This window comes from Diplotaxodon limnothrissa, linkage group LG17, assembly GCF_057381915.1.
Source record: "Diplotaxodon limnothrissa isolate DT_005_m linkage group LG17, D_limnothrissa_male_GT1.1, whole genome shotgun sequence".
In the NCBI taxonomy this organism is placed as follows: Eukaryota; Metazoa; Chordata; class Actinopteri; order Cichliformes; family Cichlidae; genus Diplotaxodon; species Diplotaxodon limnothrissa.
Window position 1 is genome coordinate 40152111 of NC_140612.1, and position 121896 is coordinate 40274006.

A 121896-nucleotide genomic window follows, 5' to 3' on the forward strand; every position below is an offset into this window, starting at 1 on the left:
AAAGGCAAAGGATTGATGTGTGTGTATTTTAGAAAAGTTTAACATGAATTTATGTGCAGTAACGGGGTATTCAATTGCATGTATCGCTTGCGAGGGAGATGATGAACCATGTGTTCTGATAAATGTGGAAATGGGATTCATGTGCATGTATGCCATGGACAGATGGGGACACAGTGTTGTTTGGCTGCAAAGAGAAGCTGCTGAGGGGCAGTTGTGCTCCTCTCCTCCCTCCCTTTTCTCTGACTCATTACCCTGGTGGCTCAGTCCTGGCTCCTCAGTCTGGTCTCCTGCTGCTGCTAATAAACCTACAGGAGATATAAATCAACGGGGAGGAGTGCCTGTTAGTGCTGCAGCAACAAACGTGCACCTGTTCAGATAGCAAAAAGTGAAAAATCAGAATCAAGGGTCAGACCTTTGAGTGTGTGTGTGTTCATAGGAGGAGAGGAGCACCGTAATACTCAGATGGGGTTGCATGTAATCCAACCACATACCCAAAAGAGAATATTGGAAAAAACAAACAAACCAAAAATATAAAGACAAGAGCAGACAGCAGCTCTTTTGGGCTCACCTCTAATTTGTAGTAGGGTTCAGGGGTACAGAGTTTCTTACTGCAAACACTCCAACAAATCAGAGGGAACAAAAAAAGAACAATGCTGATAGAACAGCATGAAAATGGCATGCCATTTCTACTTCAGCCTCCTAATGACTTCTTAATGTCAAAAACAGGAGGAGTTAAGAGGGAGGGGAAGGGGGAAGGCAAGAATGCAGATTAGTATGAGCCGAGACGGCACACCCGGATACTGACCTCCTCCATCAGTCGTTCCAGATGGTCACCGTTCTCCCACAGGCTACGCTGCACCCAGTTGAGAACCTTCGAGTAGAGCTTGCCATTGCTGGGCAGGGTGAGGTTGTCTTCTAGCATTACCTCCAACTGTAAACACAGAGTGAGGAGGTGAAACAGGAGGCGTGCACGGCAGAAATGAAGTGAGCACGTAACAGAAAATGAATACCACGAGCTTTACTGGGTAGCTGGGAACCTCATCTTACTGAATGATTAGCATTTTGCCATTAGTTTGTTTAAAATGCCAATTTCAGCTCTTCTCTCAGCATAATGCAATCCTACAATAAAGGAAATCACATGCAGGTTTATATTCCAGCCTTACAAAGCTGGAGAGGCTCACTTTGACTCAACCACGGGGTTAATTCAGTCCAGTGTGAACAAAAGCCTCATGTTAGCCTGCTGTGCTTCACGTCCCCCACACTCAACAGGATTTGAGTGTAATGATTAAAGGGCGCACGTTCATACTGTAAGTATCGTTAATCTTGCGTTAGAGTCAGAAAGGTATAAATGTAAAGCTTAATCCTGAGTTATTTCACTAAACACTAACTGTAGCTACAGAGACATAAGACTGTTAACGGAGGCTTACAATGTATCACTTCTTCATTACAGAATGGCTCAAATGCACTTAAACAGTCAATAAATACTTAAATATTTAACTACATGTGTGATCCTTTATGCCAGTACCTTAAGGCGGGGAAGTTTAAGGAAGTCCTCCTGTTCAGACACTTCCAGTAGATGGTCTTGGATGAAGGCATCTACCTGGGACAAAAATCTAGCATCTCCCATAGAGCTGGCAAAGTTTCGAAAGGAGATGGCATTCTGGGAATCCAATTTAGACAGCAGGTAGTCGCCACAAATCTGAAGTGAGCGGAACACACTGGGATTAACTGAGGAAATAACCTTTAAGGATGATGGGGGAGAAAATTGTGACGAATGGGGCCGATGAGGAAAAAACATACCTGTTTGACTCGCTCCATTTTGAACCTTTTGGCTGCAGAGTAAACTTCCTTGACCAGCTCCTTGTCTGCCTTGAGTCTATCACACAGAAAATGCATAGTCGTTATCAACCAAAGGTTAAGAATCATAAAGAGATGGGCGTAAGGGTCAAAGGTCAGAGTTGCTACTGACTGGGCAGTATAGGCGTAGTTTAGCAAGATCTCCACAGCCTCTGGGTCCAAGTCCTCAAAAGTGACATGTGAGACTCCATGAGACTCAATGTCACTGTTAAAGATCTCAAACAGGTAGGGACTGCAGCAAGCCAGAACTGCACGGTGGGCCATGAGTTCGTGACCACACACCTGGGCAATAAAGAGAAAGAAGGGTCACTCAATCAGGATCGGGGGGGAAATGCATAAAAGATCACAGTGGGTAAAACTAATAAAGTTAAAATGAAAAGCAATTGAGTTTTTTTTTTTTTTACAACATGTATTTAAAGGTTAATCAGTGGAGTAAGTGGTCATTTGTCCTCTAGAGCACACCCTGCTCCACCTCAGCTCATAGAAGTTCACAGAATAACTCGGTGGCTTTTCTGAGAATGTGCAATGGACCATGCAAGTGTTTCTGCAATAAAGCATACCTGCAGCCTAACGTCACAGAACTGCCCGTTTTTCCTCAGGGCATTCATTTTGGCCACGGTAGAGTCCAGGAAACTTTCATCCTCAAAGATCAAATAACCGTTTTGAATCATCTTGGAAAATTTTTGACAAATTATCTAAGGAAAAAAAAAAAAGAAAAGAGAACAAAAAATATATGCATTTAGTCAAGCACTAATGAATATCTTCTGCAGTGTGAGACATGCTTTCAGGTATGCAGGATCGTAAACGCTGTCTTATTTCATTGACGACTACACCGGATTAGGATTAGGCATCTGCAACGTGCACTGTCAATTATAATCCTTGCATTAGTGGTTGTCTTACCTAATAGAGAATAATTCAAATCCAGGGAAGCACCACTGCTGAGAGCAGAACAGGAAACAAACGTAGGCACCAGGCAAAGCAGACTAAGATCCCTGTGAGAACTAAGTCTTCTTCACCCAGGGAGAGGGATGGGAAGTTGTCAGAAGAAATGCCAGCTGACCACTGAGCAGAATGGAGAGGGGAAGCAGCCACAAGGACAAACTATCAGGCTTGAAGCGACTGCAATCGAGTCCTTGGTATCCCGTTGGCTATAGAGTAGTACTTATTCTGTGTTTGTTGCACATTATAACCTGCATGGGGGAAAAAAAGGAGAAGGAAAACAGGGAGTTACGTTCTTGCTTGGTTTTTAAATGGATGCTGCATGTTCTTGGCATTCAGGCAATGTGAGCATGAGTCAGTTCCACGTGGTAAGAAAGTGAGCGCTGCAGTCCCTTCTCTTTGGAAACAAACAATCACGCAGCAGAGCTCAGTTTTCCTCAATAGTCACAAGACTGCTTACAAAATTCAATAAAAGATAAATCAGACCAGTCAATCCCATCACGTTTAAGAAACTGTTATCCCAATATCCTGTAAAGCAGGGGTCCCCAACTCCAGGCCTCGAGTGCCGGTATCCTGCAGGTTTTAGATCTCACCCTGGGTCAACACACCTGAATCACATGATTAGTTCATTACCAGGCCTCTGGAGAACTTCAAGACATGTCGAGGAGGTAATTTAGCCATTTAAATCAGCATGTTGGATCAAGGACACATCTAAAACCTGCAGGACACCGGCACTCGAGGCCTGGAGTTGCCTACCCCTGCTGTAAAGCATGGAGCCTGCAGCACTGGTAGCCAAGCACCATATACTCCTCCCTTGCAACACTCCATTTGGCTCTAAATCTCCACACCTGCTGATAAGGCCAAGCAAGACCATTTAATCCATCTCATGTCTTCAGCTTCATCTCCCCTTCTCTCCGAGGCAAGGCTCCATCAGCTCTATGTTACATGACAGGCCTACTCGGCTAGCTCCTCCCTATAGGAACCTTTATAATCAGGCACTGACCTATAAGAAAAATGCAGGAGGAAACGACTTGTGACATGTGAAGCTTCATATAATAATAATAATAATTTTTTTTAAATTTAAAAATAGCGCCCCTCAGAACACCCAAGGACACTGTACAGCAAATGCATCATATACATGTAACCCTAGTGCACAACCCCACCTACAAATCACATCACACCTAGTAAATCTCCAAAAGTTGATTCTGTTCATCTGGACGTAGCGTTTTGTGGGAGAAACGTTTTGTCACTCATCCAAGTGACGTCTTCAGTCTCAGCTGACTGCAGGTTTCCCCAAATCTTATAAACAGTACATTTGCATAATGACTGAAACCAGCCCACTGAAGGAACAATGGGCTGGGAGGTCAGTTCCGTAATCATAATTATGCAAATTCTCATGACCATTGATCAACAACCACTGACCAAAACCCACTGACCTAGTAAAGATCCTCCCCCTCAGACATTTCGATCCAATACTAAAAAACAAATTTAGACTTCACCAAAAAGTAAAGCAGAGGGATACCTAAACTGACCCCGAAACACACGATTATCCCAGTTTAACAAAAAGATTTTAACAGAAGTAAATACAGCTGTTCTACGTTTGACTTCACTGCTAACCCGATAAAGAAACAGCAAAAGACCAGACTGACAATGAGGCAGACAAACAGCATGGTCTTTGTAAGCCGCTGCTGAAATAACAACCATGTTATCCGCTGTCAGATAGTTCAGAGGAAACAAACACATTCTTTCCAAGCCAAGGTCACGTGTGAATGACACATTTGTAATAAAGGAACAAAAAGGAGAGAAAACTATTCATTTGTACTCTGCTTTTTAAAAACATTTATTTTCCAGCTAACTTTGAATAAAGTGCATGTTTGTTTTTACTGCAACATTAGAAAAGGATCAATAAAAACGGTATGAATACATAAATCAATCTTAAACTTCTATCCGATATCATTTACAATCACACTCGCAGAGCAAGTACACACATGTACTGAGCCAGATCAACAAAGTAAAAGTACTCAAATCCAGTGACCTACTAAACTCATAACCATACTGTTAGCAGTTTTATAAGAAAGTAATGGAAGGAGGATCTATTCTAAGAAGGGATTACTGTGCTTCAGGCTGTATCCAACAGTTTCTTTACCTCCACTGCAACCCACAAAGGGACGTGAATAAATTGGGACAATTCAAGTCTGAGGGACAAAATGATCATGATTAAAAAAATAATAATAAAAAAGATTAAAAAGTAATGCATTTTCCTGAAAAAGCATTACACTACTTGTCAGTCACTACTGGCTTTATTTTTTTGCAAGTGCTGGAGTGATGCTACTTGCGTGCAGTAGGGCTGGGCGATATGACCCAAAATTCATATCTCGATATTTTTTAGCTGGATGGCGATATAAGATATATCTCGATATATTTTTTTAAAGCCATAAAGTAAGAACAAAAAGAGAGTTCTTAGTCAAAGCTGTGTCCCAGATGTCACAGAGGCACTTTTATTAACATAGAGCAGATGTACATAAAATTTACTCAAAAATAAATTATGAGCATTTATTAAATAATAATGCTCCATAAATAAAAGAAAACAATGTTGTTTTTGTGCATAACAAAAAGCTCACAATTGTGCAGTCAAAATGTAAACTAAAAGACGCTGAGCACAATAACAAAGACAGATTTCACAGCTGCTCTGTTCCCAACTTCTACTGCGTGACTGACAGCCTGGAGTTTGAAATCCACTTCGCAACCACGTCTCATAACAGGTGCCATTTATGGTCCTTATACACAGTAGGGTAATATTACGTTGAAGCACAGTACGTATCACTCCGCGAGGCTCAGCCGTAATGCTCCGACAATCCATCAAGCGGTGCAGCTCCGTAGCTTACTAAAGTCGTACTAAAACATTTTTTTTGACAGATTGCTGAGCGCCGTGTTCCACATAAGATCGGTTCGCGGCCATCAAGCACAACCAGAATTCATACATAAGGCGCGCTGTCAACTTTTGAGAAAATGAAAGGATTTTAGTCCGTGCAGCACCTCTGGGCTGCATGGCGTTAGCGTGGTTAGCTCGTTAGCGTGGTTAGCTAGCTAACACATTGACGCCGTCCAGCCCCACGCACGGGGCGATGCGCAGTAACTCGTTAACGGAGATTTGCCGTGTCCATCTTGTCGCTTCCTGCAGGTGAAGCGATGGGGGAGGAGGGGGAGTTGTGTTCAGTGAAGGAGAGGCGAGGCCGAGTAACGTTGCGTAAAGACGAAAGTGGACGAAAGAGAGGCAAACTTGCGGCTCCACAAGTATAATTATAACGTAACATAGACTATATCGATATAAACGATATTGTCACATCTTATATCTCGTATAAAAATATATCGATATGTTTTAAAAACTCGATATATCGCCCAGCTCTAGCGTGCAGTATAAAAATTAAAGCCAGAAAGCATCAAGATGTGCCATGTTGCGCAACTGTTTTGTTTTTGGGAAAGAGCTCATTGGCAAATATGTGAACCTGCCAATAATGTGTGCCAAAGCACACACTGAAAAAAGCAAAGCTCGGTGGCACATTCTAGAAAATAGGCTTTTTACAAAGCAATGAACAGCACACACAGCGAGACTGGCACAGAAAGCTATAATTCAGCCCGTCTGCGTGTGGACGGAGGGCACGCTGACCTATTTTTGAGTCGTTACGCAACATCTGGCAGAAGACTCCCTGAGAAGGAACAATGCTGTGAACTCCTCCACAGGCCTGGGTCCACCACACTGGCATATTGACTCGTTTCACTTCCCTTTTTCCCACCAAGCACTTTACGCGAAACTCTGGCAGCCAAAAGCCACACCTTCAACTTTCCAGATAGTTCTTTAACAGAGTTTCCATCTTAAACCCAGCTTTCCTGACACAAGGACCTGGTGTATTTGGATAATTTTAAACCACTGACAGTTATTCTGGGAACCAGTAAATGTTTATTGTCTCAGGCTTAACAGAATATGTATGAAATTGTTGCCTGTGGCTGTCCTTTGGGGCACTTGTGTGAGCACAAGTCATGATCAAAACTTGTATCACATCAGACACTGAGCAAGCAGTAAAATAAGAAGGGGGGGGGGGGTCGGGGCGCATGGTTGATGAGCTTCAAATGCCGTTGTACAGGCAGGCTTGAAAGCCACTAAACAAAGGAGGGAGAACAATAGCCTGGAAGAGAAAGAGTGACACTGTTCCCAACTTTGTCACAGAGGACAGCTCTGAATGGATCCTCTCTCCGTTTTTCCATCTGATTAAACAGGCACAAAGAATGCTGGTAGGAAAGCTGAACAATTAATGCTTGTTAGGCAGCTCTCTTGTGGTGAAAAGAGGCACTGCTTAATATTACACCCAGTTTTCACCGTGTGGAAATTTACCGCCTGTAACACGTCGCAAAGGGAATCTAATAAGGGTGAACAACAATAACAAAAAGCACTATACACCCAGCTGCCTCTGTAGCTTATTAAAACACAGTCCTTCCTACGCTGGAACATGTCTGTAGTTGAAATCCATTCCAATAAGCTACAAGGTGAGGAGGCCGTCAAATGCATGTAAGGAGCAAACCAACCCCCTCCCCCAAGTCAACTACTGGCCATCTCATTAAAATAGCACGTCTGCAAATAAAAGCACTAATGCCTGTGAGCACAACTGATCAGACTGCATATATACGCACACACTCCATTTAGCACATACTGGACATACATTAAGGAACCCGTTAAATGTTTATTTTTAGCCCTTTCATTAAATCAGTGTGTTACTAGGGAATTTTCCACGTGACTGTTAGCTTCAGAAACCGATTAACAGCACAGTAGGTCAAATACTACCATGGCGTTAGGCAGCATGCAGCCAATGAATACCAAATGATCAAGGGTAATCAATAAGCCCCAGTGGCAAAAACGGGGCATCAGTACTGTGGCAAGACTGGTCACAGCCCACAGAATATGGCTAAACTACATGAAGGGTCAGTAAAGGACAGCGTGTCCCACCCTAACTACCTACCATTTCTCGAAGGGTAAATCTTGCAATTTGATTTAAAGTACGTATGTTTGTCTCGTCGCTATTATGCAGTGCCATTCAATAACCCCCCTCTCTCCTTCACTCTAGCGAGAGGAAACCACCACCAGGGCCATGATGTCTGGCGATGATCCAGAAGTCATATAGCCACTAAATACAATCCCGCCACCGGAAACTGAGTCGGGAAAGGGACCCCCCCCACCCGCCCTAAAGTACCAGATTAGGTTAAATCGATTTTTTTTCTCCAAAGACTACAAAGGAAGACTATACAAATACCTCTGCATTTACGCGACCTAGGCATGGGCATGCAGGTGGAATGAACGGAATGAGCTAGGAAGTCACGGAGAGATGGATCCGAGGGAAGCGCATGTTAGCCTTTTTTTAAGCTAGCAACCGCTTCCTAGCTCGGTAACCACGGGGCAGCTACACCAACAATAAATTCAGACACTGTGTTTTATTCAGTAATTACATCTAAAATAACAATACTCTTATGTTACCGGTCAGTGTTAGCTTATTGTAGTCATCAGTAACGCCAACCTGAAAGCTGCGGCCGGGGTAAATTGTCCGCGACTCTCCGCTACGAGGGAGCATTGCGCGGCATTTTCAGCGGTTGTCGCACAAACCCGATAAATGCGAAAATTGCCATTTATCTTAAGCTCCAAAATACACATCTAAGAGTCGTTTTACGGCCGTGCTAGTGCCCAATAACCCATACAACGGCTTCACCACGCGTTAACAGCTGACTACACGTCGAAGCCATCAAGCAACATCAGTTCATCTCTGAATTATTTTTAAGAGAGAGAACAGTCTTACCTGAGGCGTTTGATAACAAATGATATGAGACATATTTAATGCGAATTCAGACTTGGTGGAGTCGAGCTGGAGAAAAGACGCAACGCGGCTACAGGCACGGCGTGTGGAGCTAACGGTAGGTCTTTTCTTCCTCAGTAAAGGACCGTCGACACACAGTCAAACTTCGACTGTCTCTGTGCCAGAATGGCCGAGCAGCGCTAAAATGAGAACGCGCGCTCACGAGAACCGCCACTCCGCCCCCCGCGTCACCGAGAGTGGGCGGTCCTTAACGCCCACTGTGAAAATGATGAAATCCAGGTTGTAGCGAAGCGCGGTGGATTATTAGAAACACACTGAGAAAGACGGTTTTATTTATTTTTATTTTATTTATTCGTTATTAATTTATTCATGAAACATTTTAATATTTCTTTAATAACTAGTCCTAAAAACTCTTTTAAAAAGGCTCATTCCTCGATTATAATTAACTGTTGCGTTTAAGGTATTTCTAAGCAACTTTTCAGAGTGTGGTTGCTATGGAGATGATGACCTTTGTTAATAAAATTTCCTCAAAATTGAATCACCTTACAGTATATACCACTCCTCGTATGATCATCATGGAAATGTGTTCATTTTATTAATTCGCCTGTGGTTTTTCCTACGTTTATCTAAACCTCTTTCATCCATTCATATCAGCAAAATAGAGAAAGTAGTAAAATATCTACAGTGAAACGAGATTAAATTGGCCTTATAGTGTCCTGTTTGAATAGGATAGTCTTTTATCTTCTCTGTCTTTTGAATGCACCTGCCAAAATTTACTTGCTATTACTAATATACTGATCCTATGAGTCATGACAGCAAGCTCTAACAATTACCACAAGTGATGTCCATTAAAAAGGAACATCCAAACTAAACCGTGGCTGCTACTGCAAGGACGTCATTGTAGAAGAGCCCATTCACCTGCTGTGACTGAATGGAGCTTAGTACAAACTCAGTGCGTCAGTAATTAGATTAGAGGATAGGAATCACTTCCATAGCCACGTGTCAGTCAGTCAGTCAGTATCTGCACTGTGAGCATGTCTATTTGTCTGCAGCACAAGAGCATATGTTGGTAACCGCAGCGATAAGAGCCGCAGTCAGAGTTTAGCCATCACATATAAGGTATCAACACAGCATAGTCTATTCATAACAGCTCTTGTGCTGGTATTATTACCACAACACGCGGTACTTCCATCCATGTAGGTTAACATTCCTGACAAGGTGAGATAAGTTATTGCTGGCTAATGTTCAAGAAAATAAATGAGTGAATGACAAAGATGGAGCCTGTTTAATATTTGACCTCTGAATGTTTTTGCAGTGATGTGTCTCTGGACTGCAGAGGAAGCTTCTCCACAGACAGCTAAGGAAACCAAGCAATTCCAAAAGCAAAGCACCAAGGACCTAACAGAACAACCTGACCTTCATGCATCAGTGATACATTTCTCCCTGTCACTGTTAAAACACTTGTATGAACATTTAAACATGACGATCAAAGTTAAAGTAGCATAAATGTTTGAACTCCACCCTAACAAAGAGAGACAGTCAACCATTCACACCTATGGCCAGTTTTCAGTTTCTCCCACTGAGAACTCTACATCCAGACAAACACAATCAACTTTTTGGGATTTCCTTGCCTGGATGATTGAGCATGCATTAAGACACATGATGTGCTCACTATAAGCTTTCTGTTTGCAAAATCACTTTCATGCCCGTGTGGAATAGGGAATGAAGAGCTCTTGGCAGGCAACACAGTGCCTGGAGCTTCAGACACACACACAACGATTATAGCTGGAAAGCAGCCACACAATCCAAACAATCAGTTAGTTTCTTAAGGAGGTGTTTTTAGCAGTCGGCTTGAAAGAAGAGAACTGAGTAGCCAGAGGGATACATTTCCAAAACATCCCCGATATTAAGAAAAACAGCCCAAAACTTTGTATTTCAAATATTCTGTTTTAGCTTAGTTGTGTACAAAAGCTGTAGTCATTTCTGAAGTGTTAGTTTGCAGTGTGACTTATATTTTAAGTGTCCACAGGACTTTATTATTATAATGCCTTTTATTGGAATGAGCAGAATCAAATCAACGTTAAATTATAAATGATAAAAGCTACAACATCAACCCAAACAAAGCATGAAATGTTAACCAGATGGAAAGCTTAAAATCCCAGTTGTTAGTAGTGCAGCCTCAGGGGCAGACAAGAAATACAGATAAAAGAACATCTTATGAGCACTGCAGAGCGTCCTGTGAAAAACTAAGGGCACCCTTACAGCTTCCAATTAAGAATAAAGGTTTTAGGTTGCAGCCGGATGCTGCTAATTAAACCATTGATTAACCGATCCTCAGCACGAGTGACATCTCTATAAAAGCAGACGTTCTGGCAGCTTGCTGGTCTGGAGCATTCAAGTGTATATTAGCACAGCTGTTCAGAAATAGCAAAAACAGCTAAGAGCTACATCTCTTGGCTGCAGGCCTCAGTTAGCATGTTAAAAGTTCAAGTTCAGGACATCAAAATTAGATAAACCTGAACAAGTATGAGGTGTTTGGTTTTTTTTTAGAGAGAAGAGGTTGAAAAGGGAAGATGGAGGAGTGATGATCTGAGTTTGCTTTGCAGTCACAGGACTGGAGCACCTTGCAGTCACTGACCATGAACTCCTCTGTTTACCAAAGTATGTTAGAGTCTCATGTGAAGCCATCTGTCTGACAGCTAAAGCTTGGCCTGAATTGGATCATGCACCGGGACAATGATCTCAAGCACAGCAGCAAATCTAATGATGTGGGAGGGGGGGAACCAAGATGTCAAAGTGCAGATTTCAACTTCATTGAAATGCTGCGGCGAGACCTAGAGAGCTGTACATAAGAGAGGAACGTTGTAAAGTAAAGCGGGCCAAGAGTCCTCCGCAATAATGTGACAGACCGATAAGGCCACATAGAAAATGATTACTTCAAGTTATTGCTGCAAAATGTGGTCGCGAACAGTTATTGAATCACGGGCTGCACGTAGTTTTTCACAGGACAGCAAGGAGTCCTGCAAAAGCCTTTTTACATGACAGTAATTACACCAGCTGCAAATGTGTTCGTTTAAAAAATGATGGTATCCTATATATTCCACTTTCATGAAAGGTCCTTCTGTGGTTGCTTTACTGTAGCAAGCAAGCGTACAAGTGAAACAATGATGACATTATGTAATCCAAATGTATTTATGTGGTTATCTGTCATTGTTCACTGTAAAGCAGATAAAGCTGCATCTCTGTGCTGTATAATTCCTCTCAGCTAATCTCCATATGTCACTGCGCTTCTCTTTTGCACAGTACTTGTTACTAATAGTATTTCTTATTTTGTGTTACTTTGTCTTGTGTATATGGCATTTATAAAAAAAAGATTTTACTTTGTCGTGAAGATGGGTTTTATCTCTGACGTTTGACATTAATTATTGAACCAAGTCCAAAATAATAATTTTAAGTATTTATTGCCTGTTTTACAATGCCAGCACAACGGACGCAGCCCTTACTTCACTGAGTCATCTTGGCACCCGTTCTTTCTACAGAGATTTGTTCACTGGAGCTGCATAAATGTGTTCTGACAAGGACACTATGAATATTTTAGGTATCTGAGCCCGGCTGTAACACGTGTCTGATCCTTGCGTGTATGAAGTTGAATACAAGCAGGAGGATGAAGTCCTGTCAGGAGTTTAGAGAGGCTCTGCAGTGTTTGGAAACTTCCCCACATGAAAACTTCTTTTGAAAGCAAACCGCTTCGTGCCTGCTGTGGTCTTACCAACCATTTGCAGCTGTCTTATTTTGCAAAATATGATGCGGACTCATTTATTATGGCGAGCTCTCTATTTTTCTTAGGATACCGACTATATCATTCCCCCGGATTTAATGTGCTTCAGTTCTCCTGTCATTGTGGTAAATTGTAGTTGGAGCATCAAACGTGAGTGTGCCTTTCAGAGTCACTAAACTGTGCAAAATGTAGAGTTTTGTTTCTAACGACATCTTAACCCTTCACCCTCTGGGCACGGGAAAAGGAGAACAGTGCCACGTGAGCTGGAGTCACGCAGTCCTCTGATAAGGTAGATAAACTGCAAAACTCTACAGCGTACATTTGATGACGGGCTGAAGATACTGGCAAAAAAACCCTGGGTTTTCAGTGGGTCAAAGGTTAGATTTGGTTGTGTGCATTCTGTGTCCTTCTGTGTTGAGAATCACCTGTATTCACTTCCTAAAACTCCGCCCTGTAATCTTGTGTTAACGCAGATATTTTGGTTTTCTTTTTTTAAAGCAGTGTTGTTCTCTCAAAGGAGACACTCAGTGTAATGAAATTAAATCCAGTGCATTATTTCCGTGCAGGTTTTCCAATGCTTGCTGGATATGTTGCGCTTTCTCCAAATGAAAGAACAAACCCCTCAGTTTGTGATGCCGACGTTGCAGGTAGGTTTTGCTTTGCTGCAGCTGAGGATGGTTTGCATCAGGAAAATGTGAAGGAGGCCGTTTTATAACTTGTCCTGCTGATAAAAACCTCCCCGATGGCCATTCAAGCTACACCAAGGTAAATAAGTAAAAGTAATTTAATGAGAGAAAAGTCTTGTTTTTTTCACTACTGTGCAAATTTTAAAGGCGAATTAACAAAAGACTTTCTGGGCAAGAAGCTACCAGAACTATTTCTGTAATTTTACACATTTATTTGTTAAAATGTAAGAATTTAACCTCTATGTTACAATTTAAGCTCATTTCTACAGCAGCATTTCTTTGCCACCTAGAAAAAAAGTAGATGTACTATTGTAATTACAGTTTTTCTTACATTAACTGTGCAGTTAAACATCTTTACACCGACAGATAGGAGTGTTTCCTTGGTCTGGGTCTTAGACACTTATGTATGACTGTGGTATGTTAGCTATATTACAGCGGTCATGAACCTTCAACCTGAGCGGCATCGTCTCCTGCCCTTTGACCTCTATGTTGAAACAGTGGCAAGTGAATCAGTGAGTGTCTCTTCTGCCTCTCATGAAACTACTTCTTCATAATTAACAGAAGCTCATAGTCACCATCCAGCTCTTACTTATTAAACGGATTGTTGACTATGACACACAAAGTATTGTTGTAGTAAACGACTTCTTTTATTTTTAACCACTGAACTGAGCCGCTGTTTAAAGGGGGAGGAGTCTCAGGCTTTTTGACCCATGGATATATACAAAACCACTCACATGCTTCAGTGTAGTAACATGACTCTCACTTTTCCACTTCCAACATTTCCCACACAAGGAAGTGAGTCAGTCTTGTGAAATTAGAACCACATACAAAAACAAACATCCACAAGGAGGATTTTGTGGGAGAAATCACTCTTATTTCTCTCTGGAGTCACACAAAACATACCTGTCTATCAGAGAGCAACTTGGCATCTTGCTCAAGGATAGTTGGAATGGAGACTGGAGCAGCTGGGGATTGAACCAGCAACCGTCCAATCAAAAGATATCCTACAGCCAATAGAGATGGGCAAGGCAAAGTGGAAAAATGCATGAAAAGGTGCTTCTGCTCACCTTTTTTGTGTGCTTTGTTTTTAAGCCAAGAGGTCATGAAACCAACTACTCAAAACCATCAGTCAGTGGATCCCTTCAAATAGTCGGTGACTTGGGAGAAAATCACATCAAGCTCTGAGGTTCGATCGGTGCAGCTGTGGCAGAAGCAATTTGAATGTTACATAAATGACTGAGTCAACATTTGGATGCTTGTAAGGCTCCTGTGAGCTTATATGGCAGCAGTTTAAAACCATGCAAATCTGTAGACTCACATGTGACAGTTTGTTTTAGATCATTCCAAACACTGCCTGCTCTTTTCCCCTCTGTTCCTCCCTTTTTAAAAATAATAATAAAAAAACCCTCCCCTCTCTCTGTGAACAAAGCTCATGCCCAGAGCACAGACACTTAGATCTTCATTTCTTTGAAACACATAAATAACCTCAGTCATCCTTTCTACTCTGTATTCCTCTAGCCAGTATTTTTAATCGGGTGCCGTCTCTCATGTCTATTCCTCATGACTGTTAAAATGGGATTATCTCAGCTGAACTCATAAAACATCGCTATTTTATTAAAATAAATAAAAAAACAGAGCTCGGAGCAAGTATGCTATGATTCAGGGAATTTTACAACAAACATCAGTACTGGAGCCACATGAAAACCTGTAGTCAATACTGGAGGAGCCAAAAAAAGAGAAGAAAATCTGGCTTTAATGTCTATTTATTATGAAATTCACGAAACAAGGCTGCAGTTCTTCCTACATGCACAGTAGTTTCATCCGGGTTTTGTTGTTATTTAAGGACACACAGCAGAGTGAGGTGAGCACACAAATATATAAACATGACAGCTCCATTATGCATTAGAAAATACAGCAGGGAATTTTCCGCTGCTTAAGGCAGTAGGTCAACCCCCCCACCACCATCAATCTGGGGGCTTAAAGCAGAGCTGCTGATGCTGCAATAAGACGTCTCTGTGTTAGACCTATTGGGCCAATTAGCCCTAAAGCAGGCGGACATAAAACGCGACCTACAAATGTCATCGGTCAAACTTCAATGAGTGGCGAAAGGCGCCGTGGCACATCCGAGTACACACATAGACACGCACAGTGGCCGCAGGCTATCAGTGATAATCTTTGTAATCAATCAACTATTAACCAGTCTGCTTCCAGTCATGAGATCTTACATCATTTTGACCCCAGTAATATATCCAGTTATAACCGGAGTTTATTTGGCAGCTCAAACTTCCCGTCTCGCAGTACCTGCAGTACTTTATTATTTGCTGAAAGGCACTCATGAGTCCACAAAGCATCCAGCGCACCCGGTGCAATAAAAGCTCAAGCCTTGTTTGCACGGTTACATTTTACAACCTAATTGCATTCATAAAGTGGTTTTAAGTGCTGTTGCACTTCAGATTGAACCATGTATCTGCGAGCCGAGCAGCTTAAAGAACCAATAAATAAATGGATTAGATTCTGCGCCGATTAACGTCGGACAAAGAGTTCAAACACGAGTTCAAAACCAACTAAAGTGAGACAGCAAATCTAGGTTAGATTATGTCTCGGAATGTGAAAGTCTTCATCTCGGTGTTTTGTGCAGATGTTTCAGGAAAATGTTGAGTTTCACGTTAACTGACAGGATGAATGAGACTCAGATGTCAAATGGATTTTTGCAGTAAGTGCTTGTAATCTACTTCTTTCACGGTCTTATCTGTTAATATAAATGGGGGATTAACTGAGCAAGTATCATATTGAATTACATATCCAGCTGAGGAGAGCTGTAACAAGAGAGGCCATGGCACATACAGAGCGCGGGCTCGAATGGGTAAAGTAATGGAGCGAGACTGCGGTGCTAATGCATGGCTGTGTGCTCCTCCTTCTCTTTCTGGCATCCACTAATGTGTACGTTAAAGTAGAGACACAGTCTGCATTTAGAGCTTTATCATCTCGAGCTTTCAGCATTTTCTTGGAAGCCAGTTCCTGACTATTTATAGGTAAAAAGTACCGTTGATCTTTCATGTAATTCATCCGGCCCACACACAACAAGAGGCGCCGGTGGCGGTGGTGTGTTTGCGTTTGTCTTACGCATGGAAAGAATGTTCTCATGTAGTGGGAAATTTACTTGTCACCTTCCTTGTTGTTATGTTTTATCATTGCTGCACGTGATTTGTTTTGTTATGGCGCCAGCAGCAGATGCAAGCAGGCGCGTTCTGCCAGGGCAGACCATAATATTTACGTCGGGAACTGACTCATCACAGTTGCTGTGGATAGCATTAAATGTGAAAATAAATAATAATACAAATATTGTAATCAAGGATCAAGTGTAAGGGATATCTTTATTATTGCCCAGGCGCGATGCATTATACAGTCTGCAGAGATGAACCAACCAATGAGTAATAAATACACAATAAATGGAAAATACAACAGCAACAAAAAGCAACACTGAAAACATGGTGAGAATAATCACAGCATTTTGGCTTAAATAACTACTAAAAAATATTATTATAATGTAAAAGTTTTAACTGTAACACTTTCTAAACAAAAGCTGCCGCTTCCAGTTTAACCTCTGTCAAAACATTTCAACATTACATTTCCTAACATCAGCTCTGACCCTTTGTGCGGGTGTGTTAGTAATGTAGCTCTTTCAGTGCCACACTATGACCCAGCTCTTTGTTTATTGTTGCCAATGTCACATATTCGCACATATTAGAAGTGAAGAACAGCGTTTGTATTTTGTCCACGACTTTGTGTTTTGCCCAAAACTCCAGTCACCCACTTCCTAGAATCCTTCCTAAAGGTGTGACCTTGCTCTTTTCATGCTAAATAAATTACACTGTAAATAAAAACACTTTAAGGTTGAGGACGAGTTTTTCGCCTGAGGTCGTTGCCTTCTTTAGTTCAATAATAGGGGGTTTTACTAAATAGCATTAGCTTTTCCTTTGTGACCACTTTAGTTAGTATCGAAGAAATAAAGTCACCACTTGCATTCACTGAACTAAAACTGAAGTTTTCCTTCTGACTACACTAGCTCTCCTCCTGTACAGGGTGGGCTGTTTTAATAATATTTAACCCAATAAACTAGGTATTTATGCAAATTACATGACACAAACATAAAGAGATAGGGATTTCACATTGAGACAGGTAAGCTCCTGCCTTGTGCCCTCACCCAGCATGTGGATACACAATCTGCACTGCACACATTCAAATGTTAAGACAGCGGCTCACCTTTAAAGCTGGAATGGAAACAGCTATGACATACAGATACTATACAATAAAGATAATATACATTTAAGTAGATAAGTGTTAGCTTAATTATTTATTTATTTATTCATAAGCAAATAAATAATTAACATCTCGAAATATCTTTCACTGTAAAAATATTGCCTGCAGGAAATGCTCCACTGCGAGGAGAAGATAAAGATCTAGACTGTTAGAAACGTTTGTTTGGTCAAAGCTGCAAAATGTACTGCAAACCTGGTTAGCAGTTACTATAGCAGCCAACTCAAGCAACTGCTGTTGACAGATAAGGTAGTAATAATAGCTCAGTTTGATGTACACACAGAAGTAACGATGCAGTTAGTGTGTGTTTTGCACAGACTGTACATAAAAGACAGATGTTTTTCTGGGTCTGAATAGTTAAGCCGATACAAAAAGGCCTTAAAATTGCATTATTTTCATTGGCCAGCACTGCAGCAGGCAGCTCCCTTGGCAGGTTTGCTTATCGTAGAGCCTCCTAATGCCGTCTGCAAAATTAGTTGTGCTTTCCAAAAAAAAAAAAAAAAAAACAGGGTCCTGAGTCCAGGTACCATCATATTTTAATTAAGTCCAGTCACACAGAGACTCCTTGGTCTTCACTGTTTACTGGGGAAAATATTCCTTCATGCCAAACCGAGGAAATAAAAATTTGAATCGCAGCTGTTTGTTAGTTGTTAGAGGTTACAAAGATTATGAGTTGCCAGGATTTTAGCAACCAGTATCCAGGCCTGTGTGGCTGGCGCCTTAATCCATCCATTTCCTTAACCACTTATCCAATATAGGGTTGTGAGGGGGCTCGAGTCTTTCATACCTCATTTGAGAAAACTTCAACTTCAATCGAATGAATGATTCGGTGGATTTTTCCTGTGTCCATGCTGCACCTCTCAGCTGACTTTCATGAAGATTGTCATGGTTTTGCATAATCCTGCAGTCAGATAAACTGTGAAAACATCATGTCCTTGGGGAAGGCAAATATGTCCTGACCCATAATGGTGTTATAATGAGGAGACATACCCAAAATGTAAATGGGCATAATACACCTTCAGTGTTTCTCGTGTCACATGTCTTACAACCTCGGACACGTGCGACACGCTCAGACATTTCTGTAGTGCCTGCTTGTCTTTCACTGATTACCAAGGTCACCGAGGTGGCTTTGTTGTCAGCGCTTTGCAGGCTATTACATATCTTAAATAAATGTCTTCATTTAGAAAGCAACAAGAAAAGGTCACCTGCTTCACACCACGCGTACAGCAAACACACACACACACTTTCTCTCATACAGGAAAACCTGCAGTGACCTTGTGACCACCTCTGCCCACAGATAAATCTGCCTCAGAAGCCTTCACTTGGTGTGTTTGTGTTTCCATGGTGAATTATATTAGTAATCTGAAGCCTGTCCACGTGAGTTTTGTTGGTGCCACAGAGGAAGGCAGGGCTGGAACATAAATTTGTTTTTAAAACAGCATGTAGTGGTGAAGTTGTGTCCTGAGTTTGTGTGTGTGATTATGAGTTGTGTATTTTTTGCCTAGAAATGATCCAGTTCCTCTGTAGTTGAACATGCATTAAAGACAGCCTAAAGGCTGGATGTGAAGCAATTATGGGACCAAGATCCCAGTGCATGTGTGTTATAATAGGTGAGGCATTGAAAAATAACAATACTGATGCAAATACCAGCAAAATGGGAGACGCGATGAACTGTCACCATCATTTTGTTTAGCACAGAGGATCCTTCTGTTCAGAGGAAGTAGGAAACTATGTAGTGAAAACTCACATGACTGGATCATTAAAATCTGGATTTTTCTCAAAGCCTCTAAAAGATGTGCAGTTGCTGCACGTCAGTCCGTGTTTTGTGTTTTTCTGCGTTTCAAACACGCAGTCTGAGCATTTTGTCCCGTGTTCTTATAAGGCAAACATCCACAATTCCGCTTCCTCAAGGCTATGGGAAGTGAGACTTTCTGCTTCTTGACTGACGCATCCCTGCGCGAAGACAAAACGTCCCTCTTCGCACAAAACACTGCACGCCTGACACAAATATTGACGCCTTCTGTCAAGCATACGTGGGCCGTGAAAGACTTTATTGTCAGAAAGTCGTTTTGCGGTTATAGCAGACATTCTTTCGAGAAAATAAGTTCGGGGAAATGTTTTGAGAAAATGCTCGTCTGAGAAAAGATGAGGCCTTCTTTCTCACAATATTCCTGCTTGTGTCTTTTCTATGACCGGCGCACAGGTTCACGCGTGAAGAAGGGAGGAAAGACCAACTGGTGATCAAGAGAATGATGGACGTTGTGTCTTCATTGCATAAGACATTCATTTCTTCACCCACATCCTCCTCCCCGCGTCTCTAACGCAGTGCTTACACTTAATCCTCTTTTTGATGACACGTTTTGTTACTGTTGTCCCACCGCGTCTTCACTTCCACAAAAAAGGTTGTAAACAGCAAAAAAAAAAGGACAGAAACGGATTAGCGCAGACGATGACCGTCGACTGGTCCGTTTATCAGAGAAGTAGAGAGGAATTGGCAATTACTCAGATCCCACAAGTCATATGACTGACCCAAATCTACACTGCAAAGGCCTAAATGTTACATTAGCTTTTAACATCCACAGTTTCATATCCTCCTAACAGCTCCAGTACTGCTGTGCAAAGATTTTGCGTACAATAAGAATCTGTAAAATCTCCCGTCATGTTAGTCATGTGGTAAAACACCTTGCAACAGTTTCCAAACAGCACGACACGAGTTCCAACAAACGTGGTTGAGGTTCACAGAAAAAAAGAAAAAGTTTTGTTTAATGTGACTCATGATGTCAAGCTTGTGCAAAAAGCTGCAAAACTACTGAGATTTATAGCTGTACCACTGCGCTTTTTTTCCATATTATTGGAGGGCTTCTTTTAATGTCGCAACTTGTTTGGCCTGTTTCCGGTCCTTTCTGGGGTCTTCAATTGGCACGATCTTGTGTCCATGACAACACAGCGAGAGCCGCAGTGAATTGGGACAAACGCGCACATCTTCCAGTGTAAATAAGAAGTCACCTGACCTTACTAAGTTACAGCTTGTTCCGGCTCGCGCGCTCCTTCCTCACGCTTCTCTCGCCCTTGTCTGTTTTTTTCCTCCTTTCTTTTTGTTGTTGTTGTACTCTCTCTTTCACTTTCCGGCACGCCCATTTATTCACATGCACGCACACACGTACGCACGCTGTTCTCGAAGCGTCGCTGAGTTCCTGGCCTGTGAAAAACAAAGCCGAGCATTTAATTATGCAACCAGCTTTTAATGTGGGGTTTTTGTAAGGGAAGAATGCGCAGATCAAATAGTGCCAGAGCCCAGATTCTTGAACAGGGAACAAATGGGATCCAGTTAGATCTGACAGAGGGAGAAACTTCTTCTTTGCTTGTTTGTCTGTTCCAGCACTGCCTGACTTCCCGGATGAAACAATGCAGTGCAGCCTGTCTTAAAAACAACTATCAGTGTCTTTTGTACTCATGCGTAAAGTCTGCCGTACCTTTAAACGTAACGTTTCAGCTAAATTCCTTTATTGCGTCTCATCTCTCCTCATGATTTGAACTGACTATAATTTAAAAAAAAAATAGCTAACTAGGAAAGAGGAGGATATATTCTTATCACTGCACACTGTAGCCTGCGGTTAGAACGAGGGAATGAGGACAATTGTTTGTGCTCCCAAATGCTTATACTCGCATGGTTACCCATCTCTATACTGCACACAATGTATGTTTATGAAAGGGATGAACCCAGAGTGGGAAAAAGAGATAAAAGAGAGAATAGGGACGGATTACAAAGGGTATGTTGTTGTGTGTGCGCGCAAAACCAGTGAGCCTCATTGGCCAAATGAGTTGTGTTCACTACAAAGGGGGGACTTTAGTGAGATGAGAGGGAGTAAGCCCGGGGATTAGGTCTGTCGGGCGACAGAGCACCAGGCCTCAGGGCGGACTTTCTGGTTGGCTTACTGGAATGATGGAGCGCATGTGTCATGCGGAACATGTTTGTGTGCTAAAGTCACACTTGTCCCGGCAGCCTGCATTGAGACACAAGCATGCGCAGAGACAGTGGCTCAGCTGGTTTGTGCGCGCTGAATTTTTCCAAAGTATTATCTAAACTAACGTTTACTCGCTTTGACTGATGCAATCATAGTCATCCATTCTAGCACCTTCTAGCAGTGCAGGCAGGTATTAGTTATCAGAGAGAAACTGTACCGTGCCTTGGCACTGTGCTTTTTTACTTCCTGTCGTTACCTCAGTGCTCAGCAGAAGTTTGAAAGTTACTAACAAGGACTCCATGTGTTACTGTTAACATCATGACTGTATCTTGCTTTTATACACTCTGTTTCATCCAATATATAATCAACAAGCTCACATTTGTTCAGTTTGTTCAGTGATCTTAGTTTAAGTAGTAGTTAAAATATTTATTACAGTTTTAAATTTATTAAAGTAAAAAGACGACAAACTCTAATTTTGCAGGACTGCTCGTGGTAAAAAGAGGAGTTGTTTACTGTTCGTAATAGAAGAACATTGTGTCTTGTAATGCCCCAAAGGCCTGCTCTCAGCCAGGAAAACGTGACATTGGTATTGTGTGCACTCTCCACTTACCTGCATGTATGCAGATTTACAAACCAGTCATACCTCATTGTTTGTCATAAGAAATCTCTTCCCAGCATCATTCTGAAAACAGAAAGCAAGATTTTAAAAAAGATTTTGTAGATAATCGTGGGAAACAACAACACAGCACAGTACAAAAACGCTGCAGCTACAAGGTGACTGCACTTTTCTCACTTCCTTTCCGATCGTGGCTCAAGAGTTGGGAGTTCGCCTTGTAATCGGAAGGTTGCCGGTTCGAGCCCCGGCTTGGACAGTCTCGGTCGTTGTGTCCTTGGGCGAGACACTTCACCCGTTGCCTACTGGTGGTGGTCAGAGGGCCCGGTGGCGCCAGTGTCCGGCAGCCTCGCCTCTGTCAGTGCGCCCCAGGGTGGCTACAATGTAGCTGCCATCCCCAGTGTGTGGATGGGTGGATGACTGGATGTGAAAAGCGCTTTGGGGTCCTTAGGGACTGGTAAAGCGCTATACAAATACAGGCCATTTCCCAGGTCTCACTGCTATATCATTTGGAAAGTGCCGGTAGAGTAATTGAAAGCGGTAGTATAAAGTCAGTGCGTGTGTTAGCTTTAGATTTCTTGTGAAACTATAAAGGAAGTTGCACAACTTTAACTCGGAGTCCATTGAACTGTTTGGCTTTGGCACGTTTGGTAAATCTCTGTCTCGGGCGTCTGTACTCCTGCCAAACCTCCAACGCTTGACAGAACCTGAAACAAACAAACTGGTTGCCATAATGAGTCCTGTTAAATTTTAAACAGTGATAAAAGAAAGTGACGTATTGTTTTTCCACCAACGGCTGACAAAGGAGGGAATGCTTCAGTTTTCAGAAGATGTTTAATCATAAGATGAGAGGGTATCAATAAAAGAAACGTATTTGCTGTAATGTACCGCTGGCTTTTTTCTTCTTCTTTTTTTAAATGTTCTACACTTGTGCGCTGAACCCTGTTCAACACAATAAAATAAGCTTTTGCTATCAAGGTGATGTTTAACTCAAAAACCGGTGTGAGTCACACCAAAGACGGGACGTGACTGTGAGGCAGGACGTGTAACTGGTCCAATGACAACATGGGCTCCATGCCTGCTGGTTTACAAAGTAAATCATTAATTCTTTGTATTTAGATCAGAGCTGTGGTGGCTGTATGCTCGGGACAGTTGTTGTACAAACTGACCTACTTCCACTGTTGTGTTTATTAAGTAAATCTGTGCAGCTGTGTCACCGTTAAAACAACAATCACAGAAACAGTTCAGTTCAATTCAGTTTTCTTTGTAAAGCCCATCATCACATATAGAGCTTCAAAAAGCTTCACGGGCATAAAAACATAAGAAACAAGGTCACCTAAATATTAAGCAGACATTTAAATAACAAACCAACCTCGCGGAAATAGAAACACACAGGAACATACAAATAATACATTAGTAAACACTGATGAAGAAGATCTGCTATGGTTTCTATCTACCTGATTGCTAAATGTCGTTGAGCTCAGTAGGTGCGGCTGTATGGTCGTTTTATTGTTGAGTGGAAGCAAATATCAGCTTAAAAATGCGTCCTTTTAACAGCTTCTTGAAATTCTCAGTAAGGTTTGCTTTGCTGATTTTTTTAAGGGAGGCTCTCTGTGGAGCATTCAGTATCTAACATGTTAGCATAACCCTGCAGCAGAATTCTAGAGAAGCTGCACAGTAATGAGGATTTTTGGGGGAAGTCCAGCAAAAAAAGGGCACTGCAGTAATCCAGTCTACTGGGAACGAATGCATAATGCATACATGAATGACTTGATGCGTGTTTAATCATCCAGGTAAGGAAATGCCAGGAAGTTCATTCTGTTCATCCTAAACATTTTTGAAGAAGTCACCTGGATTAGTGACGCAATGTTTAATGAACAGACTCAACTTCCTGGAAATGCACGATGGAAGTTTTCAGAGTCACGACGGTTCGGGACGTGTCGTGTCTTGGCATTTCCAGAGATGGAGCAGGACTTTCTTTCTGATAAATTCTTACTCTGTCAGCTAGTGTCCCCACCTTATGGACGAACAGATCTCGTTTGATTTTAAGGTCCAATAAAATAATTTCAATTTTGTCTTAAGTTTTAAAAGGTTTGCAGCCACGTCATCCGGCTCTATAGAAACACATAGCTGTGTAGCATCTGTGTAACTATGGAAACAAATGTCATGCTGTCTGATAAGGTTGCCAAGTGGCAGCATGCATAAGGAGAAAATTGAGGGACCCAGACGGCTTCCCAGTGGAACCCCACAAGAAAAACAATGAGTGGGTGATACCTGATCTCCACAGGTGATGAGGAATTTCCTGTGTATACGTAGGTGAAGTTAAATGAGGACAGCAACCTTATTACAGAGATAAGTTAGTCTGAGGTCATTTCGTATATTGGTGAGGTCCGTCTGTGTGCTGTGATTTGCTCCATGGCCAGTACAGAACCTAATTTAACCTTTAAGCACTGATTTGCATTAATACAGTTTTTGTTCTTATACTTTACTTAAAAGGTTTTATGTTTATCTGTAATATTAAGATTCATTCTTTTCTAACTGACTGCCACATCCTTTTTAAACATTTGCCCTTTTGCAGTGTCAAGGTCAGAAAGGTTCATGTAAACTTCTGCTCCCTGGACTGTATTGTGGAAACAAGTGCATCGACTTCTACAGAACTTAAACAACGTTCAGCTGTTTGTCATGGCCCTATCAGCTAACCTAATGTGGTGTTTACCTTAAAAGCAAGTCATAGCACATGTCAGTGCTTGCAACACAGCTCTTGTGTGTTAAATAGTAGATACACTTGTTTCCAGGGAATGAAGGAGTGTAAATTCACAGTGTGCCAACACGTTTACTTCTGCAGATTGTTTTGTGATAGGTTGATCATATTGCTAGAAAGCTGTGAAATTGGAATGTGCTAACGATCCCCTTTAAGATGTGATTTATATATACAGAGAAATGTGTTGTATAATCACTGCCTTGCAGACACATTTCTCTGTACCCAGTGCATTTTCAAATAGCTTTAACCTCCCTGTTTGTTTGCCATGCAAAATTCTCACAGGCAGCTGCTCTCCTCCTACATGGTTTTAGCAAATCTTGGTTAGAGAGGTTTGGATTCTTATTTGAATTTTTCCGTGTAACTTTCCACCCACATCCTCCGCTAAAGACCTCGTGAAATTATCCTTGGAAAAGACAGGCGATTAATGTCTCCCATCATTTTAAGAGCTACATTTATTTTTGATATATGCTATAAACGTTCTGTTGTTTGTAATCAGCGACACTGTTTACAGTACTAATCACCCCCTCCCGCCCCTTTTTTGGTTAAATTTACAAAAAAGCAAAAAGAAAGAAAAAAGGCAGGACGTCTGTGGCTGACTAGCTCCACCTAGTGGCCAAACAAGGTAATCATTTACTGTTAGATAAGATAAGATAAGATAGAACTTTATTAATCCCTCGGGTGGGTTCCTCTGGGAAATTCGACTTCCAAAAAAAGCACAGCAACGACCAAAGTTACAGTTACAGAACTGTTTTATATATATATATATATACACACACACACACACACACACACACACACACACACACACACACACATATATAAATACAGAGACAAATATAAAAAAATATACAAAGGGGATAAATAGAATAAATAGGAATAAAAAATAAAAATACAAGTGAATTGCACATTTCAAGTATTGAGTCTATTGCACTGTTGACTATTTACAAAAAGTATTGCACAAGGTATTGTACAGTGAGGTGAAGAGGCACTACAGCTTAGTTGTTCCCCCCTCCTTTGTCCTCCTGTCTCCCCTCCCTCTCCCCTCCAGAGAGGAGTTAAACAGTTTGATGGCGTGTGGGACAAAGGAGTTTTTAAGTCTGTTAGTTCTTGTCTTGGGGAGAAGCAACCTGTCACTGAACAGACTCTTCTGGTTGTTTATGGCCGTGTGCAGAGGATGCCCAGCATTGTTCATAATGTCCAGCAGTTTCTTTAATGTCCTTTTCTCTGCCACTGTCACCAGAGTGTCCAGCTTCATGCCGACCACAGAGCCAGCCCTCCTGATCAGTTTCTCCAGCCTGGATGAGTCCCTCTTTGCTGTGCTGCTCCCCCAGCACACCACAGCATAGAAAAGTACTCCAGCAACCACCGACTGGTAAAACATCCTCAGGAGCTTCCTGCAGATGTTAAAAGACCTCAGCCTCCTGAGGAAGTACAGTCGGCTTTGGGCTTTTTTATACAGGTGCTCTGTGTTGCATGACCAGTCCAGTTTATTGTCCATCCACAGCCCGAGGTACTTGTACTTGTTGACCACCTCCACCTCCTCCCCCTCTATCTGAACTGGCAGTGGACCTTCTCTGGACCTCCCGAAGTCCACAACCAGTTCCTTAGTCTTTGAGGTGTTGAGTTGCAGGTGGTTTGTGTGACTCCATGCGACAAAGTTCCTCACCAGACCATTTTGCCATTGATAAAAAAGTTTCCACTTTTAAAGACATTGTGATCCTTTTACACCTGATATCTCACACAGTTCTGGCCCTTAATGGGCAAAATGGTTTAAAGGTTGTTGGCCTGGGACTGAAGCTAGAAACTAAAATAAAACTTATGAGCATCGCAGTGGTGAAACAGAAATGTAAACCTGTAATGGAGACTCTCAGAGGTCTTTATTTCCAGATAGTAATATCATGAGTGCACCAACTGAAGTTTGATCCACCTGAAAGTCTCAAGAACTTCAACATCAAGAGTAAACAAATGAATTAGTTTCATTTCGATATGAATCAAAACTGTCTAAACATTCATCAAAACACATTTGACATGTTAGAAAGAAAACAGGTGTGATATTTATTGCTTAAGAGATTTATTCGATCACTTGTCATAAAAAACATAAACATTATTGAAATCTGCCAAAACCTTTTAAAACTTAAAATTCATTACATGACTTATCTGACAACTCAGTAATTAATTTTCTGTTTAAGAATGCAAGTAAATAACTGATGTTTGGCATCTTAATCCAATAATAATAATAATAAGTGTTGTAAAGACTCACCTTTCAGCACACTCACCTCACCAGATGCACCTTGTTTCTTTTCCTCACCGTTGATTGGGTGTGGGGCTTGCCCTTGATTGCACTCACCTGTCACCTGTTATATAAGGACCGCACTCACCTACAGCTCTCTTTTTCTTCACTCCCACATGGGGCGGCAGCTGAGATGAGTTTCTGTTTGAGACACCAGAGTTCATGCATTATTTTAACTTACTGACTTACTTAAATCACACTTTGTTTCCTTTCAGAGTTAGCAGTTCATGCGTGTCTTTCCTTTAATGCTGATTATTCAATAAAACGAGAAACCTGCAAGTGATTGATGACTGTTCATTCTCATCCTGACCAGATGAGCCCATGATGGTAACTGTCTCCAGCCTCCTCTGAGCCTTCCTTCATAATAATAATAATAATAATAACTATAACTTGGTGAACACCCGCTGTGAACACTCAAAACTGATTAAAGTTTGCAGTAAGGGTCCTGGCTTGTTTTTTCAGATGTACATGAAGAACTCATCAGAGTGGCTGACATGGAGGTAGTTGAGGACTACACACTGGCTGTAAACTGGACACAGACGCTGTCTTCAAAAAAGGGCAGAGCCAGCTTTTCCTACTGAGGCGGCTCAGGTCTTTCAATGTTTGTAGGAAAATGCTGACCATGCTCTATCACTCTGTGGTAGAGAGTGCTGTGTTCTTTGCAGCTGTGTGCTGGGGCAGTGGGGTGAAGACAGCTGATGCTGAACAAGCTGGCTGGTTCTGTCCCGGGTGTCCGACTGGAGAACCTGGTGGAGGTGTCTGAGAGGAGAATATTAAAATAGCTTCTCAGCATCATAGACCATCCCTCTCATCCCAGGAGCCATCGGAGCACAAAGACTCATCGCCTCTAAATGCAGAACTGACCGCCACAGGAAATCCTTCCTACCAGTGGCTATGAGACTGTACAACTCTTCATCACTCTGTAGGTGACTTTATTATATTAATCCTATAGGATTAATATGAATGCATTTTATTCCCACAGATTGTGCAATATTATTACTCATCTGTATGTTGAATGTTTTTTTCATTCCCCCATTACATGCTGCTACTCTTTTATTCATTGCACTTTTAATTCTTATTCTTATTTTTATTTTCATGTCTATTTTAGCGTAATTTATGACAGTATGTTTGCACTGAAGCACCGCAGCAATTTCCTAATGTTGTAAACCTGCTCAACATTTGGCAATAAAACCCTTTCTGATTCTGATTCTAACATGTCACTTGTCATAATTACTCGCGCTGATAATTATGCTATTTTATTTTTTCTGCACTAACTTTTCCTCTTGCTGCATTGAGCATGTTTATGACAAAAGAATTTCCCTCGGGATAAATAAAGTTCTTCTCATCTTAAATAAGAGCAAATTAAAATTACTTTTGCAGTCATTTTTCTGCCGTTAATGTCACAATAAAAACTTCTGATAAACATTTGATTTTCTTTCCATGCAAAACGATCTTCAGTTTTGATACTGACAATGAGGGTTTTTTTTTAAAATTATTATTATTACTATTTTTTTTTTAAATAAAATGGGCCTTTTATTAAAAACCTTTAATACAACTGGGTTAACACAAAATTTGTGTAAAAGCCAAGTTGCAGTCGCTAGATGGCAGTAGTGCTCAAAATCCCCAATACTGCAGACCTTCATTTATTTCAGCTCGTTTCACTTTAGGTGAGCGTCCCAGGCATGTCCAGTTCATGCCCCGGCGTCAAAGCTTACACCGGTATTTAAAAAGAATCTGTCAAAAATGAATTATAACGACAGCTTTTAAGAAATAATCGTACTGTGGTACTTTTGTGTCGTTGCTGAAGTAAAGGAACTCACCCAAAACATCTTGTCCAATCATAGCGCTGCTATTGTGCATGGGAAGTAGTCTGCGCCTTGGAGACTTTCTGGCCAGCTGAGAGGTGGTCTTTGTATGACAGAGCTGAACAGGGGCTCTGACTCTGCAGATCTGAGGGAACAGGGGCTGCCACAGCTGCTGGGAACAGAAGTTAAGCTTGAGCGTTGAGAGGAAACAACAGACTGCAGGAGAACCAAAAAGTAGGCGCTCGAAAGCTGCACCGGGAGATTCCCGTGTTTCTTTCGCTGATGCTGGGAATTTGATCAACTCTTATAAATTTTCAAAACTTTTTGGTGAGAGCCAGATGTCTCTGCCTCTATCTCGAGACTCACTCTGAGTTTCCCAATGGCGAAAACAAAATATCGTGAAACAATGACAGAGAAGACTCCTGGATCACTGATGTGGCTTCCGCTCGTCCTCTCAGTGGCGCTGGCCGCAGGGCAAGACGCAAACACGGGGGCCGTAAAGGAGGACATCCCGGAGGGCGCATCCACCCTGGCGTTCGTCTTTGATGTGACCGGCTCCATGTACGACGACTTGGTCCAAGTGATAGAGGGCGCATCCAAGATTTTGGAGACATCCCTGAGCAGACCGAAGAGACCTTTGTATAACTTTGCCCTGGTGCCCTTTCACGACCCAGGTAATGTAATAAGAGACGAAGAGATGGTTTGATTAGGTCAATTCTGCTTCTTTTTTCTTGTTTTTCTTCTCTTTAAATGTGATGATTTGGTGCTTACTCTTCGCAGTCTAAACAAAAGCAGACAGAGGTGTGACAAATGTGATAGTTTGCTCACAGGCCGCCCTCTGACTGCCTTAACCTCCTCACACCTCCACGGGAGGCACTTCTGGGGCATTTCATCTCGCACAGATGTTCAGCCTGGCGGTCACTGTATCATTAGCATTCCGCCAGGGTTACTGTGTGGCTTTAGGTTTGCAGTGCAGCTTGATGATTATCATCACTCGTGGGTGCTCTCTCATTCTGAAAAGTAATGCCTAGGCTGTATTTTATTGGGCAGTCAAACAGTATCCCTGGCTAGTATTAGTCTTCAGAGGTGCATGGGGAGGGGGGGGGGGTCATACAAGATAAAACATTTCCAAATATTCAACACACACATCTGACAAGAACGGAGTCCTTGTGAAGAGTAATGTAAGACTGAGGACATCAGTCTTATTGGTCTTATTGAACAACAGCAGATTAAAGTCATCATTTAGGGTTTGAATATTTGGGTGGTAATGTTGACTCACCTTTGTCTCTTTAATTGGAGATTATGTATCGGAATTTCAGGAGTGGGACCACGCCTCCAAACACGCTCTTTCCGATTGTCATCTATATAGGTTCCCTCAGTTCTGCAAGCTGTTCATTCTCGTTTACCTGCCCCACCCTCCCTCCTTGTTCTCAATTCTTTAACTTCTTCACTTCTATTTAGTGCATGAGGATCTGCTAGACTGTCACCAGTCCCCAAACCGCAGCTCAATTCATGTCCAAGCATCACCTTTACCTACTAGAACGCTGTCAAAACTAAAATGAGGACGTGGGCCCAGCGAGTGGAAGCCCCTTTCGTGATTATTTCATTCAAAACAAGGAGGCTCAATGGTTACTTTTCACCAGCATTTAAGTGTACCACAATTCAATTCAACTTTATTTATACAGCGTCAAATCACAGCAACAGTCGCCTCAAGGCGCTTTATATTGTAAGGTAGACCCTACACACAGAGAAAAACCCAACAATCACATGACCCCCTGTGAGCAAGCATTTTGGCGACAGCGGGAAGGAAAAACTCCCTTTTAACAGGAAGAAACCTCCGGCAGAACCAGGCTCAGGGAGGGGCGGGGCCATCTGCTGCGACTGGTTGGGGTGAGAGAAGGAAGACAGGATGAAGACATGCTGTTGCATGCATTTAATGTTTAGTTTCCATACGTAGCATTCTGCAAAATGTGCTTCGTGAATATTACTTCACAAAGTGCATGAAACACAATGCTTTCGTATTTTAATGTTGTATGTAGAGTACCTACATTTTTTCTAAATGCACTCGGAGCAACAAACATTCCAGGATCTGAAGGATGGAAAGAAAAGATGAATAGACGGAGGTGATCTGTGAGGTGAAGACACAGATTCCTATTCCAGATGTTTTTTTTCTCTTTTCAGTTTCAGCATGTCACAAATTCTCATGAAGCACATTTCTTCAATCATTGTTTCAGTCTGCTCTGTGCCTAGAATAATAATTATATTCAAGGAGGAAAAAATGCACAGTATACACAAATCTTACAAATGATGAATTCATTAGTGCGTGCCTCTGTGGGGAAAGTAAATCTTAGGTGATTAGCGATGCTCTTGGACAGAGAGACAGTAGTGAAAGAATGCTGCGGTTTTAACCTGTTTGTGTAACTGAAGGGTTTAATTTAGAGGAAATGTTGACTTCATTGAGAAGTGATTATAAGATTATCCTTTGGTAGTGAAACACAACAGCTCGATTGAGCGCTCCAGCGTCGACTCCTCTCTGTGTTTGTGACGTTTGTAAGTGTTTACGAGGATGTCAGGATGTGTGCTCCGACACTCCCGGCGGAATAGAGGAATGATTACTGCAGCGCACTGCAAGCAGGGGTAGCTGAGCATTTTGCCAAATGTTCTGACCCCGTCTCTCTCCCACTTTTTGTCCTTTTCCAACAAAATCCCGGCTCCTCGGAGAGAGTCGGTTTTGTTTTATTAAGGGTTTGCTTCATTGTGCCGCGGATCCATTTTCTCTGCTTTGCATCCAACGTGGTGCGATAACGCAGTCCCTCCTGTTTGACTTGGCTGCTTTTAAATCAGAGCTTCCCTTTTTATTTACACTGCAATCCGACACTGTAAACAAGAGAGTGTGTTTGCAATCTTTGTGTCTGTGCGTGCTTGCCTGAACGTGTGTGAAGCTAAAGAGTCAGGAGGATGCCTGGATATTGGGGTCAGGCCTGTGTGGGAAGATCAGTCAGGAAGCCTCCCCCCTTTCCTCCATCCTGCAGGCAGAGAAAGAAAGAAAGGCACAGGATCCTTCACAAGTCATTTTACCACAGTGCAAGGGCTGTGTGTTTACCGCTGAAGTCTGCCTGTGTTCTTAACAATACAATATGTCATTACTCTTGAAATGGGCATTCGCTTAATGAGAGAAGTGGCTGTACAGAAGAGTCCTGGACAGCTACAAACACGAACATCTCGCTTCTCTGGCTGCAGTCTGACGATCAATCTGTCAATAAGGACTTCAGGCTCATGCAGAGAAGCCAAAGGTGCGTTGCAAACAGACTCACTGCACTTCTGGAACATTTATTTGAGAGTTTACAGACAATTAAACTCATTTCACGATGCTTCCGTTCTTCCCGAGCTACGAAACGTGGCCTCTAGCCCAAGACTAATGCCAGTTTGTGCATTGTTTCAATTAAAGAAACAAACACTGCATGACAATGACAGGAAATAAAATGGTAGACACTTATCTGTCTGCATGGCCCTGTTGGCATCCTTACATACACACACGTCCATGTAGCTACTACCTCGCTGTGAGAGGATGTGTTTGTGAGTGTCTGACGCTTGCTCGTGTTAATGTTTAACCGTCCAAGGTTAAGACGGATCCAAACCCAGCACCTGGTTCCTAACGTGCCCAGGAAAGTCAGAGAGCCTTTAAACCTTGACACTATGTTGTAGTGCACACTCCAGCATTAATGGAGGGTGTCTAAGGCGTTTGGGGGTAGCACCGTCTTCCACTTTAGAGGACTTAAATAAACTTGCAAAAATGTACACAACAGCATAATCGGGTTTAATATTTGTTTGCAAACCCTTTGCGGTCAGTGACGTCTATGATCTGCGGTAATGCTCTACCAGTCCTATCTTGCATTGTTGCTGGTTTTGATGGTGTCGACACACTTCCAGTAGGACTGAGGATATAGTGAAAATGACTACACTTTCATTGAGTGTGGATGAAACACCGTTATCCTTAAAACTGATAGTTAACACCTAAACCTAACACTTTTTCTATTTTAAAGATAGATGAGCTAGAGTAGGGTTGCCATTGTGACTTAGGGTTCTTTGATCTACTCTGAAAATATATGATAAAGACTTAAAAAGATCTACGTTAGGCAGAGAGTATCATTAATCACCGTAATGTCTTTTGTCTCCCTACAATGAATGTGTTTGTGGAAGCTAAAGTCCAAACAGAGAAAGGATGAAAGATGGACAGATTTTACTGACTCATGCCTGCGTGACATCAGCGTGAAGGTTTTGAAAATGGAACAAACCACCGACGTGTTTCTTGGAGTTTTGCTTGTTTTATTCTGCACGTTCTTTGTGTTTCAGCTGCGAGATCTCGGGGTTGGTTCCAGTAAGTTGTTGGCCTTCCTTGCTAAAAATTTCCATCCAAGTTATCTAAGTTAGAAGGAGATCGACCAAAGGAGTGCGGAGTGATGGGAGGAGATGATGGAATAGCTTCTGCCTTCTCTGCAAGATCAAAGGCCGTTATCACAGAGCCCTCCATGCTGGCGTTCGCATCCTTTTCTACCCCTCGTCCCTTTGTTTCCTTCCTTCCAGAGTAGCTTTTTTTTGTCTGAATTGCCCCGCCCGTGTGAGATTACGCGCAGCCGGCGTTTAGCTGGACAGAGTCAGTAATGATGCTATTAGGCAGGAATGCCAAAAGAGAGAGGTGGAGGTTCGGGAGAAAATAGAGGAGGAGAGAAAAGTGTGGCAGACTGAAACTGTGTCTGTGAGTTTTATGTTTTAATGGATGCGGAGTGTTAAAATAGGTATTAACTTTTAGGGCTGCACCTCATGACGTGGCCCAAGGTGCTCGTAGTTCAGTGGGTTCAACTCACGACACACGAGTGGAAGGTTTCCAGTTGTCACTGAGCGACTTCTTTCATCTTGGACGCTCATCCCCGAAGACTGCTACAGAAAACCGCGTCACACTTTATCCTTTATGTTTAAAACTTCGACAGCTTTACAGATCCTAAGGTTCAAGGATCTTCTTGCCTTTTAAAAAACAGTCACATCTAGATGACCTTAGGATCCACTGGCCCACATAACCCCATGCGTAGTAAGTGGCCCATTCGTGAAGTATTTGTCAAACATTTTTCTCTCTCTGCTGTGTGAACTTGTTTTCTAATCTCCACTGGAGGCTCATCAACCCGAGGTTCAATGTCCTTGTGACCTTCTAGACTCTTTGACATCACTGTCTGGGCTCCTGCCAATATCCCTTTGACCTTTTGTAGCTCTGCTCTTGTTTGTGTTTTTTGGATAAGTGTCTGGCTGTCAAGACATGAACCTGAAACAGAAAGCAGTGGTGAAACAATTTCATATAAAAGATTTTCCACACACGTCATCATCTGGGAAGGAGCGGTGCTGGACAGTGAAAAATGTGTGAGCTTGCACTTCTGTATAATTACATTGTTAAGTAAGTTGACGGGTTAGCTTGTGACTATCATGACCAGACGTAAAATATTGTGTAAAAGTCTTGAGCCATCCCTTTTCTTTTTCTTTTTCCAGTAAAATCAGAAATAGGCGTTTTACTGAAATGCTCAAACATACATAGAATTACAGAATATAAGGCAAAAACAGAGTTTGCACAAGTCTAGAAAGCTTGAAAGTCAATATTTGGTATGATCACGTTTATTCTTAGAGACAGTCTGAACACTCTTAGGAAAGCTTTCTTGTCATTTCTTCAAGTAGTCTTTAGGAAACGTGCTCCAGGCTTCTTGAAGGACAAAGCTTTGGCTGTTGGCTGCCTTTTGTTCTGCTCTGTGTCCTGATGAGCCCACTGTTTCAGTAATGTTTCGATCTGGGCTCTGGGAAGGACGGATCAGGGGCCGATCGTGTTCCACTGCTTTTCTATCCAGGTATGTTTTTGATGCTGGTTTTGGGATCATTGTCATGCTGAAATATGAAGGTGCTGTCACTCAGATGCTATCCAGATGGTATTGGATTAAAAGTCTCACTGCAACCCTTTGACTAAATCCCCAACAGCATGAATGAAGCAGTGCCAAACATGACGGAGCCTCCACCGTGCCTCCATGGCTGAAGACTCTCACTGCTGTGCCTCTTTCGATGTTTCTTTAGTATTGATTTTCAGTCCAGTTCTTGTTCTTGCCTTGTTCTTGGCACATCTCCGCCTTTTTTCCCTTCATTAAGAGCGGCTTCTTAAAAGCTAACCTCCTTACTGAAACCATTTCTGATGATGCCTTGGTGGACTGTACATGGAGGAGCTCGAGGCCCAGATGCATCTCTCAGGACCCAGCAACACACCCAAACGCGTCAAGTTTTCAGCTAACAGCTTTTGAGAATCACTATGTTGATGTAAAATACTGTGATCGTTAATATTTTTGTAGATTCAACTAAAGAAATGGGAAACAAATTTGTGTCTTTTGTGCGAGGCTGCTGGTTCATCCCCTGAGTTAAGTGTCTTGTGTATGTTTGAATAATTCATAGGTCAGTGGTAACAAACACAAAAAATATTCCTCTGAGAACAGCCAGGTGCAAGGAATGAAAATGATGTAATTTTACATGGTCTGTCACTTCACTTCAATTTTATTTTATTTATACAGCGCCAAATCACACAACAGTCACCTCAAGGCGCTTTATATTGTAAGGTAGACTCTACAATAGTAGATACAGAGAAAACCCAACAATCATCCCCTATGAACAAGCACTTTGGCGACAGTGGGAAGGAAAAACTCCCTTTTAACAGGAAGAAACCTCCGACAGAACCAGGCTCAGGGAGGGGCGGGGCCATCTGCTGTGATTGGTTGGGATGAGAGAAGGAAGACAGGATGAAGACATGCTGTGGAAGAGAGACGGAGATTAATAACAAGTTATCTATACTTGTGTCCAAGTTGTTGCGGTGCCTAAACGTTTCCTGATTGTGAAATATCTAAGAGGGAAGACTTGATTTGTTCACCTGTGGCAGTGGGCCCAAAGACACCTGAATTTAAAAATTAAAATGTGTGGCCAGTACTTTTGTCCATATAGTGTAGCTGACACTTTACCAGCTAAAAAGATTAGCAACTGGCTAGCTGTTAATGTCTTTTTCTGTCTTTGTAGTGCACATAATGGTGGTACACAGAGTGCTTATCAAAGCTGAGGCTGAGATTAGGGAAAGTGACCCCCCCCCCCCCTTGCTATTAAAAACTGCAGTGCTGAAATGAACTCCATAGTTGACTGATGATTCTCTGTGAGCTCACCTTTTCTGCTATTTCTCTCCTGCGAGTTAGAAATACGTTTTAAGTTTTAAGGATTCAGAGCTATGTAATCACGTATTAAGCTAAATTATACCACTCGTGTCCCAAACATGTACTCCTGTGCATGTTTGAGAGAACTGTTCAACTGCAGACAATATGGTAGCCTTGATCATTTTGGAAGACACGCATTGCTCTTGTAATATCTCACTTGGTCCACACTGAAATGTTACAGATGTTGCACCTAAAATGTACTAACACTCAGTAGTACCGTGTACAATTTACACACTAAAGAATAATAAATCACCGCCTTGGAAGTCACAGCCAACATGAGATCATGCCATTGCAAACCATGGGAATGTTCAACTTTGGCGTCAGGTCTACATGAGAGTAAATCTAACGTGTTCCAAATGAGTCCTCCAGACTCTAAGTGTATGATGCAAAACAATGAAATCAGATGAATTTGTTAGCTAAAACAATCCTTAGAAAAGTAATTTCCTCAATAATGTAGTCTAGACATCAACTGATTATGCTGTTTTAAAGACAGCCTCAATGAAAGGGCAACAGTAAAAGTGCAGAGGCTGGGCTTATTATTATGAGTAATAAAGCAGTAAAAATGCAGAATGGCAAATACTCAACATACAACATCATACATGTGTGCCTGCAGCTGGTATAGCTGGCACCAAGCAGCTGGAAACTACCCATTTGGACTGTGTAGTGGGGCGTTTGAAAGTGTGGTTTGGACCAAAAAACTAATGTAGTCAGAACACGGCAGCTAAAATGAAAGAAGCCTTTAAAAGCCCCCAACCAAGAAAAGACAGCCAGCGGCAGCTGTTATCAAAATCACCTGATATCCTCAAGGACTCGGCTCTCCTAAATGAAGTTAGATGACTTGCTGCTCAGACCCAGAACACATGGTAAGAGTTAGGGACAGGTCAGATAAATATGTCTGACCCAGAACAGGAAAACAGTAACCTTAGACGTGTAGCAAAACCCTCAGTTTGTGGAACAAAATGGTCAAATTCCTCTGAGATTTTCTTATAAACCACGTTTTGTGCAGCGTTTCATATCAAATTTAATGTTGCATCCCTCTGATGCAGACAGTATACATACAATTAGGGTATAGTGAGGTCTATTTATTATAATACAGATAATCAGGTTATCAGAATAAGTAAATGTAAAGCAAATAAACTCTCCAGACCTTCTGAAGGTCTTTGAGTTTTTTCACTAATTTTCATTTCAGTCCTTGGGCTTGGCCACTTTGTGTGTTTGTTAAGTTACTTAACGCTGAACTCTGAATCACCCAAGCATGAAAACGATGCCTAACTCATGAAACGAATCTGTCGTCACCAGACAACTTAGCAAAGAACCGATTTTAAATTGTGTCTTCAGGCACTTTGTTACTAGCAGCCTGGTGCACAATCACATCATTTGTTCCAATTTCTTAGTTGAATCTTTCACACACAAAACATCACAGAACAGTCTCGACAGGCGTGAAATCATCTGCACCAGGAAGTTGAACAAAACCACCTACAATGGATGAATAGTATCGAAAATCATGTCCTTAGGAAATAGGAAAGAAATCCAGCAAAGACCTGGCACAGGACACAAGAGATAAATCTGGCCGCTCAGTTGATCCATCTACTGTTCACTGAGGCCTCATCAGAAATGGTCTCATTGGATTTGGCTGTCAAGAAGCCTCCCCAGAGCCCAGACCTGAACGTTACATGGCAGTGGATGGAACAACATCCAAAGATGATGTCCTTCGAGAATCCTGGAGAACTATTCCTGAAAACAGCCCAAAGAAACAACGAGACAGCTTGCCTAAGAGATGTGGTTCGCAAATAACAATGGTTGCACCAAATGCTGACTTTCAAATTCTGCTTTTGCCTTATTTGCTGTATCGTGTGTTTCCATGAATCACTGCACCTACTGCATTTCCCATTTTCTCAGCAAGAGATGAAGAAATGAGGGCTGGCTCAAGACTTTTGCACAGTACTGTGCAAAACACTTCCAGTCTCCAAATGTTCTGTATCTACAGGATGTGTAATTAGGAACAGTAACTCACCACAGCCACTTTATAAAGTGATAATATGTCAGTATTATGTTTATAGCTTGTTAACTTACCTCAGAGTGGCCAAAAATATGGTCTTCCTGTTTTATTTAAATGTTGTCTACCTTGCCAGATTTAAATCTCCTTAAATTGAGTCTTTACATGCTTGTAAAAGGTTGCTGATGGCATAATAGTGGGACCATGAAGCTGTACCTGAGCAAGTTTAGTCAGCGTCAGTATATGAGCATGGACAGAAACATGAGAGCTGAGTTTGTGGTTTATTTTGCATCAGTGAAGCCTGATCACTGTATAATTGTTCTATGGTGTGTACGGTGGTGCTAAAGCGTTTCATAATAAGCTCCACGGCTGACGTCTCATTCACTACAAGAAGAAAAGCCAGAAGATTTTAACTGTGTGGATTTTTGCTACGTATGTATCTCACCATCAGCATTTAGGCAGTCTGTGCTGGGGGGAAGTCATATATCACAAAGACCACCTTAGCCATAACTAGCTGTGTTTGTAGACCTCTCCCTTTATAAAGTATGCATCTATGTTGTGTTATTACCTCACAATTAAGGATTTAGGGTGAAGCCTGAGCTTAATCTGATGGTTTGGTACACGGTATCCTACGTCAAGCTGATGAGAAGCACATGTCGAGCTCACGGCCAGTTTTACATTTTCAGCAACACAGCTGGACAAACCTTTGTGCCATGGCACACCGTTTGGAAATCACCGCTGCAAACATCTGAGTGTGCATCTGTGTGTGGTCGACAGCGCTGATCTGCTGCATCTGAGGTTTCTCTGTCTGCTTCAGCTCAATTAGAATTTCCCCCGTTAAACAAAAGAGCCATAGTGAACCGAAAACGCCGCCGGTCTCTTATGAGCAGGCGTAATTACAGTCTGTCATAAAATACTTATTCATGAGCTTTGCAGTTCTGTGGTTTTAATATTGAAGTTGTTGCCATTTATTCTTAAGCCTTCTACTTTTTGGTTTTTTTTTTTTTAAAGAAAATGAATGCAATTACTGCAATTAAGAAGCTGCATTTAGCAAAGAGAGAGTAAATTTTAAAAATCAGGCCAACCAGCTGTGAGTGCTTTGACTTTTCTATAATGGAGACCAAGAAACATCACAAGCAGCAATGTGTTTGTGGCCTGTGCCAGTTTTCACCCTTTCTTAAAAGGCATTTGCAGCCTTAACTGTCACAGTGAGACACGTGAAGAAAGCCGTTCAGTTAAGGCTGGAAAACATTACGAAACAAAAGGCAAAGGTGAAACTAAACAATAACCTAAACTGGGTGAACTAAGATTAAAACATGAACTGCCATGGATACATAGAAAAACCTGGAAATATGACATGAACACAGCAGACGACCAGACGAGGAACAAATGAAAACACAGAATGAATGCACACAGGAGGTGACCAAGGGAAGTGGAAACATATGGGGACACAGCTGATTCGAATGAGCGTAATGATGTCACAGGGAAAAGTAAAATTGAACACATTGAAGATAGAAACCAAGAAAACAACAGGAAGTATGGAGAGACGTAGACATGACAACACAGGCTTGACAATATGGAACCCACAGACATAAAACACATGACAGACTAGACAAGAAACAAGACACAAAACCGAAGAGACAGATGCTAAACTAAAACTCAGCTACGCCCTAAATAAGAAAAACTTATAGGAACTTATATGCCTGTGAAGGTTCTCAGTCATCCAGGTCATTGTAGTCAAAGGAGCTTGCAAAGAAAAGCGTCTGGACTTCTTTAAGTTGCTTGAAGACGTTTCACCTCTCATCCGAGAAGCTTCTTCAGTCCAATGTAGAGGTCTGGGCAGGAATTCGCATGATAAGGTGGGGCCAGGTTTCACAATGAGCTCACCCGAAACCCTGGCTGATTGGGACCCACACCCAGTTTCACACCTTGGCTCATGTGATTAGAGGATCATCAGGGGGTCCTTTATCCCTCTGTGGGGGGATACTCCCACTGGGTTTAAATCTGGGACTCTCCACCATTTGACCTTAGAACTGAAGAAGCTTCTCGGATGAGAGGTGAAACATCTTCAAGTAACTTAAAGAAGTCCAGACGCTTTTCTTTGCAAGCTCCTTTGAATAGGAATTTATAATTAAACCTCACATAAGAAACTCAAAAATACAGAATAAGCTCAAAGTGCTGGGTCACAGACAAAGTCCCCAACACTAAACAGAGGCAGACTTGCTGCTCTGGCTCATCAAGTCTGCACCTTTGTCTTCTTTATCCTTCTCACGAACGCTGCTTCTTTCTAATGTGCTGTCGTGGTGGTTTTGTAAAATCCTGTTATGACCATAAAAAAGCATCCACGGGAGTCATAACCACAAGTTTTTTTAATATCTTCAGTTTTTCATAGGTGAAGCTGATAGAAGGAACATTCATCAGAGCCTGATCCAGAGACTTTTATGTCCGTTACTATTGATCTGATGAAGTCACAGACACTTTGTAAGTGAAAACATACAGAGCACCAACCATTTGATCATAAATCAGACCAGAACTCTGTCAGTATGAAGTCATGTGTAAAGAAAGGCTTTAGAGGACTGTATGCAGTGTAAAGTAATAAACACAGTCCATTTTTCATTTATCTAAAAATCTATCCTTCAATTATAGACCAATGTGACCTCCTCTTGCAACCTAAGCCATGTGTTTTTCTTCTGTCCAAGTTTGCATTAATCTTGGAGGGATTTCCTTTACGTACTTTCAGAGGTTTTTGGAATTCAGATCCAAGAAGATCCTCTAATTGGCATATTTGGAGTTCCAATGATCCCTCTTAATATATCTCCCAAGCAAACTGATGTCTTGGTTTTCTGTTCCCTTCTTCTTAGACTGTATTTTACTTCTTTAGAAATCTCTTACGCCTCCATCTGCACCACTATGGGTTAATACTGTCTGGACATTTTTGAGAGTGGAGAAGATCTCACTCACAGTGGACACCCTTTGTGGGATATCTGAAATCTTCCCTTCTCAGTATTTAGAGCAATGCATTTTACCCACCCTGTGACTAAATGGAAAAGATTTGTGATTTCCTCTTATTTAATGTAGACATAGGATTTAAGCACCCCCTTTCCCTGTTTTATTTTTATTTAATTTTTTTCTAATTTACTTAGTTTTTCCTTAACTTTCTGTTCTTGTGTAGGTATGATGTTTTTCATATTTTACTTTGTTTTTTGTTTAAAAAGAAAAGTTTAAATGTTTGAAAAGATCTAATGTCATATAAGATGATACAATGTATATAAGTTTGTTTAATCTCTCTTTAAAAAAAAGATGTGATCACATTACTGATGATGAATTAATCGAGTGCATTTGAATAGCAGCTAATGAACGACTGCTACTTACCTTTTTAATTCTTGTGGAGTACTTTTCCTCAAGCCTGTTCTTTCTGCAGAGTTACTCACATGTATACGATTTGTCTTGAAGTGTGAATGTTTTAAAGCCAAACCAGATTCTGAAAACAAAAGAATAAAATTGCAGTCAATCTAAAACACCCCTAAATTGCAGATTTGTGCTTCCACAAAGCATTTAGTCAGATAGTCAGAGGATAGCGAGACGGCAACATTATTTACTGAGTTTAAAAAGTCTGTTATGGTAACATCTGGTTTCAAAAAGCGCTGTGGCATACGTGGCTCGAAATGTCTTTTATATTGCACAGTGAAAAACAAAATTAAATTCCGAAATAGTTTAGAAAGGTAAATGCGCTCCAGATGGAGCTTGCTGTTGTTTATGCTTTGCAGACCGTTGTTGAACACAGCTGACAAACTGTAGGGGTCAAAGGTCAGCGTTGAAGACAGGGTCAGGGCGGGCTCTGAGAACATCAGCTTTAAGGAAAGATCCGGATGCTTGCAACTCATCTGAGTACTTCTTAAAAAATACCACACATTCCCATAAATGACAGTGATAAATTTGCATAGACGCTCATGCACATGGGACACGTTTATAATAATAATAATAATAATAATGTACACTTTTATTGATCCCCGTGGGGAAATTCTTCTCTGCATTTGACCCATTCACTCAGTGAAGCAGTGGGCAGCCACCAGTGCAGCGCCCGGGGAGCAGCGTGTAGGGATGGTACCTTGCTCACGGGTACCTCAGGGTAGCCGTTCAGGGGATTCGAACCCCTGACCTTCCGATCATGGGGCAACCGCTCTACCTACTGAGCTATCCCAGTTTAATTACTGTGAGCCGTACCCTCGGGTCTCATCCTCCTCTGTGCTGTGTCTCCAGCACATGTTATCCTGTCAGATGGATAACTGACTCTGGATCAGGCTTCTCGTGGGTCTGTGCATCTGGGAGGGATTACACAGTGAGCATCAGTTTTTATTTATTTGTGCGTAGCATCGTCTGATCATTCAGTTCCATTAATAGATATCTGTGGTTTCGGGGCCCATTGTCCCCAGTCACATTCAATTACAAAGACTAACGATCACCAGGAGAGGCAGGGCCACAACTGCCTGGTGCTTCTTCTCTCTTAGTTTACGTCACAGGTTTGATGTTTGGTGCTTTGAAATCCTGCGTGCTGACAGCTCTGTTGCTTCAGGGTAACGTTCAGTCATTAGATGTAAATTGGGGATGGTATGCAGAATAACAAGATATAGATTAAGAGATTAGAAAGGAAACAGAAAGACAGAAAGAAGAACTCTGGGCCAACAATGAGCAGTCTTCTGCTCAGTATCTTCACTTAATGCATCGTCTTTGGATGTAGAGTGTGTGAAATGGTCTGCAGAAAAACACTGGATTGTGCCAGGTTAATGTTTGCCCTCTGCAAACGTCGCAGATGCATGATGGAAATAAAATTGAGCACAGTGAGGCGTCAGAAGGAGACTTCTAGGGAATCACTCAAAGATAGCGGGAGCTGCTTAGAATTGAACTTGACCCTAAAAAACCTGACCAGCCAAATTTACCAGAAGAGGTTTTTCCTTTTTATTGATAGAGTCGTGTCTCTTTTAATTCAGACGCCATATTTTATTTAGTTCTTTTCTATTCTTTTCTTCTTCTACCAAGTAGAAGTGTTAGCGCTTGTGCTTGAAGTGTGGTTATTGCTCTGCAGCAGTGAGGGAAAGAGTCGCGTGACTGTCAACACCAGAAGTAATGAAATGTTATTTGGAATAAATGGACATTATTATCCTGTCAGACTAACTAACCACTTCCTCTCCACAATACTTTCCCCCCATTTAAAACAGACACACATGAAGTTAGTAAAATGTAGGAATTAATCTTTCTCAAGATTACAATTTCCTGTTTGGTAAAGTCTTTCGGGCTGATATCACGCCTGGTGTCGCAGTAATGCTCGCCAATTTAAACAACAAAGAAGGAAAACAATTTGGCGCTTCTGTTTTTTTCTTCTTTTTTGGATGTTAGTCTTCTTTTTTATTTGTTTTGTCCTGTTTGCATGTGTGCACTAGTGATGCCTATTAGAAGTGATCGGTGCACGTTGGGGTTGTTGCAGAAAACATTGCTGGAACATTATATGCACCGTGTTCAATGTAAATGATTTGTTACCTCGAGAATCTGCAAACCTGTTTGCTGTTATGTGTATAGTTTATAGTATGATTTCTGGACACTTTCCTCACCGACACACTGTAATTGCCTCGTGCTGTGCATTTCCCCGTGGGGCTGATTAGGTGAATTAAACTCCAAACCTGACAATGAAGATGACAGCCACTCTTATTCTGGCAGACTTTGCTTTGAGTCAGCAGAATGGCAGATATTTGTGTTTATTTACAGCCTCTGCTGCTGTTAAGTGCTATAACAGCTACATGTTGTGTAACCTGTTGGATTTTTGTTGGATCAGAAAGCCACAGAGAGTCTCCTACATGACCATTATTTAAGAAAATAACATATACAGTACTGTGTGAAAGTCTGTAGCCAACCCTCATTTCTCTTTATCCTGCTAGAAAAATGGGAAATAGTTGGGATTCACGTGGAAATAAAGTATACAAGGCAAAAATAATTTAGCCTAACAGGTTTTAAAGTCAGGTGGTGTGACCACCTTTATTCTTCAACACAGTCTGAACTCTCTTAGTCAGCTAAGTAGTCTTCATGCTTGTTGAAGGACATCCAAAACTCTTCTTTGTATGTTGTACTCTTCTCTGTCAAGATGATCCCACACTGCCTCAGTATTGTTGACCTCCAGGCTCTGGGAAGGTCATGACTGATAGGGTTCCACTGCATGTTTTTCTATTCATGTGTGCTTTCACTGCACTGGAAGTGTGTTTGGGATCATTGTTATGCTGAAAAACAAAGCTGTTACCAGTCAGATGCTTTCCAGATGGCATCACAACTTGACTGTACTTTTCTGCATTTATAATTCAGCCGGTTTTGACAAAATCCCCGACATCAGCCAATGCTTTTGGGGATGCTCACTGACAGCAACTGAACCAAACATTTCTAATTTGGATTCATTACTCCATAAGATCTCTTGCCACTGATTTTCAGTCCACTTCTTGTATAATTTGGCAAACCTCACTTTCTTTTCCCCCCATTTTCCTTCCTTAAGAATGGCTTCTTGACAGCTACCCTTCCATTCAGGCCAATCCTGATGCTGCTTGAGGAAACAGTAGATGGATCCAGACGCATCTCTCAGGCTGTGCGTCAGGTCTTTGCTGGATTACTTGCTGATAAAGATATGACAGTTTTTTTAGATAATAGCTTTTTGGGAATCACTGTGTTGGTACTATTTTATGCCTGCAATTAAGTCGTTTAGCAAACAAAAACATTTCTGTGAAAATAATTGAAAAAGCAGCCAATGTCCAAAGAAAAACCTGGAAAACTGATGCTCACGACAACTTTAAAAATAAAGAGAAATCTGGCTCCTTGGAAAGAAAATATAAATAAATGAAGGACGGCTCAAGACTTCTGTACAGTACTTTGCATGTACTGCACACTGTGGCTCGCTAATTCATTTTGAAACAATAGGCTCAGTGCTAATGAGTTGTTAATATAAATCTTGAAATCTCGAAAGTTCTGTTCACCGAGTAAACATAACCTTCGATGGCATTCCTGAACAGAAGATACACTTTATGTTGTGTCTTTTATTGTTAGGAAACTGCATTTCTAAGGGCTTGGTTGTTAAGCTTTTATTAGCAGTACGATCGTGAGCTAACATCCACTTCTTTGACCTCAGAAGTGGAAAAGAAATGAAAACCAATGTGGACTATAAAAGTGCATAAAGCTGCATAAAGTCTCCTCACTGTGGCAAACAGAGAACTTTAAACCTTTGAACCAAACAATTATATGACATCATGGTCATAACTCATTAGCAATTAGCTCTAAATTATACAGTTCTGACAATTTTCAGTCATAACGCAGCTTTCCTCAGAATTTCCCATGCGCTGGCTTTGAAATTCCTTGTTGCTGCTGGTGTACAGCGAGATAAGCTCACTGCACAGTAAATGCTTCTGTGATTCCTTGCAAATTACTTCAAGCCTGAATGTCAGAGGAGGTAAAAGTGAGTTTGCCTTTGGACAGTTGCCCATCCCATTAAGACTTCTGTAAGTGTTCGAGCTTGCATGTGGTTTGCAGATGGATGCTTTTTAGAGCAGGCAATACAGGTCAGTGCTCCAGAATGCTCATATGAAGGCTGGAGTGTCTCGTTTTAGTTATTTATCTCTAGTTCCCTTTTGTCAACAGTGAGCAGAACTACCACATTAACGCCACCAAAAAACACCTTTTTGTTTAGTTTTTGGCGGCCATTTTTTCTCTTTTGTTGCCTGTTTGTCAGACTTTTTTTCACTTTGAGCTCATTCGGTTGGCTGCATCCATAGCCTTTATGGGTTCATCACTGAGAAGCTATTTCCTCTGTGGAAACCAAAGGTTATGTTTCCCTTGCACATGAAGGTATAGAATTGGGATTACTGTGATTCCTTTTGTTGTCCAATTTTATTTAAAATTCATAAAATACTAAATAAGTAGGAAGTTTCACATATGAAACTATTTCTATGACCCCCCCCCCCCCCAAGAAAAATGTCCTTTTGAAATAATGGCACTAATAATATGTCTTTTCTTAACTCCTCTTAAGGATGCCCCGGGTCAAAGCACTTGACCCCTAACAAGTGTGCCTTTGCATCAAAGAAGGTATTTGGCTATTTGGTATTGGAAAAGCACACAGTTTCTCTTTCAGGCTTCCAAATGTAGACAAACACACATTTAAAGAGAAAAGTAATGACAAACAGGAGTGGCAGCATCATCCTGACATGTAAAATTCAGAGCTAATTAAACTAGAAGAGCTTGAAGAGTTGAATCTTTTATGTCTCATGTTGCTTAGATGTCACGAGTATTATGGTTTTCCACTCTACAGCCACGGCAAAGAGGGCAGCGGTGCTAAAGGGCACCATATTCAATGCTAAAGAATACTTACAACAGCTACGGGAACTTCTCCCATAAGGAAAGAGATGTCAACTTTTCCTTCTATGAAAAGTTTGGCTGGAGATCCATGTTCCCTTCAGAGCAGCCAGAAACATTTCCATGTTAGTTTTTAAAAAGCGTCTCTGATCACCGCAAATGTTCCTTCGCTCCACCTTCAGGAGTTACAGTGATGCCAAAATCTGAGTCGTTTGGAAAAATTACTTCTTGCTTCTTTGTGAATATTGTTATTGAAATTGAAAGTGCCTGTGGGCTGTGTTTCGAGAAGGAGTGCAAGGTGATGGCAGCTGTAAATGCAGAGTAGATAATGGATCATCATCTCAGGCAAAATATGAATATTTAAATTTGAACTCATTTGAGTCAGGAGCAGAACTGAGCAGGGAGTGTGACTCTGCTAACCATTCAGCAGAGTTGAGGACTGTTGCAAAACTGTATCTGTTTTCAAACGTCTTTTGTAATTGTCCTCTCTTCAACAAGGGGACCAGTGTGTGCGTGTGTGTGAGTGTGTCTGTGTTTACATATCTTTGTGGGGCCCAAACATTGGACATTTACTCTACTTGTGGGGACCAAATGCCCTTATGGGGACACAATTCCGATCCCCACAAGTTTGAAGGTATTTTGAGACTAAAAATGTGGTTTTAGTGACAGGGTTGCAATTTGGTTATAGTGTGTGCGTGTGTGTGTGTCTTTTTTGCAGCCCCTCAGTCTCTTTCCACAGCACAGTTGCGATGGCTGAAGTTACACAATTTGACTTGAGAAGATCAAGAAGATGCTTAGCAGCTTATTAATGGACACAACAAAGTAATCTGGTCATGTTGTCACCATGTGGTAAAGCTCCAGCTTTTATGAGACAGGCCTCTTTATGTCATTTAACAGACAAATCTTGTGTGAACAATGACTTAAAAAAAACTAGTAAAAACTGCTTCCAGAAGAATTCAGAGGGTAAATAGCAGCCAGGTACATTTTATGCAACAATCATCAGCAATTGTGACCGACTCTGTAAAAGCATGTTTTGGAGTTAACACGGTGCCACAGTCTTTCCAAAAGTGGATGTCCCAGCAAATTCTACCTAATGTCAGATCATGCAATGCAAAAAACCAAGGAGCTACATCTCAGACTCTACAGGCCTCAGTTAGCATTTTAAATGTTGATGTTCATGAAAGTACAATTAGAAAAATACTGAGCAAGTATGGCACATCTGGAAGATTTGCCAGGAGAAAGCAACACTGAACAAAGAAAAGCTTATGTTTGCAAAAACAAACCACAAGACTCCTGGAACGGTGTCCTTTGGACAGATGAGACCAAAGTGGAGATGTTTGGCCATAATCCACAGCAACACATTTGATGAAAATCAGACACAGCATATCAGCACAAACACCTCATGCAAATGTCAAGCATGACGATGGAGAGTGATGATTGGGGCTTGTTCTGTTGCCACAGCACTAAGCAGCTTGCAGTTATTGAGTTGATCATAAACTCCTCTGTATATGACAGTTTACAGGAAGGGTATGCTTTCATATGAAAGTCAAATGTGAGACAATCTGTATGACAGTTTTGCCGACTTTCTGCGATTTTGTCCATTGAAAGAAAAAAACTCTTATCTGATCTCAAGTTGATCACACTTCCCTTCAGATTTGTCTCCTTGTGCATATCTGGCTCTTATTCTTCATTTGTGTAGCTCCCAGGAAGAACCATTTCTGGACAACCTGTCCTTGAAAACTGTTGAAAACTGGTTAGGTCATTTTAAACTAAAATTTTTCTTTCTGCAGATATTTGAAGTTCATTGTGAAAACCTTTTATTGTATCCTGTACAACGAAAGGAGCAGTGGTTAGGTGATAGTAATTTAACTATTTTGATCACTTTTTCAAACTTTCCAGTGTGCAAACATTCCCTTGTTCAGCTTCTGAAATGTGAAAATGTTGGCCTGTTGGTTTCACAAAATGATCTTTTTGGTCCGCGACAAGCTGTATGATTAATATAAAACATAATTGTGGATGAATTGAAAATAAAAACAGTTTTGCTTGTTGTGGCTAAATGTAGAATAGTGTTGCACAGTTCCACTCAGCAAGCAAAAGGTTGCTGGTTCAACTCCAGCTGGAGACATAACACTTTGGGAATGTAAAACTCTGTGAAGCAAGACATGTGGAGATGTTCAGGAGAAGGCTCAAGCTTGCCATGAACTAGAAACTGCTGGAACACCAGTGTCATTGTCCACAGTGATTTTAACGTCTCCAGGAAGAAGCCCCTGTTCCACTTTCAAGTTTGAAAGCTTGCTTTATGGTCAGAGAAGCTGTTTGGACACAATGACAAGATGTATGTTTGGAGGACTTCAAACTAATCAATTTAAATAAATTAATCAATTTAAAGAAATTAATAATTCTGCCCAGAAGAGAGGTCAAATATCCATCCAGAATTGCACCAGAATCTTCTCGCTGGCTATTTAAAGCATTGGGTCGAAGAGAAACTTGTTGAGGGGACATTTAACCAAATCTAACCAAATTTAGTGTATGTTTATACGTGACCCTGTGTAGATTAAAGCAAATCCAAAATAAATTCATACTTTTTCTTTTGTAAAGACATTAAAGATTCATGCTGTACAATCATTTCCTCCTAGAAGAAGAACAGTTCAAAGAAATGTCTTGATCCATGCTCAATCGTCCAGGTTAGTAAATCCCAAAAGGTTGATTGTGTTCATCTGGACGTTTTCCGTGGGAGAACCAGGTGACTTCTTCAGTGTCAGCTGACTGCAGCTTTCACCAACCTTATAAACGATACATTTGCAAAATAACTGAACGTAGCCGACTGAATGAACGATGGGCTGTGAAGTCAGTTCCTCGATCATTAATATGCAAACTGACCTCACAGCCCATCGTTCAAAGAAATCATTAAAAATTGTCACACCCATGATGGATGTTTGCAAACTTCTGACCACAACTGTTAATAGAGTCCAAATATGATGAGCAAGCCTCTTCTTTAATACTTGGTTACTCACAGTATTTTTTGTATGATTTCTCTTTGCTTGCAAACCAAAAATGGTAGAATGAATAAATCCTGTGAAATTGTAACAATACTGCTTCAACTGTTTTGATTACATACTGTCTGTATTAGAATTTCTTCAGTTTTTAAAAACCTTTGTATGAATCTGATCTGTGTTTTGAAACACTGTTCGTTCGATCTTCATTTACCTTTTCTATTATCGATCTGTATCTTCTTCACATTTCCTTCTTTCCCTTCCTCGGTTAGTTAAATAGCTTTTATTTCCTCACTGCGTTTTAAATTGTGACATTTTTATCTGGACATCCGCAAGCTCTTGCCAAAGCTAACATTTGGCCCCAGAGCAGAGTTTACGAAATAAAAATGCTTTCAGTTAATCATCAAACTTGAGCCTGTGGCCCTATTAATCACACAGCTTCTTTTGTGTTTGCAGAGATTGGACCCGTTACAATCACAACAGACCCAAAGAAGTTCCAGTATGAGCTGAGAGAGCTGTACGTTCAGGTGGGTTCAGAGTTCACATCTATCAGTCTAAGGAAACCGAGGCTGAAGCCTGGATGCTCGGGTCATCTGGCTTTGATAAAGGCAGCAGGCTTTGCTCATGTCTGATCTGCTGGTAGAACAACTTGCTGAGCTTATTAAGAAATTTTATCATTCATACAACATCGGATGATGAAAGAGCTTCAATTAGTGTTTTCATCTTAAGCGGATGCCTATCCTTCATGTAACTGGGGCCATGCACCTATTAAATTAAATGATCGTTTGCTGACTTTGATGCACAAAAGCCCCGAAACTTCACCCCATTTTTACCTCCCCTGTCATTACAAAGAAATGCATAAACAAAAACATACAATGGATGGACAGCAAGCTCTGCATATTTCTGTAATTAGTTTGGTACAAAAGGGAAGATGAGTACCATTCAGAGGCCCTTTGAAGAAAGACTTTGGCGAGTGTCTGTGCATCCTTGGCATTTCCTATTGTTAATCTGGTGTGCGAGCGCATAGCATGGAAGGGATCCAGTTTCCTCTCTCTTGCTGTTTCATTCCTGAGTCTGTTTTTCTTCCCCTCACCTCTTCACCTGCACAACTCCTGAAGAGGCTTTGGCCAAAGAGCGTGGAAAATATACTCTTTGGAATTGATATTTTTCTTAAAATTGAAAAATGTCTGTCACGAAGGCAGTTGTGTTTCAGAAGGGAGAAAAAGTCAGGCCACACTTCAAGAACCGACGTGCGCTGGGGTTTGGCTTAGCCTTAGTGTTTGGGACAGTGGGGGAATGTGGGAGTGCAACATTGTCCAGAGGGGAGATGGTGGAGTTCAGAGGAGTAAGAGGAGTCCTGTCTCTTTACCTACCACCCAAATCCCCCCACTGTGGCTCACTCCGTTCCAGATGTTACTCTTGGGGGTTATGCATCCTAGCTTGGTACTGAACCCTGGAGACAGACAGACAGACAGACAGTAATGTGTCTGCTGGAATGCAGCAGAGAATATTTATGTTTGACCCCACCGACAAGCCAGAGAGAAGAGTGGAAAGGACAGAATGAGCATTCATACATTCCCCTGCATATTTTCTATTTGATGTGTCTTTCACTATATTCTAGATTGTAGAGCTAGAGTCACTAGATTTTATCAGTGCTTTGGATTTTTTTCAAGACATATATTCCACACAGTGTGGCTAGTGGCCAGTTTCACTGCATATAGAGTCCAAATCAAGCAAACGTTTTGCCATAAATCTCATTTAAACGCATTTAAAGCTCTGTTGGAGGTTCACTCACTCACACTTAGGATACTTAAACTCATAAACTAGTTTTTGATGGCTGCCTTTTTTTCTCTCAGGGAGGAGGAGACTGTCCGGAGATGAGCATCGGTGCCATTAAGATTGCCTTGGAGATCTCCTTGCCCGGATCGTATATCTATGTCTTCACTGACGCGCGCTCTAAAGATTATAAGCTCACCCACGAGGTCCTGCAGCTCATTCAGCAGAAACAGTCACAGGTTTGGATTTTCTTTTTCTTTCTACACTCAGTAATATCAATGAGCTCAGATTCAAAGTGACCATGTTTTTCTTACCTTGTCTGTAGGTGGTGTTTGTGTTGACCGGAGACTGTGACGACAGGACTCACATTGGTTACAAAGTATACGAGGAGATTGCCTCTACAAGCTCTGGGCAGGTCTTCCATCTAGATAAGAAACAGGTCAATGAGGTGAGAGGAAACTTTTTAGCACGTACAAGCATTCAGGTTTCAAACCATTTGTGGTTTCAAGAGGTAATTTGGTCGTAGTGATCGAATCATTTAAACTCATCACAGGTTTTGTTCCTAAGCTGTGTACTGTAAATAAAATGGCAGCAGAAGGTTTTACAGCCTCCTCATGTATTTCGCTATGCCCACGCTCGAGTCTGGTCTCCAGATCAAGTGTGCAGGAAACATTTAGTTGATTGATGTGTACCGTAGCTCTTTTTAACTTTTCCAAGAAATGTAAATCATCAGTCTTGGATGTAGAAACGACTCGAAGCCTGAGCTTTAAATGGTATTGCTGTTTTACTACTGTAAGATAAGATCCCCTGCTAGGGAACTGAGACGTATAGATTTTAAGCAGTTTCATATTAAAATTCAGAAATGCTTCATTTTTCTTTCTTGGCTTGTGAGCAGCATTTTTTGTCAACATCAAATGCATTCTGGTCTGGAGGTGTGCAGAGGAATGAACGAGTAAAGTGGTTTCTAACTAGCTGTCATGGTTTCGAGGGCAGGACTCAGTCGCAGGACTCACGCTGGGTAAAAGTCAAAAGATGGTTTATTTACAAGGATGACACCAGGTGAAATATATACATATATACAGTGCTGGGAGGGAAACAGCGGGCCCGGGGCAGGCAGGGAAAGGTCCAGGGAAGATCCAAGCTCCTCTTCACACAGCCAGTGACTCACAACAACCCACAATCCAGTCTTGTCCAAGCTCACTCACTGTCATCCACTCGGGATCCACGAGGAAGGGAAACAGGCAAGGGTCCAGGGAATTCTGTACACAGGGAGAGAAGCTGATGTTAGAAAGAAGCACTAGGAAATCACTAGGCAAGCTGGGTTATACTGACGGAGATTAGCGCAACAATCCAGCGAAGAATCAGACTCCACTGAGGCCTTAAGTAGAGCAGGAGTAATCGTCGGCGATGGATGGCAGGTGAGTAATTATCAGTGATCGAGGACACGCGAGGACGAGAGCCAGACTCCGCCCCGGTTGGGAGTAGTGAAAACATTCGATCATCGTCATAGATCAAAGTCAGTTAAACTTCAGGCATCTCAATCCGCCCAGTTAGGAAACATAAACCATTGTAAATCAGTTTCGCCTGCTGTGGTGCAAAAAGAAATGACAACATGCTTACTGGAGAGGTAAAAACGAGGCAACAAGACTAAATTTCAATCAGATAATGCTTCCCCATGCAGTCATCATTTTCCTAAGGCCTTTTTGAGATGAACGCTCTCACAAGCGCATGTTCCATCACATGTCCTGGATAGCGAGACATGTGGGTCACACACAGTATGGCTTGAGTTCTCCACAGAGACTCAGAGGAAGGAGGCAGGACACGGAGCATCGTTAGAAACTTCCAGATCAAAGCGTTCACGTGTTGGGAAGCTGACCTTGTATGCAGTTTGTGTGTTAGTTTTCTATATCACTTAAGTCTCCATTATATTTTGTCAGGTGTTTGAATACAGATTCAGGGTCCCAAAACTATACACCATATATGTGTAACTTACGCATTCTTCACATTTCCTTTCCATCGCTGTAGGTTCTTAAATGGGTGGAGGAGGCAGTGCAGTCCTCAAAGGTCCACCTGTTGTCCACTGATCATTTCACTGGAGTCAGCAACACGTGGCAGATGCCCTTTGACCCCAGTCTCAAGGAAGTCACCGTGGCACTCAGTGGCCCGGCACCTGACATTGAGATCAAGAACCCCCAGGGTATGATGAATGTAAACCACATGTCAACATGTTTCCTAAAAAGCTTCGTTTTTGATGTATTTTTTGCATTGTTTATAGAATTCACTAAAATGTGTATAAATTATGTATTCATTCATTTAAAATGATGAATAATGAATAATAGCTAAATTTGTACAGCATTCAATATTGTGCAAAAGTACTGAGTCATTGCTTGTTTCTTATATAAGAGCAAGTGAAATAAGTGCAGAGCTGTTGTAACATGTGCAGCCATGTATGCAAATACAACATAGAAAGCAAAACTAGAGTTTGTACAACTCTGATGAACTCGAAAACAAATATTTTCTATGGCCACTTGTTCTTCAACACTGGCTGAACTCTCTTAGGCAAGCACTCCTGTTTCTTTCAGTAGTCTTCAGGAATAGTTTAGGCTTCTTAAAGCACATTCAGAGTTCTTCTTTGGATGTCGACTGCCTTTCTTCCTTTGCCTGTCTGATCCCACACGGCTCCAGTATGTTGAGATCTGGGTTCTGGGGAGACCAGTCCATGACTGTTAGTTTTCCATAGTGTGTGTGTGTGTGTTTTTCTCTCTATCCGGGGATGCTTTAACTGCTCTGGTAGTGTGTTTGGGATCACTGTCATGCAGAAAAATGAAGCTTTCCAGATGATATTGCACGGTGGATCAAAATTAACGACTCCAACCGTGAAAACAGCAAAGAGGGGAAATACCACAACAAACATGCACAAACATTTGACCCACAGCATGCATTTAAGTCGCATGAATCTAATTTCTTTACTGCCGGTTAGGGATGGTTGTGATATCAATAAGAAAATCGGAGTCGCTAAATTCTTATCAGTTATCCCTATCCATGTTCATAATTGTGTCAATTTTGACAAGATCCCAAAACCACAGTTTGAAATGAAACCGTGACAGAGCCTCCAAAATCAGCTTTGTTTCTTTTTTTAGTTTCTCTGGAATTTAGAGGAGATTTCTCTATGTGCAGTATGTAAAATACACACTCTGCTTTCTAGCTTTGCCAGAAGCCAGAGAGAAGCTACAGTGAAGTGACAGGTGTCGGTGTCCCATGTGGCGCGCACACACGGTGCAGATAGCAGAGTCAGCAGAACAGACGAGCGTCAGCTCAGATCTCACAAGAGTTGTCGTGGCCGAGTGGTTAAGGCGATGGACTAGAAATCCATTGGGGTCTCCCCGCGCAGGTTCGAATCCTGCCGACAACGACACAATGCTTTTCTCAGCCGTCAGACAGTTAAAGAGCAAACCAACCCTGACAGGCTGTAGTCGCTGATTTTCTGAGAAGACATGAAGGGATAATCACATAATCAAAAGAGAATACTGCAAATATGAATACTAACTGAGGGACCAAAGCATAAACTTACGTCTTAATGCATGCTCAGTCATCCAGGTAAGGGAATCTCAAAAATCTCTGTTCATCTGGACGTAACAGTTTCAGTGGCAAAGGTTTCAGGTCCCACTGAGATCTGGGAAGACTACTACTACACCTACTGGTAGTAATAAACCAGGACTAAAAGCTAGAATAGAGTAAATATAGAAACCAGTCACATGATGCTAGAGTAATACATAGATCAAAACAGAAATCCTAAATTGAAAACAACAATTTAAAAAAAGGACTAATTATCTAAAACAGCAACTAGACGATACTAACACGTAGGAACATATAATATAGTAACTTAACTACAGTGTTCGAAAGCGTCTTCTTTTCTGTCTGCCATAGTAAAGACTGCAGCAACATCTGGGATGCATATATTGCGCACATGTTTTAATTACAGTATCTTGGCTAATGTATCAAAGACATCTTGGATGATTTATAAGACGTGCATCCATCCAGCAGCAAGAGTTAAGAATTAGGTTGTATAATTCAAAGCTGTAGAAAAGGTAAATAATTATCTCACGGTCCATGTCTATGTTCCTCCAGGGAAGCTTGTGGGGAAGAGTGATGGCCTCACTGAGCTTTTGCACATTCCCAACTCTGCCAAAGTTGTCAACATCAAGGATCCACAGCCTGGGATGTGGTCTATCAAGGTAAACAATTCATTCTTTAGCAGAAAATGTGTGTAAAATAACAGCCTGCTAACAACTACCATCGCTGGACTGCTTTTAAGACCGCTTACTGCAAATAGTTGAGTGGTGTAGCCTTGAAACGAGGTAACAACGTAGACCCCAGGAGGGAGCCGTGGCCTTGAAGAAGGTTCAAAACTTGAATTACTGCAGTAATATATCAGCATGCTGAGATACAATGATATGTAATCAATTTGACATGCACGCTGTCTGGTGAAGGCATCTCGGATTCCCAGTGAATCAAAGCATGATCAGAAAAACACACGTGAGCCCTGAGATGGATTTTAAAGCAACACTGAGGATCGAGACAATGTTTAACATTCAAAGCTCTGCTCCTGTCTAATCTTGGCACCCAGCTGTCACACGTTGTCACTGCTGCTGTCAAAGCCAGATGTTTTGGATTTTGTTAACCTGAGTGATTTGTCGGCGTTGTGTCAGTGTTGCCTCTGAGGCCCCCGGTGGTGCACTCATCTCTGCATAGAGTTAGATTTTTGTTGCGTGTGTGGAAAAAATGTCGACTCAGCGCTTCCTCTAATAAAAAAGTGTGCATCAAACTCTGGGAGGTGCATATGAGCGATGAGAGAGCATTAATGGGTGGAACATTTGTATTGCTGTAGCTTTTTCTACATGTTGGTGCGATATTACTCTCTCTGGCTTTTATATTACATGATATTCCACAGTATATACGATGCTTCTATTTTGTAGTTCTTTCTTTTGTTTTTTAGGCAAAATAGAAATTAAAACGAGTCCTTTCCAGCTGTATCTGCAGCTAACCCACAGGTTAAGCCACTGCTGGGGTCTGTCTCTTTTCAGATTGTTTCCTTATTCCTTCTGTGTGACAGAGAAAACACTCCCTGATACACAGAATTACCTCTCGTGAACCTTTCCAGGTTTTAATATGTTGCTTATATTTGTTTTTCTCTACTGGGGGTACTGGTAAGTGAAACTCTGAGATTGAAATATGCGCTAAGGTGAATCATCTGTAGTGTTCTGTTTTATATCTGCTTAAAAAGCTCTCAGGAAGCTTTGAGTTCTGTGCTGACTTAACTCATCCAATGTGATCTGTGTTTATAGAAGTGCTGATGGATATAAACAGACACCAAAAAAAGAGAGACAGCAACTTTCTGTCTTAATCATGTCATCCAGTCGCCTCTGCTGCTGCCCCCTTCCCGACTCTATCATTCACTCCCTTTCTGTCACTTACTGAATATTCCTTCCTCTTTCCGTCCTTCTCCCCTCCCCAACACATTTAGTCCTCTAATTCTCTCCCTCAGAGACTCAGGGATCCGCTGCTCAGCTTAAACTCCCAAAACATCTTGTTTTTCCTTTCAGAAAGTGGCTTTTCCCCACATCACTCTAACAGGCTTTTAGACATACATATCTCCTTGTCATCTGTAGCTGTATTTCCCAGGGCACCCAAAGAAATGTGAATAAATACTTGAGGGGGATTTAGCTATTCTACCATGCTGGGTTTCTGTAACGCTAATGGCCCATGACATCCCAGTGTAACACCCAGACCACAGATTTTTGTGTGAAAAGGAATTTGATCCATTTTAATCTGACTTTAATTGGATAAAGTAGTGATGTGTTGAAGCCAGGTTCACCCAATTATCAGCACCTGCTTCTTCACATAATTCTTGCAACATTAATCTCAATTTTGTTTAATTGAATTTAATTATTTCACTGTAAGGTAAGATCATGTACACATACTGTAAAAAAATTCAGTTTGCACTAAAAGCAAACTTCGCCACCTCTGTACGCACATAAGGTAATCAAACTGTGAGGTCGCTGTCATTCACAAGTGGCTAACCCTAAGCTAAAATGCTTTAATTTATATATCTAGAGATATATCTAAAGCCATCACCAGCAGTAAGGAGCTCCAGCATTAGAGCTCTGTGGTACAGCTGTCTGTCAGCACCACATATCTACTGCACAAAAAAGGGATCTAGGGATATGAATTACAGTGCAGACTTTCCATATGCTTACTTTGAAGAGTGTGTTTACAGAATTTTGTAACCCATGATAGGAATGATAAAGTTTTAATTTGAAAAGCATGTAAAATAGCTTAAAGCCTCCCCAGGCACTTTTTTCCTAAATTGGTGTTTCATTAAAGTCATTCTGACTCATTTGCTTGCAGTATATCACAGGACTCGCACAAAGAAAATAAACTGACATTATAACCAGATGCAGCTACTAAGAAATTATAGGATGCAACAAAGGCATACGCTCAAATTATACTGTTTTTTGTATAGATGCATGCTTAAGGTAAGGAAATCCCAGAGAGTTGGTTCTGTTCATGTGAACGTTGTTTTTAATGTCACTCACCCAACGACTTCTTCAGTCTCTGCACATTTGCTTTAGTTTTTCAATGAATTAAAGTCGTAACCAATAAAAAAAACTATTAAAGCTCTGCGTACGAATCCAATCAGTGATTCTCCAGAAAGCAAATAAATGTCTCAGCACAGATCTGATTCAGCTAAGCGCTGGTGTATTCAGGCCTGGACAGGTCAGTCTGTATGGGTGGGTGTGAAATTGGGAAATGGGAGTGGTTTTAATTGCACTCACTGTTCTTTGCCTTTTCTAAAGGAGTGACCTTTGAAGAACCTCTCTCCTAATTATCCCCTCAGTTACAACCAACTAAAGACCAAGTGTAATGCTGTGGCAGCCAGTAGGGTGGGTTTAATGCAGGCATTAGCCTTTGAGGCTGAACCAAATCCCCTCATTATCTGAGCAATTTCACCTATAGTTTCATAATTGTGCTCATCTTTGCCTGCAAGCTCTGCACTATCCTATTTGGTAGTTTTCTCTTTACTGTATGTTAGATTTGTATTGTTGATTGTCATTTATGCTTAGAAATATTTACTTATATATGCTTAGAGTTTTGTAATTAGTTGTAGATTGGTAGAGGTTTTGATCCTTGATAGTCTGCAAACTTTGTGTGTATTAGACAGCACTTTGGGAGCATGAGAGGTCATACCGTGTCTTATTAGTTTATGGTAGGATTAACGTAGTTGCGTCTGTTCTAGTCTAAGTGCTCTTTGTTTAGATGAACTGCAGGACTTCCTCACCGTGTTATCTAGGATGAACCATCTAGGGTGAGGGGGAGGCTACCCTCTTCCTGACCAAGGATGTTTGACCCTTTGATCAGCACCACACACACACACACACACACACACACACACACACACACACACACAGGCAAGGTACTCTTTGTGTGTATGTAGACGTCATATGTTAATGAACTTATGCATATTCATGTAACCTCAATAAAAGAACAGTGGTACGGGAGAACGGACGAGAGCTACTGGGGTCAAGCGAAGGGATGGCGCTCTGTCCAGTCTCTCCCGTGCACGAGTACCATGAAGAAGTTTGCCTACTTGCGTCTTGCTTGCAGTGTAATTATATTGTCTTAACGTTCCAGCGAATAGGTTCAAGCTACAAACCTATCACTGTACGTCAGATAGAACGTAGTCATTAATAAATGCAGCAAATTCACAAACTCTCTTTGATTTCAGGCAATTGCAAATGACAGTTTAGGTTTGCGTGCCTTGTTTTGCCCTGTGACTCAGTGTCTGTGACACCACCGGCGTGTTTCACCTTAGGTGAGGGGTTTCCACCTCTCACCAACATATACTTCATTGTAATTACTCTGTCTCTATTTTTCAAAGCTTCAAATCACCTCCACATGATGAGGACCACATGAGCAATTACCTGCTCTCTGATTATAGTCGTTGTGTTTAAAGTGATTCTTAGACCAAATAGGTCATCTCCCGATTGAGATGTAAGATATTAGGCTGTTAGCAGTGGCTTTGTCAGTGGCGTGTCTGTACATGTGGGGGATTGTTGGCATACAAAAGACTCTTCCCAATGCTGTGTCTGTCATTTACACCACTCAGCACTGCCTTTGATGACCCACGCCCTCTTCATTTGTTTGAATCTGAGCTATTATAGTTTCATGAGTTCTGATCAGCTGATCAGGTTTTCCAAATTCAATAATTAGTTTTAGTCGTTTTATATTTTTCAAAAGCCTAAAATGTTTTAGTTTCGTTTTAGTTAACTATAACAGCCTTTTGGTGATTCCTATAAATCAGCGCTCCCCAACCTTTTTTGCGTCACGGACCAGTTTATGTCCAATAATATTTTTACGGACCTGCCTTTAAGGCGTCACGGATAAATACAACAAAATAAAACCAGTACCAGTACCAAATGTATTCATAACACACAGGAAAAGACCCAGGCAAACCGAGTTAAAGATAAAAACGATAAAATCCCTGTTAACCATAAATTTCACACCCGAGCTTCAACTCTCGCGGCCCAGTACCAAACAGATCCAGTACCGATCCGTGGCCCGGGGGTTGGGGACCGCTGCTATAAATCATATCGCCATTAAGGATCAGCTTGGATCAAACATCTGAAATTTAAGAATAAAGGTTTATCCATTAAGAATTCTTGGTACCTCAAAGACAATATCTGGTAAACAAATGGACCTAAAACACTTCTACCTTTTTAATACAGACCGCAAGTGAAGGAAGGCACTCAGTCCGTATCTCAGGTCTCAGTACCATCGACTTCCGAGCTGGGTTTTCCAGGAAAGCCACCATGGACTTTAAAAAGACATCCAGTAGGCCAGTTCAAGGTCGGTAAAGGAAACATTTAAAAACTTTGGAAACAACAGGATGTGATGTTTGTTTGTTTTGTACTTGCTGGTTTTTTGCTTTCATCTTTTGAGATGTCAGAATATTCCACATGAGGACACAACACATATTGATTTTCCAGGTATTCCCACCCATATCCTTCTGAACACCACTGGACTCTCTCCTCCTGCTCGACCTGACAGGCTGGAGCTCCTGTCTATCTCTGGCACAGTGATCAAAACTTTGCCAATCCGGTACTACCCGGACCGTCAACCGTACAACCTCTGGAACATCACAGAGTTCATACCACCCAACGAGGCCTTCTTCCTGCGAGTGACAGGATATGACCGCGACGGTTTCTTGTTCCAGAGAGTCTCGAGTGTTTCCTTCTCCAATATTGTACCTGGTCAGTGATGCATATTATTAATCATATTTAGATGGATATATAAAAGGTTTCCTACCAATTTGCTTATTAATTTTCCTGACTTCATTTGCTTCTTTATCTTCCCGTTAGATGCTCCTAAGGTGCTGATGCCAGCCAAAACTCATGGTTACTACCTCCAGAGAGGGATAATCAAATGCCAGGTAGAGAGTTTCATCCCTTTCACACTGCGCTTCAGCAGGGATGGAGGAAGACTTGGGGTGGACCAACTTTTCAGGTGAGCAGCAGCTGTCAAAATAATATAATATCATCTATTAAGTGTTAAGATTAACACATTCTGCTTAGGACCACTGTGATTCAAAGAAGACTGATTTTTCAATCTGTTGTCGTTTATATTTGGAGTCATGCTCTTTTCTGCAACCTATGAAAAAACCCTAAATTTATTCTAATGTTTGCCAGACCATATGCTTACTCAGATCTCAAAACTGGTCATTAAGGGACAGGTGAGCTCTGAAAAGTCATCTTTATTGGGGCAAGCGTTAAAGACCTAAACACCTTCAGGGTGTTTTTATGAATCATTTTGGCTATGTGTGGCTTGTTGGTTATGGTTAATGTCTTTAATTGTTACTACATTTCCAGGCTTTGTAAGAAAAGGTATAATGTCCTCAACAGATGTATTATAATGGACATGCTGGAGGATGTAAAACTATTATATTTTGTTTCCATCTCGAGATTAAATTCAGTTAAATTTTACAGAGATGAGTTGATAGAGTACCAAAAGGATTCTTAAAAAGCAAAAAATAAAGTAAATCTGCTGGTCGTTAACACTTTTTCACAAATTTCCTGTGACTCTGTCATTCTAGTGAGTCTGACAGTGCATTATGGGAAATAGCCGAGGTAACTCTAAAGGACGAGGGTTACTACGAGTGCATTGCCATCAGCAGCGCTGGAACAGGGCGAGCTCGGACCTTTCTGGATGTATCAGGTAAACAAAAGTTTATTGCACAAAAATCATGAAACACCAGCTCCAAAACATTTAACGTTTTCTAGTCGTTTAAATAAGACTTTTGTTTTTAAAAACTATGATCTGAGTCTCTAGTTCATGTTATGGATTACAAATTATGGAAGTAACATAAATGGGGGCTCGTCCGGGATCTTTTGGGCTCACCGTCAGAGATCTCAGGCACAAATCACGGACAAGCCTCCAATTTTCACAAATTTGCTTTAGATGTGTGACAAATAATGAGAACCTAGAAGATTTTTGTTTAAACAAAAGAGAATTCACAACACAAACACAAAAGAGAGTCGAACCAAGGTGGAAGCGAGAGATGGTTAATCCGGGCCAGCTTTTATTGCCTGTAAGCTAGTTGTTGTCTAATGCAAGTATAAACTACCTCTAGCAGTGTGGGAGAGGCATGACAATACAACAAAATGATAAACTAAGTTAAAGTAATTCTCAGAATTTGTGTTGCTGTGTTATTGTAATTATTAGTGAGCTACCCTCCATCACTACATTAAATGAGCCATGGCTGCTGGCCAGGAACGCTTACAGGCTGGGGAGCATTAGACTGTCAACAGATGTAAATGAAGTCTGATCGATCTGCTGGCAGGGCAATGTTTAGAAAACAACACGTTATTACTGAGTGAAATGGAGCAGCAGGTATATGTCATGCTTAGCAGGTTTACACACACACACATGTTGGGTATTCATATCTTGTGGGGACATCTAATTGACATAATGCTTTCCCTAGCCCCATGCCCTAACCCTAACCCTTACCCTAAACCTAACCATAACCTAATTGTAACCCTAACAGAGCCACATTTTTAGTCTCAAAAATGCCTTCAAACTGATTAGGACTGGGATTTTGGTCCCCACAAAGATATGAATGCACACATGCACACACACAAAAGCTATGGACCTATGGCTGGAATCTATGTCGCAGTCAACATGGGCTAAAGTTTATAGTTTCTCCTGCAGTCGAGCCCATGCAGAGACACTGCACGATGGCAAGATTAATGTAACTTAATGGAGCGTAAAACATGATGCTGTAATCCATGCCTCAGTGCAGGTTTGTAATGGAGCCTATGGTATGGTTTTTGTGAGTCATTTGTAAAGAAATGAGCTGTGGCTACAGTGTAAGATGAGAAAACATAAAGCTGCAATTAAGCTGCAGGATGTTCAAGGAAAAAAACATCCCACTGATGGTTTGGTTTGGTCACTGACTTGGATGCACAGTTTTGATAAAGCAGCTGAGCCACAGAAACTGACTGTTATCCACAACGAGAAAAAAGATCACGTAAATCATTTTTTGGATGATAATTTTATCACTCTAAGCCCTCTAAGCACTTACACCCACCATCATGAAGTGCTTCGAACGGCTCGTCATGAGACACATCAAGACCCTGCTGCCCCCCTCACTGGACCCAATGCAATTTGCATACCGCCATAACCGCTCAACGGACGACGCCATCTCCACTGCACTCCATCTTGCCCTGACACACTTGGACAAGAAGGACTCACACGTCCGAATGCTGTACATAGATTTCAGCTCAGCATTTAACACGATCATCCCCCAACAACTGATCGGAAAGCTGAGCCTGTTAGGCCTGAACACCTCCCTCTGCAACTGGATCCTGGACTTTCTGACCGGAAGGCCTCAGTCAGTACGGATCGGGAACTGCACCTCCAGCACCACCACACTGAGCACTGGGGCCCCACAAGGCTGTGTGCTCAGTCCTCTGCTGTTCACACTGCTGACTCATGACTGTGTAGCAACACACAGTTCAAATCACATCATTAAATTCGCTGATGACACGACCGTGGTGGGTCTCATTAGCAAGAACGACGAGTCAGCGTACAGAGAGGAAGTGCAGAGACTAACGGACTGGTGTAAGGACAACAACCTGTCTCTGAATGTTGACAAGACAAAAGAGATGGTTGTTGACTTTAGGAGGACACGAGGCGACCACTCACCGCTGAGCATCAACGGCTCCTCTGTGGAGATCGTTGACAGCACCAAATTCCTGGGCGTACACCTGGAGAAGGACCTCGGCTGGTCCCTCAACACCAGCTCCCTGCACAAGAAAGCCCAACAGCGTCTCTTCTTTCTGAGAAGACTGAGAAAGGCCCGGCTTCCACCACCGATCCTGACCACCTTCTATAGAGGAACTATTGAGAGCATCCTGAGCGGCTGCATCACTGTCTGGTTTGGGAGCTGTGCCATATCAGACCGCAAGACCCTACAGCGGATAGTGGGAACAGCAGAGAAGATCATCGGGGTCTCTCTACCCTCTATTGAGGACATCTACACCACACGCTGCATTCGCAAAGCCACCAGCATTGTGGCTGATCGGACACACCCCTCTCACACACTCTTTACACTCCTGCCATCTGGAAAAAGGTACCGAAGCATTCGGGCACGCACATCCAGACTGTGCAACAGCTTTTTTCCACAAGCCATCCGTCTCCTCAGCAAAAAGGGACTGACTGATAAACACACACACACACACATACACTAACATTATCACTCAGCTTAACTCAAATACCTCAAAACATTGAGACTGGACTGACTAACCAACACAAGCGCAAAGACACTGACCTACACCACCAAACCATCGCACACACCAACCTGTAAATGCTCTTTTGCACAATATTATTACTAGATATATTATATATTATTATTTTTTTTTGCACTAACTTGTCTTGTAGCACCTTGGTTCCTGGAGGAACGTTGTTTCGCCTCACTGTGTATTTTTAAACTGTATATGGTTGAAGTGACAATAAAGTTGAACTTGAACTTGAACTTGAACTTGAGCAAGGACAGAACCAGAAGGGATCATACAGTGATTTATATGTTTAGTCTCACCACTGGGCAAAATAAAAATTATGTTTCCAAATTTCTCTGCAGAGTTTTTATTTTTCAGACACAACCTGTCCTGTCGTAAGATACCAGAAACAAACACACATGAGTCTGAATTCATTCCATCTTTTTTTGTCCAGTTTTTTCTTTCCAAGAAACTTTCGTCTCTGTGGAATTCACAGAGCTTCATCTGCATGATTATTGCCAAGCTGGGTGGAGAAGGTTGAAAGACGCTTTGTGAAACAGAAGAGCAAAAGAAGAAGCCAGACAGGGTCCTGTGTAATATATGAGCGTAACTCATTGCGCTGACTGACCTGCTGTGTTTACAGTTCAAAGTTGCGGAGGTAGCTCAGTGCGGCTAACTGTTGCCTTTTATGATGTCCCTAAAATTTCATGAAATAAATCCCCTCTCAGCCACAAGTCCAACCTTTGTTAGTGAGCCAGCTATACTCTGAACAGGATGACAGGGCCCTGTTTTTTATACACATGCAAACACATAATACCGCCCCTGCTGCCAAACTTATGTCATCCTAATCCCAGAGAGCTATTCTGAAATCCCCAGCATCCTCCCTTTATCAGAGCCAAAGCTTCCACCGCCACATCTTCCATTTCTTTTCTACTTTTCCTTTTATTACCCTTTTCTCTACTTAGCTGTGGTTCCACACTGAGAAAATGATTGATGACACGGCAAGGCTCACACGATTTCTGTTTTTGACATGATGACGCGACAAAAGACGGACAACAGGCAAGTTTGGTGGATATAAGATCTGACAAACTTTGGACATCATTTGATGTGCGAGTGCTTCAAAAGATAACAAAAAACCTTTGCACATCTATTTCAGAAGAAAATCAGACTGAGCAAATGTTGTAAACAGGCAAACAATAAATTATTGCTCAGGCGTGTGAGGACATCAAGGAATACATTTCCAGAGGCTAAGAACAATACACGTGTACATCCTGTATTATTTGACCGTTAGAAATATATGAATTTCTGTAGTTTTGGTCTATCTGTCTGATCTGTAACTCATATCTCTTTTGGTTGTTTGGTTGTTTGCAAACATTTGTGTGTTTCACAGCTTCTGACCAGTCGACCAATAACTCGTAGTTTGTGCACGTGCAGAAAATTTAGGTTAAAAAACTTGACTCCAAAAAAGTCAGGGCAGTTTCCATGATTGGATTCTTTTTGTCGCTACTTACGTAAGTGTCACAAAGAAAGTAACCACTTGCTCTGAACTGCTGTTTATTCTATGATGTCAGGTTTTTTCGATTGCTGCCAACAACCTTCGTTCATCCTGCTCTCACACTCACACAGAGCCCCCTCCAGCCGTCACAGTCCAGGGTAACGTAACTGCCTCCCCGGGCTCCCGGGCCGTCCTCACCTGCCACGTCGTTAGCACCGTCAGCTTCAACCTCACCTGGTTGAGAGGAGGCCAAGACGCCCGTCTGGACCCACGCGTGAACGTCCTCGCCAACCTTTCGCTGCAGGTGTCCGCCGTAACCCCGGATCATTCTGGCTGGTACGAGTGTCACGCTGTAAATGAGGGAGGGGTGACTGCAGAGCGGCTCTACCTCACTGTACAAGGTGAGGAGCGTGTGTTTATGTCTTTGTGTGTTCTTAGGTTTTAACCTGCTGATGGTCTGTGTGGCTTTGTACCTGCACCTGCAATTCTCAGCGAACACAACCACTTTTCTAAAATATATGTCTCTTAAGTGCCCCTGCCTCCCTTCCCTCCCCTGCTCCCCATATTTCACTCTTTCGCTTTATGAGATGTGTGAAAATTATTTATGGTTGACTCTCAGGCAACACTGAAGTAGAGTTTTCCATCTCCGGACAGCACTTATAGTCGTGTTCCTAACGCTTCACTGCAGAGGTGGGACCAAGTCATTGTTTTGCAAGTCTCAAGTAAGTCTCAAGTCTTTATCCTCAAGTCTCAAGTCAAGTCTCAAGTAATGTCAGGCAAGTCAGAGTCGAGTCTCAAGTCACTGGTGTAAAAGTCCGAGTCAAGTCACAAGTCTGAAACTTTGAATTTCAAGTCCTTTCGAGTCTTTAAAAAAAAGAAAAGAAAAAATAATGTTGCAGTTATGCTAAATGTAAATATTAGACCATGTAATTTTAAAATCTGTGTTTTTCTCAACACATGACAAAATAGTGAACTTAGAAAATATACACAAATTGTGAAATTGCACCTCTTTAAAATGCAGCTCAATTAAACCTAGCTCCAAGAATAATTTTCACCGACAGTTCTGAGATAAGCTGCATGTTATTCTTGGATGCGCTTGTAGGACCAGCTTTAAAATCGCATGACAAAAATATCATACACATTAAAAAAAACTGTATCACCAACGTAGCCTGGACAACATTTGCTAGTTAGATGAAGTCAGCTATCTCATCGTAGCATATTTATATGCATATTTATAATCATACGGTTCTTGGAGTGAGTGCACACACTCATGAAGTTTGGTAACTTCAGGTCACTGCAACAAGCCCAGGTACAGTTTACCGACGGATGGGTGCAGGACCTTGAAATGCACCGTGTAGAACGAAAGACCATCGTACGTATCATAAGTTTACCAGTCTCACAAATTGTCGTCATAAATACACATTCGTTAACCGTTTATTAATAGGACCTTTGAGCTCAACGGTAATTAATTAGTAGTGGAAATAATTTCTGGTTCATTACAGAAATGTAGCAGTGACAATAATACTGTATGCTGTAATCGTACTGGACAATTAGTGATACAAAAAACCTGTTTTACCCTGTGAATAAAAGTATATGTTTTTGTCAATGTACCATAATAACAGAAGCGAAACACAATATTGTGTCAGGACAATTCACTATTTATGCACAATAAATAAAGGAGCATAGCGCGACAATTTCTGTTCAGCGCCAGACTTGCTTGTAACCTATATCACTAATTATGTTATGAAAATGACGTATTAACTACTAAAAAACACTGACCTTCGTGTAAATGCTTGGAGCAGACTAACCTGTGAGCTGGAGTGTTCTGGGACGTTATATTTGATCTTTGAATGATCCAGGCCATCCGTCGCGTCTTTGTTACTTCGGAAACATGGCTCGAACAATTTCTCTTCAACGACGTAATCCGATAACAACCGATCTCTTTACCCGTCAGCTTCTCGTGGCTGTCATGCGACCGGCTATTGCAGTTAATAATACAACGGCTTCTTGACATTTTTGTGTTTCTTTTTATCGCTGTATAACTGATTTCAATTGAAAGCCTGCGTGCGCTAGTACCGCTTGCCACGAGTTCCCAGAATCCTTTGCGGTTCTACCCGTGAATGACGTCACATTTTCAATCTCTATATAATATGCATGTTAAATTTTATATTTGGGGTAAAATATCAAGTCTTTTCAAGTAAACCGGTTCAAGTCCAATTCAAGTCCCAAGTCATTGGTGTAAAAGTCCAAGTCAAGTCACAAGTCTTAGAACATTTTTTCAAGTCAAGTCTAAAGTCATAAAATTAATGACTCGAGTCTGACTCGAGTCCAAGTCATGTGACTCGAGTCCACACCTCTGCTTCACTGACATGAGTCGGGAACACTGTTGCATGGATGAAAGAGTGCTGCTATCTATCTGGCCAGCTCCACAGAGCGTCTGCCAGCACCTGGGCAGGAAACAGTGATGCGGTACAGCTGCTAAAATCCACTTATTAGCACAGGATCTCAGCCAGAAACATTTGAGAAAGGAATTGAGGAAGTCTGAATGAGTGAAGAATTTTTCTTATTTTCTGTCCTTAATTCAATCTGTCCAGATGAACATCCTGTGTTTGCTTGGCTATACGACCAGAGAAGAAGAAAATTCAAAATCCATATGCTGCACGATGTTAGCCTAAATCTCTCCGCATGCTTTACTTCTTGGGCTTCAGTGGTTTTAAAAGAAGACAAATTGGCGTTCTTCTCTTTTTAAATGAGAAGGAGAGCCGTTTACTCAAAGTGGCTTTTATTTTCTAGACCTAAATTTAAAGTGTTCTTGTGATCTTACCTCAGAGCAAATTGTTGTCTTTCTAAGTGAATATTTGAAGCCGGCGCTTCAGGCAGGTTTTGAGAGGAACTCTGTCATTTGGCTCGTCTCACTGAGTGACGACCTACACAGTTGACCCAAAAACTGTTTAACTGGATACTTTTTCTCTTTTCTTTAATATCTCCACCTGCTTGTTTTTTGTCACTAGTTTATTTTAACCTGTTTATTGCTATTTGTTTTACTCCTTTTGCTTCTTTCTTTCTTTTTTTGCATATTATTTTCTCTGTAAAAAAAACCAAACAGCTGTTAGCAGGCCCTGGGGGTTTCCTAATTACTCCTGTACAGACCCATCCTAGTGATTAGTCTCACTTTGAAGTAAGCCAAGTCTGCTGACAGCTTACAACACTTGGACGCTGCACAGTGGAACTTGGGAGTGTGTCTGTGCCGTCTGCCTTAATTTAAAATGTCTTTTCTTCTTTTGATTTTTCTGTTGTGTCTCCACAAATTACCTGTTTAAATGGCAACATGTCACACCATCCGAGTGTTGTTTTTAAGCCTTATTCAAACGGTTCTTGTCAGACAAAGTTTCCAGCCAAAAATAGGGCTTTTAATGACTTCTTGCCACAGCTGTGTAGCAGTCGTCGCTTTGTGGTTGTTTAGTCGTTGGAGGACAGAGATAAAGAAATATGTGGGCGAAGTGTTCGTGTGTCCAGCTTTGTGAGTTGTGACTTACAATACTACTCTTTGTAAGTTGGATGTCTACAGTTTGGATACTGCCAGTGAGTCATTAGCATACATGGCCTTTTCAAAATTAGACAGCCACAGATGTAGTCATAGTAGATGCAGTCTGACAGAGGGGTCAGAGGAAGACGTGTAAAGAGGAGACTCGGGATAAATACATCGTGAGAGGGAGTGAAGGCAGATGAATGACGCAGAGGTGGGAGAGGATCAAGGGACTGCTGGAGACAAGCCTCTCCCAGACGTATCACATCTGTTGCTGGCTCGGGAGAGGCTTGTCGATATGGTTGTCCTAGTTTCTCTGCTGTCCCCTGTCCCCGGTGACATTGTGAGAATAAGAGGCAAGTGAAGACAGAGAAGAGGCCTTGTAGTTGTTCTGGCACGCTTTCCTTTGATCTTGTGTGTTTTCCAGTCCTTAAGATGTTTTTCACAATGGAAAGTCAAATTGTTCTCAAGTCAAAGTTCTAATATGTCAAAACTTGACAGCATTTGGTAAATGTGCTGTATACCTTTTAAAATGTGGTGATTGAAGCACCCAACTCACGTGTGTGTGTGTGTGTGTGTGTGTGTGTGTGTGTGTGTGTGTGTGTGTGTGTGTGTGTGTGTGCCTTCATTTTCTTAAGTGTATTCCCTCAGCTAACCTTTCATAAAGTAATTTATTGATGGCGCACAAGCCAGAGCAAGTTCCTGGCAGGGACGCAGATTTGATGTTTCAGAAAAGTCTCTACATTAGGAAGTCTTAGACGGATTTTCCTGAAGTCGGAAAGGTCGGAGAAACTGGACGTGATCGTAGCAGCGGGAATAGAGTAGAGAAAACACACCCTTAAAGAGAAGAGTTACACATCGTAAATCAGTTGGAAAATCTCTGTATAGCCAGCTTCTCTGGGTCCGGATTCAGTATTCCCTCCTGTGTTACCAATAAAAACGAGAATGTGAGGGTGAAAGATGTCCTGTGAAACACTAATGGTTGTCATATCAGCTGTCACTCTTCTCACTACGGTGACAATAAAAGTTTATGCACTGTTACGACGTCTGACTGAAGCTGGACTCATTCAAAGCGCAAACTGCTTTCCTTGAATCTGTCCACGACTGTGTTTCACTGCAGACAGTGCAGCCAATCGCTCTGCAGTAACGCCTGCGACTGAATAAGACGGCGATTCATTTTAGCAACTTGTCTTTTATTCTAGAGGTGCCCAGAGTGTCAGTAGAGCCGCGCAATCAGACCTTTACGGCAGGAAACGATGTGCAGATCAGCTGCTCGGCTAGCGGCTATCCTCCACCTCGCCTGGTCTGGACCCACAACGGCATGTTCATCACGGCGTCCAGCAGGTGAACTGATTTCCTCTCGCACAAACAGAATCAATCATTCGTCTTTATATTAATTATACAACTCAGATTTTTCAGCGCATAGAATAAATGTCGATCTTTTCAGACACAGGATGACTCCCGGTGGCTCTCTGGTTATAAAAAATATGGAGAAAAAGGATGGAGGAGCGTATGGCTGCCTGGCCAGCAACCCGGCTGGGACCCACTCAGTGACCTCCATCCTCACTTACATGGGTGAGCGCACACATTCACAGACACTGGAAGCAAACACAACATTTACTAATATATTTTATGTATCACGTGCACTGCATTGCCCTTGATTCTCTTTATGGTACTGATGTTTTTCTATTTTTTGTTTTTCTAGAGTCTCCTGTAGTGTCTGTGGCATTCAGCGAGATTCTTATTGGTGTTGGAGAAGCCACTGTGATGGCCTGTTCAGCATCTGGAATCCCCCAGCCTGAGATCTGGTGGTACAAAGGTAGCATCTCATAGGACGTGACAGGTTTAGAAAATAAAGAAAAATGGAAACCGTCAACATATTCCCACAATCAGTTTGGATTATGTATAAGTTCAACGCACAGAAAAAGATTTTTCACCAAAACACTTGTTTTTTGTTACGCTGCTGTACTTGCTCTGTTTTGTAGGCCACACAAAGCTCCGCCCATCGTCCCTCTTGGAGGTGGACACATCGGGGGGGACGCTGACCATCAAGGAGACCCAGAATGCCGACGCTGGAGATTACACCTGCTTGGCTGTCAACGCTGCTGGCACCGCATCAGGACGGATCTCTCTGAGCGTTGGAGGTGAGAGCGGGACCAAGTTCTGTTTCCTGTGCTGCATGTTGCTAATGTCGTGCGACTGAGGTTTTCTGTCTTTGCTTCTGTTTTCAGCTTTAATATTTGCTTTAAGGGGGAATTGTTTTTACCATCCAGTCCTATTGGATAGCTACAGCTCTTACTTTCTTTTCAGGAAGACTAACAAAAGTAAATTGAAATCCAAATCTGTTAAACAGAAGCAAACTCAGAGGAATTGTGGGTAGTCGTCTCTGTTTGGGACTTTATCCCCTCGGTGAACTCGTGCAGAACTGCGAAACCTTTTTCAGGGCCAGATGTATAAATGACATAAGCACATGTTCCCTGAAGATGGTGTTGTTAAAATACTTGTACCTTCACACATATTTTACACTATACACACGCTTTACTTAGATGACCTGAGTGTGACATATCTTCATGCCAAAGACAACAATAGAAGCACCGATTGAATCCTGGCAACGCTTTATTTGGAGCCTTGAAACATTGTCTTTATGTGCTATATATGAATGCGCTCTTTACCAGACCAAGAACAAAAAGTGTTTGGTTTACACCTGCAGTTAAGAAGGTTGTACAGAGGTGGATTCACATGTTTGCAAGGTTAATTGTGCAAACTGTCCGCAGTAGCTGTACGCGTGAGTCCTAGAATCGGTAACTAACCCAAAACATGCAAAAAGCACGGACAGACTGTCTTTAACGTGGATCATCTTCTACCCTTTTTGGTCTCTTCACCGCTCTAGCTGCACCCAAGTTCACCGTAGAGCCGTCGGATGTGGCTGTGGACATCGGCTTCAACGTGACCCTGCCCTGTTATGCCCGAGGTTACCCTGAACCAGAGATCGCCTGGCGGAGAGAGGACGGCTCGCCACTTTTCAACAGGCCTCGCACACATGGCACTATCTCACAGAGCAAAGGGCGTCTACAGATCACCAGTAAGATTTTTTTAAGCTGTATATGAATTTACAGATGACTGAAACAAATACAGTTATTTTATACCTTAATGTCCCTCTTTCCTTCAGACCTATGGGTGGGGGATGAGGGGGTTTATATTTGTGAGGCCCAGAATCAGTTTGGCAAGATCCAAACCCAGGCCAGCGTCGCTGTGACTGGATTAGGTAAGAAAAGCTTATTAAATTTCTCATTTCTTTGATACTATTATATTTTTCTGGTCTAGCACCGTAACCTCCGAATCGCTCAGTTAGCTCCGTCGCTCTCAAAACACACACATATCGGTTTCATGGCTGCTGAAGCTTCCTGTGCATCTTGGGAGTTTGTTAGAACCTTGTAAACTCTCTAATTCTGTTTCACAGCTTCTCTTTAGTGGAAAACACACTGAGCTCTTATATGTAGGCCAAAGGTTAGAAGGCAAAGACCCACCCAGATGTTATGCAGCTTCAGCTACTGCAGCTTTTCCCTACTGACAACATGCCTCACAACATTCATGGGATAAAAGAAAGTACATTCTTAATGCTTCCACAGAATGTGAGGGGAGAGGTAGCACTTTATTACCTGATCCTATAAGTAAGTCTGAGCACCTCTATAAAATCAGAAGTCTTGGCAGTTTGCTGGTGCGTTCAGGTGCGTGTTCTTCTGAGGAGTGGACTTCCCAGCAAATTCATCTTGAGGTCAAACTGTGCAAAATTCAGAGAGATTGCAAAAAACCCAGAAGCAACATATCAGACTCGGCAGTCTGTATGTTAAATGTTAAAGTTCATGACAGCACAATTAGAAAACCCTAACCCAGAGAAAGCCTCTTGTCTCTAAAAAAAAACCTGTCAGCACATCTCAGGTTTGCAAAGTTGCATCTAAACAAACCACAAGACTTCTGGATGTCCTCTGGACAGACAGGGCCAAAGTGGAGATGGCCATAATGCACAGTGCCATGTTTGATGTAAACCAAGCAGCATATCAGCACAAACGCCTCTTACCAGGTGAAAGTGGGCAACAAGACAATGATCCCAAGCACAGCAGCTACAACAGAAGAAAAGAAAAGAATCAAGGTGTTGCAATGACCTCTGTTTTCTGTTCCTTTAAGTTAAGAAAGTTTAAAGCCATCCATGCCTTTACATCATCCAAACAATCTAGTGAACCCCTCAGAGGACTCACAGATTTGCGTTTTAGTGGCAGGTAAATCACGTGTTGCAATGACCGTGAGTCCAGACATCAACCTGGCTGAAATGCTGTTGGACTGTAAGGCAGCTGTGACCAAACAAATGCCTGAACTGAACACTGCGTGTTCCAGAATTCCTCCACAACCATGTGAGACACTGATAAAGTCGACAGAAAACACTTCAGATTATTGCTGCTAAAAGTGATTCTTCAAGCTACCGACTGGTGGTGTGCATTCAGTTTTTCTCAGAAATGCATACAGTCCTGAAAACCTCGTTTTTTGCTTGGCTGTATACCAAATGCAGATGTACGGCAGTTTCTTTTGGTGTGTCCGCTGCATGTACGTGTTCCCAGGCTCATCAGGGTGGTCGTCAAATTCCCCTCACCAACACCCTGTTGTCCATCTCCTACAGATGACGTCACCACTGATTGTGTTAACACCCCAAACTGTTTCCACAAATGTGATGTTACAAGTTTGTATTTATACACATACAAAGGCGTGTGCGTGTGGTTCTAGCAGCTGTATAAACACTGTACTTACAGTATTGATGATGCAGTTGCAGGAACAGTCACTCCCTGTCCGTCATACTGTACGCACACTGAACACACCTTATAAACACTTATTGCCATCGGCGTCCTTGATTTTTACTTCTCATAACGTCCGTAAACTTGTCCAAATGGCGTCCACAGTTTCACCCGTCATCGCGATGAGTCCGGCTGTGCTGAGCGTGATCGAGGACCAGCCGATGACTCTTCCTTGCGTGCTGCTTGGTGGGAATCCGCTGCCCGAGAGGCAGTGGCTGCACAACTACGGCCTGGTGAGGACACAGAGAGGAATTAGATTTTTAAATTGTTTTCCACATCTTGCACACCTTGATTCTTGCCCTGGGTTGAATAAAGAGGATTTCATTCAACTTCTGTCAGGTGACCTCAGACCAGTATGTGTCAGTGAGGAGGGATGGCAGTCTGCATATCGAGAGAGTTCGGCTGGATGATGCCGGTGACTACACCTGCCTGGCTGAGAACGCTGTCGGGGCCGCCAACCACACCACCGCTGTCAACGTTTACGGTAGCAAACATTAGAACGCATAAAATCTCTACACAGACAAGCGCATGTTATCCTCCCACCTATCAGACATCTTTTAGGTTCAGCATTGAGATCAGCTCTAACGGGAATTGAAGAAATTGAAGAAATGCAAATAACCGAACCAAGCCTGGGCTGATATCATTAAGCACACCTGGGCTGTTTCTGCATTGATGTCTCTAAATATCATTTCATTTAATGTCTCCTTTCCACTGTGAAGGCTCTTGTGCTCAGGAACAGGAATATCTAACCCAGGAGCTGCTGAAGGAATTGTAGACTTTGAAGCAAAGTGTGTGAGAGAGTGAAACGTGTTCTCCATTTCTACTAAAATCAGCTGCTGGTAGATTCTACCGACATAAACAGGAACAGTTTGCAGCATGTATATTAAAGCAGCGGCTCCTTTAAATTAGTGGGGTTAGGTCATTTTCATGTAGGCATGCACAAATCACTTGTATTGATCTTGCAGTAAGTCATGAGAAACTGTGCAAAGTGTGCAGCCAGAACACCATGCTGTGTCTTGTATTGTGTACACTCCACGTGATGCAGTTGTTTAGCTAAATCATGTTTCCAAAAAATGTTACAAGCCTCCGAGTGATGATCTCTTCTGCAGAGTCCTTGGAGTGACAGAGTCACAAAAAAAGAGAGCGAGAGGGGAAAAAAGCACAAAAGTAAAACAGGAACATCTGTACTGAGCAGTGCGTGGACAGCTTCTTTCCAGATGCTCGTGAGACACACAGGAAATCAGTGGTGGCAGTGATGTGGAGACATCCAGGCACAGATTCAACGCAGAGGACAAAATGCATGGAGTAGATTCTATAAATGCCCGATGATGAAATTCTTCCGTATCTTCTCTTGCTTTCATTTTTGCAGTGATTCCCACCATTCAGCATGGCCCTCAGGTATTCAGCACAATCGAAGGAACGCCCATCTCCCTCCCCTGCCGTGCCGCTGGAGTACCGGCTCCTGATATCACCTGGACAAAGGTGTGCATCTCTTCTCTTGAAACAGCCAAAAAAAAAAAAGCCAGGTCTCTTTAAATGCTGCCAAATAATTTTCAGTGCCACACACAGAGAAGCCATATGACACAGGGATGAAAGACACAACTAATAGTTAACTGTAGCTGTTAACTAACACTTAATATTGCTCAAGTTGCATCGCAATGTCTCACCTGATGATTTGGAAGGAGTAAATAATTCCCCTTTTCCTTAAATAGCCATTTTCCCTGATTCCCTCACACTTAAAGGATCAGTTGACTCGCGTACCCGTGCACAGATGAACCTCTTTATTCTCCTGTTGGCTGTTTTATGGCTAACACAGAGAGCATTTGTGTTTGTGCGATTTGGTTGTGCGGTTTTGAACAGCGATGAGCTCAAGTTGAAACCTTCCAGATGTGGATGCATTGTTTTCCACTGCGAAGGAACAGGTTCCTGCATTGTTTTGTGTCAGAGGTCAGGATTGCACAGAGACAATAGCGCTCGATTGGAAAATGGCTCTGTGAGGGTACATGTGTATGTTTGATGTGCTGCACTATGGAATCTAGCTGCGTCCATTAGCTTGCACGGTGTCTTCAGCCTTCGAGCGCTCACATTTTGAGCCAGTCTATGCATGTGGACAGTCCCTCCCTCTTTTCAGTCTTTTACACTCGTTCCTCCGAGTTGTAAAGGCCTTGCTGTTAAAGTGAACAGGGCTACAGGGACATATGAAACTAGAGCCTACTAAGTTCTGCACCAGCTGTTAAAACGTGATTCCCTCTGATTCCTTTGCTGTTTTCTATAACATCAGTCAGATGATGGCATGTTAGTGACTGCAAGGCTGAAATATGACACACTCCCGCTGCACTAACATCACACTGGCTTTGTGCTTTGGGTTTATATGATTTGTGCATTTGTAATAATTACTTCATAGTGCTGCTGCGTAACAAGCGGGCAAAGAATCTGCTTTTATATTTAAGTATTTAGTGGGTCAAACCACACTTCTTTGTCTTGGACAACAAATCGAGTGTTAAAGCTGAGCTGATGAAGTAAAATCCAGCCCTGCTGTGATTTGTGTTCTAGGGTGGGGAGCTAGTGAACTTGGGTGGTTCGGCCTTCTCGTTGAATCCTGACGGCAGCCTCCTTATTACTTCCCCTTCTGGAAATGAGACTGGAGAGTTCATCTGTACTGCTGCTAATGCTGCTGGCCATGCTTCCAGGAAGGTCCAGCTCACGGTCTATGGTAAACCTCATCACCAGCTGAAGGCTACACATAGTCTGTAAAGAAGCACGGGGGCTAAATGTAGCATTTTACGTCAAGAAATTATTGCTAAATTAAGGTTTCTGGGATCACACTGATCATTTTTTACCAAGTCCACATTCTGTGCAAACTCTAAAAGATGATACCAACAAATCACCCACATTCAAAGTCGCTTAAATCTCCTTTCCTCCTCGTGTGATGCTCAGTTTGAACCTCAGCAGGTCAGCTTGACCATATCTACATGCCTAAATGCTAGCAGCGAGGAATTAAATGTCTGTGTGTTTGATCGCCCAGTCCGACCGAGGTCCAAAGCTGGCGATGACGAACACTCAGCAGGTCCGACGAAGATGTCGGTGATCGAGGGCGAGGATGCTGTTTTGCCATGTGATGTCCACAGTGTCCCGCCTCCCATCATCAGTTGGGCCAAAGAGAGGCAACTAATCTCTCCGTACTCTCCCAGGTAAACACATACACATGTACACGACTTTATTCTGCCATTTTCATGAAAGTCACACCAGACAAAATCACCTTCTACACCCGTGTCAATGACACATTTGCTTAAGTTTGGCTAAAATCACATTATCTTGGTTTTAACCTCAATGAGAGAGCTTGATTTGTTGTTTAAAGGAGAACCTACATACACTGTAATCTACAATGGAGTGCTTTGTCAACCGTTTATGACCTCAGGGCATAGTTTGTGGTTTTCTAAGATGACTGAGTAATCATACTCCTCCCTGTGATCTGTTGCTCCTACTATGCGCCTGGCAAACTGACTATAATTATGGTTGATGGTGGATTAGTAAGAATTACCAAAGTGTCTTTTTTTATGTAATAACCGAATAAGTCACTGAGTGGAAACTGTAAGTGTGTGAGTGTGTTTGAGGTTTCTTTTCTTAATATTTCTAAATTTGCAGCCATGCGTTTCACCCAGACTGTTTGGTTTTTAAGTATGTTCTTGTTTCTTCCAGACATGCAAAGCTTCCCTCTGGGTCTATGAAGATCTTAGAGACCAGGCTGTCAGACAGTGGACTCTATGTGTGCGTTGCTTCCAATATTGCTGGAAACTTAACGCAATCCATTGAGCTGAGCATTCTGGGTAAGTTTAGAAGATTAAAAATCTATGATGAGTGTAAAGATTCCTGACGTCTAATGTAAAAACTGTCAAAATATCAGAGTGAAATATGCAACCACCTGCATGAAAATAGATAACTGAACATATACAGTGTGTGATATCCATTTCTCAGATTTCAGACAGTCAAACTACTCATTCAGTACTCACAATTACCTAAATGAGAGGTGCATCTCAGACATAATATCACCTGGGATTACATAGTTCACAGCCACACACATAATCTATAGTAACTCCTGGGCTGAAGTTCCTGCACTAAATATCATGCAGCTTCAGGTGAGGCAGAAGAAAAGCTTGGCAAATCATGTCCTTTCTACTGCAGTGCCCCCGAGTATTCATGCTGGCCCCCGGGTAATGAAGGTGCAGGTGGGTCACCCTGTGGAGCTGCCATGTGTGGTGAAGGGATTCCCAAAGCCCGTGCTAATCTGGACCAAGGATGGTAGAAGATACCCGGTGTCACCTGATGGCAGTCTGGCCTTGACCAATGTGGGACTGGATGATGAAGGAACCTACACTTGCGCAGCGACCAACACTGCAGGCAGAGATGAGGCTCGAGTTCAGCTTGTAGTTCAAGGTTGGCAACTTACAGTTTTACTCTACCGCTCAATTTTAAGACGCTCCATACTCAAACTGTTATAGATGCTTTGGAGTGTGTGTGATATGTTTGATTGTGTGTTTGCATCTTTTCAGTGCCCCCCGTTGTTGAAGTACTGGAGCCCCCCTTCAACAGTCCTCTGCAGGAGAGGGTTGCTAATCAGCGTATCGCCTTCCCCTGCCCTGCCAAAGGTGCCGTATTACCATCTCTTAGCTTTCAGTTCGCAAACAAGGATCACAACCAAATGCAAATGAAAGCACGTCTGTTCATAATGAAGCAACAAGCAAGGCAAGGGGCTGTGGTTTAGGGTTCTTCCTGTTAAAAGGACGTTTTGACTTCCCACTTTCCCCAAGTGATTGTTCATAGGGATTTGTCAACCTTTCTCCCTATTATTGTCGGGTCTTTGACTTTCAATATGAAGGTGAAGATTGTTGTGATTTGCTGCTATAAAAATAAGTAAATTGTATTGAACTGAGGGCCCGGGCCAGCTCGTGAGCCCGGCACCTGTGAGAGTGAATGACAAAGTGCATGCACCAGTTTGGTGCATTTATTAAAAAGAGTACAGTGCAGATTTTCTGTTGCAGGAGCGCAAACACAGAACAACTTTGGAATTCTTTTGCGAGTGTTCCTGTCTCCATCCCTTCTTCAGGTCTTCCCAAACCAGTGATTCGCTGGTTGCGTAATGGCCAGGAGCTGACAGGTAATGAGCCTGGCGTGTCCATCCTAGAGGACGGTACGCTGCTGATTCTGGCCTCTGTTTCACCGATGGATAATGGAGAGTACGTCTGTACCGCTGCCAACGACGCTGGATCCACTGAGAGGAAGTACCAGCTCAAAGTCAACGGTGACTGACCTGTTCTTTAAGTATTTTGCACCTCTAGTTCAAAAATAAAATTCCTACATTTCATAATATACTCATTACCTTTGGCACCTCCACAGTACCCCCAGATTTCCGTGACAGAGAAACATCCGGCAACCTGTCAGTGGTCCTGAGCCAGCCCACCAGCTTGGTGTGTGACGTCACAGGAACTCCAACGCCTGTCGTCACCTGGTACAAGGATGGAGCTCCTGTATGTGAATAATTGATTATATTGAATGGAAACAAAGACATATATTATTTTGCCATGTGTGTAAAGGTTACACCTTTAAAAGACAGGTACATAAATCAAATACACACACTGAGCGCTTTAAATTGCATGAGCCAAATTTAACCTGGGGTCTCTTTTTACATGAGAACAAGTAATGAGAAATTATAATGATGGAAGCCTTAAGCCTTGAAAGACTTAATGTGCTCTGATCACAGGGTGCGATGTCCAAGAGAACAGACTGTAAATGTGTGTGGAGCCTGTGTGCGTCCATGTGTGTGTGTAACAAAGACCTGCCAAAGAAGCCTTGGTTTCAATATGCTCAAAGCTGCAATGACAGAATAATAATGATAAACTGAGGGGAGAACAGAGCATCATCACACACTTTGCTGTCACGTCCCAGTTAGTTGGCTGCTTTTTGTTCCTTTGGCTGCTGAATGTTTTTCCCTGTCAGGCACAGATGGTGAAATCAGAACTTTAATCCACTAATTACGAGTAATCTAAATCTACGCTCTTCTCTCCGAATGTTTTCTTGAACTGCACACTTTTTGTGTTTTGTATACATTTTAAATTAGGTTTCTCTCTGTAGACCGCAGCCACTTTCAAATCTGCTGAGAAACGTATCAGCAGCTCGTTTTTTGTTTTTGTTTAGATCCTATTACAACGACGTTACACTGTGATTTTATTTATGCTGATCGACAGGTAGTTGCAAGTAGTGACATTCAGATTGCTGATATGGGAAAAACTCTGAGACTGCTGAAGGCAGAAACAGCAGACGCAGGCAGCTACAGCTGTGAAGCCATCAACGTCGCAGGAAACGCCGAAAGAAGCTTTTTTTTGGATGTGCTTGGTGAGTAAAGACAGTCGGTGGCGACGCGCAAAGACTATTCTGTGCTGCAATCCTGTCTCCTAGATTTACCCACAATTCTCAGTTCGGTACAATTAATTCAGAGCTGCGTTAAAAAAGTATTTAGACCAAAAATGAGAGAACATATGATATACAGTGCTCTCTTCCTGATTGTTACTTTCTGAATTTTAATATACTTAAAAAAAATCTTTTTGATAAGTTTGATAAATCTAAATGTTAAAATAAGAGCTGCTCAGCTTGTGGACGTGCAGAACTTACAGAACTTGTCAGATATTGGCAACATTACTGCAGCAGAATAAGAAACTTGTAGTTGTACTATTAAAGCCATTTTTTCTCTCTTGGCTCCTTAGTCCCACCAACAATTATAGGTTCGGGCTCTCCTCAAGATGTTTCAGCAATTATCAAACAAGCTGTCTCTCTTGAGTGCGAGGTGCAGGGAATCCCTTTTCCTGCTATCCAGTGGTCCAAGGACAGGAAGTAAGCGTGCTCTGAAATGAAAAGAAATGAAGTTGGCTGAACATTCATTGGTCAGTACTTCCTGTTCTCATTCTTATTCTTAATCCTTTCTAGGCCGGTGTTTCTCGGTGATCCCAATCTGGAGGTCACAAACAGGGGTCAGGTTCTGAGAATAAAAAGTGCCCGTCTTGGAGATCAGGCCCGCTACCAGTGTAGTGCCACGAATACAGCTGGGAAACAGTCCAAGGACTTTAACCTTAGTGTCTATGGTTAGTGTGTAATCCTAAGCAAAGTAAATTTTCTAATGTAAATACAGCACCGTGTCTTGTCTTGAGCCACCCATCATTTCCAGAGAAATAGAAAATAGGTGGATAGATGCAGTTATTTATGGAAAAGTGTGCAAACATACATGGAAGTACAGTATGTGGGGCCAAAACGAGCTTCAGGAATCACCCTGGCGCTTTAAAAATACAGTTTTATGCTGTCAAACTGTGGAATTTTTTTTTATAGTTTTGTTGCTAAGCTGTCTGTCGTGTGTAGAAATATGTGTATAATTCAGGGTTATGTGCCTTGGTCGTGTACAAGGACTTGACTGAAAATGAGTGAAAAAGCAGCCAAAACTTTGAAAGACCTTCAGAAATCCTGGAGAACTGCTGCTCAGGAAAATCAGGCTCCGCAGCAGCAAAACGTAAAGAAACGAGTGGTGGCTCAAGACTTATGCACACTACTGTATACTGTGCATAAATCTTTTAGCACAATTAACATGGACAAACGTAGCTGAATTACAAATTTCAGTATGTTTATATGTTTATTTCAGTGCCCCCCTCCATCAAAGGAGGTAATGTCACCACAGAGGTGACGGCACTGCTGGATACTGCGGTAACTCTGGAGTGTGAGGCACGTGGGGTGCCGCTTCCCTCCATAACCTGGCACCGAAAAGGAGAGATCGTCCTGTCCAGCCGTCAGGCTCAACATGTAGAGCGAGGCCGCTACTTGAAGATCGTTCGTGCACAGGCCTCTGATGCTGGACAGTACACGTGTAAGGTGACCAGCGTGGCTGGGAGCGCTGAGAAAAGCTACACGCTGGACGTCTACTGTAAGAGCCAGAAATGATATCGACACACATCTTTGTGTTCACTGTGTTTTGTGTCAGCTTAAAGTAACAGCTGTTAAAAATTAATTTAAATGATGTTGTTTACAACAAGTCCAGAACAAGTCCTGGAAATGAAAACTGCCATCATCTCTGTGTTTAGAAAACCCTTTATTGGCTCTGAAGCTTAATTTGGTGATTTAGCATAAACCAGATGTAAGTTCTGCCTGATAAAAGCCTGAAATGTGTCAAATGCAAATAAGATTTTAAACCTTTGTCACGTTCTCTTCTTTCCGTGGCGGACCTCCCTGTGCAGTGCCTCCCACAGTCACAGGCGGGGATAAAGGGCCCATCAAAAGGAAAGTGGTTCTCAGTAAATCTCTGATCCTGGAGTGTGAGGCTGGAGGACACCCTCCACCTTCTCTTACGTGGCTGAAGGATGGAGTCCCTGTACGCGATGGGGCAAGTGTCCGTGTGCTCGAGCAGGGAAAGAAACTAGAAATCCCCTCGGCCGCCGTCTCAGACTCGGGACACTACATCTGCGTGGCTACGAGCATCGCCGGGGAGAAGGAGGTCAAATATGATGTCAGAGTTTTAGGTATAAACACACAGAAAATCGCTGATTTCTGGTATAACTACATCACTTTCCATTTTCTTCTTAGAGTGCTATCCCAGCTGTCATTATAGTGATTTTTCACAGATCACCCAAACTACAGCTGATGGGGAAACACCTGGGATATTTCTATCCATCCAAAATGCACACAATGCATTTTTAAGTCATGCACATGATACTGTTTGTAGGAAGTTGACCTGCTTGTTTGCTTGCATGTTATCCCAGGAAGTGTTTGGTCTGGCTTTGTTGTTCGTTCCACACCGATTTCTTTACTATATCCAAATTAGTGTTTTTGCTTTGAGAAAATTTAGTCTACTTAAGGTTTATTAGTAATGGAATTCAACATTTAATTCTGCCAAGTAGAAACATCACAGGAAAAAAAGTGTGATCTAAACTGGCCGCTCAGTTGCATGTGTTTCATAACTGGTAAGAACGAGGACTAAGTACAGTCGACTTACCGACGTGATGCTGTCATTTATGGAGTAAATGTAAATGCCTGTGAGAAAGACATTCATCTCCTCTGGGTACCAAACAAGCGTCATTGCACAGCTGTGCCTTTAATAGAAATGCATTATAGCATTATGTAGCTTGCTATCGCCAGTGTGTGAATGGGTGAATGACTGAATGTAGTGTAAAGCGCTTTGGGGTCCTATGGACTAGAAAAGCGCTATACAAATGCAGGCCATTTACCATTATTTCAAAGACGCTGCTGACAGGAAGTGTATTTTCTGAATTTGTACTTGCTAACAGAAAATCGGCGACTGCAGCCTGTCAGGTTTGCTCTTTAACTGTCTGACAGCTGAGAAAAGCGTCACGCCGTTGTCGGCAGGATTCGAACCTGCGCGGGGAGACCCCAATGGATTTCTAGTCCATCGCCTTAACCACTCGGCCACGACAACTCATGTTGAGCCGATGCTCTCGTGTTCTGCTGATTCTTATCTGCAGTGTCCTGTCACTTCACTGTGGGTTTGATGTATCTGGCCTCACATATGCTAGAAATATTTGTCAGAGTTTATTCTATTGAGCATAAACTGAAATGTCAGGAAAATGAATTAAAAAAAGATGATTTTCACTCCTAGTTCCTCCTTTCATCGATGGATCTGATAATGTGACGGTCACCACAGTTATACTTAACACACCTTTGGAGCTCGAGTGTCACACCGCAGGAACACCTACACCTGTAATCACGTAAGAGCTCGTCTATTGCTCACAGTTAAACAAATGCAAATAGGCCTTATTGAAAGTCACTGTAAAGTTAATTCCTTCCCAGGTGGCATAAGGACGGAAAGCTATTGCGACAGGGTGAAGGATTATGGATCGCAGCCGGTGGGCGACGCCTAGTCATCTCTCGCGCTCAGGTCTCTGACACAGCTCTCTTTCAGTGTGTGGCCACCAATGAGGCAGGAAACCATAATAAGGACTTCAGTGTGGTTGTCCAAGGTAAAACAAAGAAACTTACTTTAAAATTAAAAAGACCCATCTCAGTATCTTTTAAATGTAAATGGCTTTACCTAAACTCTAGTTGCAAGCTGCAGCAAAATCTCGCTTTACCTTTTTTAAATTTCCTGGTTCCTCATTTTCAGTTGTAAAATGTTTCCAAGGATAAAAACCTGCCCTCTGTACCTCTGCAGTTCCTCCATCCATCCGTACCAATGGACCTACTGAACGTTCAGTGATTCTCCACAAGCCCGTGAGTCTGGACTGTGTCTCCAGTGGAATTCCTCCTCCAACCATTACCTGGCTTAAAAATGGACGACCAGTCGACGCAACTAGTGAGCACCTGCAGGTTGGTCCCTTAATTGTCTGACATTTTCAAGCTATTCACTTTAAAATCAATCATCACTGAAGCATGAACTTCTTCAGGTGAACCACAGATCCATACATGCTGTATATCTGCAGCCAAACCTAGATTCTCCCTCTCTCCTTGATGCAATTCAAATTATTACTTATTTTTATACACAGTGCTTTCAGTATGGAAACACAGCTCATTTCTCTATATTTTGCTTTTGAGGAGCCAGACTTTCTTGTAATTTTGTATCTATATGTAACAAACAAAGTAGCAAACAACCACTTTATAAAATGTATCTTTATAACTTTGTTACAAGCAGCCTGAATCTGCAACAAATGTCAAAAACAAGTTTTTGAGTATTTTTGCAAAAAGCAACATCATTACCAAAGAGTTCTAATCTGAAAACTGGACATATCTCAGAATATCCTCAAAAATGTTTGGAAACTAGACAAGAACTGTCAGGCTTCACAACTATCCACAACAGATGAACAGTATCCGAAAGTTTTGTCCTAAGAAACAGGAAGAAATCCCACAAAGAGCCGACACAGGACCTGAGAGATGCATCTGGCTCGTCAGGTGATCCGTCTGCCTTCATCTTTTGGGGGCTGGTGTTGGGGATCTTGTCAAAACTCACATACCTTCTCGAAAACATGTGATTGGCAACATTTTCATCTGACAATGATCCCGAGCACATTGTCAGTGCAGTGAAAGCAGACCTGGACAGAAAAACACACAGTGGGAGATTATCAGTCATGGACTGGCCTCCCCGGAACCCAGACCTCAACATTACTGAAGCGGTGTGGGATCATGTTGACAGACAATCCAACAAAAGGCAGCCAACATCCACAGAAGAGCTTTCAAGAAGCTGGGCTATTATTCCTGTTATGATGAAGAATAAAGCTGGTCACACCAAATATTGACTTTCACACTCATTCGCCTGCTTTTGCTTCATATACTGCATTTCCATGTATGTTTGCACATTTCAATAAATCACATATTTCTCAAATTTCCTAGCAAAAAGTAAGGAGGTGGGGCTTAAGGCTTAAGAGTACTAACAGGTTAGAAGAAGAAGAAGCAGAAGCAGCAGAAAGCGATTCATTCTTATTCTTCACTGCTCAGTAATTACCAATCTGAATTCTCTGTATCTGCCACAGCTGGAGTCAGCAGGCAGGACACTAAAGATTACAGAGGCAAGACTGGAGGATTCTGGGAAATTCACTTGCCTGGCCACTAACGCAGCTGGTGAAGCTCAGCAGCACATAAGACTCAGCGTCCACGGTAACTTACTTATGGATATACAAATCACTCGCTCTGCATGTTTGTCTCGCTTATCTTCCTCCTCCTATATCCAGAGTTGATAATAATAAGCTGTTGTTTCTGGGTGTAATTCTGTTTGTGTCCCTCAGAGCCTCCCAGTATCCCGTCCTCTGGAGAGACCATTAACCAGACCATTCTGTCAGGCTTTTCCACTGAGCTCGAGTGCAAGGCCGCGGGCAGCCCATTACCTGGTAAGACTGTTCACTAACAACCTCCTCAGTCCCGCTGTGCGCACTCAAAGCCTTTACAGTGTAGTTTTCCTACAAACAGCTTCAGCTTCTTCCCTCTCCTTCTTTTTCCATTTGGATGATCTAAACACTCAAAGATGTGCTACATATAAATTCATGTGTAACTAGGTTCTTATTGTAAAATCACTTTCTTCATTGTTAGAGGAAGTGTTACAGTACAGCAATTTAGTATCTATGTAACCATAACTGGGCAACGGAAATTCTTTATCAACTTTAAAAATTCTAAAAAAAATGTAAAAATTACAATTCTTTATAATAAACTTCGATTTTTAGTCCAACATTTATTTTATTTGCTATTGTCTTCAGATTTTAAATAAACTCAAACCCTCATTAATCTCTTTTAAGCCTAGTTTTCTGTTTAATAGTTCTTTTGCTGAAAGTATTTTTGATATCCTTCATGCCTTAGCTATCACTTGGTACAAAGATGGCCGACCTCTGACCAGTGCAGCTGGTGTGACGTTACGGAAGCGTGGCCAGATGCTGGAGATTGAACGAGCACAGCTGTCCGATGCTGGCATATACAGATGTGTCGCTGTGAACCTGGCTGGAGCTGCTGAGATATCTCACAGACTTCAGGTCCTCGGTGGGTGGCTTTCTCATTAATTAAGCAGAAGTATGCTGAACTTTTTGGTTGTTCGTGAGTAATACTATCTCTATAAGTTAGAGATTAGTCGCTGACAGATGATGACAATATGCGGATAGCTGAAAAACAAAAACAACTCCAGTGGCGTTGCAGATCGTCACTGACTGAGTGCTTTATCCTCGTGCCTTGCAGTGCCACCGGTCATCTCCAGCCGAGGCGGTACGGTAACTGTTGTGGTGAATGAAGCCGTCAGGTTGGAGTGTGAGGCTACAGGGGTTCCTGCTCCCACTATCACATGGCTCAAAGATGGCAGCCCTGTGGCAAGTGTTTCACATGGCATACAGGTGACATCACTACATTCATGCTTAGTGCTTTGTGCCGGATCATTCCAGAGATCTGTTGTGATGCAAAATGCGAGGTGACGTTATCCTCAGGTTATGTTGAACATTGCAGGTGTGCGGAAGCTCTGTGTTAGATAATAATAAAAGTCTTCTGCAGACCTTTTAACGACTGTGTGCTGTGAGTCTGTGCGTGAGCCGAGCACCGTGACGTGACCTCTGCTCTGTTTCCGTCGGCCTGTCAGGTGTTTGCTGGTGGCAGAGTGCTGTCCCTGGATAGCGCACAGGTTAGCGACACAGGCAGGTACACCTGTGTGGCTGTCAACGCTGGAGGAGAACAGCACAGAGACTATGACCTGAAGGTTTATGGTGAGAACATGAACAGCTGTTGTTGCATACATGTACCTATATGGTATCATATGGTAAACAGCATGTATAGTACTTTTTTTTTTTTAAATCCTTTATTCGTTTTGTTTTTTTTAGAAAAGTGTCTGACATCATTTGCAGTCCCCAGCTTAGGTTAACTGGTGGCTCTAAATTTGCCATCGGTGTGAATTTGTGTAACAGTCTGTGTTAGCTTTGTGACACTGATGACCTGTCCAGGGTGCATACTGCCTCTTGCCATATGGCTCCAGTCCCACCATTAACCTGAATTGGATAAGCAGAAGATGATGCATGATGAATGCATGTTCATTAGGTTCAAATAAATGCATATCCATGAAATATGAATCGATTCAAATAACTTATTGTTTATACTAAAGACACAAGTATCTGTATTTTACCGTATAAATATAAAATAGTTTTAAAAACAGATTTATCCGTCCATCCATCCAAGGTTTTGACTTTCACCTGTTTATTTGTGGATCACTAATGTTGCCTTTTTAAAAAGCTTTAACATCATAGTGCACTCTCTCGTTACATGCCCTGGTTCTTCTCTTTAGAGTTTAATCGTACTCATGCATGTTACGGCTGCTCCTTCTCAGCTGCTTTGTTTTGCTAACTAATGGTTATGACTGACTGTCAAATGTCTTACAGCAGAAACCAGACTGAGCACCAGGCTGTGAATTATAATACAGAAACAATATCTGGCAAGAGCCTTGAGCAAAGCATGTGCGTGTAGAGGAAGTGCGGCTTGACTGAGTTTAGCATTTCAATAAACGCTGTCAGCCTCCTGAACAGAGCCGAGCTTGATGGCGACTCAGCTGTTATACAAGTCTAATCAAAGCTAATGTCACTGAGGTAATAGGAAACATGTCATCTTACATACATGGGATTGTAGAGTCTGTGTTTGGATCTTTGTTCGTATATGCATGCAGAATGCAAACATCCACATGATGCGAGTTTCCTCGCAGAGATCAAAAAGAAAGGAGGGAAAAAGAACTTGTCCACTGAAGTGAAGGCAGATTTGTTGTGGTAATTGGTACCATTCTTCAGCTGATAGCCTATTCCCGTCCTTCTCCGATGACTTGGGCTCTGTCTGAACAGCGACCACAGTTGAAGGGACATTGGCCTGCTGTCATTTTCTAAATAAGAGCCGACTGTCTTCTGAAAAACTTGTAAACAGAGGCTTAAACAAAACGCCTTTCATCTCATATATTCTGGGATTTCTGCCTCCTGTTAAAATAATTACATTATTATTCCCAGAGAAATGATTTCCTGAGCTACTTCAAAGTCAGTTCATTTCATAGGCGTGTGCTTTCGTTGCACAGATGCTCAGTGGCAAATACACATCCTGTCCAGAACTTCTTGAAATTGCTGGAAATCAAAGCAACGGCCATCCAACTGGTATTTTTTAATCCCTACTCATTTTCCATCTCAGTGCATGTTAGCAATTCCCAGTGACGTTAGCTTTCATAACCTTCTGGGAAACGAAGAAACTCAGATTTATAATGTCACTAAAATATGTTGAACTGGTTTAATGATGCCGTCATAACCCAGGATGCAATTGGAGCTTAAAGAGCACCAGATGCACAACAAACAGCGCCTGTGCTGCTCAGGAAGCAATTATATTGTTTACCCATGAGGTAATCTAACAAGTTTAGTGTGCTTTGTGGGACAAAGCAGCACTTTCACAACAGCGCACCCTTAATACAAAAGATTTACTCCGAATCATGTCATTTAAATGATTTCATCCCAGAAAGTATTCATTCGATGACAGAAGCCTTTTCAGGAGCTCGTCTTCATGTTTTGCCACAGTGCCACCAAACATCAAGGGCGAGGAGGTGAATGCTACAGTGATGCTCGGTCAACCCGTGGAGCTGCACTGCCAGAGTGATGCAGTCCCCCCACCCACCCTGTCCTGGCTCAAAGATGGCCGCCCTCTCTTTAGGAAGCCTGGTCTGACTGTGTCAGCAGATGTTAGTCTGCTTAAGGTACAGTTCATCATACAACCATCATATAGCTAAAAGACAACTGGAAGGGCTAACTTTAATCTTAAGAGGTCCCTTTTAACGATGACCGTCTCTCCTGCTGTTAGTTGCATTTTTTCTTTGGCCAAAACTCTGTTCTCTGTCTACAAACTGGCAGATCAGCAGGGTGCATGTGCAGGACTCAGGCAGATATACCTGCGAAGCCACAAACATTGCTGGCAAAACAGAGAAGAACTATAACCTCAATGTGTGGGGTAAGTTGATCTTGTGTCACTGTCGTGCATTTGGACTGACCTGAAGAGATTTTTCAGTCTTTCTTGGACTGTTAGACAAAACAGAAACAAAAAGCTTTTTGTTAGTAGATTTTGATCTTTCTTTGCAGCCCATCATCACGATGATTTATGCATCGCTCATTTACTAGTACTAATGCATGCAGTGTGACTGCCTCCTTTTGGCGTCCCTTTGCTATTACAGTGTCTCCCAGTATCCGAGGCTCTGAGGAGGCGTCTCCTCTGACGGTAGTTGAAGGCAGTCTCATCACTCTTATGTGTGAGTCCAGTGGCATACCGCCTCCCAGTCTCACATGGACGAAGGATGGTAAGCCAGTTTCTGCTTTGATCAAACGTGGGGAGGCAGTGCGCATGCGCGGGTGGCGTGCTGGAACGCCTCACCTATCCTGTGTTTTGTTTATATTCCAGGTTCTGAAGTGAAATCTGACCAGCGGGTCAGGATTCTGTCAGGAGGTCGTCAGCTGCAGATCTCCAGCGCTGAGAAGACAGATGCTGCTTCTTACACCTGCACAGCCTCCAGTGCAGCTGGCACCGTCTCCAAGGAGTACAGCCTGCAGGTTTATGGTGTGTAAACACCACGAATTCATCCTTTTTTTTTTCAATTGCCTTTTTGCCTATAAAGGATACAGGCTGTACAGGTGTTGGTTAAATGTTGTCTCTATGGGGGAAAGAGTTAAGGTGATAAAAACAGTAAAAAGCTTCTCTTATCTCATCTTTTTAATGACACACCACTCACCCGCTTTTCTCACTTCAGTCCGTCCTTCCATCAGACGCACCGAAGGCGGCGCTGATGAGGTCACTGTGATAAAGGGAGGTGATGTGACGCTACAGTGTGATGCTGAAGGTGTGCCGCGACCTGCGGTCACGTGGCTGAAAGACGGACGGCCGATCACAGGCCAGCATGATGCAAAGGTCCTGAACGAGGGGAGGCTATTGCAGATTAAAGATGCCAAAGTGTCAGACACGGGACGCTACACGTGCATCGCTGTTAACGTGGCGGGACAGGCTGACAGCAAGCATGACATCAGCGTCCACGGTATGAAACAGGAATTGCTTTCAGAGATTAAAGTTTTTTGTGTTTTCATAATGATCAAAGAAATCATCTTTGTGTCCATTTACCTCTTTTTCTCTCATCTTCAGTCCCACCAAGTATAATTGGGCAGGTGCAGTTTCCAGAAAATGTGAGTGTTGTCATGAGGAACCCAGTTGCTCTGATCTGCGAGGCCTCCGGCATCCCTCTTCCTACCATCTCCTGGTTGAAGGACGGTCAGCCAATTAAAACGACTAGTTCAGCGCGCATCCTTTCAGGTCTGTTCCTGTTTGACTTTTCGTGACTTTTCAAGCTCTTAGTCTTGATTTTTACTTCCCAGCTAGGTTTCAGAGGTTTCAACATTTGCAATGCACTGCCACTAATAATATTATGGAATGACTGCGACCACGGCCAAATGCAGATGCCAGTTCTGTGAAAAACCAGCAGAAAAACAATTAAATTGTGAAGCAAAAGAATGTTAATATTAATTTGAAAAGTTGGAAATGGAAACTGTAACAAAGTGTCGAGTGACACTCATGTTGTCAAACCTGGAGTTGTTTCAGTAACATGTCATTATTTTTCACTTATTTTCTCATTAACTGTGGCAAAGCTACGCTGTTGGCTGTTGAGACTGACATTAGTCTGAAATATCATTAAACTCTGTCCTAAATGTTTGAACAGCTGTGGTTCTAAGAGTTCAGCTTCTCTGTGTTGATTGATTTCAGTGCTCAGAAAGGCTAATGTCATTTCAACACGTTTAAAAGCCTGTTTACGTGTTCTTGTCGTGTTTTATTTCTGGGGAAAAAAAGTACTTTTCTTCTGACCTAGCTTTTAAAGACATTACACGTGGTTATAGAAACATAATAATAATGGACTTGTTTAACTTCTAGGTGGCCGCAGCCTGCGTCTGATGCATGCTGCAGCAGAGGATGCTGGGAGATACACTTGCATCGTGTCTAACAGCGCTGGGGAGGAGAGGAAGACCTTTGACCTTGACATCCTTGGTGAGAAAATAGAAAATTTATTGTATCATGTTTTGTTTTGTTTGTTTGTTTGTTTTTGTTTTTAGCTTTATGCCATAATATTGTCTAACTAAAGTGACTGTGCATTTACATATATTGTACCATGCTCGAAAAGGTGGAGGAGGTGGCTGAAGACAGGGAGGTGCAGATTATGGGTGCATGGATGGATGAATGGATGGATGTTTATTTTCCACTTAATGATAAAATGGACTTTGATAGAAAATAATAACTATTTAACTGATTTTTCCGACAGTTCCCCCGAGCATTGTGGAGGAGGGAACTATGGTGGATACTAAAGTGAAGGAGAAACACAACATCACTCTCACTTGTGAAGCATCAGGTATTTGAGATAATCTGGTAATGAAATGTTTGGATCAATCCTTACTGTAAGTTCCAGTCAAGATAATCTCTGTGCTTTGGAACAATTTTCTTAAGCCCTTTTACAATTTCCCAGGTAATCCTGTACCTGAGATTAAATGGCTGAAGGATGGACAGCTGCTGGTGCCTGACGGGCATTACCAAATTCTGTCTCATGGCCGTTTCCTCCAAATCTCTGGAGCCCAAGTCGCAGACACTGGCAGGTACAGCTGCCTGGCCTCTAACAGTGCAGGAGACCGCAGGCGGCATTACAATCTTAATGTCCTGGGTACAAAGACAACTCTTTTTCCATTTTGGAGACTTTGAGTTCATTACACGTGGAATGAAATCATATTACTTATTTGTCTGTTTTTTCCCCTCTTTTCTTGACCAGTTTCTCCCACCATTGCTGGGTCAGGCCCTGACATTTCTGCAGAGGAGGTTACAGTAACCCTGAGCAGCCCCACCTCACTGGTGTGTGAAGTCCAGTCTTACCCTCCTGCTCTGATCATGTGGCTCAAAGATGGCACTCTGTTTGAATCCAGTCGCAACGTCAGAGTCCTTCCAGGTTTGCAATGACGTGCACAATGAAAATAAAGAAGCAATAAAGGGACAGAAGGAAAATGTGTTAGAATCTTTGAATCGTGACTCTGTGGCTGTTACAGGTGGGCGAACGCTGCAGATTCTCAATGCTAAACAAGAGGATGCTGGGAGGTATACCTGCGTGGCCACTAATGAGGCTGGAGAGACACTGAAGCACTATGAGGTCAAGGTTTATGGTGAGACCCCTTCAGCTTTGGGAGCATGCTGCAGCATAAAATGTTTTATGTGTGTTCAGTTCTAGCATAATCTATTGCACATGCTTTCTTGTACAAGTAAATATAATTTACAGCTCCTTGTCAGAAGTTTACATCCACTCATCATGGACATAAATGTCATGGTAATTTGGGGTTTCAGTGATTTATTAGAACTGTTCATTTTTCCAGGGAACCATGATTATAAAGCACACATCTTTATTGACTTTAAAAAAAACAAGAACAGAGTGCACAAATTTGAAATTATGTTGGATTGTCTCTCACCCACATGGGGTCAAAAGTGCTGCTGAATCTTCTACAATGTCTTTTAACTTGACAGGATCGATTTAATTTCTCATTAGTGGTCATGATTGACTACAACTGGTCGTTCTCAGCATAAAAAGGATTTGTATGACAGTAATCACTGGATTGGCCATTGCTCAGAACAATGGGAAAGTCCAAGGAACTCAGTGAAGGTTCAAGAAGGAGAATTGTAGAGTTATACGAGTTGTGAAAGATTTCTAAACAACTGCAAATCCCAAGATCATCAGTTCTAACAACTGTATGTAAATACAACTCATTTGGATGTGTCACCACTTTGCCACGGTCTGGAAGAAGATGCAAACTGTTACCCTCAGATCAGGAACAACGGAGGAAAACTAGGCTCAAGTCTGGTATGAAATGGGGTTTTTTCCACAACGATGCCTCTTGTACATCGTCTTATTATCTTTTGGGAGACGCCTGCGTCACTTTCCGGTCAAAAAAAAGTTGCTGGTTGAATAAAAGTAACTTTAAGTCAAAATTTGCCAGGAGTATGAATAATTATAGGCTTCACTGTATATATTAGAGCCTGCATGTATCCAAAATAAATAAAACTTGTGCCCCTCATTCTTGTTTTTGAAGGGCAGTAAAGATGTATACTGTACAATCCTTCCATCTTGGACAAAAGAAATCATTAGATGAGATTCATATCAATGATGAGTGGATGTAAACGTCTGACCACAACTGTAAATTACTGATAAGAATTACCAGTAATCAGATTTACATTAAACATATTTTAACTTGTTTTTGTCTCCAGTTCCTCCACAGATTAATAAGAATGACATTCCCGGGGAAGGACTGGCCCCTAAAGAGGTCAAAATCAAGGTTAACAGCACCCTGACTTTGGAGTGTGTTGCTCAGGCCTTTCCTACCCCCGCACTGCAGTGGTATAAAGATGGACAGGTAACGTCTGGGATATTTTCACAGTTTTTTAAAGCTGTGGGATTAAAGGCTTGAAAAAAAGTTTTTTCTCTGCACAGATCCTGCAGTCAGATGACCACGTGTCCATTACAGCCAACGGGCGGATCGTTCAGATCAAACATGCTCAGGTGTCAGACACTGGCCGCTACACCTGTGTAGCCACTAATATAGCTGGAGAGGATGAGAAGGACTTTGATGTAAATATACAAGGTGAACTGGGTTGACTAATGCAGATGTGTGCACTGCAACTATTATTTAATAAAGACACTACATAAATGCACAACCATGCGCCTGATGGCGTTTCCTCCTGTTAGTAATGTAATGCGTGAAGTAAGGTTTTAACGTCTGTCCTCTTTTTCCCCGCTGCTCAGTTCCACCTAATTTTAACAGGCCTGGTGCAGATGGTGATACCACGTCTTCCTCAGGCTTTGGAGTTGATGCACGAGACGTGATACTCAACAATCCCATCTCCCTGTACTGTGAGACCAACGCCGTCCCCCCTCCGACCCTCACTTGGTACAAAGACGGACATCTGCTGACATCGAATGACAAAGTTCTGATCCTGCCAGGTGAGACAGATGACGAAAACTGTAAGGAAGAGATGAAATGTGAAGGATATTTAGTCCATACACATTTTCTACTGCTTTAATCTCAGGTGGGCGAGTGCTACAGATTCCCAGGGCCCAGATTGAGGACTCAGGCAGGTACACATGTGTGGCTGTCAATGAAGCAGGAGAGGACTCCATCCAGTATGATGTTAGAGTGCTATGTGAGTAAAAACACCCTTATTTCCTGTGGGACAAGTATCGATCAGTTTAGCAGAGAACGGTTCACATGCATGTATGTGTTCTGCACTAGTACCTCCGACCATACGCGGAACAGACAGCGACCTGCCTGATGAAGTCACAGTGCTGGTCAATAAAACTGCCCAACTGGAGTGTCACGTGGAGGGAACCCCGGCCCCCAAAATTAGCTGGTTTAAGCACAACCAGCCAATCACCTCCAACAGCTTGCACAGAATTCTGTCCAATGGGAGAGCGCTTCAGGTAACAACCAGGAAACACAGACTGATTAAATTTGTATTTTTAAACCTCCCATACCCCACACAAGGTACGATGTCTTGACAACAATGAAAATAACTGTAATTGTTCTTTTTACTTCTTTTACTTGTTTATGTAAACATGTCAGTATCAATGCACCTCGGGTAATATTTACAACATTTTTTCTCCATCAGATATTGACGGCTCAGGTATCGGACACAGGGCGTTATGTGTGTGCAGCTGAAAATGTGGCTGGAAGTGCAGAAAAAACATTTAATCTCAATGTTCATGGTGAGTTACTCCCTTTTCCTTTTCAGCTTAAATGTGTCACAACCAGTGTTGGTCAAGTTACTTGAAAAAAGTAATCAGTAACTAATTACTGATTACTTCCCCCAAAAAGTAATCCTGTTACTTTACTGATTACTTATTTTCAAAAGTAATTAATTACTTAGTTACTTTTTAAAAACACGATTTACAACCTGAATAGGTGATAAAGTGATAGATCTTTCAGCCCAATTCTACTTTTTCTGCATAATCCATCATACAAAATGTAATCAGATGGAAAAGTCTCTTTTTAAAACTTGTTTATTAGTTTTAATCTTTTAACTTTATGCATCAAGCAAACATTTAATTATATGCAACATTCTCTGACGGGAAGAAATTAGTTTAACATTTAAACCTATTTTCTGCACATTCCAGTACATAAAATAAAATATTTTTTGTGTTTACACTCAGTCTTTCAAATAGATGCAAGTAAAACACAGCAGAAAATAAATAAAGTCAAAGACTCAGCGGTGCTGTTGCTCTATTTTCACCTGTAAAGCAGGAGTGGGGTAGGCGGAGGTTTACCCTGGTGCAGGTGTGCCGCGGTCAGTGGAAGAATCCGCGAGTTTCTCTGTGAGTTTCCCATTACGTCGTAGCTACTCGGTGCTTGTTGGAAGTTTAGGGGTTTTTTCGCTGTAAAAAGAAGTTTTCTTCCCACGCACAGCGGACACTAATGTTTTTGTCACTTTTTATGGAATCAAACTCAAAGTAAGGTCAGTACTTCCACGCTTTAAACGCTGCACGCTCATACTCTCTCCGCACTCCATATATGATCCACTGTTGATCTGCACACAGCTGTTGTCACAAATGTCGCACTCGCTTACGTCACTGTCATGAGACATTCTCGCAAAAAAAATCACGGTTTTAGTAACGCAGTAACGCAGCGTTCCTACGGGAAAGTAACGGTAATCTAATTACCGTTTTTGCAATAGTAATCCCTTACTTTACTCGTTACTTGAAAAAAGTAATCGGATTACAGTACATTTGTTTATGTTCTGCCCATCTCTGGTCACAACATGAACAAATGTAGTAAAATACTTTTCCCTCATGTGATCACAGCAAATTAAATATTTTTGTCTTCTGCCTGCTTTATTGAACGTTCCTCGTCTTTTTTCGTTAAGTGCCTCCCACCATTATCGGCCCGAGTTCTGAGAATGTGACGGTGGTTGTGAACAACTTTGTGGCTCTCTCCTGTGAAGCTACTGGCTTCCCTCCTCCAACACTGGGCTGGCTCAATGGCAGGGGCCCAATTCAAGCTAACACCAATGCACTCATCATGCCAGGTACTGTGAAGGAGTTACTTTCACCTATAGACTCACGATATCAAAAATACCTTTATGCAGACGATAAAATGACATGAAAATCACTGTTTCTCTGTGTCTGCGTGTGCCTGCAGGTGGACGCACTTTACAAATCCTGAAAGCAAAAGTGTCCGACGGAGGAAAGTACAGCTGTGTGGCCCTGAACGCAGCAGGAGAGGCTCACAAACACATCTACCTCACTGTTTTCGGTCAGATTGTTTCTGCAATGGTTTTATTGCACAGTGTAGCTCCGTGTGTTGTCTTCAATTGATGCTGATTTACCTCCTCCCCCGCAGTTCCTCCCAGCATCCGAGACAATAGCGGGGACTCTCCTGTGGTGGTGAATGTGCTTGTTGGGAAATCTGTAACTCTGGAGTGTGAATCCAATGCTGTGCCTCCTCCCGTCATCACTTGGTATAAGAACGGCAGAGTGGTGACAGAATCAGCCAACCTGCGTGTTTTGGCTGAGGGACAGATCCTCGAGATCAAAGGTTCAGAGGTGAGAGACGAATGGAAACCAGCGATGATGTGTCGTGTCCCTCTGCTGGATTAAAAGCACCTAACCAAAGTGTTGAATTAACTATTTATATGTTTTTTATCTGTTTTGCATCTGTCTGTATTTTTCAGGTGTCTGATACAGGACAGTACGTTTGCATGGCCACCAATGTTGCCGGGCAAGTGGACAAGCACTTCCACTTGAACATCTATGGTAGTCTTTCCTAAATATTTACATTTTTACAAATCTGAAAATGCACCAGGAACCTATTTCAACCAGTGTCCACCTGCAGAATATTATTAAAGATATGTCTTTAAATTTCTTCTTTCTCCAGTACCTCCCAGTATCGATGGCCCAGCAGAGGAGACAGTTGTGGAAACCATCAGTAATCCGGTCATCTTTAACTGTGACGCGAGTGGAATCCCTCCACCCACGCTCACTTGGCTGAAAAACGGGCGCACCATAGGTAAACCTGTGTGCAGGTTTAACTGAACCACAAAAAAGGTTTTTCATCTGTTAATGTTGTCCTTTTTTTATTAAGAAAACACACGAACTTCATATTTCCTTTAGAGAACTCAGAGTCTTTGGAGATGCACATCTTCTCAGGGGGCAGCAAACTGCAGATCGCACGCTCGCAGCTCTCTGACAGCGGCACTTACACATGTGTGGCCTCCAACGTGGAGGGCAAGGCCTACAAGAGGTACCGCCTAACCATACAAGGTAGATGGACATCTTTATCTTTAAAACCCTGCTAATGCCTTTCTAGACACACTATATTGCCAAACATATTCGCTCATCTGCCTTTATCAATATGACCTTGAGCTGCATCCCATTCTTAATCCACTGGGTTTAATATGACATTTGCTCACTCTTTGCAGCTATGTTACACACAGCTATGCTAACCCGGGTAATTTGCTCTTAGTTCCTCCCAGTATCTCTGGATCAGAGCTACCCAGTGAGATGGGAGTCCTGCTAAATCAAACCATTCAGTTGGTCTGTCAAGCTCAGGGAACCCCAACTCCGACCATCCAGTGGCTGAAGGACGGGGAAGCCATCAACAGTACGGGAAGCAAGGGGCTCAGGTAAAGAATAGCACAATGTGCAATACACACAAAAATACATATACAAGACATATATTTTACAAATATATGTATGTATGCTCAGGATCAGTGGAAATGGCAGCAAACTCACTGTACTACGAGCTCAGACTGCTGACGGCGGCAAGTACACCTGCGTGGCCACCAACGCTGCAGGAGAAGAGGACAGGATATTTAATCTGAACGTGTATGGTGGGTTCAACTCAGGATTCAAACGTAACGCATATCTTTGGCGCAAATATTCTTTTATATAACGGATCCTGCCTCCCGTCTCCCAGTGCCGCCTGTGATCGTAGGCAACAGTGCGGCTGCTGAGGAGCTCGCAGCAGTTCTGGACAGTTCTGTGAGCATCGAGTGCGTCGCAACAGGCTCTCCCCTGCCTCAGCTAAACTGGCTGAGGAACGGCCTGCCTCTGCCAGTCTCCTCACACATACGTCTCCTCTCTGCTGGGCAAGTGCTTCGGTACGTCAGCAGACAGTGCGCGGAGGATGAATTTCTTTCTTTTGAAATATGCAAATGTATTAGTCTGAAACATTCTTATCTCGACTCTGGCTTTAAAATCTCCCAAATCATCAAAACAATGTCGTCATTGAAGATTGAAAAGGTTTGAAAAATGGGGGATTGGTTTAAATAGGAAACCTCTTAAATTTACACATCGTACAAATTTCCTGTCAGGGTGGCGCGCACCCAGGTGTCTGATGGTGGACGATATACCTGCGTTGCATCAAACAGGGCAGGAGTGGACAACAAACATTATAACCTGCAGGTGCACGGTGAGTCTGAAAACTTGCTACGTCAGCAAGAAACTGCAAGCGGCCGCATGTTCTAGAGTTGTATAGCTTTCATGTTTATTCATACTTTTCAGATATCCTCCAGGCAAACTGAGAAACAAAGGCTAACGAGTTGTTAAATTACCCTCCTCAGTCCCTCCCGGTCTGGATGGAGCAGGGAGCACAGAGGATGTGACTGTGGTCGCAGGAAACTTGGCTTCTCTGCTGTGTATTGCTGATGGGACCCCAACGCCCACCGTTTCCTGGCTCAAAGACGGAGCGACTCTAGTCCCCGACCGCCACGTCGTTCTCCTAAACTCGAACACCAACCTTCGTATTAGACGGGCTCAGGTTGGCGACACGGGACGCTACACCTGCGTGGCTAACAACACTGCTGGTGAAGCGAGCCGTCACTTCAACCTGAAAGTTATGGGTGAGTGCAATCAGACTGTAGCTCTCCATTATCCAGCTTCAGCTGCTGATGCATGGACGACTAAAGAAACGTTACTTGTACTTTCTAAGATCCTCCGCGCATCGAGGGCTCTGGTGTACCTGCAGAAGTGTCTGTGGTGGTTAATAATGTCCTGGAGCTCCACTGTGAGGCCACGGGTATACCTACGCCCTCTCTGACCTGGCTCAAGGATGGACGCCCGCTCCCACAGACAGACAGCCTGCACCTCCTCCAGGGAGGAAAGGTGCTCCGTGTGGCCTCAGCACAGGTCAGAGACTCGGGACTGTTAAAGTGAAATTTTGTTGCTCATACAGCATCGTGTGATTTTTATATAAACACTCACTGGAAACTTTATTAGTACACCTTGCTAGATGTTTGCATCCCTTCTGCCTTAATAATTCTTCATAAATTCAACAAGGTGATGGAATTATTCCTCAGATTTTGGTCCATGTTGACATGATAGCGTCGTGCAGTTGCTACACATTTGTCAGATGATCCATGATGTAGTTCTCTCTCCAGACCATCTGGCACTTCTCCTTTGCCCCGATGCTCAATGGATATTTTCTCTTTTTCTGACCATTCTCTGTAAACCGTAGACATGGTTGTGTGGAAAAATCCCAGTATTCCCTAATCTGATGCTCAGTTTGAGCTTGACTGCGGCTAAATGCACTGTGCAGCCATGTGATCGGCTAACTAGATATCTGCATTAAATACCAGTTGAACAGGTGTGTCTAAAAGAGGCCAGAGAGTGTACATGAATGGTTTTTGTGTGTTTTTTTTCCACTGTTCTCACACTTTTGATGCTCAGCTGGAGGACACAGGCAGATACACCTGCTTAGCAAACAGTCCAGCGGGAGATGATGACAAGGACTTCCTAGTTCGAGTGCATGGTGGGTAACATAGACGTTTAGCGCAAATTGCAATATGCAAACTGTTTAAATTTATGGAAATTTCAATTAAATTGGTTCCATTACAAATACAAAAGGGAAGTTACAGTGTTGCAGTTATTGAATTGCTTAGAAATGTTTCTCGTTGTCATGCACATGTGTGCACAGTTTGATTGATCGTGGGCTACAGACGGTTAGAGCTCTTTTGTCTGCCTTTTCAGTTCCTCCTAACATTGTGGGAGAGAGTACACCTCGGGATGTTTCAGTGCTGCAGAACAGACAGGTGACCTTAGAGTGCAAGTCTGATGCTGTTCCACCTCCAACGCTGACCTGGCTCAAAGATGGCCAACAACTGCAGGTCAGAAGTCAAACAAAAGAAGAATAGCAACACGATGATACCTGGTGAGGTAAATAACCTTATCTGCCCCGTTGTGCAGGCCTCTGCTCGTGTGCGTGTTCTGTCTGGTGGCCGCTACTTGCAGATCAACATGGCAGAGCTCAGCGACAGAGCTCAGTACACCTGCGTGGCTAGTAACATCGCTGGCCAGACCACGCGCAAGTTTAACCTGACTGTCAATGGTACGCTTATGTATTTATAGAAATAAATTCCTCCTTTATTAGTTATGGAGTTAAGTAAAGTTCAAAAACCAGTAACACCTGTCCCTTCAGTGGCCCCAGTTATCAAGGACGGACCCCAGTCAGTGTCGGTGCACGTCAACAAGCCAGCGGTGCTTGAATGTGTAGTGAGTGGAGTCCCACCACCTCAGGTCACCTGGAGGAAACATGGAGCAATATTGGCAGGAAACAATCCCAGGTAGGTTCCTCGTCTCAAACTTTTATCATAGTTCTTCAACCTTCACAGAGATATTTCACATTGGCAGATTCAGGGTTTCACTCATGTTGTGAACACGTGTGCAGGTACACGTTTGCTGAGGATGGGTCTTTGCGCATCAACTCCACTCAGGTGACAGACACCGGTCGCTACCTGTGTATGGCAACCAATCAGGCTGGAACTCAACGCAAGAGAGTGGATCTGCAAGTATATGGTGGGTGGCAAACAGTGTTGGGGAGTAACGGAATACATGTACCGCCGAGTAACTGTATTCTGTTACAGTTACCGTTTTAAGTGGTATTCAGAATACAGTTACTTTGTTGAAAGTAAGGCTATGAACTCTAGATTTTGGGTGTCCACGCCGGTGGCAACCAAACAAAACGCGCATTAAGAGGCTCTCATGTCTGTGTCTCAATCTCGCGGCCCATGTCACCTCGACTTGCGGCCACATAATGACGTAAAGAAATATTAAAAAAAATTATTCACAAAAATGATTTAATATGAAGGCAACAGGCAGAGTGTTGCAGGCATCGCTCTAAAGAATGTAGCCTCATGGGTAGTGTAGTCCGTGCCGCAGGGAGAATGGACTGCCATACCCGTGATGTGTCTGTGAGCGAGGGAGGGAGAAAAGGAGTCGAAAAGTACGAGATGTCACCGAGCAGAAACGGGAGATGGAAACATATATATATATATATATATATATATATATATATATATATATACACACACCAGGGCCCGACATGGTTCACGCCTACTGGCTGAAGAAGCTGACTGCACTCCACGAGCGTCTGGCAGCACAAATGAACCAGCTGCTAGTTAACGAGAGACACCCGGAATGGCTAACCGAAGGTCGGACGGTCCTGATCCCCAAGGACCCCAAGAAGGGACCGGTCCCCTCCAACTACCGACCAATAACCTGCCTCAGTACTACATGGAAGCTCCTGTCAGGCATCATATCGGCTAAGATGAACAGGCACATGGGTCAATACATGAGCGGGACACAGAAAGGAATTGGCAAGAATACCAGAGGCGCAAAACACCAGCTACTGGTAGACAGAACAATCAGCCGAGACTGCAAGACCAGACTGACCAACCTGTGCACTGCCTGGATTGATTACAAGAAGGCCTATGACTCAATGCCCCACAGCTGGATACTGGAATGCCTAGAATTGTACAAGATCAATGGGACCCTAAGAGCCTTCATCAGGAACTCAATGGGGATGTGGCGTACAACACTAGAGGCCAACTCCAAGCCCATAGCACAAGTCACCATCAAGTGCGGGATCTACCAAGGAGATGCTCTGTCCCCACTGCTGTTCTGCATAGGCCTGAACCCCCTCAGTGAGATCATTAACAAGGATCGATATTCGTATCGATATTGAACCGTTCGATACAGTGCTTTCGGTTCGGTACGCATATGCTTGAGGGTCCTGCGCAGTATCTTAGCTGTTCCCAGGACTGCGCTCTTCTGGACAGAGATCTCCGATGTTATTCCCGGAATCTGCTGGAGCCACTCGCCTAGCTTGGGAGTCACCGCACCTAGTGCTCCGATTACCATGGGGACCACCGTTACCTTCACCCTCCACATCCTCTCAAGCTCTTCTCTGAGCCCTTGGTATTTCTCCAGCTTCTCGTGTTCCTTCTTCCTGATATTGCTGTCATTCGGAACCGCTACATCGATCACTACGGCCGTCTTCTTCTGTTTGTCTACCACCACTATGTCCGGTTGGTTAGCCACCACCATTTTGTCCGTCTGTATCTGGAAGTCCCACAGGATCTTAGCTCGGTCATTCTCCACCACCCTTGGGGGCATCTCCCATTTTGACCTCGGGACTTTCAGATTATACTCGGCACAGATGTTCCTGTACACTATGCCGGCCACTTGATTATGGCGTTCCATGTATGCCTTGCCTGCTAGCATCTTGCACCCTGCTGTTATGTGCTGGATTGTCTCTGGGGCATCTTTACACAGCCTGCACCTGGGGTCTTGCCTGGTGTGATAGACCCCAGCCTCTATGGATCTTGTACTCAGAGCTTGTTCTTGTGCTGCCATGATTAGTGCCTCTGTGCTGTCTTTCAGTCCAGCTTTGTCCAGCCACTGGTAGGATTTCTGGATATCAGCCACCTCCTCTATCTGCCGGTGGTACATACCGTGCAGGGGCCTGTCCTTCCATGATGGTTCCTCGTCTCCCTCCTCTTTCTTGGGTTTCTGCTGCCTGAGGTATTCACTGAGCACTCGGTCAGTTGGGGCCATCTTCCCAATGTATTCTTGGATGTTCCTTGTCTCATCCTGGACTGTGGTGCTGACACTCACCAGTCCCCGGCCCCCTTCCTTCCGCTTAGCGTACAGCCTCAGGGTGCTGGACTTGGGGTGAAACCCTCCATGCATGGTAAGGAGCTTTCTTGTCTTTATGTCAGTGGCTTCTATCTCCTCCTTTGGCCAGCCTATTACCCCAGCAGGGTACCTGATCACGGGCAGGGCGTACGTGTTGATGGCCCGGATCTTGTTCTTACCATTCAGCTGACTCCTCAGGACTTGCGTGACCCTCTGCAGGTACTTGGTGGTTGCAGCTTTTCTAGCGGCCTCTTCATGGTTCCCATTCGCCTGTGGGATCCCCAAGTACTTGTAACTGTCCTCTATGTCTGCAATGTTGCCTTCTGGTAGTTCAATCCCCTCAGTTCTGACTACCTTCCCTCTCTTTGTTACCATCCGACTACACTTCTCCAGTCCGAACGACATTCCAATGTCATTGCTGTATAGCCTGGTAGTGTGGATCAGTGAATCGATGTCTCGTTCACTCTTGGCATACAGCTTGATGTCATCCATGTACAGGAGGTGGCTGACAACTGCTCCGTTCCGTAGTCGGTATCCGTAGCCAGTCTTGTTAATGATCTCACTGAGGGGGTTCAGGCCTATGCAGAACAGCAGTGGGGACAGAGCATCTCCTTGGTAGATCCCGCACTTGATGGTGACTTGTGTTATGGGCTTGGAGTTGGCCTCTAGTGTTGTACGCCACATCCCCATTGAGTTCCTGATGAAGGCTCTTAGGGTCCCATTGATCTTGTACAATTCTAGGCATTCCAGTATCCAGCTGTGGGGCATTGAGTCATAGGCCTTCTTGTAATCAATCCAGGCAGTGCACAGGTTGGTCAGTCTGGTCTTGCAGTCTCGGCTGATTGTTCTGTCTACCAGTAGCTGGTGTTTTGCGCCTCTGGTATTCTTGCCAATTCCTTTCTGTGTCCCGCTCATGTATTGACCCATGTGCCTGTTCATCTTAGCCGATATGATGCCTGACAGGAGCTTCCATGTAGTACTGAGGCAGGTTATTGGTCGGTAGTTGGAGGGGACCGGTCCCTTCTTGGGGTCCTTGGGGATCAGGACCGTCCGGCCTTCAGTTAGCCATTCCGGGTGTCTCTCGTTAACTAGCAGCTGGTTCATTTGTGCTGCCAGACGCTCGTGGAGTGCAGTCAGCTTCTTCAGCCAGTAGGCATGTATATATATATTAGGGGTGCAACGATATTCGTATCGATATTGAACCGTTCGATACAGTGCTTTCGGTTCGGTACGCATATGTATCGAACAATACAACATTTGTAATTTATTTTATCAACTTTCCTTCTGACGATGCTGTCTGTGTTGAGCGCTCAGTGAATCTGCGTTCGACTACTCCGCCTAGGCTGCACTGTCGAGCGCAGATCCACTGAGCGCTCAACACAGACAGCATAGTCAGGAGGAAGAGCGCAGGGCAAGCTAGCGAGACAGAAGTTAAGCTCTCCTTGCAAGATGGACCTCCCCCACCCTCATTCAGATCTGGCGTTTGGAATTATTTTGGTTTTCATGTGACGTATGACCCTGAAGGTAAGCGAGTCATGGACTAAAGTAAAACAGTATGTTGGATGTGCCATGCAATGCTTAATTACATTGGTGTGAACTAGTGTGTTAGCGCAGTTAGCTCGTTAACGTGTTGGCCGTCTAGCCCCATGCACGGGGCGATCGGCGGTAGCTCGTTAACGGAGATTTGCCGTGTTGTGGCGTTAAGGTCATTTCAACGAGATTAACCTGAAAGCACTAGTGGGAACACAACGAATATGACTGCACATTTACGCCGACATCATCCTAGTGCAAAGACAAAAACAACAAGCATGCTACTAACTTTAGCCGAGTCATTTAGACAGCTGTTTAATATGCTGCTGAGAATATAGCCCAGAAGAAGCGGATAGTATAGCTTTTATTTTGGAAAGAGACATTTCTCTGTAATAAACTCTCTTTTCCAAAGATGAGTGATTCCTCAATCAGATACAGGGCTCGCAATATCGCTAGCCCGACGTCCCGGAGCTAGCGATCTTTCCAATCGGGCTACAAAAATCTCTCTGCCCTGCCCGTCGGGCTATTGTAGGAAAAATATATGTCAATGCTTTTGCATTCTTTCAGAAATGTAGCTGGGTAATTATGTCATTGGCATCGGTGAGCCACTGTCAATATGTGACATATTGAAATCGCGTTTGAATTTGCGCTTGTTTTTTTTGCTTTCACTTTGCAATCGTGCGAACTGTGTATAGAGAGCGACAGCACTGATCTGTGAGTGATGATAATTTGTGCACCAATTCCTCTGACATCGTCTTATCAATCGTTAGCTTACTATGCAAACATGACAAGTGAAATCTCCCGCAGCTTAAACACGTGAGAGGTTGGTTGCGCAGAGAATCGCTGAGCTTATGTGAGTGTGTGTGTAAAAGCATTTCAGTTCTGCTGAGCCAAATAAGACAGGTCAGGGTGAAGAAGTGACAGCCAAAGAAAAGCTTACCACAAAACGGAGAAGTTATGACAAATCAGACTATAAGGCAAAAAGAAAGTGCAGCTTTATGGTTTCATGGACAAAAGAATTTCTGTGGCTGCAATATGATGAGCTAAATAACCAGGGCTGCACATAAGTGGTCCGCAGGTGCGCATTCGCTGTCAAAATAAAAAACACGCACAAGGGTTAGGGTTAAATTTAAAAACTGTACTTTTGAGTTAAAATATATATTTATAATTTTAATAAATGACAAATTAAAAATGCATGAACATTTTTTTGTATCGAAAAAATATCGAACCGTGACACCAAAGTATCGAACCGAACCGAACCGTGAATTTTGTGTATCGTTGCACCCCTAATATATACATATATATTAGGGGTGCAACGATATTCGTATCGATATTGAACCGTTCGATACAGTGCTTTCGGTTCGGTACGCGTATGTATCGAACAATACAACATTTGTAATTTATTTTATCAACTTTCCTTCTGACGATGCTGTCTGTGTGGAGCGCTCAGTGAATCTGCGTTCGACTACTCCGCCTAGGCTGCACTGTCGAGCGCAGATCCACTGAGCGCTCCACACAGACAGCATAGTCAGAAGGAAGAGCGCAGGGCACCTCCCCCACCCTCATTCAGATCTGGCGTTTGGAATTATTTTGGTTTTCATGTGACGTATGACCCTGAAGGTAAGCGAGTCATGGACTAAAGTAAAACAGTATGTTGGCTGTGCCATGCAATGCTCAATTACATGGGTGGGAACTAGTGTGTTAGCGCAGTTAGCTCGTTAACGTGTTGGCCGTCTAGCCCCATGCACAGAGCGATCGGTGGTAGCTCGTTAACGGAGATTTGCCGTGTTGTGGCGTTAAGGTCATTTCAACGAGATTAACCTGAAAGCACTAGTGGGAACACGACGAATATGACTGCACATTTACGCCGACGTCATCCTAGTGCAAAGACAAGTGGAAGCAGAAAAAAACAAGCAAGCATGCTACTAACTTTAGCCGAGTCATTTAGACAGCTGTTAGCACATGATTCTCCTTATGCTGCTGAGAATATAGCCCAGAAGAAGCGGATAGTATAGCTTTTATTTTGGAAAGAGACATTTCTCTGTAATAAACTCTCTTTTCCAAAGATGAGTGATTCCTCAATCAGATACAGGGCTTGCAATATCGCTAGCCTGACGTCCCGGAGCTAGCGATTTTTTCAGTCGGGCTACCAAAATCTATCTCTTCCCTGCCCGTCGGGCTATTGTAGGAAAAATATATGTCAATGCTTTTGCATTCTTTCAGAAATGTAGCTGGGTAATTATGTCATTGGCATCGGTGAGCCACTGTCAATATGTGACATATTGAAATCGCGTTTGAATTTGCGCTTGTTTTTTTGCTTTCACTTTGCAATCGTGCGAACTGTGTATAGAGAGCGACAGCACTGATCTGTGAGTGATGATAATTTGTGCACCAATTCCTCTGACATCGTCTTATTAATCGTTAGCTTACTATGCAAACATGACAAGTGAAATCTCCCGCAGCTTAAACATGTGAGAGGTTGATCGCGCAGAGAATCGCTGAGCTTATGTGAGTCCGTGTGTAAAAGCAGCAGGATTTATATTTGACTACGATGACCTGGATGACTGAGAACCTTCACAGACAGATATATATTTTAGTTCTGCTGAGCCAAATAAGACAGGTCAGGGTGAAGAAGTGACAGCCAAAGAAAAGCTTACCACAAAACGGAGAAGTTATGACAAATCAGACTATAAGGCAAAAAGAAAGTGCAGCTTTATGGTTTCATGGACAAAAGAATTTCTGTGGCTGCAATATGACGAGCTAAATAACCAGGGCTGCACATAAGTGGTCCGCAGGTGCGCATTCGCTGTCAAAATAAAAAACACGCACAAGGGTTAGGGTTAAATTTAAAAACTGTACTTTTGAGTTAAAATATATATTTATAATTTTAATAAATGACAAATTAAAAAGGCATGAACATTTTTTTTGTATCGAAAAAATATCGAACCGTGACACCAAAGTACCGAACCGAACTGTGAATTTTGTGTATCGTTGCACCCCTAGTTGGTACGGAGAGTAACCTTCAGTAAAAGTAATAATTCACACAGCAATAGTTCATTCATGTAGTTGTAAAAAGCCTGACAGTATATTAAGTAATCCAAAGTATTCAGAATACGTTACTCTCATTGAGTAACGTAACGGATTACGTTACAAAATACATGTTGGGCCATGTAATCTGTAATCTGTAGTGGGATACATTTTAAAAGTAACCTTCCCAACACTGGTGGCAAATATGTACCATAGATGTATTCAAATGACAGTTACTTTACTACTGCTTCCTGTCTTTTAGTGCCTCCTTCCATTGCTGATGGTCGCACCAATGTCACAGTTATAGTCAACGTTCAGACCACTCTGTCTTGTGAGGCTACAGGCATACCCAAACCCACTGTCAGCTGGAGGAAAAATGGCCGACTTATAAACACAGACCAGAACCAGAACATATACAGGTCGGAGTTTTCTCCTTCTCTTTCCTAGTGAAATATATTCAAATTTGTCTCAGAAAAAAACAAAACCGGCTCACTTTAAGTGTATAGAAATACTAACGCCATCTCTTAATCGTTTCCAGATTACTGTCATCGGGCTCACTGGTAGTTATAGCGCCCACAGTGGAGGACACGGCTGTGTACCAGTGCGCTGCCTCTAACGAGGCAGGTGAAGACACCAGATCCATCAACCTGACTGTGAACGGTGGGTAACACAACAGTTATTTACAGATTCCTTTTGTTTTGTGTTAATTAAGTTAATTTTCTTTCTAATAAGTAATGGATCGTTCATCTGTGCGAGTTTATTCTACATTGTGGATTTTCATATTGCATCTGTTCCTCTAGTTCCTCCGTCAATAGCAGATGAACTCACAGAGTTAGTTGTGACCAGGCTGTCCCCGGTGGTCATTCCGTGCACTGCGTCTGGCATCCCGGAGCCCACAATCCACTGGAGCAAAGCTGGCATGAAGCTGCCCATAGAGGGTCTGGGATATAGCATCCTGGCAACAGGTATGTTTTAAATATACCCACTGCTGATGAACTCACCAAACCAAAGTGTCAGTGAAGGTTCTCTGTCATCTAGGTCATCGTAGTCTAAGGAGCTCGGACAGAAAAGCGTCTGGACTACTTTAAGTTTCTTGAAGACGTTTCACCTTCTTCAGTTCTGAGAGCAACTGGTGGAGTCCCAGATTTTAAGACCAAAGGGAGTGTCCCCAGGAGGGTCCTGGACCCCCTATTGATCCTTTGCCTAATCACATGAGTCATAGTGTAAAAACGGGTGTGGGTCACAATCAGCCAATGTTTGGGTGAACCCATTGTGAGACCTAGCTCCATCCTATCGTGTGATTTACTGAGACAAGACAGCTCCTTGAAAAAACAGAACGAGCTCACTCACTCAGATTTTGCGCTCTGCCTCACCGCCACATATTTTAATTACAACAAGGATTTTACAGACAAAACATGGCTGTGCAGTGGGCTCCCTGGTGTCACCTATTGTAGCCAAACTTAACATGGAGGAAGTGGGGAAAAAGTCTCCCATACAGGTATGTTGATGACACCTGGGTCAAAATCTAAATCCAGGAAGTAGAATCCTTCACTGCTCACATCAGCTCAGTGGATAAAAACATAAAGTTCACCTGTGAAGACACAAAGATGGCAGTTTGCCATTCCTGGACTGTGCCGTGGGCTTTGAAGGGAATGGAAACCTCAACATTGAAGTTTACCAGAAGCCCACACACATGGACCAGTACCTCCACCCTCTGGAACACAGACTTGGAGTGATCAGGATCCTACATCACTGGGCAGAACATGTTCCCCTTTAGCCAGAAGGGAAACAAAAGGAACACACGCATGTAAAGAAAGCTCTTAAAACATGTGATTATTTCCTCAAGTCAGCAAAGATGCACAGAAAAGGTCAGAAGCTTAAATAAGTCCAGACGCTTTTTCCCCCGCGAGCTCCTTAGATCACCGAACCGAAGTTTGATTAAAACGTAAAATTCCCTTTTTAATGGCCTTAAATTTGACTACAAATACCACAAAAAGTAAGACAAGCGTCTCCTAAAGGGCACATGTCAGGTTACTTTGTGTGTATTTTAGCTGTAGATAAGATGTCGAGGAGGATTTTGATGCCTGTCTTTAAATATTTTATCTGCTGTTCGTGTCGATCTGCATTCAGGTCCGATAGAGATCACCTCAGCCGAGCTAACTCATGCTGGACGCTACTCATGTACAGCTCAGAATGCTGCAGGCTCCACCCACCGCCACGTGCAGCTCACAGTCCAGGGTAAAAAACGAATTCTTCAGGGTTCACAGCTTAAATGATTTTTATTTTAGAGCTCTTGATTCTGATTGAGAGGCTTGTTTTTTTTATTTTTTTTATTTGGAGGTTTATTCTTTTGTTCTTGATCATCACTACTTTCCAAACCTTCTCCTCAGAGCTTCCAGTGATTGAGTCCCATCCATCAGCACTGGATGTGATCCTGAATAACCCCGTAAGTCTGCCCTGCAGAGCCACAGGCTCACCCACACCTACCATTACCTGGCAGAAGGAGGGCATCAACATACCCACTACAGGTAAATAATTTTGTGTTTTTGTCAGTTGGTGTAAGCAATCAGTCGTGAAATTTTGGCTCTGGCTTCGTGCTAGGTGGTAGGTCCACTATACTCCCTAATGGAAGTCTGCAGATCTCCAAGGCATCACTATCAGACTCTGGAATGTACATATGTGTGGCTCAAAACCCTGCTGGCACAGCGCTCGGCAAGACCAGACTCAGAGTGCAAGGTAGGTACTTTTATGTTGAAATTTCAACCTCACGATCATAATACCAGTTGTGTACAAAATGCACCCAAAGTCACTGAAATTCAGGTTTCCCACGATGTCAACAAATATACTAATGTACTAACCCCACACATTTCTCCTTGCACCTGAAGTCCCTCCAGTGATCAGCTCAGACACTCGGGAATATTTGGCACCTGTGGACTCCTCCGTGACGCTGCGGTGCCAAGCTGACGGCTCCCCTCCCCCCTCGGTCACGTGGCACAAAGACGGGCGCGTGCTGAGTGAAACCGTACGCCTGAGGGTCCTCAGTTCAGGATCTCTGCAGATCGCCTTCATTCAGCCGAGCGATGCCGGGAGATACACTTGCACTGCTGCCAATGCAGCGGGCACTGTCAACTTGGAAATGAGCCTTACTGTGCAGAGTAGGTTCCAGTCATTGAAATGACGTGATTTGACACATCACACTACATTTGTGGTGTTAACGTTTTCTATAAAGATGGATGGGTGATGCATGGATGCATGGATGGTTCCAGTAGTTCTGCTTCTTCAACACAGCATCATTCAGATTTTATACTCACATCCAGACATATAGTCCCAATCAAAAGTTTAAGACCACTTGAAAAATGGCAAAAAAATCCTATTTTGCATGGTTGGATTTTAACAAGGTTCCAAGTGGAGCTTCAACATGCAACAAGAAGAAATGGGAGTGAGATAAAACATTTTTTGAGCATGCAATTTACTGAAAACGACGCTTAAACTGGTTTTAAACTTTTAATCGGGAGTGTATAGCAAAGCAAAGATAAAAAAGGGTGACTTGGTTTTATCCTAATCTCTTGCAGTTCCTCCGTTCATTCGTGGTGGAGAGCAGGAGGTCGTGGTGGTGGAAAACAGTCAGGTCCAGCTTGTGTGTTTGGCAGAGGGCGTCCCTCAGCCAAAACTGTCCTGGGAAAAGGACGGTAGTCCTGTCAGCGAAAGCGCGGGGGAGTATACGATCCTGCCATCTGGTGAGCTGGTTATTGACAGTGCTCAGGTAAAAAATAGAAACACTGAATAGTATTTTGTTTTGATCATATTTAACACACGAGTTTGACCTATATGCTCCTTTTCCCTTTACCCTGCCCCCGCCTTTTGGTGAACCAGCCTGAAGATGCAGGAAGTTACACCTGCGTTGCCACTAATTCAGTCGGGCAGGACAGTTGGACCGTCACCCTGTTGGTTCATACTCATCCCATCTTCACTGAGCTTCTTGGGGATGTGGCCCTGAACAAAGGAGAGCGCCTCACGCTGTTCTGTGGAGTCAGTGGCATCCCCCTACCCAGAATCACTTGGGCCTTTAATAACAACATCATCCCAGGTATGAATCGTTGTAAACGGAGAGGTTTCCTTTCGTTATTTCTTAATCTTTGTCATTTCATTTTATTTCTTTTCTGCCATTGATGCTTCAGTTCACTACGATCAAACGAACGGTCACAGTGAGCTGGTGATCGAGAGAGTGAGCAAAGACGATGCCGGCACCTACACCTGTGTGGCAGAAAATGATGTGGGAACCATCAAGTCGCTGGCCTTGGTCTATGTCAAAGGTAAAAGCATGCTTTCATGAACTATTTTGATGCTGTTGCATCTCTCTAAGCTGCTCTACACTCGACCTGATCTGCCTGTTCTTCAGAGCCTCCGATCATCGATGGCGACCTTCACTCCAACCGCATTGAACCCCTGGGCGGGAATGCAATCCTGAACTGTGAGGTTCGAGGAGACCCGCTGCCAACCATCCAGTGGAGCAAAAATGGAATAAACATCCAGATCAGCTACCGAATCCGTCAACTGGACAACGGCTCCCTGGCCATCTATGGCACAGTGGTAGGAAGACAGCTCTTTTGTGTAAGACAAAGGTGAGCTTTGGAAAAGGTCACGGTGATTTCATTTACAATGTGTGTGGCAGAGTGAAGATGCGGGAAACTACATGTGTGTGGCGACAAATGACGCTGGTGTGGTGGAGAGAAGTGTCACACTTACCTTACACAGTGAGTGTTTAACCGTGTCAGGATGCAGCACTTTTAATTATAGCGTTTTTGTAGCAGTGATAGATGTGATAGAAGCACGCTGCTCTTCCAGGTGCACCCGCAATCATTGTAGAACCCGTGGAGACGGTGCTGGATGCCGGAACCACGGCTGTGCTCAACTGTCAGGCGGAGGGTGAGCCTACACCCATGATAGAGTGGTCTCGCCAGGGGCGCCCCCTTCTGGGCAACAACCGCTTCTCTGCCTTATCTAATGGCTCCCTCAGGATCATCAGTGCGCAAAAGGAGGACACAGCTGAGTACGAATGCGTGGCAAGAAACCTGCTTGGATCAGTGCTGGTCAAGGTCACTCTTACCATACGGGGTGAGCAGTTTTTAGTTTATTCTTACATCTGCATTCAGAAATGGCAAAATCGGTCCATATGCATGCTTTCAATATTTTGGTGTCTAAAGGGACCTAACGCCAAGTGCCAAAGTTAATTAACGTTCTTGTCAGTCCATGGCGGCTTCTCGGAGTGGGCAGAGTGGGGTCCTTGCAGTGTGTCATGTGGTGTTGGTAACCAGAAGAGGCTCAGGCAGTGTAACAACCCTTTACCTGCCAACGGAGGCCGCCACTGTGCAGGATCAGACACAGAGACACGCAGCTGTCAGGGGAAACCCTGCCCAGGTGAGACTGAAACAGGGCCTAGAACCAAGTGTTTACAAAGGAGACCGTGTGCAAATGTCACATGCGGAACCAAATCTCTCGTCCCTCCACAGTGAATGGTAACTGGTCAGAATGGTCTCTCTGGGAGGAGTGTTCACGTACATGTGGTGAGGGCAACAGAACCAGGGTCCGGACCTGCAGTAGTCCTCCGCCTCAGCATGGAGGCAGGCCGTGTGAGGGGAAGGCAGTGGACGTGGTCATGTGCAGGGTCAGGCCATGTCCAGGTGAGGAAATGCATTTGCATGCGCAGGCACACACAGTTAAAAACAAGAGAACCACTGTCATTAAAGAGAACTTTAATTTGAGGGTGTTTGCTACAGTATAAATATCTTAATATTCTAGTTTTTGATGAAACTCCAGCTCTTTGGGCGTTTGCACACATCTTGACTTGTTGCCTAATTCTACTTATACTTCACGTAGCAGGCTAGCCTGTGTGGACAAACAGATCTAATAATATTCATGAAACAAATATGAATGTTTTTTTATGTCATTTCCAAATTTAATTAAACTTTCTTTTCTGATTTCCATGAATTTTTCCTGTTGTTAAACTGCAGATCTGTTGGGGTTTTTTTTCTAGCAGCACTGTGTTGCTTTATTCTGCTGTGTGTATATACATATATGTATGATGGACTGTAGGTTTATGCTCTTATAGTGGGAGGTAACTGGGGTTCTTGGCTACCGTGGAGCCCATGCAGCGAGACCTGCGGTAGGGGCGTGCAGTCCAGGATCCGTCTCTGCAACAACCCTCCTCCAGCGTTCGATGGGTCACAGTGTGTGGGCACAGACACCCAAACACAAATGTGCAAGGAGAAGCCTTGTCCCGGTAAGGACGCGATTATGCTTCGAGAAAAATCTCCGCTCCAGCCTGGATTTAGGAATTCGTTAAACGAAGCAGATTTCAGTTTTATACACTTTGTGTCCTCCAGTGGATGGAAAGTGGTCGTCCTGGGTGAGCTGGGGAGCCTGCAGTGTTTCCTGTGGGGGGGGTACTAGACAGAGGACACGCCTCTGTGCCAGCCCCGCCCCTCAGCACGGCGGCAGACAGTGTGAGGGCAACGACGTGCAAATCGACTTCTGCAACAGCGACCCCTGCCCCAGTGAGATACCTGAACTGCTACTGACTGCTTAGATACGCTCATTTCTGCATCTTTTCTTTTGTGAATCTGTCATTTTGCACTTCTGTGTGTTAGTCAGTGGTAACTGGGGTCCATGGAGCAGCTGGGGCAGCTGCAGCAAGACATGTAACGGAGGTCAGATGAGGCGCTACAGGACCTGTGACAACCCCAGACCCGCCTACGGTGGGAGAGCTTGTGCAGGTGCTGATACACAGATACAAAGATGCAGCACCGTCAAGTGCCCCGGTGAGTCAGCCTGCGGCACGGTCAGGCGTGTGTTATTGGTTCCCTTGTAAGACTAAATTACCCCTACGACTGCTCCATTGCCGTGATTTGTGTGTTGATGTGTACACCTGTACTGTTTGTATTTTGCAGTTGATGGTACCTGGGGTTCATGGCAGCCATGGGGAGAATGTTCTTCTTCCTGCGGAGGAGGACAGAGGACACGTGTTCGGCTCTGTGACGGTCCGTCTCCAAGTGACGGTGGTCGGCCGTGTCCAGGAGACTCTACTCAGCTGTCCAGGTGCAACACTCAGGCCTGCCCAGGTAACGTATCTCTTAAAAAAAGCTTCTGTGTTCATTTGCTGTATTTACATTTAAAGACACGTTTCTTTTGATCAGGTGGGCCCCTGAAGGCCCGAGGAAGCATCATAGGGAACATTAACGATATCGAGTTCGGCGTCTCCATCCTCAATGCCACCATCACCGACAGCTTTGGCAGCAGAATCATCAAAGCCACAATCTCTAATGTACCGAGGACGTTAGGTCAGTTTTCCATTAGCTCGTTGGTTGTATCACTGTTCTGCTTTTAGATGTTGTATGATGCTCTCTAATTCCTGCCTCCATCTAAAAGTCAGCTGTTTTCTTGAACTCCTAATAAATCTAAGACCTTTAAATTGATTCAAGGTCCTGCAATGAGGAAGCTCATCTCCATCCTGAACCCCGTCTACTGGACCACTGCGCATGAAGTAGGAGAGGCGGTCAACGGCTACACGCTAACAGGAGGTATCTTCAGGCGGGAGACGCAGGTGGAGTTTGCCACAGGTAGGATTTCATGGGTTCAACACGGAAGCATGAAATCTTTGAACAGCTGTTTATATGTAAAGATATGTGACGCGACTGCGTGTTGGCAGGCGAGATCCTGAGGATGACCCACATCGTCAGGGGTCTGGACTCTGACGGCGCTTTGCTTTTGGACATCGTTGTGAGCGGACACATCCTGCAGCTGCCTTCACATGCTCTCATCGGCATCAAGGTACACAAATAGGCAATGGGAATATTATGAAGCCAGCTAATAAACTAATATAGGGACTGAAAGAAATATGCATATGCTTATCAGCCTGTTTACAACCAAAACACATCAGTTCATGTATATTTACAAAATGGTTTTATTGCATTTCTGGAAATTTAAACCATAGAAAAGACTGGAAATCGAATACAGTGAACGCCTCTATTTTAGAAAACATCAATTTATCATTATTTGTTTCTCTCTCTCTTTTTTAGCCATATGTCATCTCTAAGCTTCCCACCAGCAAATCAAGTCCCCCGTCTTGTATACCTCATAGATTCATATAAACGCACAATAACTCAGTTTAACCCAATAAAAACAATTTAAAGTCTAATGTCACACATTGCAAGGAAACAAACTAAAGTTAAGGTCCAGCTGACAGACGCCAAACTGAATAATAAAAATGCACAATGTTCTGTTGTGTTTTTTTCCCAGGACTACACAGAGGACTACATCCAGACGGGACCGGGTCAGCTCTACGCTCTGTCCACTCGCATGTTCAGCATCGACAAGGAAAGTGTGCCCTACACCTGGAACCACACTGTCTCCTATGACCCGTCCAAGGGGAAGATGCCCTACCTGGTGGAAACGCTGAGGGCCGCAGCCATCAGTGCACACTACCACCCACTGGAGGAGGTGTTGGAGTACAGCATACAAGCTAGTATCTCCAAAGGTGAACGCAAAAGATGTTTCAACTTCTATTGCCTAATACTTTGTTGCACTTTCACCAAACATAAGCGAAATTTAAAGTTTGTTAACGTGACTCCAGGTGATCGCAGTAACCAGTGTCCTCGTGGCTTCACTTTGGTGGCTGCCGGGCCTTACTGTGCAGGTAATGCTAATCACAACACACGTATACTTACCCCCAAACCACGAAAAACTGCACCTAAAATGATGTATTCATGGATTCATAATTAGAACATCTGATCGTTTCTTATTGTTCGTATTCGTGTTTCTTTGTGCTGCAGATGAGAATGAATGTGAGGTTGGGAATCCGTGTTCACATGCCTGCCACAACACGATGGGCACCTACTACTGCTCCTGTCCCCGAGGCCTCGCCATCTCAGCCGACGGGAGGACGTGTCAGGGTACAAAACTCTCCGCCGCCTACTGACCCGACGCGGCAGCAAATCACCGTTAAGCCTCTTCTCTCCTCTCTCCTAGACGTCGACGAGTGTTCGCTAGGTGGGAATGTGTGCCACGACGCAGAAGACTGCGAGAATACCATCGGCTCTTACAGATGCGTCACGCGCTGTGGGCGTGGCTTCAGGAGAACAGCTGACGGCTACAGCTGTACAGGTTTGATTGTACACGTAAAGGGCATTCCTTTCCTTTTTAATCGATTTGACTTTCTAATAATAGTGGGACATGTTTGTGTTGTTCAGATGTGAACGAGTGCCTGGAGTCAAATCCGTGTAATCAACGTTGTTTGAATACCGTCGGTAGTTACCGCTGCGCCTGTGAGCCAGGATTTCATCTCAGGAACAGGCGCTGCATAGGTGAGAGAGGCGCTCCTCTCCATTGATGTTCTACGTAAAATAAGACAATTTATCACTAAACCTGGAGCCACAAACTTCCCTTTTTCCTCTGTTCACCGCAGATATCAACGAGTGCAGGCAGAGGGTTTGCCGCTCTGATCAGCAGTGTAAAAACACTCGCGGTGGTTACATCTGTATTGACCTCTGCCCCAGTGGTATGACCAAGGGTGGCAATGGAACATGTGTGGGTGAGTGCTACTGAAGTACTGTAGAGTAGTTACTAATACGCTGTTTAGAAAATGTAGAGAAACACATCTATTCTCAGTGGGGGGAAATAATCATGCAGCATATCTGTACCGATACAGACTGGGTAATGTGTTAGGAGTGGAAGGATCAAGGTAGAGGGCTGAATTCAAGCCTGGAAATGAAAAAATTCCACACAAAGTAGCAGTTTCCTGTCCCGCTGATGGGTTAAGGATCTTCTACGGCCCTGTCCAGCTCTCCCAGAGTAACTGTGTGTCTCCTGGATTCTCCTCCATGCTCTTGAAACTGAGCTGGGAGACTCTGTAAATCTTCTGGTATCTTCTGTGTCGTCCTGGAGGAGCCGGACAACAATGCAGCCTCTGCAGGGTTCATGTATCACGTCACGCTAACAGCAGTGACACTGACCCTAGCCAAACGCAAAACTAGTGAAAAACAGTCAGGAAATATAAGGAGGGGGGAAAGTCCCTTCCTGTTTGCAGCTCTTGTTAATTTCATTAAGACCAAAGCTGCTGAGACTGATTAACAACCCCCTCTGCTATGTAACTGACCACATCGATAGCCCAGAAGTTTAACCGACTAGATGCCAGCCTCTAATTAAAAGGTGTTTCTTGCATTTTTTTGATTAGCATATTGTGATTAATAAGATGATGCATGTTCGTCTCTTGTGGCCTGTTGCAGACGTTGACGAGTGCAGAGACGGTACCCATCAGTGCAGATACAACCAGATCTGCGAGAACACCAGAGGCAGCTACCACTGCACCTGCCCCCGTGGTTACAGATCCCAGGGAGTAGGGCGGCCCTGCGTCGGTACGTGTCTCTCTGCCTTGAATTGAATCCAGTGCGGTATAACATCAAACCCTCATTGCTGCTGTGTCATTCTGATTACTTTGGGCTACTTAGCCAAGCATGAAACATCCTGAGCAGTAAAATAAAAATGCAGTGCTCTTTCCTTATGTTTCGCATCAGCTTGCTTGCTTCAAGAAATGCACTTTCTTCTTTCTGATGCTGACTCACTCACTTCTGCAGAAAGCCTAAAAAGCTGCTGTCATCATATCGCGCCACTGCTTGCTCACATGACCAAATGCTTCACTGAGAACAGCTGATTAACTCTTTCTATTAAACGCAAACAAAAAAAAAATCTTGCTTTTTGTCAAGAAACAATGCTGCATGATATCAGAGGCTTTGCCAGCTCAAGATGATGCTACGGTGTTAGACAGCTGTTAGGGAAACAGGAAGGAGGGAAAGGAATACATAAAACACCAACTGTAAAAAGACCAGCACCGTCACCTCACAGCTCTGTCTGTCACTTCCTCCTTTTCATTCCCTCCAGTTCGGATCTATCAAAGTGTTTCCAGCACCTTTATGTTTGGGGCTGGCTGTTTCCTGGCGTCGCTTTGTGATGGCGTATGTACCCTGATGCTGCTGGGACATTAACACTCTGTCTGCTTTATTCAGATAGTCTGAATGAACTGGGAACGTTTTTTTAACATAATTCATATCTGATGTACTTCTTCAGATAAAATGTGAAAATTATGATTTTGTTATTTATGAGATGGAGTGATTCTCTCATTCAAATTAAACCTGTAGTTTCAATACATTTCTGTGTCCCTGACATGAAAATGTATTGTTATACAGCGGGGTAACTTGCATATCCCCTTTTCTCCCCTCATCCTTCTCCTCTTTCATGGCCTGCACCTCCTCCTGTGCTCCTCTCATCACTCTGTTCTTTTTTCTTTACTTCTGCATCATTTCCAACCTTTTATCCACCTTTTCTTGGTGCTGGTCTTTCTCTGTGCCGAGGGCAGATGTAAATGAATGTGAGCGGCTCCCGCAGCCTTGCGCCCACCAGTGCATCAACACTCCCGGCAGCTTCAAGTGCGCCTGCCCTCCTGGGCGCCACCTGCTGGGGGACGGCAAGTCCTGCGCTGGGCTTGAGCGGCTGCCCAGCTACGAAAGTTACTCGTACACTTACCGCACGTCTCAGTCCGCCCCCGGCGGCGGCTCCAGCCAGATGCTCTACCACAACTTGGCCTCCCAGAGCTACCACTCCTACGCAGCCCCCGCGTCGGGGCGCTACAGGAGTCGGAGCCGCAGAGAGACGCGTGTGCATTCCTCACATCAGGGCGTCCTCGCTTGTCAGCAGGGCTTTGAGCCCAGGGGTCACCGCTGCTTAGGTAACTATGGAGAAGAGGCAGGGTTGAGATGAGGGAGAGGAAAGTTCAGCATTTCATTACTGCCTGAGAATTTGCAGTGGGGTCTGGAAAACTGATGTTCTGTGTATCCCTCTGTGGCTGTTTTTGTGTGTGCATGACATCAAAAAGACATCAACGAGTGTGAAGTGAGGGACACCTGTCAGCACGAGTGCACGAACACACCAGGAAGCTACAGGTGTCTCTGTCCTGCTGGTTACCGCCTCATGACCAATGGCAAGACTTGTCAAGGTGAGAACCTCGGTGTGCTCGCTTTGTCTACCCGGCAATCCACCTGTTCACTGGAACTCATGCAATTTACCCTCAAGCGAGGTGTGACCTGTGCTTACTGTAGCTGTTTGCTGTATCTGCCGCAGACACAGACGAGTGCCTGGAACAGAACATCCAGTGTGGAGTGAATCGAATGTGCTTCAACACGAGAGGAAGCTACCAGTGTATTGACACCCCCTGTCCCCCAAACTACCAGAGGGACCCGGTCACAGGGTAAACCTGCACACATACATGAAACCTGATCATTCTGAACTTTGAGACAAAGTGATCATATTTTATCATATCCTACAGATATAAGTACGGGGGCGGGTTGTTTTCTCTTCAAATTGTAGCAGATTTCTGTGTAAAACCTTCTTCTTTGGGCTTCTCACATCGCCTTTACACCAAACCTTTGTTTTCTGCCTCCTGGGCCCACCAGCACCATATTCAACCAAAATTAACTTTTTTTCTTTTTGTAGGTTCTGTCTGAGAAACTGCCAGCCAAATGACCTGGAGTGCGCACTGAGCCCGTACGCCTTGGAGTACAAGCTGCTGTCGCTTCCCTTTGGCATCGCAGCCAACCAGGACCTCATCAGGCTGGTGGCCTACACACAGGATGGAGTGATGCACCCCAGGACCTCCTTCCTGGTGGTGGACGAGGATTTCGCGTTGCCGTTTGCTCTGCGAGATGAGAACCTAAAGGGAGTGCTGTTCACCACACGGCCGCTACGAGAGCCCCACACGTACCGCATGAAGGTCCGAGCCCTGTCCTACAGTGAAGACGGAGGCATCGAGTACCAGACGACCTTCATCGTCTACATCGCTGTCTCTGCCTACCCCTACTGAAAACACTTTAAATGACCCGAGTGGCTGCGTCCTCTGAGTGCAGTGCTGCAAAAAGTGGCATGGTGAGAGTTAGTGGATGCGACCGCATCAGTAAACAGACTGGAAAAAGATTATCGAGTGTGTGCGAGAGGCCAGCGGGTGCATACGGCCCCGAAGGTGTAAGGAAGTAGGACGCCTGATGTTTACATGAGGAAACTTACCAACTATTTATCAGCTCTAATCCCTGGAAACCTCCCAAACCTCTCAGTCAGTCATCTCCTGACTCTTCAGACTTATTTATAAGACACGTTAGATTCGACTCTTCCAAACCGAAACGCCACCGGTTCAGAGAGTACAACATATTAGCTTCTCTTTCATTTACATCAACCTATTATTAACTTCTTTGGGAAGGGCTCGAACACGAAAAATGGAAGACGGGTCCCACTTTTGCGCCATCAGTTGCCAAAGCGGAGGCGTCACTGTTCGGGTTTGGTGCTCAGGTACTGGCGCACGAACGCCTCAGGCAGAAACTCACGTCACCAGCGCGATGATCCACCCAACAGCTGGTGCCAAGATGTATTTTTTTACGATTTGTACATATGTTTTTCTCATAATGTAATGCCACACTTGTACGTACCGTATCCGTTTTGTAATAAAAATCGAATATGAATAGATAAATGCTGATTTTACAAATTATATATGCGTGCACAGCACTGCTGCACAAAACATCCCCGATCTTGACGGAGCGTGCCACACGTGGACCCGAGCGCCGTACGCAAAGCTTCTGATCACAGATACACTCGAAGGCCATTCAGAGATAAGTTTTCTCCGTCTGCCGTGAAGTCTTTAGATTCTTCGTATCCTTATCAGTTAAAGAAGATTAATGATAATCATGTGCAATATCAAATAAAAGTAATTATTACATCAGAATTATTACATTTACAAATGTTTGATAGTGTAAATCATTTTGAAGCTATGCTGTTGTTGATTAT

General features: G+C 43.0%; 2 protein-coding genes and 2 non-coding genes across 6 annotated transcripts in view; 2 read left to right on the forward strand and 2 right to left on the reverse strand.

Moving 5' to 3' along the window:
- ivns1abpa (influenza virus NS1A binding protein a) overlaps positions 1–8812 on the reverse strand; it is a 12166-nt gene extending 3354 nt beyond the window's left edge. The window contains exons 1-7 of one of the 3 annotated variants that reach the window (XM_085375321.1): positions 8637–8812; positions 2758–3047; positions 2418–2552; positions 1970–2139; positions 1801–1876; positions 1526–1699; positions 806–931 (exon numbers count right to left, since the gene is read on the reverse strand). In XM_085375321.1, coding sequence (XP_085231447.1) covers positions 806–931; positions 1526–1699; positions 1801–1876; positions 1970–2139; positions 2418–2528 — 657 coding nt within the window. In that variant the 5' untranslated portion in view covers positions 2529–2552; positions 2758–3047; positions 8637–8812. The other 2 variants (XM_085375319.1, XM_085375320.1) reach the window with 2 other exon arrangements.
- Positions 8813–29010: 20198 nt separating this feature from the next.
- hmcn1 (hemicentin 1) lies at positions 29011–121533 on the forward strand. The gene is made up of 107 exons (XM_085376516.1): positions 29011–29543; positions 49965–50035; positions 51365–51523; positions 51610–51732; positions 53310–53481; positions 55413–55519; positions 60071–60191; positions 60332–60595; positions 60704–60848; positions 61435–61556; positions 65744–66013; positions 70341–70482; positions 70586–70713; positions 70844–70957; positions 71124–71282; positions 72029–72220; positions 72308–72403; positions 74088–74215; positions 74322–74466; positions 75352–75464; positions 76536–76695; positions 77008–77173; positions 77682–77809; positions 78165–78416; positions 78533–78628; positions 79087–79281; positions 79377–79507; positions 80225–80372; positions 80741–80867; positions 80961–81115; positions 81664–81942; positions 82253–82534; positions 83629–83737; positions 83820–83989; positions 84181–84335; positions 85493–85616; positions 85745–85846; positions 86310–86486; positions 86679–86830; positions 87070–87193; positions 89021–89196; positions 89351–89447; positions 89668–89790; positions 89892–90047; positions 90238–90519; positions 90624–90791; positions 91404–91517; positions 91789–91875; positions 91990–92181; positions 92287–92460; positions 92558–92671; positions 93765–93910; positions 93988–94138; positions 94300–94497; positions 94584–94697; positions 94787–94974; positions 95163–95259; positions 96414–96575; positions 96689–96802; positions 96890–97092; positions 97221–97302; positions 97424–97555; positions 97660–97809; positions 98012–98171; positions 98254–98378; positions 98465–98648; positions 98862–98959; positions 99111–99389; positions 99479–99675; positions 100216–100297; positions 100516–100652; positions 100732–100873; positions 100964–101108; positions 101213–101340; positions 108281–108437; positions 108557–108678; positions 108819–108983; positions 110149–110256; positions 110409–110546; positions 110620–110754; positions 110904–111173; positions 111591–111781; positions 111892–112105; positions 112197–112331; positions 112418–112608; positions 112691–112772; positions 112864–113133; positions 113266–113436; positions 113529–113699; positions 114128–114298; positions 114402–114572; positions 114666–114836; positions 114966–115136; positions 115212–115355; positions 115497–115634; positions 115724–115845; positions 116314–116551; positions 116648–116710; positions 116847–116966; positions 117043–117177; positions 117264–117377; positions 117479–117604; positions 118299–118427; positions 119426–119794; positions 119942–120061; positions 120187–120313; positions 120559–121533. The coding sequence occupies exons 1-107, from the start codon at positions 29249–29251 to the stop codon at positions 120923–120925; spliced, it is 16911 nt and encodes a 5636-aa protein (XP_085232642.1). The 5' UTR covers positions 29011–29248; the 3' UTR covers positions 120926–121533.
- trnas-aga (transfer RNA serine (anticodon AGA)) lies at positions 54615–54696 on the forward strand. The gene has a single exon. It is a non-coding gene; the product is annotated as a tRNA-Ser (tRNA).
- Positions 83367–83448, reverse strand: trnas-aga (transfer RNA serine (anticodon AGA)). The gene has a single exon. It is a non-coding gene; the product is annotated as a tRNA-Ser (tRNA).
- Positions 121534–121896: the final 363 nt, after the last annotated feature.

Coding starts and splice junctions, on each gene's coding strand:
- hmcn1 (XM_085376516.1), top strand. CDS start 29,249: ATGGCGAAAACAAAATATCGTGAAACAATGACAGAGAAGACTCCTGGA. Junction 80,868..80,960: donor CAGTGGTCCAAGGACAGGAA/GTAAGCGTGCTC, acceptor AATCCTTTCTAG/GCCGGTGTTTCTCGGTGATC. Junction 120,062..120,186: donor CAATGGCAAGACTTGTCAAG/GTGAGAACCTCG, acceptor TATCTGCCGCAG/ACACAGACGAGTGCCTGGAA.